At 42.9% G+C, this 144,179-nt stretch overlaps 2 protein-coding genes across 6 annotated transcripts; one reads left to right on the top strand and one right to left on the bottom strand.

Moving 5' to 3' along the window:
• Positions 1-38,143: 38,143 nt before the first annotated feature.
• On the top strand, positions 38,144-74,273 carry LOC140135039 (uncharacterized). Its single transcript, XM_072156006.1, has 9 exons — positions 38,144-38,328; positions 42,631-42,724; positions 54,075-54,228; positions 60,742-60,887; positions 62,470-62,646; positions 67,353-67,472; positions 69,141-69,227; positions 69,989-70,136; positions 71,443-74,273. The coding sequence occupies exons 1-9, from the start codon at positions 38,315-38,317 to the stop codon at positions 71,472-71,474; spliced, it is 972 nt and encodes a 323-aa protein (XP_072012107.1). The 5' UTR covers positions 38,144-38,314; the 3' UTR covers positions 71,475-74,273.
• Positions 74,274-78,562: 4,289 nt separating this feature from the next.
• NADK (NAD kinase) lies at positions 78,563-133,513 on the bottom strand. Of its 5 annotated transcripts, none has more exons than XM_072156002.1 (12): positions 133,290-133,513; positions 116,643-116,862; positions 102,953-103,036; positions 91,554-91,683; positions 91,150-91,258; positions 88,380-88,465; positions 85,425-85,527; positions 84,403-84,554; positions 84,129-84,228; positions 82,529-82,686; positions 81,616-81,698; positions 78,563-80,891 (listed from the first exon to the last, which is right to left on the bottom strand). In XM_072156002.1, the coding sequence occupies exons 2-12, from the start codon at positions 116,819-116,821 to the stop codon at positions 80,741-80,743; spliced, it is 1,335 nt and encodes a 444-aa protein (XP_072012103.1). In that variant the 5' UTR covers positions 116,822-116,862; positions 133,290-133,513; the 3' UTR covers positions 78,563-80,740. The 5 variants fall into 5 exon arrangements, with proteins under 5 accessions (XP_072012103.1, XP_072012104.1, XP_072012101.1 ...); XM_072156003.1 differs by lacking the exon at positions 133,290-133,513 and adding an exon at positions 127,456-127,560; XM_072156000.1 differs by lacking the exon at positions 133,290-133,513 and adding an exon at positions 121,849-121,903.
• Positions 133,514-144,179: the final 10,666 nt, after the last annotated feature.

The following is a 144,179-nucleotide window of genomic DNA, read 5'->3' as shown; positions in this document are numbered from 1 at the left end:
GCTGGAGCGATTGCACAAAGAAACAAAAGGTTATTGTATATGAAATGACCGGGAGTTACTACATGTTGCACAGCCGTCCTGTGGTAATGATTGTTGAATCCAGGAGGTCCGGCAGGACTCTATAGCGCAAGTCTGGCCACCGCTGCCAGATTGTGACGTGGTCGTATCCGAGGAAGCGATCTGGTTTCTAAGGGACAGCATGGCCACATTTATGAGAAATTATCTTCACACAGGAACATTTTTTTTATTAACATCCAATTGAAGAAATGCTTACATGTGAAAAATGAATTTAATTAAGTGTAAATGCACAGATGGGAATACCCCTTTAAGTTGAATTTGTATGCAAGTCAGAACTGTATATTTTATAATTGTACCTACAAAAAATTATATTGTCCCAGGGACAATTGGGTTAGACAGGTACGTCTATAACTAGAGATCATCTGTAAGTCGGGTGACCTTAAGTAGGGTACCGCCTGTATTTTGGAGTTCCCCCAAGGTATGTTTTTTAGGGCGAAGATCAGTTTGGAATGGAATAGATTGACTAATGTACAAATATGCTTAAAAATAGAAAATGCCCTTGCAGGTAGCACAATTGTGTTGATTGGATCACTAGCACAAAATAATTAAATTTTTAAAGGGATATTTATTGCTAGGTTGTCGACAATCAGATTGGATATTTGAAAAGGTCTCCACTCACACAGAATGGGTGAATATGATTGATAGAATTATTAGTTAGGAAATTATCTGGTTTAAGGAGAAAATAATATTATTTCAAGGCAGAAAAAGTGGCTTATCTGATGTGTATTTTGCTTTTTTTTTCCTCCAGTCCGGGCCTGTGAAATGAGATAGAAAGTTGGGAAATTTAACAAATTCATTGAAGTGCTGTTAATTTGATTAAAAACAAAAAAAAACTTCTTTATATGACATATGATGGAAATTAGTGAAAAAAATATGTATTTTGTGAGTCTGCTTGTTCAATGTACTTATTGGAAATTACATAATAAAGTTCTTTTTAAAAAAAATTGGTTTGCCAAATCTAATTCTTGTCTTCACTCTCTCAAATAAATTTACAATCAGTTTAACAGCTAGTTGTGGGAACAAGGGTCTCGGTACCCAATCATAGTGTATGTCACCAGCATTTTCTGCTAAGGGGAGCAAAATTTTAAATTACAACTAATTACAGGCAGTCCTCGGGTTACATACAAGATAGGGTCTGTAGGTTTGTTCTTAAGTTGAATTTGTATGTAAGTCGGAACTGTATCTTTTATCATTGTAATCCCAGACAGAACTTTTTTGGTCTCTGTGACAATTGGATTTTAAAAATATTGGGTTGTTATAAGAATCAGGATTAACAATAAAGCTTCATTACAGACACATTTGATAACTGTTATATCTGTTTATTGTAGCCTAGGACTAAAGTACAATAAATAACCAATATCCAGAGGTCCGTTTGTAACTAGGGGTCGTATGTAAGTCGAGTGTTCTTAAGTAGGGGAGCGCCTGTACACATTATCTTAAATTTTGAGTACCAATTTGTATATGAATTATTCCTGGAATACCCCTTTAATAACTTTTGGCAAGTCCATACTTTGAATGGGGATAACTATAACAGTAAGCCCCCCGTATACATGGGTACCAGAGCCCCAAACCCGACGGTCCATTTCACGTCACACAGCGCTTTCTCGAGGTCACTGCCTTGAGAAAGCGCCTTGTGGGGTGAAACGGTCCGTCGGCTTTGTAGCTCTGTGTACCCGTCTGTATGTTTTTTCACCAATAAAGAAGATTCTGTTCACTGTCAGGTGAGATTACTATAAATAACCCTTTTATTCCTTATGGTAGTGGGTTTTTGGAGTGCCCAGGGCAAGCTAAAACTTTATGGCCCAACATATCTAGTTCTTTTGTACCACCCAGACCCTGCCCATATACAAACCAGTCCGTTTATAGAGCAGGGATATGAGTTACAAACTCAGCTCTGATAAGCTCCTTGCTGCTCAGTAGTCGATCCAATGTTTGTCCACTGGAAAAGGTCTGAAGATCATGAAAATGATCATCCTTTGTATTAAAATGATGTGATATAATAAAAAAAAAATTTTTATATCCCAGAATAAGATGCTCTCTGCTCCTCCGGCTTTAATTCCCTATTAAAGACTCTTCGATTGACAAGGACATTTAAAAGGCTCATATTACCGTATACTGAAAAGAGATTTTGTATTTGCTGCCAGTGACTATTTCTGTCACAATTTTTGTTATTTCAGACATATTTACAAACTTGGTCATTTGTTTTTAATGTCATTTATGCCTGTTTTTTCCTTTGCCTTGAAAAATTTGTTTGCTTGATTTGCAGAAAAATAAAAACAAATCACTCAGTTTTAGAGACTGGACAGGTTACACTTAATAGGAGCACTTAATTGATGTTTAAAGTTTTTATGTAGTCCAAAACTTCTTAATATTTTGACAAAATTTTAAGTTTAAATGAATCATTAAAGGAAACTTACCACCATAGATCTACCTATTAAGGTACATCTGGTGGCAGGTTCATCTAATCCTTTAGTCCCCCATATCTTTTATAATTTTTAACTGCCCTAATATGCAAATTTAGTAGTCGGAAGTAGAAGTAGTCGGAGCTGAGGCTACATGGCGAGGCTACTCCACGCCCCAGTAGCATCTTGTGATCCGCCTACCAAGCCATCTTCAGCACGCAGCTTCTCCAAGCTGTGTGCACTCGTCCTCAAAGCCAGGTTCTGCGCATGCGCAGTAGGTACAGCTTCGGAGCCAAAACTTCGGAGAACCCGGCTTCACGGACGAGTCCATGCAGCTACAAGTTGCGCGCTTAAGATGGATTGGTAGGAGGAAGGCAAGAGGCTACTGGGGCGTGGAGTAGCCATGTCTTGTAGCCTCAACTCTGGCTACTCCACGCCTCAGTAGCCTCTTAAGTAAATTTGCATATTAGGGCAATTAAAAATTATAAAAGATAAGGGGACTAAAGGAATATCCCTAAAAAGGGCTGTATTTCTATAGAATATATGAACCTGCCACCAGATCTACCTTAATAGGTAGATCCATGGTGGTACATTTCCTTTAAAGTCTGGAAATTATATAAAAACAAAATCAAACTTTTCAATGCCCTTTGTACCTGCTTCAGCCGATGGCTATTATTGGCCGAAGTGGTCATCCAACCACAAAAGGGATGTTTTCACTTTTGTCAGGTAGTGTAAAGTTGGTGGTGAAATAAGTCATTTTGTTTTCAATTTAATTTAAACTGTTTCCAGCTTCTATTTATTTTTTTTTAAAGTAAATTCCAAAATAGATGTCCCCCTTTGTTTCCCTTTATTCATCTTTGTTCAGTTATTCCATGTGATACGGGCAACATGGTGGCTCAGTGGGTAGCACAACAGCCTTGCAATGCTGGGGGTCCTGGGTTCAAGTCCCACCCAGGTCAACATCTGAAAGAGTTTGTATGTTCTCCCCTTGTTTGTGTGGATTTCCTCCGGGTAATCCAGTTTCCTCCCACACTCCAAAACATACTGGTAGGTTGATTAGATTGTGAGACCCATTGGGGACACAAGCTCTGTGCATCGCTGGGTAATCTGTGTGCGCTATATAAATAAAGAAGTTATTATTATTATCATTGGAAGCCCCATTGCTGGAATCTTCATAATCATTTCATCAGAATGGACCTTCCTTTTTTCAATAGGTACCAAGTGTTTCAAAAGCTAACTGTGCTAAAATCAGGTTGTCACCAGGTTAGCTTTTTAGAACTGAATTCTAAACTTCACTAATCTCAGGCAAAATATGACTCTTATCTACTCATTTTGGAGGTGATTTTTTTATGGATAAATAGGTGAGATTTCACATAAAAGAGGGAATTCTAGAAATGACATTTTATCCCCTACCTGAGGGTAAAATCTGGTGGCAGTGTCCCTTTAAATTAATTCACTCATATGCATATGAATGCATTCTTTATTAGTAGAATTGGTGAAATCATATTTTTTATTAAGGCAGAAAAGCAATATGTGGGAAAGTCAGTTTTATGTACATGGTATGCACGCAGACACACACAATGAGCCCTTTCACAACCTTGTGCATTGAAACCTGTTTACTTTCCATATAAAAAGGCCAAAGGACTTTCTCTCAAAAACATTTAGCAGCTAAGTGACAATAACACACATTGTGCGGATTTTATGCTCTGACTTGTATTTTCTACAATTAGTTTGGCTTACAATGGAGCCATAAATTTTCTAACAAGAAAGGCTCATATTTTAGATTCTTCTATGTTCATGCGAACATTGCCACAGCCCAACCAATGAACCATTGCGACTTCACTGTGCTCCCATCTTGTCATTAACGCAATTTCCAGCAATGAACTTCATCAAAGATAAAAATCACACAGTCATGCGTAAACGCAAGTTGACACGGGCTCATCAAAGGAAGTAGATCACTGCCATAAATCTTTGAGTTGGCCTTAAATGGACAAGATGGCTGTTGTGTAAAGTGAAGGGCGACGAGTGTTGATGGCAGGGAAGGGGAGGGGGGGGCAAGCTGACGCCTGCTGCATCCTGTGGTATTCAGTCACTATGTCAGTAGAGAGGAATTATCTCGACCCCTCTGCTCTGGTCTGTTAATGTTCACTCATACACACATATGATACTAATCTATGATGCCTCAAAGAACTGCATTCCCATCTCCTCATAAACTTTCAGGACTGTGAACAGCAACTCTCATCACCCCAAATCCTCTTCCATTCAGAGATAAGAACACAAAATCAGTAAAACGTAACGTAAACTACGTTATGTCTGTCAAACCTAGACATGTTGTCTATATTCTAAGGATGCTTTCTTCTTACACCTTTTTCGGAACCTCCCCACCATGAAGATGCTTCCCCTCACCTTCTTTGATAGTAGATACAAATATGCTGTGGGGCTCAACTCCTCTGCACAGGTCACACTATTACACCATTATATGTAAATAGATTTGTTTTGCCCCTGCAGAGGGTCATTTAGTGCTTGGTTCCCCTGCAAATAACAACTGATCTTGAAGGGTTTGGGTGAACCTTTAAAGGGAATCTGTCATCTGGTAGGTCATTTTTACTTACAGAAAGTTTACAATAGCCCATGGCATGTTCATTTCTAAAAATTGTTTGTCACCAATATGAATAAATCCAGTTTCTGGGGTGAGACAGAGTGGGGTAAATGGCACGAGTTATCTTCTCCTCATTCAGGGACCAGGGGAGAGGCTGAGGGAGGGGGAGGGAGGTCCACGAGTGAGGAGGAAGAGATTGAGGAGAAGGCGACTTGTGCCATTCTAACTGCCCCTTCCACGGGACTCACCACACGCTACTGGAAGAGTGGCAGGTAATATACTAATGTAATAAACTAATCAGTTATAGGGGTAAGAAAGAAAAAATTCTTATAATGACTCTGAATGGCAAAATAACATATTGGGGCACATTTACTTACCTGTCCGACAAAGTTCAGAGAAAGTGCATTGTCTGGTGATAATGCACTGTGCCATGATTCACTAAGATCGTGCGCCCGATTTCCTGCATCTGTCGCTGCCCAGCTCAGGTCCGGTGGAGTTCACCTTCTTCTTCGTGGTGCAAGTAAGTGCTAGGACTTGTGACACAATTTGAAAGTTAAATCCCGCACTCAGTCCGAATCAGTCGGATTGTCCCCCAATTTGTGTTGCATGGAAGCCAGCACCAAAAACGATCGCATGCGACACAATCCCTGCACAGGGGTGTTAAATACCCGTCCAAGCCGCGTAATCCCACGAAAAAGTAGAACAGTCTGACTAAAGTGCAATTCGTGACCCTTAGTAAATAAGCCCCATTCTGTATTTTGATACGATTAACAAAAATACAACATTTCACAGATATAATTCTAACCTGTCTTTATCAGTCATGACGATGTGTGTTTTAGTTGCCACTGGATACAACCATAAACTCAGTCCTGATTACGGTCGCACAGGTCTTCCCTCTCGGCTTCGCAAACATGACCACATAGCTCCTCTGATGGAGCATGCGCTCTGTGTTCCTTCCCCCACACTCTGGCACACAGCTGATGTTCCAGTGGATCAGTGCCCTGGCCTTCATCTGTGCCCATGCGTCACCCCCCCCCCCCCCTTCACTCTGCCTGCTGTGTCACAGCTCCCTCTTCTCTGTTCTCCTCATGGCTTCTTACTGTATACAGGTGCCAGCAAGCCTGCCCACGGCTATGTCTGCCTGGGGCATCTCCTCCTGCCTCGTGCTAAATTACTTTAAGAGAGAACACAAGGCATCATGGGATCTGTGGGCAAGCTAACTGGCCTCAGCTTGAGGGCATAGACTGACAGACATTAATCTCCACCCACTTCACCTCTGGTGAGAAAGATTTTTGTCAAACACTTTCAGAACAGAAAATACCATAACTTTGGAAAGAAAAGGACGAGCTGCACAAAGTAGACATTGCTCTGTTTGTTTTCAAAGGGGGAATCACATATAATAATTAGGTAAAATCACTATAGTTTTACAGTTATGCTTTAAATTAAACTCTCAGACCTGTGTTTAGGCAGCATCTGTAACAGACTGTAGTATTGCAGTATATAGTGGAAGTGATCAGGCACCCTAGGGTTCAAGTACCCTAGGGGGTCTAAAAATGCAATTAAAAAAAATTGTCAAAAATGTTTAAAAAATTACAAAAAAACTAAAAGTTCAAATCACCTCCCTTTCCCTAGAACTGATATAAAAATTAATGAAAAAATAAAATAATAAACATCTCTGCATCCCAAAGTGCCTGATCTATCAAACTATAAAAATGGTAATTCCTGGTGGTGAACCCCATAATGGAAAATCATGCTAAAAATGGGTCTCCTGGTGGTATTAAAATACAGACATATCCATTGTTTGCACTATAAATCCAGCAGGAGACAGGAAAATCTAATAAAAGTTTGCACTCCTAAAAGTTTGGGATGAATTTATTTATTTCTCACAGCTGTATTAAGAGGCACTGTATGACCTGGTCTAGAATTGTGCTATAACCTTCATCTGGAACTTGTGCAGGTTAAAGGTAATGCACCTGTGTGGGGCGTTCCTGCCACATGCTGACCTGCTTCACGGTGGAGAACAGTCAACTTCATGCCCCTCTCTGCCCACTTGGCATGGAGATGGCCTAAGGCAGAGAAAATATCTAAGCTCCTGTTTCAAGGCTTGTACACCTAGTTCAAACCTTGGCGAATGCCCCATGGACCTATTCCAACTTATTTGGACAACTCACCCATGCTCTTTTATCAGTTACTACCAAGTATAAAACTAAGTTTGCTCATAAGGTTGCCACCATAGGATGATATAAGGCTGATACAGTAATCTTAAAGAAAATATACCACCAGGATTAAGGTTTGTAAACCAAGCGCACAGATATATTGGTGTTCGCCTCCTCTTGCAGGATTTATTCTTAATCTTAAGCCATTGTTTTTACAAAAAAAAAATAAACATGAGGGTCTCCTGACTCCATTGACATCTATTAAGCCTGGAGCCCCTCAGGCTCATTTGCATAATCTTTGAAACCATTTTTAGTAAAAACAAGGGCATGAGAAGCTAAAAGAAGAAAATATTGGTTTAATCCTGGTAGTAGATGTCCTTTAAAACTGCCTCAGAAAGAGGCCTAAAATCTCCTTTCCCTCTCCTGTTACCACTGATTTTGTCAATGTTATTTTGGTGTGTTCTTAAAAATAATATGTGAATACTATGACTTAATAATTGAGTAATTTTTTTTACTCTTGAAAGTAACTGATTGGAGACTATCATCAATACAAGATTGACTACAGAGTAGATGTTTATAAAAACTATGTTGCCACAGCATTTACAATAGAATTACTCTTTTCTGATACCAAATGAACAGATTTCTTGAAACAACCTTGTTTTATTCCTTCATTCACACAAATGGCTGTTTATACGGGCCTATTCATTTCAATGGGCAACACGGCCTTCCATTTACATGTAATATTGACCCTAATAAGTTCTCTATAGATATTCTGGGAACATCTGAAAATGAGCATTGCCAGTTATGTTCCTTTAAATCTAGATACTTACATAACCTTGACTTCTAGATTCAAAAGCCAGTTAAATAGAAAACAGGTTTTAATTTATTTTTTTGCTGCAGACAACACAATGTTGTAATTTGAATCCCCACTGAGCAACTATGGGATGACATGAAAGGAGACTAATAATTTCATAATGTCACAAAACAAAACTGTATACAAATCTGTATTCTATAGAAATTGTTTCAAAATGTTTTTGGAAACCAAGTGAAACTTGGAAAATTTGTTTTTGTTTTGACAAAGTTTAGTTTCCCTGAGGTAGCAAGACAATGGGGCTTATTTACTAAGGGTCCGCGGCCACACTTTCGTTGGACTTTCCTACGTTTTCGCGAATGGATTGTGGCGCAGCTGCGCCCACTTTCATGCGTCTGAAATGGGGGGGGGGGTGCCATCGGACAATCGGACTGATTCAGACTGAGCGCAGGATTTAAGATTCAAATTGTGTTGCACCAGGAAGAAGGTGAACTCAGTTGGACTTGAGTGGGGAAGCGACACATGCAGGATATCGGGTGCACGATCTTAGTGAATCGCGGCACAGTGCATTATCGTCAGACAATGCACTTTCTGTGAACTCCAGTGGACGGGTTAGTAAATGCACCTCAATGTGTGGTTGAGGGTAGGGTACATTGAGAGGGGAGGTATAAAAAAGAGAAAGATTAACCTTAAAAAAATAAGATCATGAGGGTACCTTCTAACTAATCCTGTCCATATTGATTATTTCCTGATGGATCTTTGTGACATGTTAGTCAATAACAGATGGTTCATGGGATCAGATCAAAACTAAAGATGGAAATCCTTAGTAACTTTCTGACCATCAAATCTACAGAATGCAACTTAAGTCTCCAGTCACAGCACTTGCTGAGGAGACAAAAGCTCTAAGACATAACTCCGACTCATTGATAGTCTATTGTGTCATACACATGTTGGATTTTTTTTACAGTCTGTTGATCTAAAACGATTCATTCCAAAGAAAAAATAACATCTGAATAATCTCATCAGTTTTTCACGCATGTGTTTCAAGGAAGTAGAAAAAGTTGTAAAATTCAGATGTGAAAGCCTGTCCCAATTTGTATGACACTCGGACTATAGAAACAGATGGTCGGAGAGCACTATGGTAGCACTAGGACTAAAAGCTGACTAAACTCTGATCAGAATTATGCAATTTTTATAGACCACAATAGTTAGTACAATTTGATACTCTGTTCATGGGTAATTGGCCTCAAGGAGATGAGATGTCCATGGCCAATAAGAAAAATCTTTATGGCCAATAGTACGTTAGATAGAATGTGATCAGATAGAAGAAGGTGTTCACTATTGAGGGCTCAGATATTCCCAATATGTTCTTCTTTTGAGGACAGGACTAGAAAACACTAAATGGGAGAAATATATTATTATGAGACTTTTGGAAATCAGTTTTTCTGGAGGCAATGAGAATTATTGTAGAAATTTTTGGCACAAGTTTTTCAGTGTGACTTTATATTGTGGTATGTGGCCATTAATAATTTGGTGCACCACAAAATACAAGAAGAGCAAAATCAATTAAAAAATGAATCCAGGAACGGGTGTGGAAGATTGTAGAGCTGCTTTTGACTGCTCTAAAAGAGTGACAAACAATGGGGCAGATTTACTTACCCGGTCCATTCGCCATCCAGCGGCGCGTTCTCTGCGCTGGATTCGGGTCCGGCTGGGATTCATCAAGGTAGTTCCTCCGCCGTCCACCAGGTGGCGCTGCTGCGCTGAAAAGCATCTGAACGTCCCAAGCGACACATTTCTTTTTTTAAATGCGGCGGTTTTTCCGAATCCGTCGGGTTTTCGCTCGGCCACGCCCCCCGATTTCCGTCGCGTGCATGCCGGCGCCGATGCGCCACAATCCGATCGTGTGCGCCAAAATCCCTGGGCAATACAGGGGAAATCGGCGCAAATCGGAAATATTCGGGTAACACGTCGGGAAAGCGCAAATCGGGCCCTTAGTAAATGACCCCCAATGTGTCAAATAAAAATCTATAATAATAATAAATGCAATGAAACTGTCAGATGAGGAGCGAAAAATTTGTGAGGACCAGGAAACCAAGCTCATTGTGGCTCAACAGTAAGTCAGGCGAAATTGTCAAAAAACAAAAACCCACGAGATCGCACAACAGCAATTTATGAAGCTGGTGTATCTGGTATAAGTCCATACTCTGGACTAAATACTCTTCTACTACACTCCTTGAGAGGAGTCAGGTCCCATGCACACAACTGTTATTGTGGTCGCAATCTGGCCGCACCAGAACATGGCCACAATTTTATGGCTCCCGATCATGTGACCTGGCCGTGACATGTCCCATCTTCTGCCGGATTGTGGCTGCTTGGCTCCTATAGATAGGGGAGAGGTGAGGAGCACTCACCCCCCTCTCTTCTGCACCCGGCTGCATGCTACTCCCAGGTTCTGGCTCGGGTAATCACACGGCCATGTGCATGTAGTCTAAGAATGAGACAATTTTTGCACCCTTTTATGTACTGTCTTCCTCAATAAATCTGGTATAACAGAATAATCCCTTTAACTTTCTCTGACACCTTCCAAATTTGAAGAGAGGAGTATAAAAATGAAACATTTTGCTAAACTTTTGAGCATAAGTCAAAAATTTTACAAAAGCAGGACCTTATGAAGAAAGAAATTTGCTAAATCCTCCCAATTGTATGACACTCTACAATCCAATTAGTATAACTGCCCACAACAATATCAAGCTTGAACCTGACGTTACAGCTTGGCATACTTTAATAGAATTGCTGGAATACACTATGCTACAGTAGCAGGAGTTAATCATGAAGAGCATGGAAGGCTCCGGGGGAGTTGGAAATACCTCTTATGTATTGGAAAACATGATGTGAGCCTCTCTGGACTTGGCGATGATGACATGGCTGTGGGAGAGGTGAAGTCCTCAGCATGACATGATTATCTTAATGACCATTGCTGACGTTTCCTAGCAAAAACACACTTACAAACAGTAGCCTATTCCCCTCTCTCGCCCCCAGGCTTACCTTGTGTGTGGCTGGCTCTAAGAGGCGCTGTCAGCAAAATCCTCCATGTTACAAAGATCTCACTTATTTAGTTCAAATTGATTTTTGTTGCCCAGTGATCTAAACATAGAAGTAAGACGTGAAGCAGAGATATGATGTCCAGCTTAGTATTATTTTCCACCATGAAACAGAATTCCCTGAGGTTTCCCTAATAAACCTGAAAACCTCTATTGACCATCACAGGGTCAGTTCTCTGCCAAGCAGAAGACTGTTACCGTCTAGGAGGTGTTTGCATGTCACATACAATTTATGCCCCAGGTATAACATTTAAAAAAGAAAACTACTTTTATAATTATTTTTATGAAATTAGATTTTTTTTATCTGAGATTTGTTACCTGTGATTACCAGTCCATTGAGTCACCAACTATTGTCATGAATTTATTACATCTGGTTCTTAGCATTGCAGGCCCTACATTAACTGCACATGTCTGGGAGGGCCATAAAATGGAAATTATGAATTAGAAAGAAAATATTTATCAAAAGGGATTGCGATAATGCACATGGATGTAAAACCAAAACAGTACTCAAAGAATAGGTATAATACATAGTGATATCACAGTGCATATGCATACAGTCCATACCAAATATGGCAAGTTTAGCACTCACGACCCTGAAGCCAAATGTCAATCAAATATTCTGCCTTTGGGTTCGGTGTTCGGGAAAACACACCAAGCTGATGATTAGGCAATCACCCAGAGCGGCTCCTCAGGGGTCTCACTGTGGGAGAAGTAGGACTGGCAAATGTTCTCATGATAGAATACAAATCTATATTAAGAGTACTACATATAAAGACAACAAATAAAGTGTACCATCTGAATTCATGAAACTACTAATTTCATACCATATTGCACATGTCCCTAAGAACAAATTAAAGAAAAAAGTGCATGTGCCTATTACTGAAACCAGTCTATTGCTATGCGATCCAATATTAGTATATCTTAGATCATATTGCATGTATCCCATAGGCCAGAGGATGAAGCAGCAGATCAAATGTCCTATATTTATACCACCACACTGCTAAGTATCATATAAAGTGCCAGTAGATGTAAAGTAGATAGTATGTACATGCAACACCCCTGCCAATGCATAGGCAGGTTAGTAGTTGCAAATAGCACCCTCTCCAGGTCAGGAGCTGTTAGGGGAGTCATGAACCCTCTAGGATGTTTCTAGAACTTGGTATATTGTGTAATTGCAGCTGTAGCTTAACATTGGTATATGTGATTATCCAATGGTATTCTTGTAAAGCAACCTGGAAGCTGATTGCTACCACCTGACCAGGAAGTATATAAACCCCTGCTGGGTGAGAGCACATAGTCCTGGAATCCAGTCAGTAGATGGAGAAGCAGGTCCAGTGTGCAGCTCTTTGCTGAGCTGCTTTCCAGACCACTAGCAAGGAAGAAGAAGTACCTCAGGCCGCTGCCTGATACCTGAGGGCAAGTCAGAAGACTTAAGCCCAGAACTGAGCTCCACCACCCAGACTTAGTTCCATCTGCACCAGCCCACCCTGAACCTACTACCAGTCTGAGTGTGACCTTCCTGTGGACCAACTCTCCATGACTCTTCCAGCTTGAGAATCTGCTGTTATCCTTTTGCCCGTTGCCTGCTGTTCAATAAAGAACTGTAAGTTGATTTGCACAACATTGTCTCCGACTGATCCCTGGATACAGCTGTTACCACCACAGGCTTCCCCATGCATCACCCAGGGACTCATCCTACAGACACTCAGGGGTTGCCCCAGGGAGAAACTATTGCATCAGCCTCTCCCTCCATATTTCTAGCAAACACCACCAGCTGGAAACCTGCCAGGCTGTAGGTCAGCCCTCAGGTCCCCATATCAAGCACTGTGACCACAACGTGCCCAAGGCTGCATTAGCCAGCCACTCCGGTATTCTGGCCCCCCGCTGTCTCCAGGCCCCAAGAAAAGACTAGGCCCGGTGGGGGATGTTGCATACACACATTAGATATACAACAAATCTGTTGGTCTTTATGATGTGTATACTTAGCTTACGTAAAAAATGTAGTCCAAGCACACCAATATGCAGAAAACAGGTTTTTATTAGGACATACGGCCAAAATTCCTGCATGAACGTTTTCGGCTGACATAGCAGCCTTTATCAAACACTAAAAATTGTGAACACAAAATATACAATCAATGATAGTGTTGACACAATAGTACTATGATTACAAAGACACAAAGAGATTCAATATGTGTACACAGTATACAATATACAACCTATATAGAATCAATATGCATACATAGTATGCTGTCTGTAGTGCCAGTCGAAATGCTTATTGTCTATAGATATAAAATAGTATGTTATGGTAAACAATTGGTCAACATTGAAGGACCTAGTCAAGTAACACCATTGAGACGTATAATGGATGTATGTAAGTCATCCTCAGGTGGGGCTGGAAGCACAGTAGAGATCCTGGTTGTAATTAGGAGAAAAAAGGATGTAAATAGTCTTACCATAGGCCAGCAGGAAAATAGGTAGATTTGCAGTTCAGGGACACCTGGGGATAGTACAGCAGTACTATAGGTAATTGGCGCTGGAGGGATGTCAGGCCTCGCTCCGGCTGTACGCTGCTGCCGGCCTGAAGTTGCACAATAGTTTACTTCTGGTACCAGCGAGGAAAGGTAACTAGGGACGCGATCTTGTGCTTGCGCAGAAGGGCAGACGGCTGTGTTGGGATGTAAAGGAGTGAGGATGTAACGGAGAGAATAATGGGGTGGTATGTACATAACATAATGAGAGCGGGTACAGTGAAAGGCAGTTTGATGGGTGGGCAAGTATGGAGAAGAATGAGGGAAATGAATGACAAAGGAGGGGGAAAATGGAATACAGCGGAGCAGGCCCGGCGCCAGCACCCGGCCAACCCGGGCAAGTGCCGGGGCCCCGGGGTACTGGAGGGGCCCACTCGGGCCCCCGGATCAATTGTACCAGTGTCGCTATAAGACACTGGTACAATTGATCACCATCCGGATCGATCGCTTTTCTGCCTCTATGCTGCGCTGGTCGGGAGCGCAGCATAGAGGCAGAATCTAAAACTCTCCTGTCCTAGTTCCCACGATGCAGCGCTCCGCAGGGTATGCGACGGCTCTGCAATCGGCGCACATGATGACGTCATAGGATCACGTGTGCCGGCTTCAAAGACGACACGTACAGGAGGCCCAAGCCGTAGACAGCTGCAGGTGCTGCTCCGGGGGAACCAGGAAAGGTGAATTCTTTTATCTTTTCCGGAGGGGAGTCAGTGTATCCGCGGGGGGATCAGTGTGTATACAGGGGGAGAGGGGGGGTTAGTGTGTCAGCAGGGGGGGGGGGTAATTGTGTCCACAGGGGGAGGGGGGGTTTCAATGTGTCTGGAGGGGGTCATTGTGTCAGCAGGGGGGTTCAGTGTGTCCGCAGGGCAGGGGGGGGGGGGTTCAGTGTGTCCGCAGGGGAGGGGGGGGTTCAGTGCAGGGGGGGGATCAGTGTGTCCCAGGGGGGGGGGGATCAGTGTGTCCCCGGGGTCAGTGTGGAGGTTGTGCCCGGAGGGGAAGGGGGGGTGGTCAGTGTGTCCGAAGGTGGGGTGGTGGTCAGTGTGTCCACAGGTGGAAGGGGGGTAGTCAGTGTGTCCGCAGGGGGAGGGGGCGCAGTGTGGCCACTGGAGGGCGGCCCACGGAGGGGCCCACTAAGGCTCTGTCGCCCAAGGGCCCACTAAAACCTGGAGCCGGCCCTGCAGCGGAGAGTAAGAGGAGGGAGCCTGAAGGGTGTGTGGAGAAGAAGAAAATAAAGGAAATAAATTGTGAAAATAAAATAATATGAAAAATATGAAAATTATAAAAAATAATAAAGATAAAAATATATAAAAAATGGTATAAAATGACATCTATGGGAAAAAAAATTGGGGAAGGGGACTGTTATAATCTTACCAACCCCCCGAGGACTAGGTCACTTGTGATCAACAAATCTGGAAACAGAAAAGTTGGATTGGTACTTGTGTACCAACAAATATACCAGACAACAATTAGAGGACATGTTATAGAGTACAGATATTTACAGTTATAGGAAACTCGCAGTATCATATTCGCGATTGAGTCCATGTGGTTCTATGCTTTGTTCCAAAAGGATTCTCTTTTCTTGAGCAGTTATACACGGTCACCGGCTCTTCTGGGTCGATTGCTTGGTACCACAGTCGATAGATTATGGTTGTATTTCTGGAAATGGTATGGTACTGGTAACAGTAAATTGTTAGTGCAGATAGTGGATTTGTGTTGACCTATTCAGGAGCCCACTGGTTGAGTGGTTTATCCTACATAAATAAGTCCACACAAGCATTTGATTAGGCATTTGAACCGTTGACGGGGCACACAGGTTTTCGTTCCAATGTCTGCTCTGATAAGCGAGTCTCTTAGGTTTTTCAGATGATGGGTGCATGCCAAAGGGGGATTTTGGAATGCTGTCACTGTGGAATGAGCTTTGGAAAGAATATTATGTTGTTCATAATTTTATTGCTTACAGGGTGGAATGTATGTACAAAAGGTATGCAGGACTGTTTTTCTCGTTGGGTATGATGTGTCGTTGGTGGTTGTAAGTTCTTTTTTGTAAGTTCTGACATCTCACTAATTCTGGTAGTTTGAGTGTTGGGATCACTCACAAGTCGTTTGACTCCGGAGAATTGTGAGCAGGGAATCAAGTTTTTGGTGGAGGGTGGGTGGCAGCTGGTGTAGTGGAGTAAACTGTTGCGGTCTGTGGTTTGTCTTTCAACTGAATCCATGTATCAAATGGCGTAGGGTGGGGCAACGTTTGAGCCCAATGTTGTGCATTGTTTGTGGATGTAAAATTGGTCCTGGAAGAGAAAATAATTCTCCTCCAGATCAATGTAGAAGGAGATGTGTGATGGTGATTGGCCAGTGGTGCTTAATAGATCAGTTACTGCTGCTATACCTTTGATATGCTGGATGGATGTGTATAGAGAAGTCACATCCCAGGTGACTAGGATGCTATTGGGGGGTAGTGTGCCGATCTGGTTGATAATAGATAGAAAGGAGGATGTGTCAAGCAAAAAGGACTGAGTGTTCTTGATAAGTGGTGTGAGCACTTTTTAAAGTAGAATAGACAGAGGGGATAGGATGGAATCTGTGGATGCTACTATCGGTCTCCCTGGTGGTTTCTGTAGTTGTTTGTGAATTTTTGGTAATATGTAGAATACCAGGGTGATGATGTGAGGATTGGTTAGGAATTTAGCAGTTGTGTTGGTGATTATGCCTTCTTGGGTGTATTGTGAAATGAGGGAGAAGATGGTTTGCTGATTCTGAAAATCGGGTCATGTGGGAGTTTGCCGTAGACCTGGTCGTCATTGAGTTGGCGTAAAGCCTCCTCCACGTATTCATGTCTGTCCATAATGACCAATGCCCCTCCCTTGTCAGCGGGTTTAACCCCTAGGCGCACCACGACGTTATACTACGTCCCCGGGGCTAGATGCTTAGCGCACCGGGACGTAGTATAACGCCTAGCTTCTGGGACCGGCTCACGAACGGAGCCGGTACCAGAAGCAGCGGCTGTCAGCTGTCTATCACAGCTGACACCGCGCTGTAACACCCGCGATCGGAGCCGGCTCCGATCGCGGGTGTTAACCCCTTACACGCCGCGGTCAAGCATGACCGCGGCGTGTAAGGGTGTTCCTGCTGTGGATCGGATCCCCCGTGCCGCTTACCGGGGGATCCGATCCTCTTCCGGGCAGCTCCGAGGACTGGCATGTGCCCCGGAGCTGCCCGGTCTCCATGGCAGCCAGACCCCTTCCGGGTCTGACTGCAAACTGTCTGAGCATGCGCAAGCTTGCTCAGACAGTTTACACTGCTCTACAATAAAATAGTATTGTAGAGCAGTGTATTGAACTTAAACCAGTGATCAGAGCATCACTGGTTTAAGTTCAAGTATGTATAAGTAAAAAAAAATGCAAAAACAGTTAACACTACACATTATAATAAATAAAAAATAAATACATAAAATATAAGCCCCTAAAATGTCACTTTCCCATAAAAAACTTAATAAAGTATAAAAAACATAAAAACACAAAAAAAACCTGCATATTTGGTATTGCCGCGTCCGTAACAATCTGCATAATAAAACAGAATTGTTACTGGACCCGCACGGTAAACGCCGGAGGAAAAAAACGCAAATTTTATGCACTCTAAAATAAGCCCACTAAAAAGAACAACTGTTCTCGCAAAAAATAAGCCCCTAACCAGATTTGTCAGCCAAAAAATAAAAAAGTCATGCATATGAAAAGATGGTGATGCTAAAATGAATAAGATTTTCTCCAAATTAGTTTTTATTCAGTACAATTGAATAAAATACACAAAACCACCACATATTTGGTATCCCTGCGTCCGTAACAATCTGTATAATAAAACAGAATTGTTATTAGATCCGCAAAGTGAACCCCGTAAAAAACAACCTAAAAAAACTCTCTCTGAAAAAGATGATTTTTTATTAATGCCCTTTAAAAATGCTCTAAAAAAAGTGATTTTAAAAAGTTACGCAATCTAAAATAAGACCACTAAAAAGAGCTATCATTCTTGCAAAAAATAAGCCCTTAAACAGATTTGTGAGGTGAAAAATAAAAAAGTTATACATATGAAAGACGGTGATGCTAAAATTAACAACAATTTTGCCAAATTACTTTTTATTCAGTAAAAATGGTAAAAAATAAAAAATATATATAAATGAAGTATTTTCATAATTGTGGCGACCCATAGAATAAAAATAATATACTATTTTTATGGTATGGTTAACGGCCAAATAAAAAACACATAAAAATTTTCCTAAAAATTGATGATTTTCATTTCCTCCACCAACAAAGGGTTAATTAAATCTCACCAATTAGCTGTAGATGCCCCAAAATTACATACCAGAAAAGTGCATCTCATGTGGCAAAAGAAATAAGCCCCTATAGGTCCTCATTAAAAAAAAGAAAAAAATTATAGCCTGTACAATGTGACATAGCAAATCTGATTTGGATGGCGCCTCCTTCCCTTCTATGCCCGGCCGTGCGCCCATACAGAAGTTACCACCACATATAGAGTATCCGTGTACTCGGGAGAAATTGGGTATCAAACTTTGTGGAGCCTTTTTTAATTTAATCCATTTTAAAGTTTAATTTTCCACCCAAAATGAGTGTATTGTGAAAAAATATTACAATTTGCAGACTGCACCTCCATTTTGTTTTAACCCCTATAAAACACGTAAAGGGTTAACAAACTTCTTAAAAGTAGTTTTTCATACGTTGAGGGGTGTAGTTTCCACAATGGGGTAATTTACGAGTCTTGCTATTATTTAGGCCTCTCAGTGTCAATTAGAAGTTGATCAGGTCCATCTAAGTACGGGTTTTGGCGATTTTACAAAAAATGTGAAAAATGGCACCCAAATTCTGAGCCTCATAACATTCTAGTAAAATATGTGGAATCTTAAAAAACCATGCCAACATAAAGCAGACATTTGGGAAATGTAAGTTATGAATTTATTTGGGTGCTATGACTGTCTGCATCAAAAGTAGAGAATTTAGAACGTTGAAAATAAAGAATTTTTCAAAATTTTTGCCAAATTTTGTTTTTTTTCATAACTAAACGCAAAAGATTTCATCCAAATTTTTAAACTAATTTGAAGTACAATGTGTCACGAGAAAACAATCTCAAAATCCCCTGGATATCTCATAGCGTTCCAAAGCTATAACCACTTATAGTGACACAGGTCAGATTTGAAAAATGGGACCGCGTCCTTAAGGCCAAAATAGGCTGTGTCCCCTAGGGGTTAATAATGAGATCCTTGTTATCTGTAAGGGATTTTAAGGTTTGTCTGTCAACGTTGTCCATTTTGGAGTGTGTCTTATACATGCCTCGCTCGAGGTTGTGTCTGAAGGCATCTACATCTCGTTTGATGACTTGTATGTAAGTTTCTACTACTGGTGAATTTTTGGGTGGCATGTAAGTGCTTTTAGTCTGAAGTCCAAGAGTGCGTATGTCTATGTGCTGAGGGGTGATGTTGTCATTGGGTAAGGTGTCAGGTCGGGAATCTTGGAAGTGGGCTTGTAGTCTAATGGATCGTAAGAAACGGTGAAGATCTAAGTCAAATTTAAAAAATGTCAAAATTATATGTAGGGCAGAATCATATGCCTTTCTGTAAGAGGTTATATTGGGCTGGACTGAGTGACTGGGAGGAGATGTTGATTACTAGACAGTTGTCAGTGGGGTTCTTGGGGTTCATATTGTAGCTTTCTTGTCCTTGTGACACGATGTATGCACGTGGTACCATAGTAGGGCGGGCATACATCGGCGCTGGGGAGAGGAGGAGGTGATGAGTGGAGCTCACCGACGCCCCTCTCCATATGAATACACACAGCCATAAAGTGTACGGGGGACGTATATACACTGTATATACATCAGCCATATATATGTCCTCCATATGTTCATGTGAATGTAGCCTTATAATCCTGTATTTACATTCACATGGTGGGTATGCTGCTATGTTGGTGGTAATTTTGGAAATATTCAACTCTGCTTTCAATAATATTAGGTATAAACACGCTACTGTTAGGCCGAGCATTGCTTCAAAGAAGACAGTCAGATTTATTGGTTCAAACAAGCATAGATCAACTACAGAATAATTTATTGAGTAAACCTGTTTGATCCTATAGCAAGCAAAAGGTCACGTGCTGCATATAACTTTTCTCAAGTGTCAAAACATTGCTGAATTGTATCGTAGGATTTGCAGAATTATACGCAATCCTGAGTTATGAGTCCTACAAGTTTCTAAATGTTAAATTCTCATCTATATATAGTAATGCTTATCATTTCGAACTAGGCAAAATTTAAGGGGTATATTTTGACGCTCACTGAGAGCAGCAAAAAGCTGGTCTACGGAATTTTATTTCACCTTCATGGATGTGGAGACAGTTCTAAACCTTTTCTGTCGTGAGCCAACTCATTAACCCCTTGTGCCACAATCTAGCATCCCAGTGTAAATTATAGCACAATTCATGCACCAAAAACACTGAGCTTAGAAACATATAGTTTCATCAGCATGTTATAACAGAGATACAAAGAGATTAGAAGAGTCACAGAAATGCATAAAAGAAAACTTCCTTTTGTCAAATCCCACACTGATGACCACCCTATAGAACCAGATGATGAATGCCACTCCAGGCACATTTAAAGGGATGTTCTCATCTGGACATTCACATTTAATTTAACCGCTTACTGACGTGTGGTATATTATTCTTCTGTATTATTTTGCATCTTATTCTCGACCTCACCACTTTGCTTATCCCAGCTCTAACTCATCTCTTTAACCTTTCGCTACCCACTGGTATTGTTCCATCCTACTTTCAAACTGTTACACCCATCCTAAGAAGACTTCTCTGTTTCCATCTTCTCTGCTAAACTATCATGCTATCTCGCTATTTCCAGGAACACAGGAACGGACTGGCACACGGATCAGGAACACACGACCACGGGAACACAGGAGGAGGAACTGGAACGCAGGATACACGGAGGGCTTTGTCTTTAGAGGAATGGCTTGAACATCGGGTGGGGAATGATGGGAGCAGGTGGATTAAATGTAGACCCGGAAGTGGCCAGCGCCAATCACCTGTGAGCTGCCCCTTTAAATCTTGAAGTACCAAGTACCGCCATGCACGCGCCCTAGGAACCGGGGCCGAGCACTGGGCCTAGTCCGGACAGGAGGGGAAACCTGGAGAGGTAAGTCCACGGGAGAGGTAAGTCCACAGTGCCACGGAGAGGGTCACGGGTGCACCCGCGATATGGATCGCTGGTGTGCCCGTGACATGGCCCAGATATCATATCTCTTCTAGACAGAATTTCAGAGTATCTATCAGCCATATCCTCCTTCTTCAGTTCCCATTTTCTAAAACTTAACTTAGGAAAACATAACATATGAATATTTCCAGATCTAACCATCACAATGCATTCACTACACACTATAAAGTCTGCTGCCTTGGAGTCATCTTTGACTCTGCCTTTCCTTCAAGCCTCAAATCTCGGCCTTTACTACAACCGGCCCCTTCCATCTCAAGAATATCTCTTGCTTACCAATCCTTCCTTAATCCGGAGTCTGCAATTTTGATACTACAAAATTGATACTCTGTGCCCTCATGATCTCCTGCTTGGACTACTGCAATATTCTTCTCTGTGGTCTTCCAGCAAACTCTCTAACACCTCTCCAATCCATCCTAAACTCTGCTGTCCGCCTATTTTCTCTTTGCGCTGTATTTCTGCCTGTCTTTTCACTGGTTACCAATTGAACAGCAAATTCAGTTTAAAATATTAAGCATGACATACAAAGCCATCCATAATCTGTCCTCTTATATATATCTCTGAAGTAATCAGCTAATACCATCCCACACTTAATCTTCATTCCTCCCAGGACCTTCAGCTTCACTCTCTTATCATATGCTCTTCTCACAAACATCTCCAAGACTTCTCCTGTGTATCCCCCATACTTTGGAATTCTCTTCCAAAATGTGTCATAATGTCCCCCACCTTCCAATCCTTCAAATGTAACCTGAATACCATCTGTTTAGGATCACCTACAATATGCAATAACTGCACTGTTCTGCTCACCCCGTGTCTTCATCAACCCTCCCATACAGATTGTGAGCCCTCACTGGTAGGTTCCTCCTTCCACTTGTTCTAGCTCTCTGTAGTTTTTATATTTGTACTTGCATTTGCTCTTGTCTTAATGTAATGTATATGAATCCCTTACTGATTGCACAGCACAATGGAATTAATGGTGCTCTATAAATAAATAATGACAATATTCCGCTGTAAAAATGCCTGCAACAAATAATACTTCACTACTTTAAATTGGATTGGAGATCACAGAATGCATGGTTTCTGGAACAGGAGGAGTTACCCTATGAGATTCCAAAATTTCACAGAAAATTTCAAAGATCCACATGATTGGATGCCACAGGCAATATTACGAGATTTTCTTGCACTATTTAGACAAACTTATTTAATATTATTTTGATTCAGTCTTTGTGCCTGCAATGAACAGCCGTCAGAAATAAAAAATAATTCAGTTGCTATTTACTTCACTACCAGATTTTATCTTGATCATTATTCATTTCCAGCCATTTCATCTTAGCCATTGTCTCCCATTATGACTATCTCCCCTTGCGCCTTAATTTTCTGCCTCATTCCCTGTCCTGAGATTGCCAGTTTTCCTACAGCTTTCATTTTGCTCTTGTTTACACAGTTTTAAGTTAATCCCGGCTCCCTTCTCATGTCTCAGGCACGAGGCAGAGATTAATGAGGGAGGCACGAGAAATATCAAACAACATGTACCCTCAGACTTCAGGTCGCTCCCTGAGCATTAAGAAGGGGGAGGAAAAGGAACCTTTGTATTCATAAAATCTGGGTCTATCACTGTCTGAATAATGTATTTATATCTCACGCCTGGCAGAGCAGAATTAACCCAGTAAGCTATAGTCGGCCTAGAAAAACCACAAAGAAAACAATCAATTGGCCAAAGTCAATTTTATGTTCTTTGTGTGGTGGATAGTTATTTTCCATTTATTATCCTTATTCTTGTTTAGTTTTATTCTAGGAAAAGTTAAGTAAGTTCGTTAGAATGAAAGTGACTAATGGAAATCAAAGCAAAGGTACAAAACTATTTGGCCGGAGGTATAAGTACAATAGATGTAGTATAGGTAACTTTTATGTGTCCCAGGAGTAAGTGGCCCCATCGCAGGTTTACCATTTTAACATACCCCTCCAAACAACTACTACAATACCCACTGGTGAAAGTACCTCTATAGCAGCTGTAGCGGCTGTCATGGGGCATACGAAGTGCCGCGTCAGGCTGCTCAGCTGCTGATAACTCTGAGTCTTCTGGACACAGGTCGAGAAGTAAGAGTTCTCTGTATGGAGACTGTCAATTGACATTCCATTAGGGGATTCTGGAACAATTTGCAAATAGGTTTTCCAGGATGGGATAAAGAAAACCACACCTCTTGTAGCTATCTCTTAAGGCAGCCCCCTTGACATCAAGCATGGCCTAATGACATGATGCAAGATTAAGACCAAACCAGTACATCTATTCCAGAAATCCTTACAAGGTAGCTAAAAGAGATGTGGTTTCCTTACCCCATCCTGGAAAACCTATTTTCATATCATCTGGACTCAGTTGTGTGTGGCAGAGACTTGATGTGTTGTGATGCTGCCATCAAGCCTGCAGGGCCATAGTTCGGGACCTACAAAATGATGGTATTTAAAGAGGCGCCAAAGTAGAGGGGACATTACAAGTAGGGAGGGCAACAGAATTGGAGAATTATGCAGGGGGAGACCAAAAAGAGGAGGCATTGTAAGTGTTGGCTTTACAATGGGAGGCATTACAATATGCGTGGTCACTAAAAGTGGTATAGCTTTTGTAGGAAAATTAGGGGTGGGGGTTAGGGTTCTAAATGAATTTTGATGGAACGGTAACTGTACATTGTGATACCTAATATATTTGTACACCGAAATGTACAGTTACTGGGAATGTGCGCCAAGTCATTATGTTTTTCAGAAAGGGGGATGTGACTGCCATGGTGCATGCCCATGTTAGAAAAGCATGGCACTGACACTGAAAGGTGAAAATTTCCATGGAATACACCATACTACAGTATTCTCGAGACTTATGAATGATGTCAAGTGCTTTTACGCTTTTCATGCTTTTATGGGTGAACAGTGACTGCTGGAGTTATAAGAGCCTTGTGGCTTATCTTTTTGTTTCTTTTATGGGTGTTATATTTAACCTACAAAATTTGCAGTGTGAACATAGCCTCATATGAAACCTATGACTGCAATTGTTATAGGAGCCCTGTGATTGATTTGTGGGCCATAACACCAAAGCACATTTTTCAAAAAACATAATAGGAAACAAAAACTGCAATGTTATTGGAGATTGCTATGGCCATTCTTCTGTAACGGGTCTATCCTGTTGGGCCAGTGTTGGGTTACTGAATCACATGTGCACAGCTCGCGTGTGAAGTATTGTGCATACAGAATTACATTATACATTGTAACATCATTATTTATTTATTAATTGTCAGTGAGATCAATGATCCTGAGTAAAGGCAGATCCGTTTCCCCACCGGACTAATCAGTTCCAGAATAGCGTCCATTTACTTATTCCTTCAGGGTGCTAACCTTTTCATTTGTCATTGTGCTGTATACATAAGTATGTGATCCCAGGCATAATGTACCCTCTATGGAAGAGTTGCCACACGTGACTTATTATGTAAAATATAAACATATATAGAAAGGTCCGGCAATAATGAGCCTGAGACATCATATTTGAAAGGTTAAGAGAGCTAAGGAATGGATTTCATTATAGACATTAAAGTTGGGGATTCAATTTGATGATTAGGTCTAGAAATGGTTCAGCGCTATAATATGCACTGTAAAGGCAAAATGGCCAAAGCAAGGACTCCATCAATCTCCACTGGGCTATTTAACTTTGTTCTAAAGAAACACATAGGGCATTGTAAAGTGTTTTGTGATCAGAAGTGTAGGACCTAACTGTGTGATATAGGGTATAGCCCCTTATAATGCTCTTTACATAAGAGATATTTTCCTGTTTGATCACTAAAGCCAATATATGTCACATTATTGGTCATGCTCATGAGTCTTAAAGAGTTTTTCTGGATTACAAAATCCTAATCATGTCACCTTTCCTTTAATCCATGGGTTGTGTATGGTATGGAATTTCTGCTCTACTGCCATGAGCATCTCGTAGCTACAATACCCCACCAAATCTGTGATGAGGTGTGGTGCTGTTTTTGGAAGAAAATAGCCCGGCTTTAATTCAGTCCCCTTGTGTACTGTCATTTATATGTAGCCTTGTGTAACGGAGCTTCTATGAATAATTCAATCTAAGAAAACACGATGCCAGGTTCCAAAATTGAGACATGTTTTGGGGGCGAAATGTTTAAATTAAGAACAACCGTGGTGAAAGGGTTAACCCACGGCAGCACTTCACACAAGCTACAATGATACAACAAGAGCAGACATGACGCACTTGCTCCCGTACACTGGGAGAGAAAGGCAGCACTGAGCCCAGGGGAGGGAGACAGGTTGGGAGAGGACAGACTGTATAACTGCTCCAAAACTCATAACATCGTATGTTACCTTATTCCTGTCTCAAGGATCCAGACAGAGACAAGAACCTGTTTTGTTCACAAGGCACTTTATTAAAGTAATTAACGTGCTGGTCTCCCCCCCCCCCCCCCCATTTAATGAATTCTAATTAAAATAACATAATTACATTTTTTGGTTATGATGTCAGCGACTGCCTTGATAGTTTTAACTCATATATCACGCTCAGACGGTGTCTAGCTGAACACCACTATACTGAATCTATGAATAACAGTAAATAAATCGGTGCCCACATCATGTAGAGGAGAACACAGAAGGTGGCACATAGAAACACTGCACCCTACCTTTATTTGCTGGTATATTGCATAGTACTTAAAATTGGATCGATATTCCACAAATAGAAATTAGAATCCAGCAGTAAATCTTCCAAAGGTTTTCTGATTTATCTGAAATTTAAAATTTTGGGTTGGGTGTGTAGAAGACCGGTGGCGAAACATGTTAACTCACAGCACAACGGTAACCCTAAATGCTTGCGCTTTATGGGCATTGATTTGATCAAACCCCCATCCAGAGGAGGGAACTGGGATCAAAAAATCCTCCAAATTGTAGATGGGTATTTAGACTGAATACAACATCTCCGAACGGTCTAAATGAACAGCTAAATTTTAGCTGCTTTATATAAAAATATCCCTGAAAGCTCCGTTCTGTATATACATTTTTTATGACAACCCGAATCATCATCCTTTTTGTATTGACCTAATACCAAATACTGTACATATGTATATAGTTTTCTCCTTACCAATGTTTGTACATATATATAGTTGATTTCTGTCATTACAAGTAAACACTGTTGTCGTTCTCCGGCTGTAGAGAGAGCAGTCATGTTCCGCTAGCGGGTCATGTGACCATTGAGTCAAGCGACAATAACGTGATGACAAAGCCTCTCACTCCCCCGAAAGTGATGCGTCCTCCGGACATGCGCACTAACAGGTCACCGGTACTTCTGGTTAGACCGAACAGAAGATGTGCTGCCCAATGAGGTATGTACCACGCGCCTCAGCGGGTAGGGGTTATGGCTTTAAATATGCCGCGGGAGCGGCCTTCCGGTGCTCCGCGGCGAACTAAGCGGTGTCAGTCACGGCTCACACTGGGGAGTGTAAGCAGCGCTCCCCGTCTGGTCCCGATAACGGGTTATGCGTCTACCTGACCTTCTGACCAGATATAAAACATCGTTTTATATCTACTCGGCTTCTCTACCTCAGTGAAGCCCCTGATGAGTCCCCTGATCGGGACGAAACGCGTAGGGCGAGGTTAGAACTGTAATAGGGTCAGATTGGGACTGTCCTTGTAAGGGCGGGAGCAAAATATTTTGGGTGCCAGGACATAACAGGGTCTTACTAGGGTCTCCATTCATCAGCGTGACCCCCAGGACCTGTTCAGAAGTGGACCTACACCCTCAGAGCCACAGGTATCCTGGCACACTGCCGGCGATGGTAAGATTGTTCCGTTTATATTATGCGTTGGTCTTCCCGCTGGCTTGTATTTCTTTGGACTACAGTCCTGTGAATTTATGTACCACAAAAAGTGCTTCTTCATAATGATAGATTACACTTGATAGATCTGTATTGTGGTCTATACTCAGGTATACTGTAAAGTCCTTTTTTCTGTGATGTCATTAAGGACCTGCATCGTTACAAGGGGTATCTTTGACTAGTGATGCACTGTTGATTGGACCTCTATGTTGGTACCGTGGATTTATTACTGTCAATGACACCACTTGTGAGAGAAGTGAGCTGTCATCACTCCAATTTTCTGTTATGTTTGTAGTTGTATCGTTTTGGAGCACCTGAGTTCTATATTTTAATCATTTCACATTAAAAGCTAAGTTTTATATTGATTCAACTGTGAATATTCGGAAATATTCGGGAAACCCGACGGAAATGTGTCCGACAGACCCGATGTGCCCCAATGATCCACATTTATTAAAACTAGTGCAGTCTGTACTATGTGCAGTTTGCCGGTGTAGTGTGCAGTGCGCGAGATTCAGGATTTCTGGCGCACGTTCTTCATTAATCTGGCGCCCCCCGCACTGCTCAGGAAGTGTGCACCATGCTGCAAAAGTGTGATACACTAACACACCCCTTTTGATGCACATTGGGGCACATTATTTAGGACAGTGCGCCAGTTTTCTGTGGGACTTAAATACCTGCTTGCACAGTTATTTAAGAAGTGTAAACGCCACTAAGTTTGTAGGTACTAGGAGATTAAATGTAACCTACTGCACCCTTGGAACTTGTTAAATTGTCAAATTACAGGTTGCTTTTCGCTTAAAAAAAATTGACTAGGAACCTACCTTGTAAATCAATTTGGTTCAGACTTTTTTATGTCACTTTTTTTTCTGTGTTAATTGTCTGTTTGTGTATGGTGCGTTTTTTTTTCCCTTTGTCTTTGTTAATATTGTCTTTCTGTGATAATTAAAAATAAAAATAAGTGTACACGCCACTGTCATGAGAACCTTTTGTGGCGCAGTTGGACTAGGCATCATGCGACACAAATTAGGGGGCATTCCAGTGCTACGTCGGACCGTACGGCAGATTTAACATGCAAGGTCCCACGCTCTATGTTAACCCCTTAAGGACGCAGCCATTTTGTAGCTTAAGGCTCAGCCCGATTTTTTGGATTCGGACTTGCGTCGCTTTATATGGTTATAACTTTTGAACACTGTTACTTATCAAAACGATTCTGAGATTGTTTTTTCCCCACATGTTGTACTTCATTTTAGTGGTAAATTTTGGCAGATAAGTTTTGCGTTTATTTACAAAAAAAAGAAAATATGATAAATTTTTTGAAAAATTTGCCATTTTCGAAATTCTAAATCATTGCGTTTTCAGGCAGATAGATTTACCACCTAAATAAGTTGCAGAATAACATTTCCCATTTGTCTACTTTACATTTTCATAATTTCTGAAATGTCTGGATAATTTATTTTGATGTTACGCGGCTTACAAATAGAATATCGCTTTTCCGGATTTTCAGAATTGACTATTTTGGGGATAAATACAGTTTTGAATGAAATTTTACATATTTAGCATCAAAACACCCTATATAACCAACCCATTTTCAAATCTGCACCCCTCAAGCTATCAGAAACAGCTTTTACGAAGATTGTTAACCCCTTGAGATCTTCATAGTAATTGAATCAAAATGGGGGTGAAATTTAGAATGGTCATATTGTTCCCTTATACGTTCATTTAGCACTAAAATTTACACATTTCCAAAATATAAAAAGAGAAATCCCACCATACAATTTGTTCTGCAATTTCTCCTGAGTACAAAGACCCCCCACATGTGGCTGTGACTTGTTTTATGGGCGCACAGCGAGGTGCAGAAGGGAAGGAGGGCGCTGCAGCTGCCAGGATTTTAGTTTTCTCGTTGCCCCCTTTTGAAGGCTATAAAATTTTCGCTTTTTCATTATTTGGGTCATGTGACGGCATTTTTTTTGCGGGATGAGATGCTTTTTGGTGTTCACCGTATAGACTAATAATCCTGTTATCTTTATTCTATGGGTTGATACGATTACGGGGATACCAGACATGAATATATTTTCTTACGTTTTACTAAATTTGTCAAACAAAACCCGAATGTGGGGAAAAATCTATCATTTATGTATTGCCGTCTTCCAAGTGGCATAACATTGTTACTTTTTTGGCTACGGAGCTGGTTGATGGCTTGTTTTTTGCGGGACATGTTGTACTTTGCACCAGTATCATGTCTGAGTACATATGGTTTTTTGATCGCATTTTATAGCATTTTTTGTGGGATTGAAAAGGTAAAAATCATAATTTTTGGAGGGTTTATACCAGTTTTATTTTACGGCGTTTATCGTGGGGGTTCAATAATGATTTACTTTTATTCTACGGGTTGTTACGGACGCGGTGATACTATATATGTGGGGTTTGTGTTATGATTTAGACTTTTTTTGAGTTATATGTCTCTTTATATGTTTTGGGAGTTTGGGGCATTTTTAGTGATTTATTACTTTATTTTTTTATTGAATAACTTTTTTTTTTTTACTTTTTCACTTTTATACCATGGGACATGAAGAAGCAATCTTCTGATTGCTTCTTCATGATAATATTCTGCAATACTGATGTATTGCAGAGTATTATCAGTGTCAGCCTATGCACTTGCAGATCGGACCCCAGAGTTACTATAGCAACGATCGGCGCCCCCCGAAAACGGTTCAGGGGGGGCCGATCGTGGAGGAAAGACCCCCCAGATGCAGGTTAGATGCAGCGGTCGCGCTGACCGCGGCATTTAACGGGTTAAGCACCCGCGATCGGAGACAACTCCGATCGCGGGTGTTACACTGGGGTGCCGGCTATTAGTTACAGCCGGCACCCCGTGTTTCCCGATGCCGGTTCGGCTCTGATCCAGAGCCGAGCCGGCATAAGCGCCGTGGCGGATATATCCGCCACTGAGCGCTAAGTCACGCGCCACGGAGCGTGAAGGGGTTAAAGGTGCACAAAAAAAAAAACTGAATGTGCACCAGAAATCCTGAATCTGGCGCCCTCTGCACACTTCACAGGCAAACTTCATTTAGTGCAGTTTGCACTGTTGTTAGTAAATGTGCCCCTTTTTTCTGTCTTGTCGGACACAGAGCAGCCGTGACACAAAACTGATGCAGACACTTTTTAAAACATGTACCATACAAGCAGTTTACATATTCTTCAGCGCAAAGCCAGACAGAAAATGCTTTAATAAATGTTAGCTTGTGTCTACAGTTGATGGGGCATCCTGGTTCCAATTCAAACCGTGTGTCACATTTATAACTGCAATTTGACAGAATTGTGTTGCGGCAAAAAAAAATTGGTGCACACTTCCAAAACAGTGCAAAGTGCGCCAGATTAATGAAAACTGTTCCAGTATTTAATAATCTGTTGCACTCTTCACATTAGTGCAGTTTGTCTCACTAATGTGCAGTTTGCGCCAGATAATCCAATAGTGGTGCATTTTTATTAAAGTGTTTGCACCAGTTTTCTGTCTGACTTGAACGTGCAAACTGCTTGCACATGTATTTATAAAGTCTCTGCGCCAGCACTGTATACAAAAAGATAGACAAAATGTGCACCTACAGGGGCGTGTAACCGCTTAGTCAGAGTTTGCGTCACATTTATTACTGATGTGTGCCACAATCCTGTCTGTGCCACAATTCTGCAGCATGAACAAAGTGCACCAAAAAAGAATTGTACATGGTGCACCAGATTAGTGAAGACCATGCGCCACTCCACAGGCAAACTGCACATAGTACAGACTGCACTAGTTTTGATAAATGTGGGCCCGTGTCACAAGCTCTTAGTTAATCTGCTCTGTTTTCAGGATGTGACACAGTTGCACCTTTTTTTTCTTGGCGCACTTTGCTTCATTGATGTTGCGACAGAATTGTGTCGAATCACAGTTTTGGACAAAGTGCAAAGTCACAAAAGTGGCGCTAACTTTTAATAAATAAATATGCAAGTTAAAAACACCCTTTTTTTTGTAAGCTTGCGCAGACACAATAATATATCTGGGCCATTGATTGCAGTTATTTTTGTGTTTTCCCAGTTACCATACATGTCTCAGTAAATCAAAGGCAGCACAGGAGACACAAGTACTAAGGCTGCAGGGCACAGAACAATATTCTCACAGTTGCCACCTCCTTGTTAATATCTTGCGGGCATTGAGAGAAGACTTATTGTCGCCTCGGATTGGCACAACTTTCTGTACTGCAGTGCCAACAGGATGATATTTGATGGAAGTAATAAAGGATATAGAAGTTGTTTATGTCTTCTCATTATAAAATCAATGAAGAAAGGCTGAAGATGCCAGCTGGGCATTTATTGCTTAGAATTGTTTTTCCTTACCAAATAAAGGTTTGTCTGACAAATGATTCTTAAGGTAATAAAAAAATATATGCATAGGGGTTTGTGGATGTTAAATTAAACCCCATCGGTGTAAGGGTCTCTATGTAGGTGGTGCCTTTGATTTTAAGAGAAATAACCACAAACTCAATAAGGTCAGTTCTCCATGACCTACTCCAAAGACATACTTGGGTACTGTCTTCCATAAACAATGGAGGCGCACTTTACTTTACATAAAGATATTACTTAAATTACAATAAATCACTGAAAAAAATGCCAAAGTGAAACCCCCCTAAGAATAGGTCATTATAGCTCTGGACGGGGTTATTATGGTTTTAATATACCACTTATGCTTTATAATATAAAGCTAGCAAGAAGTGAAGAAGAAATTAGAATAAAAACTGATGAATAAAACAAAAAAATTTCAGCGGATTAAATGTAAAAGCTAAGAATTTGAAATGTGGTGAGACCAAAGACCCAAAATAGCTTTGTACAGACATTTGAGAAACATTTCATTAAATTGTATATTATATTTATATTATATTTATTCTACAATTTAGTGCAGAATTATTTTTGTATTATCTAGATAATGTTGTGACTGCTTCGTTTGGACACTGGAACTGGCCACACTCTAAGGGCTCATTCACACAGCCGTTCTGGGTGCATTGATCTGGTCGCATGATTTTCAGGCAGATCACTCCCCCTATAAACTTCTATGGCTCTCGGTCACGGCGCAGTGAACACGCGGTGCATTAGCTCACCTTGGCCAAGTTGAGCCCCCGGATTTCTGCTATGGAGAGAGTGGCGGGTGAAGACTGGGTCCGGTCCGGGTGAGCACATGGCAGTGGGAATGAAGCCTAAGGCCTCTTCCACACGAAGCCTAAGGCCTCTTCCACACGAAGCCTAAGGCCTCTTCCACACGAAGCCTAAGGCCTCTTCCACACGAAGCCTAAGGCCTCTTCCACACTAGCGTTGCGTTTCACGTCAGGGTGCAATGCGTGAAAAACTGACGTTTTTGGCTGCGTTTTTGTTCCATTTTTCCTTGGAGTAATTAGCGTTTTTGCGTTTTTCACGCGTGTGTTGTTAGCGTTTTTTTTGCGTTTTCGGCGCATTTTTCACGCGCGAGTCAATGGGAGAATCGAGCATTTTTCAAAGGGACCATGGTTTGGGATTAAAATGGGTTATTTAATTAAAAAATAATGTCTTCTGATAAGTTGCAAACATCTGCGATCTATTCTTCACTGTTCCCCGTGTATATTATCTCCCGACAAGTTAGCAGATGTGAAGAACAGTGAAGAATAGAATAAAAACAGTGAACACAGTGAAAACAGTGACCACAGGATCATTTAAGAGAAAAACACAGTGCAGAACACAGTGCAGAATAGATTACAGAACAATATATATGTGTGTGAAGAACAAATTGCAGATGTTTAAATACATCTGCAATGTGTTCTTCACACATATATATTGTTCTTCACATGATATTTTGGCCGCACCGTTCCGCGCGTATCTCCCGACAAGTAAGCAGATGTGCCGAACATCTGTAATCATCTGCACTGTGTTCTGCACTGTGTTTTTCTCTTAAATGATCCTGTGGTCACTGTTTTCACTGTGTTCACTGGTTTTATTCTATTCTTCACTGTTCTTCACTGTGTTTTTTTAATTAAATGATCGTTCACGAGCAGGGGAAATACTGTTATTCTGGTCACCTAGCAACCCTTACGTTTAAAACGCATTGCACTCGCATTGCACTTGCAATGATTGCGAGTGCAATGCATTCTTGATGCATCTCCATAGACTTGAATGGGGCGTGAAAATTGTGCGTGACTCGCAAAAATAGAGCATGCTGCGATTTTGACGCGTTGAATACAATGGGACAGAGTGCAATGCAAGTTCTGCGCGTCAAATGCACGCGCAGAACTCGCGCGTGAAAAACGCCAGTGTAGAAGGGGCTTAAATGCAACCATCCTGTATACATCATACACAAGTGAATTTGGCTGTGAAGGAATTTCATTGCTTAGCCTCTGGTGGTACCTAGTGGATACAACTGGTATGGTATTAGGGGTTTGTTTTAAATGCCGACAGTCCCCAGGTTACTGGAGGTTTGTTCTTAAGTTGAATTTGTATGTAAGTCGAAACTGTATATTTTATAATTGTAGTTCCACGCAAAAAAATTTTTTGCCCCAGTGACAATTGGCGTTTCCAAATTTTTTGCTGTAATTTGGTCCAAGGATTATCAACAAAGCTTCATTACAGACACCGTACAGCTGATCAGTGCAGTCTGGGGCTATAGTAACATCCAGAGAGCTTCACCAGAGGTCACAGTGGGCAGAGGGGTCCGTCTGTAACTAGGTGTCCGCTGTAAGTTGGGTGTCCTTAAAGGAAACCTACCACTTGAAGTGGCAGGTTTTTGATGGAAATACCGGGCATCAGCTCAGGGTGAGCTGGTGCCGGAGCTTATTTTTGTTAGTGTTTTAAACCGCGGTATCGCGGTTTAAAACACTTTTTAAACTTTATAGCCGGCGCAGGGAGGTACGCGCTCGGCGCGGCTCTCCTTCACTTCCTATGTAGCCGCGCGCACGGTAAGCGCTGAGCGCGTTTCCATCAGAAACCTGCCACTACAAGTGGTAGGTTTCCTTTAAGTAGAGGACCACCTGTCATTTCTGGAGATGTTTCTATTCAGCAGAAACACTTAGGGCCATTGATGTTTGGATTGTGGTTCTGTATTGGGTTGTAGAAAACTGATGTATGACATTCACCTCTCATGTTAAACTACAGTATCTTTATTTCATTGTATTATTCATTTATTGGCCTGGTGGTAGCTGACAGAGACAGAAATAAGAGTACATCTGCTCCCAGGGTACATACTGCCCTGTACTATCTTGCACCTACTTAATTACATCTTTCACAGAATTGGCAACAGGAAGAGAATTCCATGTTTTACCCAAGCAGGATACACAGGAACGCAGGATAAACAGGAGGGCTTTCTCTTCAGGGAAATGGCTTCAAGATCCGGCGGGGAATGATGGGAGCCGCCAGATTAAATGCATTCCCGGAAGTGGCCAGCCCCAATCACCTGTGCGCTGGCCCTTTAAATCTCAGAGCTCGGTCTCCCGCGCGCGGGGCCTAGTCCAGTCGAGAACAGCAGGAACGTGGAGAGGTAAGTTTGGGGCAGGGGCAGCGGCAGCGGGGCCAGGACAGGGGGCTTGGTTGCACCCACAATCCGTGACATGGATAGTGGGGGTGCCCGTGACAATTTCCCCCTGAGTAACTGCTGTCGAACTCAAACAGAAACTGCTACAGCAGTGACTCATAGCAAAGGGGATGGGCTAGACTCCCTAACACAAATAAGGGGAGTATGAGTTCTAACCTACAGCCCGACTTTTCATATATATAACACAAACCTACTCACTGTCCATTCCCACCTCAACTCCATCAGATTTGCATTCCCTTGATTTTGCCTTCAGATATTCTTTTATTTTATTATTGTCCAAAGTTCCTAGAATTGAACTGAATCTTGTTATACAGCTTAATTCATTATTACTGGTGGAAAAATAGACAAATGACTAGATAACTGTATGCCAGGGATGCCAGCATCTTCCAAATTCTGAAATACACCAGGTCCCACTAATATATCACTGTGCAGGAGCGGGATTGTCATTTATTAGCCTCTGGCGGTACCTAGTGGCCACAAATGGTAATGCTCCAAGCATAATGTACCAGTAATGTAGTATACAGTATTGCTATTGGAACCAACCAGGTGCAAAAACAACCAGGCCCTTTTTTGCTTTTCCATTTTTCACATGCCCTGCCCTCCTACCTGACCCATTCGTCTTCAGAGTAATCTGACGGAAAAGGCTTACCTGATCAGCTCTCAGGGGGCAGTCGGATCCTATCGGGGCTCCCTTATTATCACTGAATGCTTTTTTATTTTAAGGTCCTGCTAAAGGCTCTCGGAACGTACTGCCATATTCTTTATAAATCCTAATTGCACATACCCCATGAAGATGTCACTGGAAAAAAATCGTTCATACTCTCATTATGGGGCATGGTATATGATTATATTTACCAATACACCCCCCTGTTAATTAGACTCTGTATACTTAAGTTCATTTTTTATTTTATGACTGGCCACTATAAATTACCTGTAGGTCTCCTCTGCCCTTGATCTCCTCTACAGGTAAGTACTCAGGCAGCACAAAGATGAAGTCACCATATCGCACTGCCTGAGTAACGCTGTGTACAGCTACTCACATGTAATCAATGGCATCCTTGTCTTAATAACACACATACCATTGATTTTTTGGGAGAGGCATAATAGTACTCGATGGCCGTACCGAGAACTATATGCAACAGGGTCAGTGGGGCCTGTGGAGAAGTTTCCAACCCGCAATATTGGCCCTACCGGGTCCCCTCACCCTGGAAAAGAGGAGAGTCTATCCTTGAACCCCTTAGGGACGTGGCCCTTTTTCGTTTTTATTTTTCCATGTACAGAGCTCTGTTTGGGCTTGTTTCCGGCGTAACAAATTGCACTCCATAGTCATGGTATTTATCATTCCATGCCGTGTACTGGGAAGCAGGAAAAAATTCAGAATGCAGTGAAAATGACACATTTGTGCCCTTTTCTTGTGGGCTTGGATTTTACAGCTTTCACCCCAAATCACATGTCTATTTTATTCTTTGGTTTGGTACGATCAGGAGGATACCAAATTTGTATAGGTTTTATAATGCATTCATACATTTAAAAAATTAAAACCTTCTGTACAAAAAAAGTTCTTCATTTTGCCATGTTCTGGCACTAATAACTTTTTCATACTTCAGTGCACAGAGCTGTGGGTGGTGTCATTTTTTGCAACTTTTGATGACGTTTTTTAATGCTATCATTTTGAGGACTGTATGGGCTTTTGATCACTTTTTATCGAATTTTTTATATTTTTCAAAATGGCAAAAAAGTGGCATTTTCGTCTTTGGGCACCAATTTCCGTTATGGGGTTAAACGCCGGGAAAATTCGCTAATATATTTTTACTGTTTATTTATATTTATATCAGTTCTAGGGAAAGGGGGGTGATTTAAACTTACTGTTTTTAATATTTTTTCATTTTTTTTATTTTTTTTTACCATTATTTTAGATCCTCCAGGGTAATTTAACCCTGCAGGGGCTGATTGCTAATACTATATACTGCAATACTACTGTATTGCAGTATATAGCTATTTTACTATGATTTTTAATAGCTTGCCCTCTGCTGGCTATTAGAAATCATTACACATGGCAAGCCTACGAGTCTCAATGAGCCTCTAGGCTGCCATAGCAACCGATCGCCGCATATAACGGTAAGTTAGGTGCCGCGGGCGGGTTTGACACGGCATTTAACAGGTTAACTACCACGATCGGTGACAGCACCGACCACGGCAGTGACAGGCGGGTGTTGGCTGTTTTATACAGCCATTGCCCGGTGTGTATAAAGAGAGCTCAGCTCGTGAGCTCTCTCCATACACCCTTTGCACCACGAGGACGATATAGTTCGTCCTCGGTCGGCAAGGTGTTAAGACCGGCGGCACATGTGGCGTCTTGAACCCGTTTCTGGGCCGTTTTTAAGCAGTCCGTTAAAAAACGCATGCATTTTTTGAAAATGCATCCGTTTTTGACAGTTTTTTCAAATTAACTTAATGAGAATAATTGGAAAACAGACCAAAATGGTCAAAAAACGAATGCGGTTTTTAACAGACTACTTAAAAACATCCCAAAACAGCCTAAAAACGGGTTCAAACCGCCACGTGTGCCAATGGCCTAACAGGAACCTGTTCCCAGAACAGCATTTTTAGGTTCTCCCATGTCCCCACAGTCAAAAACATATCAAAAAGTTTTTATCAGTTTTTTCTCTTTTTTCTTTTAAACAATGGGGGGGGGGGGGAGTCATCATTGTCTTTTTTCTCTATGTTTGGCGTTGTTTTGGCGCAGTTGTGGTACAAATGAACATAGGGCAGTCAAATTCAGTATTGCTAGTTTTCACAAAACTGAACTGAATTCATGATTTGTGAATTGGAGAAAATTTTTGTATCGGGCCGCGGAAATTTATGTTGTTCATTTGTTATTTGTGATTTGTTGATAGTGTTAACAGCTGTTTAATTAGGCAAATCTTTCGTCAGCTGTTGTTTTAAACGTTAAACGGGACGTGTGACTGCCCCCTTAGGGCGCTTTCACACGTTCTGCTGCGTTGCATTCACTGGAACTGAACTGACATGCTGAGTTCAGTTCCGGTTTGCAGCGTTCGGGCCGGGAGATCCAGCCAGCACTCACTGCGAGTGTGATGCGAGTACAGCACAGCACCCTCGCAAGTGTGGAAGAGGCCTTACGGTACACTCTTTGGCCTATGACGGGTGCCACACGTGCCGCTTTGTCTGCGTTTGCCGTTAATTTGATGCAAAACACCGGCATCTTGTCCCCGATTGCAGGCGTTACCATAGAAACGCATAATGTGTACGCCCCCTGATTCTTTATGCTGTAATTTTGGTTTTATTTGTATTATGTGTAAAAATTTCTCTGGCCAATAACGAAACAAAATTTCCAGAAATGCCCAGCAGGGAAAGGGTTAAAGGGGGTAGGCAAAGGAGGAGACAGCAATGTGTCAGGGAGTACAGTCTCATCCCAGTCTTCTCTATTATTGCAGGCTGCTGTTGTCTATATTTGTAGGTGCAGATGTCACATTTGGGAGGGGGTTGATGTCTCCTTGAAGGCGTTTGGATTGTTGCTTGCAGTGTTTGAGTAGTTTTTGTGCTGCATATTTGGTTTGTAGCGTTACGTTCTTTTTATAGAATTAAAAATGAAAAAGGTCCCTGTTCTCGAGGATTCTAGTGTGTTTCCTCTTAAGTGTGATGTATATTACTGTAAATATGTGAAATTCTGCAATGTAATCCCTGAGGGGAAATCAGACAGCCAAACACTGATTGTGCAAGACTGGTGTGGAGAAATGAAACTACATGTCCCATGATGCATCGGGGGAGTAAGCGAGCTGCCTGCACTAGGCCGGCGCTGTGCACTGTACACACACTGATACTCCTCGTCTGGGACACAGGGCGCAGGTGTCGGGTGTGAAGGAGCAGCGTCTTCCGGAGACACGCCGGGCACACGTCGCCTCCAGCATGGAAGATCACAGGTACCAGCAGCCTGTTATGTAGTGGCATCATCACATCATGCCATACATAGCCTGCCCCTGCCAGGATTATAGGCAGCTAATGCATCTGTAAACTAAGTACTGAGTCTGAGCAGGTGGACTACAAGTCCCAGCATGCATACATTGCCAGTAGCTTGGTAAAATAAGAGCTGTAGATCGCATAGTGGGGAATATGTGGTTAAACTTGTGCCCAGTACTGACCACACTGTGCCCCCACATGCATCATATATACCCCTCACACCTCACCTGGCCACACTGTGCCCCCACATATATCATATATACCCCTCACACCATAACTGACCACACTGTGCCCCCACATGCATCATATATACCCCTCACACCTCACCTGACCACACTGTGCCCCCACATATATCATATATACCCCTCACACCATAACTAACCACACTGTGCCCCCTCATATATTATATATACCCCTCACACCACAACTGACCACACTGTGCTCCCCACATATGTATTATATATACCCCTCACACCACAACTGACCACACTGTGCACCCACATATATCATATATACCCCTCACACCACAACTGACCACACTGTGCCCCACATATGTCATATATACCCCTCACACCCCAACTGACCACACTGTGCCCCACATATGTCATATATACCCCTCACACCCCAACTGACCACACTGTGCCCCCACATGCATCATATATACCCCTCACACCTCACCTGACCACACTGTGCCCCCACATATATCATATATACCCCTCACACCATAACTGACCACACTGTGCCCCCACATGCATCATATATACCCCTCACACCTCACCTGATCACACTGTGCCGCCACATATATCATATATACCCCTCACACCATAACTGACCACACTGTGCCCCCACATATATCATGTATACCCTCACACCCCAACTGACCAAACTGCCCCCCCACATATATCATATATACTCCTCACACCACAACTGCCCACACTGTGCCCCCACATACATCATATATACCCCTCACACCACAACTGAACACACTGTGCCCCCACATATATCATGTATACCCTCACACCCCAACTGATCACACTGTACCCTTCACATATATCATATATACTCCTCACACCACAACTGCCCACACTGTGCCCCCACATACATCATATATACCCCTCACACCATAACTGACCACACTGTGCCCCCACATATATCATGTATACCCTCACACCCCAACTGACCAAACTGCCCCCCCCCACATATATCATATATACTCCTCACACCACAACTGCCCACACTGTGCCCCCACATACATCATATATACCCCTCACACCACAACTGAACACACTGTGCCCCCACATATATCATGTATACCCTCACACCCCAACTGATCACACTGTACCCTTCACATATATCATATATATCCCTCACACCCCAACTGACCACACTGTGCCTGCACATATATCATATATACCCCTCACACCACAACTGACCACACTGTGCCCCCCACATATATATTATATACCCCTCACACCCCAACTGAACACACTGTGCCCCCACATACATCATATATACCCCTCACACCCCAACTGACCACACTGTGCCTGCACATATATCATATATTCTCTTCACACCCCAACTGCCCACACTGTGCCCCCACATATATCATATATACCCCTCACACCCCAACTGCCCACACTGTGCCCCCACATATATCATATATACCCCTCACACCCCAACTGACCACACTGTACCCCACATACATCATATATACCCCTCGCACCCCAACTGACCACACTGCACCCTTCACATATATCATATATACCCCTCGCACCACAACTGAGCACACTGTACTCCCCACATATATCATATATACCCCTCGCACCACAACTGAGCACACTGTGCTCCCACATATATTATATATACCCCTCGCACCACAACTGACCACACTGTGCTCCCACATATATTATATATACCCCTCGCACCACAACTGACCACACTGTGCTCCCACATATATTATATATACCCCTCGCACCACAACTGACCACACTGTGCTCCCACATATATTATAAATACCCCTCGCACCACAACTGACCACACTGTGCCCCCACATATATCATATATACCCCTCACACCCCAACTGACCACACTGTGCCCCCACATATATCATATATACCCCTGACAACACAACTGACCACACTGTGCTCCCCACATATATCATATATACCCCTCACACCCCAACTGACCACACTATGCCCCCACATATATCATATATACCCCTCGCACCACAACTGACCACACTGTGCTCCCACATATATTATATATACCCCTCGCACCACAACTGACCACACTGTGCTCCCCACATATATCATATATATCCCTTGCACCACAACTGACCACCCTATGCCTCTATATGCATCGTATATACCCGTCATACCACAACTGACCATATACATACAGTTGTGCTCAAAAGTTTACATGGCCCTGCAGAATATTGGTTTTCTTGGCCTTATTCCGAGAATATGCATGGTAACACAAAAACTTTTTTTTCTTATTTTTCCATCATAATGACAACCAAAAACATTCAACATGTCTACAAAACATGTCTGTAGTTGAATATTAGCAGACAGTCCCTATGTACAAGGAGGCAGAGCCGTGATTTGAAGAGATGCAAAGCTGTCAGAATAAGGGGGCGTGGCTCACTGGTATCTCTGACTCTTCTCCTTTCTCAGGCTGCCAGAGATGAGTCAGAAAAGCTAATTTGCATATCAGAGAAAATGGCAGCTAATTTTAGGTGATATAAGGAGCTGGCATTGTTAGTCAGGGGGGACAAAATCTGGTGACAGGTCCTCTCTAACGCCCGTAATGGCTACAGGGGGTGTTAGGATATGGGTATAGGGACTGCTAGGAAGGGTTGTACCGGGTCTGCATTCTACATGGAGCTCACAAATAATTTCAGCGCGAAAAATAAAGACATAAAAATGGAAATTTCAACATTTTACATTTCATCAACGGCTGCACTTTAACATTGCAGCCATGGAAAGGAACCATTTATAGATAAAGTCAATACTTTTGAACCATATTTTTTTTAAGTATTTATGAAGTATTTATTTTGAGTGCCTTAATTTGAACGGCAGGTTCCCTTTAAGCCTCCACATTAGCAGGAGTATTTGAGGATTGTGTGGTCCCTCACTGCTGTACTACCAGTACTGCCCTGATGGGTTGACAATGCAAGTTTACCCACAGCAGTTTAGCTAAAATTAGGACCCTAAGATTAGTCTTCTGTCGCATCAGCCGTAACCCAAGCATACATTTCAGCAGCATCACATTACCTATAGATGGGGCACTAGGAACTGGTTTGTTTCTAGGGTATTAAACATAGGGGCACATTTACTTACCCAGTCCATTCGCGATCCAGCGGCGCGTTCTCTGTGGAGGATTTGGGTCTTCCGGCGATTCACTAAGGTAGTTCCCCCGATGTCCACCAGGTGTCGCTGTTGCGCTGAAGTCCGCTGGAGTTCATGAATATGGCGTTTTTCCTGGCGGCCACGCCCCCCCCGATTTCCGTCGCGTGCATGGCGGCGCCGATGCGGCACAATCCAATCACGTACGCCAAAATCCCGGGGCAATTCAGGGAAAATCAGCACAAAACGGTAATATTCGGGTAACCCGACAGAAAAACTCGATTCGGGCCCTTAGTAAATGACCCCCAATATGTTTCTAAGTTAATAATCTCCTGGCAAGGAAGGTCAGCATGTTTGGCACTAGGTGTAAATCTCAATGCAAAGAGCAGGAGTTAGGGGAAATTTTTAGTGTCTCAACTAGGCACTTGAAAAAATACAGGGGAAAAATAATTCTGTTTAATTTCATCTAGTTAAAAACATCACAATTGTACCATGAGGAAAAAGAAGGGTACCATTGTGATGTTTTTTAACAAGATGAAATTAAACAGAAGTTTTTAAAATTTTTACATGTATTTTTTTCAAGTACCTGGTTGCTGGACTTATTCATCCTATGTCTACTCCAGCTCAGCTTTTCCGTGCACCGGCACCAACTCTATCTTGGCTACTGCAGGCAGGTGAGCTGAAAACCTCTTTTTTACCCTTTTTTCACATAATATTGTGAGAGAGGACTGTAGCACCAAGTACAGCTGTCCTCTGCAAAACTTATGTCTAATGGTCTCTCACAATCTGTTCCACATTGTAAGTAGATAAGGAAGTGTTTGTGGTAAATGGAGCTACTGGAGCTAATATCATATTATATTTTTATATAAATTCTATGGTATTGGGATGTAAATTGCATATGCTACTCTTCTGTTTTCATAGGCCAATTGTCCCACAAAATAGCGATACCAGTGACCAGCCCCTACCCAACCTGCAACCTCGACACCAGGAGCTCATCCCAACACCATTTGGTCCAGTAAGTATGCTAAAAAGTTTTGGCCTAGACCTTATTTCTATTTGTAATGTATGATTTGCAGCAGAATTCTAGATGATATCCACAGTTACCATCTTACATATTGTATGTTGTGAGCATACAAAGCTGGAGATAAGCACTAGGTAGCAGCCCTAGAGAGATCATGAGTATGAAAATGGTCCAAATCCCTATAAAGCTCCATTACATTAGCCATTGCCATATTACATGTATCACTGTCTTCCAGGTTCTTTTATGGCTGTAGAAAATGAAAGATGCACTCTTCCACAAGAAGACATTTGGTCACTTTACCTCATGTTTTATATAATGTGTGGGGGGCAGGATATTATTAGGTAATTTACCAATGTACATCTATTTATATTTCTGCTTTGCTTTCTTGATATGTAAAGTGAAGCCTCCTGTCTTTGACCTCATCAGTCAGACATTCGTGACCATAAAATGGCCACACATGGAGGGTCATTTGATCTCTACATGTCCATGAACATTCGCCCTGTTAGGATCTTGATCTTATATTAATGAATACTATCATAAGGTCCTGGCAGGGCGATTGCTCATGGACAGCGATCACATGACCCTCCATCTGTGGCCATTTTATGGATAAGGAATCTCTGCTGATGAGGTCAAAGACAGGGGACTTCACTTCACATATCAAGAAATTGGTGCAAAACTTTTAATAGTAGCCACCCCCTATACATATTCTGTCTCTAGGATTGTCAGAAGACACGTTCTAATAAATTGCTGACGGTGGAGTAGTCATCACAATTTGCTTGGTGGGGGGGAAATCTGATAATGGAGAAGGAAAAAGCTGCAGAGATGAAATTTCACAAAACTGCTGCCATTTATGTTAAAGTGTGACCCAATAAGGAAGTTCTGGAGAATTTAATTTCCTCATTTCTTTCCTGTTAATACTTTGTATATTACAGTACAAATTATACTAAGAGCTGATGTGTATGTAGGTCCATCTAACATCGATCAATATGTTTTCCATATGTTTATATGTTCTCCTTCTGGTTTGTTGTCTTATTAGTTTTCTTGATGATATCGGTTTTATGTAAAACACCTCATGTGTTCCTAAACAACCGGATATTTTTTTAAAGGGAAGTTGTCACTGATAAATTACCTATTTTTTCTAACCTTTTTGCGAATGCTAATCATTTTTTAGGAATATAATAGGCGTTTTTTTTTAAATAATAAAACTAATAATAATTGAATGTATTATCCCTGTAAGGAAATACAGGTGTTACATACTGCTCCAAGTTTTTTTAAAAACTATAATTCACTATATTTAATAACAGATAAATCCTGCAATTCTCACTCTTTGACCATTTGGCTTATTAATAGATCACCAATTTGTCATTCTGTATGCACAGGTCGCACTAACATTTTTCCAGAAGGGTAATAATACTCCTCTCACCATTTTTGAGGAGTATTTTTACCCGAGGAAGAGTATGGAATTTTCAGTTAATACAAATATATAACTCCAAGTTGTATAAATTGTTAATAGCCAGCCCCAAACCCCCGACCTCCCCACGCTGAGCAGGCTGGGGCTGCCACTTCTAAATTTATTTCATTTATTTTTGGGGGGTTGAGGGCATAACACTTTTTTTTACACGGTTTATTTTTTACTAGATAATCCTTCCCAAAAACATAAGCCTTCTGACCAATGCACTTGCGTTCACTAACTAGCAAGATGTGTTTGGCCGCGATAAAGTTGTTACTTACTGAGCACAAGTGTTTTGGTTCAGGGAGGATTTTTTTCAATACAATGTGAAAACATTGGGGTCTTTGGGGTATTTATTTATTTTATCCCTTACTTGAAATGCCTGGATCATTGTACAAGCACTGTCATCTCCTGTGTCCTCTCCTCCTCATAGATTGTAAGCTCTTGTGACCATTGTACAAGCATTGTCACCTCCTGTGTCCCCTCCTCCTAATAGATTGTAAGCTCTTGTGACCATTGTACAAGCACTGTCATCTCCTGTGTCCTCTCCTCCTCATAGATTGTAAGCTCTTATGGCCATTGTACATGCACTGTCACCTCCTGTGTCCTCTCCTCCTCATAGATTGTAAGCTCTTGTGACCATTGTACAAGCATTGTCACCTCCTGTGTCCCCTCCTCCTAATAGATTGTAAGCTCTTGTGACCATTGTACAAGCACTGTCATCTCCTGTGTCCTCTCCTCCTCATAGATTGTAAGCTCTTATGGCCATTGTACAAGGACTGTCACCTCCTGTGTCCTCCACCTCATAGATTGTAAGCTCTTGAGAGCATTGTACAAGCACTGTCACCTCCTGTGTCACCTCCTCCTCATAGATTGTAAGCTCTTGTGACCATTGTACAAGCACTGTCATCTCCTGTGTCCCCTCCTCATAGATTGTAAGCTCTTGTGACCATTGTACAAGCACTGTCACCTCCTGTGTCACCTCCTCCTCATAGAGTGTAAGCTCTTGTGACCATTGAACAAGCACTGTCATCTCCTGTGTCCCCTCCTCCTAATAGATTGTAAGCTCTTGTGACCATTGTACAAGCACTGTCACCTCCTGTGTCCCCTCCTCCTTCTCATAGATTGTAAGCTCTTGTGACCATTGTACAAGCAATGTCACCTCCTGTGCCCCCCTCCTCATAGATTGTAAGCTCTTATGGCCATTGTACAAGCACTGTCATCTCCTGTGTCCCCTCCATCCTCATAGATTGTAAGCTCTTATGGCCATTGTACAAGGACTGTCACCTCCTGTGTCCTCCACCTCATAGATTGTAAGCTCTTGAGAGCATTGTACAAGCACTGTCACCTCCTGTGTCACCTCCTCCTCATAGATTGTAAGCTCTTGTGACCATTGTACAAGCACTGTCATCTCCTGTGTCCCCTCCTCATAGATTGTAAGCTCTTGTGACCATTGTACAAGCACTGTCACCTCCTGTGTCACCTCCTCCTCATAGATTGTAAGCTCTTGTGACCATTGAACAAGCACTGTCATCTCCTGTGTCCCCTCCTCCTAATAGATTGTAAGCTCTTGTGACCATTGTACAAGCACTGTCACCTCCTGTGTCCCCTCCTCCTTCTCATAGATTGTAAGCTCTTGTGACCATTGTACAAGCAATGTCACCTCCTGTGCCCCCCTCCTCATAGATTGTAAGCTCTTGTGACCATTGTACAAGCACTGTCATCTCCTGTGTCCCCTCCATCCTCATAGATTGTAAGCTCTTGTGACCATTGTACAAGCACTGTCATCTCCTGTGCCCACCCTCCTCATAGATTGTAAGCTCTTGTGACCATTGTACAAGCACTGTCATCTCCTGTGTCCCCTCCTCATAGATTGTAAGCTCTTGTGACCATTGTACAAGCACTGTCACCTCCTGTGTCCCCTCCTCCTTCTCATAGATTGTAAGCTCTTGTGACCATTGGACAGGCACTTTCACCTCCTGCCGCTCCCCCCTCAGATTGTAAGCTCTTGTGACCAATGTAAGATCACTGTCCCCTCCTGTGTCCCATGCAGTCCACCCATGCATAGAATTTTCAATCATAACTATTTTGTACTTGTATTTGAATACATCTTATATCAGGCTCAGGTAACCACTATTAATCAATTGAACTCCCTGGGAATAGGTCAGTCACACAAACCTGTGAGAACACCACAGCAGACACAGGACCCCCACCACAGCAGGCACAGGACCCCCACAGCAGGCACAGGACCACCACCACAGATGACAACAAACACCTTTGGAATCAAACGCTCCTCCACTCTCCTCCTTTCTCAGACTATGCCAAGTCTGCTAGTGCGCATGTGCAGCTGTATATATTAGAGCTAGAGAGACGGGTCAGGAGGGGAGGAGGAGCTGAGACCCCTGTAAAGGTCACATGTCCTGTCCTCCTGCTTGTGCTTGCCCCGCCCCTTTTTAGTGTAATGTGATTTCCCTGCTGCTCCCTATATGTGAAATGAGCTTGGAGAAGACAGTGACCGGCAGCAGTGAGTGTTCAGGGGGCGTGGCTTCATCTTCCCTTCTGCCGGCAGAAGCAGAGACCTCTCTGCAGTGTAGTGGTCAGTGTGCACGTGACTGCTCTGTGCGCTCCGCTGTCCGCTCTGCTCCTTACAAACTAGCAGGCGGCAGCTGCACATCACTACTGGGGAGAGCCAGCGCTTTTACAAGAAAATCACCAAGCGTATTTATACGCTTGGTGGTTTTTTTGGAGAGTAAATCAGCCTCTGCATGCGTCATAGACGCTTGTAGAGGCGTTATCGCGATCTCTGTCTGTATGGATCTTCTGAGCAGTACTTACCTTATTTATATCATAGATAGAATACTGTATAACACTTCTATAGAAAACCAATTGGACATCAATGATGTCACCGCTTATCTACACTCTCTATCATCATAAATCATGTCTAGAAAACTCTCCACCAACTCCTCCAAACCATTACTGCCTAATGCTATGAGCCTGCTGGAAAGCAGATCACTAAATGGTGTTATTAGATCTCATGCAGGATGGCTGCCCCTATAATCAAGGACAGAAATCTCAGAAATTCAAGAACACAAAATCTCTACAAGCAGAGAATAAAAACAAATCCGATAAAAGTGATACAATTTGTTATGTGATTTTAATTATTTAAAAATAAAAATTGGTGACACTTTATACCTTACGGCCAGCGACATTTCACAGTAACTAAACACTTGCAGTTCATGCTATATTCTGTACACAATTATGTTAATAGTGGTATAAATGGGGCAGTCCCACCAGATCCAGATGGAAGTCCATCCAGATCAATGGCCCTGGTCACAGGGTTCCTAATGAATCCTACACCTCAACCTTTTCTGCGTCCTCCATTGAACTCCCTTCATTACAAGGGCGGCCACAAGCTAATCTCTAACCCTGATACTGTATGGAATTTGATGGCTCTATATAAATAAAGACTCAGGGGAATTAAAATCTAATGTTTGGCTACACACTCTAGTGTCCTCTCACCTAGTCAATCGTTATGGCGCCTTTACTGTCAGCTGAAGTGCTCACCACTACCCGGTGGGTTTGCCTTTATCCGAGTTTAGGCGCCACTAGATGGAGGATCCACCCAAATGCTTCATCAAGGGACGGAGGTGAGGTTATGATGAGTGCTGCTGGCCACTATTGATGTCATCTCTTAGGAGACTTAGCGCAACTACACATGGCTATTGGTAATAGAGCTGGGATGATAAAACCATGTTCCCTCTAAAATATACACATATTTATAATGACCTATGAAGTATAATAGGGGATTCTCATCCATCAGACTAAATAACAGTGTTACATCAGTTACATAAGTGTTTTCTTCACTATAACTTTCTATTCAAGTTCAAGTCTTTAACCCCTTCACGCTCCGTGACGGATATATCCGCCACGGAGCTGTGAAGGTTGTATGAAGAAGGCTCACGGGCTGAGCCTTCTTCATACAGTGATGGGCTTTGCTGCATATCGCAGCAAAGACCCATCGCTATCACCCGCGGTCGGTGCTTGCACCGATCGCGGGTGTTAACCTCTTCTTTGCCGCCGGCAAAGTCGCCGGCGGCACTTTAAATTTGGTGGCGCGTGGGCGCCGCCATCTTACCTCCGATCGCCGCTCCCCCGAACGTTATCGGGGGGCGGCGATCGGTTGCCATGGTAGCCTCGGGTCTTCGTTTGACCCGAGGATACATGGCTTCTGCACATGCATTACAATGAGCCTGTGGCTCATTGTAATGTATAGTGTGCAGAAATGCCATATACTGCGATACAGTAGTATTGCAGTATATGGCAGGAGCGATCAGACCATCTAGGGTTAATGTACCCTAGAGGGTCTAAGAAACAGTGGAAAAAAAGAGAAAAAAAAAAGTTTAAAAAATGTAAAAAAAATAATAAAATATTAAAAGTTCAAATCACCCCCCTTTCCCTAGAACTGATATAAAATATAATAAATAGTAAAAATCACAGACACATTAGGTATTGCCGCGTCCCAAAATGCCCGATCTATCAAAATATAAAAACGGTTACGGGCGGCGGTGACCTCCGGAACGGCAAATGGCGCCCAAATGTCCAAAATGCGCCTTTTACACCTTTTTAGATGACATAAAAAATGTAATAAAAAATGATCCAAATGTCGCACAGTCCTCAAAATGGTAGCAATGAGAACGTCGGCTCATTTCGCAAAAAATGACCCCTCACACATCTCCATGCGCCAAAGTATGAAAAAGTTATTAGCGTCAGAAGATGGCAAAAAATTTTTTTTCTTTTTTGTACACATTCGTTTAATTTTTGAAAATTTATTAAAACGCAATAAAACCTATATAAATTTGGTATCACCGCGATCGTACCGAACCAAAGAATAAAGTAGGCATGTTATTTGGAGCGCAGAGTGAAAGTCGTAAAAACTGAGCCCACAAGAACATGACGCACATGCAGTTTTTTTCAATTTTTCCACATTTGGAATTTTTTTGCGGCTTCCCACTACATGGCATGGAATAATAAATAACATCATGGGAAAGTAAAATTTGTTACGCACAAAATAAGCCCTCACACAGCTCTGTACACGGAAAAATGAAAAAGTTATGGATTTTTGAAGATGGAGAGCGAGAAATCAGCGAAAATACCCTGCGTCCTTAAGGGGTTAAAGGAAAACTACCATCAAAATCAGTCATGTTAAATCAGAGACACTCATAGATCCAGGCAGCGTGACTGTGGTTATATTCTTAAATTTGTTATCCATGACCTCCCTTCCTCCTTCTAAAATCCATTTTTAAAATTATGCTAAGAAGCAAAAAAGCCTCAAGGGGGCATCACCAGAACCACTTCATGCTGCAGCTTCACAGCCTGTTATACTGCCCTACTCCCCCTTCAGCACCCTCTTTCTGCCTGATGTGATCTCACACAGAGGGTGGCAGGAAGACTGTGAAGTTGGAGTCGGTGACAATTTTGGTGATAAAATGGACTGACTCCGACTCAACAAAGATAAATTATAAAAATGTGGACATTTTAAATGGCTGTTCTAGTCCTGATCTAAAGATTTAGGCCTGGGGTGAGCAACATTATTGACATACTGCTCAACTTTAAGTGGCCACATCAGAATCGAGCACCTTAGATGCACCACAGTACAGAACAAAAATGATAAATGCTGCAGTACAGTAATAAATATCTACCCTAACAACCAAATACTGCATTCAGTGATGATAAAAGTACAGACCCCCAGAGCAGACTTAAGAATACCGGAGACCGCTAAAGCAGACTTAAGAATACCGGAGACCCCCAGAGCAGACTTAAGAATACCGGAGACCCCCAGAGCAGACTTAAGAATACCGGAGACCCCCAGAGCAGACTTAAGAATACCGGAGACCCCCAGAGCAGACTTAAGAATACCGGAGACCCCCAGAGCAGACTTAAGAATACCGGAGACCCCCAGAGCAGACTTAAGAATACCGGAGACCCCCAGAGCAGACTTAAGAATACCGGAGACCCCCAGAGCAGACTTAAGAATACCGGAGACCCCCAGAGCAGACTTAAGAATACCGGAGACCCCCAGAGCAGACTTAAGAATACCGGAGACCCCCAGAGCAGACTTAAGAATACCGGAGACCCCCAGAGCAGACTTAAGAGTACCGGAGACCCCCAGAGCAGACTTAAGAGTACCGGAGACCCCCAGAGCAGACTTAAGAATACCGGAGACCCCCAGAGCAGACTTAAGAGTACCGGAGACCCCCGTGCAGGCAATAATACTGGAGATCATATAGCGATCAATACTGAAGACCCCAGAGCAGACAAAAAAATAAATCCCCCTCCTTTCCTGGCTCCTCTTCTGCTCCCACACTGCGGATGTTTCGCTCCTCTATGTGCCCCCCTGCTCTGTGCCCATGCTAGTTATATGCAGCGGCATCAGGACCCGGTGCAGAACTGTGCCAAAGTTTTAAGACCAGCCAGGAGCCAACTATTATCACAAATGCCAGACAACTCCCAAGTGATGCTCCTCTCCTCCTGCGTACTCACTGAGCCCAAGCCTGAGCAAAAATATGTACAAAATAAACTCAATGTACAATACCAGTATATTCTGAGCGCCGGCCTCTGCTAATTTGCTCCTGGGTTGTTGGGAGGAGATTATTTTCTTCTCAGAGGAGACTAACATGGAGCTGGCAAACATTGAGATGTGGCTACGCTATATCGGTGATGTGCTAATCATCTGGAAGGGCACAAGGCAGTATTTGTCAAAACAGCATTTTTGGATGTGCTAATCCAATTTTTGGATATCATAATTTTAGAGGAGTTTTACATCTTTGCAGCAGTGGAGGCACATGTATAATATATAATATATCCCTGCCTGAGCCATTCGGGAGTGCTTGGGACCACCATTTTAAGGGCAGGAGTCTAATGTGGGACATATAGATAGTGTCTGTAACTAAGGCCATTGAACTGGATGGACTCGCACACTTAGAGACCAATCCTTATATTCCCCTATTATGATTATTGTCTATACAGTATTGTTGTGGTTGGCTTTGTTGTATGTATGTTAGATGTTGTACACATTGGGGGACATTTATAGAAGGTGTACTTACCTCTGCTGGCTTGGTTTCCGACCAGCTGTCAGTAATGAGATACATGTTTAATATTTCTGTCCCGCGGACAATTTTCTGCTCTAAACACCAGTTTCTATTCTGCTAGACCATTTTTCTTTTGGTCTACTCTACTTTTGGCCACTTTTCAGCGCCCAAAAAATGGAAAGGACAGATATGAATTGTGTTGGAGTTTCCACACCGAAAACCAGACCTCTTTTCAGAGCAGAGTTGGAAGAGGCAGAAGATCACATTTTTTTGGGGCGCCGACCCAGACTTAAGAATACTGGAGACCGCTAGAGCAGACTTAAAAAAAAGGTGGAAATATCCCCAGTTGTATGCAACTTGTTTTATGGCACTATTATTTATCAGGGGCAGTAATGTGGCAGTATTATTTATCAGGGGCAGTAATGTGGCTGTATTATTTATCAGGGGCAGGCTTGTGGCAGTATTATTTATCAGGGGCAGGCTTGTGGCAGTATTATTTATCAGGGGCAGACTTGTGGCACTATTATTTATCAGGGGCAGGCTTGTGGCAGTATTATTTATCAGGGGCAGGCTTGTGGCAGTGTTATTTATCAGGGGCAGGCTTGTGGCAGTGTTATTTATCAGGGGCAGGCTTGTGGCAGTGTTATTTATCAGGGGCAGTAATGTGGCAGTATTATTTATCAGGGGCAGTAATGTGGCTGTATTATTTATCAGGGGCAGGCTTGTGGCACTATTATTTATCAGGGGCAGGCTTGTGGCACTATTATTTATCAGGGGCAGGCTTGTGGCACTATTATTTATCAGGGGCAGGCTTGTGGCAGTGTTATTTATCAGGGGCAGGCTTGTGGCAGTGTTATTTATCAGGGGCAGGCTTGTGGCAGTGTTATTTATCAGGGGCAGGCTTGTGGCAGTGTTATTTATCAGGGGCAGTAATGTGGCAGTATTATTTATCAGGGGCAGTAATGTGGCTGTATTATTTATCAGGGGCAGGCTTGTGGCAGTATTATTTATCAGGGGCAGGCTTGTGGCAGTGTTATTTATCAGGGGCAGGCTTGTGGCACTATTATTTATCAGGGGCAGGCTTGTGGCACTATTATTTATCAGGGGCAGGCTTGTGGCACTATTATTTATCAGGGGCAGGCTTGTGGCAGTGTTATTTATCAGGGGCAGGCTTGTGGCAGTGTTATTTATCAGGGGCAGGCTTGTGGCAGTGTTATTTATCAGGGGCAGGCTTGTGGCAGTGTTATTTATCAGGGGCAGGCTTGTGGCTGTGTTATTTATCAGGGGCAGGCTTGTGGCTGTGTTATTTATCAGGGGCAGTAATGTGCAGTATTATTTATCAGGGGCAGGCTTGTGGCAGTGTTATGTATCAGGGGCAGTCATGTGCAGTATTATTTATCAGGGGCAGGCTTGTGGCAGTGTTATGTATCAGGGGCAGTCATGTGCAGTATTATTTATCAGGGGCAGGCTTGTGGCTGTGTTATTTATCAGGGGCAGTCATGTGCAGTATTATTTATCAGGGGCAGGCTTGTGGCTGTGTTATTTATCAGGGGCAGGCTTGTGGCTGTGTTATTTATCAGGGGCAGGCTTGTGGCTGTGTTATTTATCAGGGGCAGGCTTGTGGCTGTGTTATTTATCAGGGGCAGGCTTGTGGCTGTTATTTATCAGGGGCAGGCTTGTGGCTGTGTTATTTATCAGGGGCAGGCTTGTGGCTGTGTTATTTATCAGGGGCAGGCTTGTGGCTGTGTTATTTATCAGGGGCAGGCTTGTGGCTGTGTTATTTATCAGGGGCAGGCTTGTGGCAGTGTTGTTTATCAGGGGCAGGCTTGTGGCTGTGTTGTTTATCAGGGGCAGTAATGTGGCTGTATTATTTATCAGGGGCAGGCTTGTGGCTGTGTTATTTATCAGGGGCAGGCTTGTGGCTGTGTTGTTTATCAGGGGCAGTAATGTGGCTGTATTATTTATCAGGGGCAGGCTTGTGGCTGTATTATTTATCAGGGGCAGGCTTGTGGCTGTATTATTTATCAGGGGCAGGCTTGTGGCAGTGTTATTTATCAGGGGCAGGCTTGTGGCAGTGTTATTTATCAGGGGCAGGCTTGTGGCAGTGTTATTTATCAGGGGCAGGCTTGTGGCTGTATTATTTATCAGGGGCAGTCATGTGCAGTATTATTTATCAGGGGCAGGCTTGTGGCTGTGTTATTTCCCCTGGCCCTAGAAGTATATACAGAAAGTCTACAATGTGTGTTTGTTTGTTTTTTTTACACCAAATAAAAAATGTTGCAAAAGATGGACATGACTTGGACATGACCTTCAGAAAACCTAAATTTCCCCAGGTATCAACAAAGTAAAATAAAATAATAGTTATACCACTCGTTTTCCACTAGGGGGCTCTATTAATTCACACACTTTTTAGGGGAAAATGTTCCAAAGCTAAGAAGAAAACCTTGTATAAGTAGGACCATACATAAAGACATATTCTAGCTCCTATTACATCGATTCATGTATTGCGGCAGAGAGTGACCACACATGGGGACACTTCCCCACGATGGTCGTATTTGTCATTAACCTGTTCTCAGGATGGATGCAGGGCTCAGCAGTCAGACTTCCGCTGTTCACTCCTTTATGACTCATCTAAGAGACGTTCTAGAAAAGTCATTTAGGGACAACGTTTTACAATGCTATCCAATTTAGTTATTTTCCATTCTATATTGCTCGTACAGAATACATTATCACTTCTTGTACACATATGAACTCTGAGTGTACGTATAGCATCAATAAGCTGTCACTATTTTTTGGATTTATCCAGATCAAGCCTTGGGCAGAGCTTCCCTGGCCAATAAAAACCTACTTCTTTCTCGCCATCATCTCCCTCCTGTGTGTTTTGGGCCTAACCATCTCCAACCTGGTGCAGCAGAGCAATGAAGACTCAACCGTGTCTCTGATACAGCTCATAGGAGTAGGTAAGTGCAAAGTACAACAAGATTGGCGCTCACGTAATGGCATGGTAGATACAAATTACATTTTTCACTCTTTGTTTCACTGCAGCCAATTGTTAAGATCAATAAAGTTATTATCGTAAATATGCACTCTGCATTTTTGCTAATGTTTTAAACAAAAACTGAAATATCACATGGTCATAAGTATTCAGGCCCTTTGCTGTAACGCTCATATTTAACTCACATTATGTCCACTTCCTTCTGATCCTCCTTCAAATGATTTTACTCTATTTCATTGAAGTTCAGCTGTTTTTAATTAAATTGATTGGACTTGATTAGGAAACGCACACACCTGTCTATGTAGAACATCACAACTCCCAGGGCATGTCAGAACAAATGAGAATCATCAGGTTTAGGGAACAGCCCAAAGAGCTCAGACACAGAATTGTGGCAAGGCAGAGATCTGGCCAAGGTTACAAAAAAATTCTGCAACATTCTAGGTTCCTAAGAGCACAGTGGCCTCCATAATCCTTAAATGGAAGAAGTTTATGATGAGAACAACACCTCCTTGACCTGGTTATCCAGCCAAACTTAGCAATTGTGGGAGAAGACCCTAGGTAAAAAAGAACCCTAAGATCACTGTGGCTGAGCTCCGGACTTGCATAAGGGAGATAGGTGACTTTGTTGAACTTTCTCCCATCGCTGCAGCCCTCTTCCAGTCGAGGCTTTATGACGGAGTGTGCTGTTGGAAGACTCTCCTCAGTGCAAGACATATGAAAGCTTCATACAGTTTGCAAAGAAACACTTGAAGGTCTTCCAGACTATGAGAAATAAGATTCTCTGTTCTGATGAGACAAAGGTTGAACTTTATTGTTGTTAATTCTCAGCTGTATGTGTGGAGAAAACCAGTCACCTGCCAAATACAGTCCCAACAGTGACACATGGTGGTAGCAGCATCAGGCTATGGGGGCAGGGACAGGACAACTGGTTGTAATTGAAGGAAAGATGAATGCGGTCAAGTACAGAGATATCTTTGATGAAAACCTCTTCCAGAGTGCTCTGGACCTCAGACTGGGCTAAAGGTTCCCTTCCAAATAAGACAATGACCTTAAGAACACAGCTAAAATAATAAAGCAGTGGTTTCAGGACAACTCTGTGACCATTCCTGACTGGCCCAGCCGGAGCCATGACCTAAACCAAATTGAGCATCCATGAGGAGACTCCACCAACGTTCACCATCCAACCTGAGGGAACTGGAGAGGATCTTCAAGGAAGAGGCAGAGGATCCCCAAATCCATGTGTGAAAACCTTGTTGTATCATTCCCAAGAAGACTCATGGCTGAACTAGCTCAAAATCAATAAATTTTTAAGCTATCATGTTGCAAAAGTTCTATATAACCAGGAACTGACCAGACAAGATCATGACCACACTTGCCCCTGGAGCAGCCTAGGAGGAACCTCAAAGGGACCATCTATATTGAGTAAATAAATATTATTGTAGCTATTGCATTTTTCAATACTGTATACTAATATATTAGATCTCTGCATGCTTTCATTCAATAGGAAGTGTCACTTCCAGTGGATAAAAATCCGCCCATGGTCATTTGATGTCACACACAGGTACAAGGATTGTTAGAAACAGATCCATGTCTTGCCATGTCTAATGATACCGTTGTAAGATGAGATGTATGACCTCACATGACCTGGACAGATTTTTCACCCCCATATGATGATCACATGTTACCACCAATTAGTGTCTGAATGAAACCATCATGTTTTTACTCCATAACACCTACATTAGACACTAATATCACCCCATACAGTGAGCAAAGTAGTAGTAAATAGCATGCCAAATAGGTTAGTACACTACAGCTAAATCACCAATTCATGGGTAAGATTTTTTTTCTGAATTTAGTCATTTGATTTACATTTCTTCTCTAACTGACCCAGACCCCCCTTGATGACTTCAGCTTGACAAATCTATGCAGTTATCTTTACTACACAGTTTGCTCCCCCAAGATCATTTATCAAAAACCCTTTCCACTTTCCATGTGTGTACCATACATAACAGAGTAATAATGCTTCCTGTAGAAGGTATCCCCAGTGTAGGTATCTATCTACCCGGCAGATATTTTGTGAGAGGCCTGTTATGATAGAGCAGGCCAGGGACACAGATCATGAAGAGGAGATGTGTAGAACTACTCATGGTTCCTTTTATTGGCAGTCTCCAAGACAGCAGCAAACAGCAGGCACGTACTAACTCCTACCCTTGTAGCTAGTAGGCTGTGGTATTGGCTTGCCGTAAGCGATAAAAAGCACTGTTGGCTTGCAGGCAGATCAGAGTGGACCAGTGGTAAGCTTTGCTGGGAAGATCTCCTATGAGCCAGATGGGCTCTGCTGCATCTGCAGCAAGCTTGTAGCAATCTCTGTGGTAGCAACACACAGATGTCGTAATCTCAAGGACCAAGTCCTAAAATATGTCAAAAGTGAGACAACTAATCTCAAGAAATAGTATTAGAAGTCCAGACAGTGGGAATTCAATATATTACTCTCTCTGTTCTGGCACTTTTCAGGGTGCCAGCCAATCATCAAGCTGAAAACCTATAGGAAGATACAATTTACATAAATACAAAACAACCCTTTTAGATCACAAATTGAAAATATATATCAATAACGTTGCATTGAAATGACCTCAGCCACTTGGTGGTATTGTGGCCCCATGCAGCCTAACCAGGGAAAAAATAAGAGCCTCCCCAAGCGTAAATAGGACACCAGATAACTGCCTTTACATCAAGAGTCTAATTGGGTGTTCATACTCGCTAGTCACCTAGGATAAGACAATAAACAGTTAATTTAGTAATGGCTCAACTCCAGGTTACACCACCAGACAAAAATCAGGTGCTGGGGAGATGTCCTGATTTGAAGATACCTGATTGCAACATCTTAAGGTAAGGCTTTAATGTGTCCTATCATGTTTCCTCATGTTAAGCATAAGGCTTAGAGCATCAATTAGACGAGAGAGACCATAATAAGATTTCAAAATAAAGAGTAATTAGTAAAAAGTTCCCCTGCAGTTCTATGAAAAACCACAAATATTGTGCAATTGCTACGAGTTGGGACACCAAACCCAAACTTCTAGAACTCCAAAGGAACTTTTTCTCTTTAGTGATATTGTACAGAAGATGTAAAATTTGGTTCAAGATTATCCGCAGGGCCTTTGCTTAGTAAAAGATTGGAATTCAACCTACATTTTCCTTTTCCTTTCAAGAATCCAGGAATGTTTAAAAGTTTTCTTATAGCTTATAGAGCGTAGTACCTCCTAATTCGGTTATTTGCCTTTGATACTGAAAACTGTAGGAGAAAACACATGAAAGTCCACTTCACCACCAGTTTTTGGGCTCTCCATCCACTTTGGGCGCATTGGCCCAAATAGTGGGCAGGGAGCTGGGGGGGGCAAAGAGTGGGCCACTGCTTGAACGCCCTGCCTGCCACACTTACTACTATAGTCTCTGCTGGAAAAACAACGGAAACATTGACAGAGACCCCAGTCTACTTTGGCAAAGACTCTACGGATCCAAATTAGCAAAGTTTGTGCCTGTATTTACGAAGAGGCCAGAGCGCAGGACCGCCAGCGGGGAGAATTTATGTCTGACATTAAAAACATCATGAATTCACCCCATTGCCTCACAGTTTTTGGCAGGGTGGAGGACTTGGCAATGCAAATATTGAGAATCATCGAACTAAAAGCCAGTGTCTTCACTGGTTACCCATTGCACTACAAATTCAGTTTAAAATATTAACCATGACTTACAGTACATAGTTTTTTGACAGCTTTGTATTGTCCATCAAGTTCAACCAAGGAAGAGATGTAAGAGTATAACATAACCATCAATGTTACTTTAATGTAAAGACATGTAAACCTTTCTTGAAGTTCTGTACTGTCCCTGCTGTGACCAGCTCCTTAGCTCAGCTATTCCACATAATCACAGTTCTTACAGTAAAGAAGCCCTGTCGGCTCTGGTGATTATACCTTGTTTTCTCCAGGCAGAGACAGTGCCCCCTTGCCTTGTGACGTAATTTTACCTGGAACCAACTTTTCACCATATTTTTTGTATGGACTTATATATTTATATAAATTAATCATGTCCCCTCTTATTCTTCTAAATGAAATGTATAATATTTTTAGTCTTTCCTCATAACAGAGACCCTCCATACTCCTTATCACTTTTGTAGCTCTTCCTTGTACCCTCTCCAGCTTTTTATGGACCGGTGCTCAGATCTGATCTACATATCCCAAGTGAGGAGGAACTAATTCCTTGTACAACAGTAGTATTACACCCCTATCTCGAGAGTCCAGAACTCATTTGATATATGAGGAGATCCTGGTGGCTTTAGAGGCAGCTGATTGACATTGTGCTGTAATGTAATTTACCATCAATTAGCACTCTCAGGTCCTTCTGAACAAAGGACTCCCCTATATTTACTCCCCCAAAGACATATGTTGCAGTTGCATAACCATACATTTATTCACACTGCACCTCATTTGCCAAGTGAATGACCAAACACTCAGTTTGTCCAAGTCCCCCTGGAGCCTATGAACATCCTCCATAGACTGTATTACACTACACAGCTTGGTGTCATCTGCAAAACTATACACCATGCTATTAATTCCTACCTCTATATTATTCATGAACAATTTAAATAATAGTGGCCCCAGCACAGAACCCTGGGGTCCACCACTTATAACTGGTGACCATTCTGAGTAGGAATCATTGACCACAACTCTCTGGATACGATCCTTCAGCCAGTTTTCAATCCAATTGATTAGGTGTCTGAGGGACTGCCTTGTTAGGTGTCTGAGGGACTGCCTTGTTAGGTGTCTTAAGGACTGCCTTGTTAGGAGAACTCTTATTTCCCAACCTTTTGCAAAGTCCAAGAACACAATATGCACAGCAGCTCCTCTGTCCAGGCATCTGCTCACCTCTTCATAGAAGCAGATCAGGTTTGTCTGACAACTTCTACCCCTAGAAGCCCATGCTGCCTGTCACTTATTATACCATGTGATGTCACATACTCCTGTATGCAGTCTTTTAGTATCCTTTCCGATATTTTCCCCACTCGATGAAAATCTAGAGCCCTAATTGAATGTTGGCACCACATTTTATTTGTGCCAGTTACTTGGCAACGTACCAGTCATCTCCCACACAATGTAACCTGAAGACCCACTTGTTTTGGATTGCCTACAACACACTGTAACCCCTCTCCTATGCTCCCTCACATATAGATTGTGAGCACTTACAGGCAGGGTCCTTCTGCTTGTTCGAGATGCCCGTTTGTGGTATTGTATTTTTGTACTTGCATTTGTTCTCGTCTTAATGTGATTTATGTAAGCCCCATATTGAATATTCAGCACCATGGATTTTTTTAAGCCTCAAGTGCTGTCACATGTCCTTATGTATTCTTGAGAGATGACACCTTATAAAGTTATTTAGTCTTGTGTTACACATCAATATTGACTGTAACATGTTCACATGTCAAAATATCTACATTGAGGTAGCCACCACCTACCAAGATCGGAGTACAGAAGGGGCTACAACCCAACTACCCTCATGGTGTCATACAACTACAGAGTCTTGTATACTTTGTGTATAAAAGGGATGAAGGACATTTTCCATCAAGCATGGATAGGCCAGGGGCACTTACTCATAGATCCAGGCACCATGACTGTGGTAATCATCTGATATTTGTTATCCATAGTGGGCGGCACGGTGGCAGAGTAGCACTTCTGCCTTGCAGCGCTGGGGTCCTGGGTTAACCAGGTCAACATCTGCAAAGAGTTTGTATGTTCTCTCTGTGTTTGCTTGGGTTGCCTCCGTTTCCTCCCACACTCCAAAACATACTGTTAGGTTGTTTAGATTTTGAGCCCCATGGGGACAGGGACCAATTTGTCATGCTTTGCGCAGCACTGGGTAATCTGTGTGCGCCATATAAATAATTATTATTATTATGGCCTCCTTCCTACTTAAATCACCTTTTAAATTTATGCTTATGAACCAGTAGGGCTCCTGGAGGGTGTTGCCAGAGCCCATCAGAGTTGCAGCTTCGCAGGCTGTTACACTGGCTCTCCCTCTGCTCCTTCAGCACTCCCCACTCCCTTTGCTTGAAGTAAAAGCTGTAGTGCCTCAGAGTTTCCAATGCATTGCTCTCTACCCTTTGGCGTAAGTTCATCTGATCTTCTTTTATAAAATGTTATAATTTCTTTTACAAACCTGGACTTCACATTACTAATCCTTTTATCAGTGTTTTTTGCATCTTACGCTTTCAATTTTGTGTCTGTAAAACAAAATTGCTACATTTATGTTTCCATTAAATTCAGCAGCACAATACAGAAAATGTCACTATTCACGTCAGTCCCCGTCCCCAGTGGAGCCCACAATAGCCCCCACAATGCATTGCCTACACATAACATTTAGTTACATTGGAGGATTCTATAATAGCAATTTTCCTGCTATAAAGATTTCTTTCTCTTTTTTTTAGTGTTCTGCATCTACTATGTGACTCGTGGCATCCTGCAAGAGAACCGTCAGGAGCTCATTGTCTTTGTGCTCTCCATTTTACTGGAAATGATTCGCTCAATAGTCAACTTCAGCGTACTCTCCAAAGACGTGAAACCTGATATACAAGTGAGTCTCTTATACATCCAACACCAGAAAACATTGTCTATATTGTTCTTTTATTTTTCATAACACCAAAATTATTATCCTGCTAAAATCCATATGATTTGGAGTCTCTATTATTCTTTTTGTTTCCTGGTCTGGTCTATTATTTTATAGGTTTGTCTATTATTATTGGTTTTAGGGGTCCATGTTCTTATTTATTGTCTGGTCTGGGGTCTGTATTTTTATTTATTGCGCGTGGTCCAGGTATTTATTCTTATTTGCTGTCCGGTCAGAGGTCTGTATTTTTATTTGCTGTCTGGCTTGGGGTCTGTATTTGTACTTGCTGTGTTTTCTGGAATCTCTCTATTTTATTTCTTGCCTGGTGCCTATAATTTTTGTTTGGTCTGGGGTCTGTGTTCTTATTTATTGTATGGTGTGGGCTCAACATTTATAAACCGCCAGGCATTGTGATTATTTTCCCCTCTACACCACTTCCATGCGAAGTATATATGGATGTGGTGGGGCTTGAAGGGGCGCGCCTGGCTGCGGACTTGCTATGGCCTGCGACCAGTAATAGAATTGGCATAGAATTGTATGCCTGAGCAGCCGGCAGGAGATCTTCATATATCTGGAGGCGGGAGCTTTCAATATATGCTGGTGCACACTAAATGTCCCCCTATTTATTTTCTGGTCTATGGTTTGTATTCTAATTTTGTTGTGTGGATGGAGGCTGCATTTTTTGTTTAGTCTGGGGTGAGAATGCTTCTTGTCTGGTCTTGTGTCTTTATCCTTATTTGTAGTCTGGTCTAGAGTCTGTATTCTCATTTGTTGCCTGGTGACTATATTATTTGTTTGGTCTGGGGATTATATATTGCTGATCTGAAGTCTGTATTGTCTCATGTCTCTGGGGATAACATCTCTTATTGCTGGGTAGTATTTTGTGCAGCACTGTCTGGTGACACCCCTGGATCCCCCGTGGTTAATTTTCATAAAAATAAAAATGTTTTAAAGTAAAATAATACAGGATAGCTTAAAATAAACAAATCTTTATAATCACACTGCTAGGATCTACCCAGTGCATTAAAGGTTAATATACCATAAAATAAGTGTTAGATTTGTTAAATACCTTAAAAAGGAAATTAACCATGTACCAAACCTAAAAATAACTACCAATACTCACCCCCATTCCTCTTCACCTTGATCCCTGCACTGTCCAACTGAAAACAAACTTATAATTAGGAGCAGACGAGAAGTCCGGAGCTCTGGGACGCTAATTATGCACGCCCCCCCCACCACCTCCCTCTCCCATGCTCCCAGCTTGGGAGAGAGAGGAAGGTGCTGGGGTTGTGCATAATTAGCAGCCCGGAGCTCAGGACATTTTGTCTCCGCACTCTGTGCTGCTAATTATAAGTTTGTTTTCTAGGTGATCCCCGTGTGTCAAGCTTAGCGCCGGCATGAAGTTAAGAGGTGTGGAGATGAGTATTTGTAGTTTTTTTTGTTTGTTTGTTTTATGTTTGGCATGTGGTTGATTTTTTTTTTTTAACATCTTTTACTTTTTATACCAGTTTGTGTTGTAACAATATGTTTCTTATTTTTCTCTATTCAGCCTCGATTTATAGTAATCCTACTTGTCGGTCTCTTCCACGTGGTCTGTGCCCTGAGTCTCGTTCTGGGGCAGAATATGATGGCGTTCAGAGTGGGGGGCGCTCTAGAGAGTCTCCAGCTGCAGTACAACATGTTGAGCCTTTGCTTCTCATTGCTTACCTTTGATCTGCAGGCACAGGTACTGGACGTATCATCGTTACTATTATCCTATAGTCAGATGTATCTGCATCACTGCATATTTAATTATAAAATGACACAAGTAAAGACGAAAAGCTGTTGGCAACCTTCACCGTATTTCTACAATTCATGCCCCTTTGGATAAAGATAGTAACGTGGCCTCTTCAGTCTGACGAGGTTGTCTGAATCGTACTGTAAAGTTGTGATCACATTACCTACTTTAGTAGGACAACCCCTTTAAGAAGTTGGTTGTTGGTAATGTCATTGAGGTGTTAACCTCAGAAAAACATTTTTCGGAGCAAAACGATTGGTCGGTTCGTTAATTTGGAATGAATCTACCATTTTTCCAGAACTGAAGCGAATCAATTTTTTTTCTACTTTGCTTCAGATAAATCTTTTTAATAAGGCAGCTCAATACTGCTGTTATTCACCCCAGAGTTTCTGAAGATTTTTTTTAGAAAAAAAAATGAGTATCGCCATCTATAGAGTAATTGCCTTGGCTGTCAGACTTGACTCAATAAATATCAGCAAAAGGTTTTGTTTTTTTTTCTTTTCAAAAAGTGAAACGCATATATTATATAGAGTCATTACAAATAGAGTGAACTTTTTCAAGAGCCTGGAGGAGTGCTTCTTACCCCTCCCCTCTACATAGAGCTGTATTCCTGCAAAATATAGAACAGGTCCCATATTTTTCACAACCATCCAGTTTGGTCAGATACAGTGTGTGCTCACCTTACTGTGATTGGGTGCCATAGACCTCTATAGGGGCCATTATATGGCTGCACATTGTGTGGCAGTATCACAAACCCCCATACGGTTTTGTGCATGAGGCCTAACACGTAATAAAAGTATGTGCTGACTTCAGTAAGTAATGAGTATGACCGGATGCGAAACAGGCCATGTTAAACCCCACCAGCGAGTATAGTCTCAAAATACAAAATATTATGTCCACCTCCTATAGCAGTGATGGCTAACCTATGGCACTGGTGCCAGAGGTGGCACTCAGAGCCCTTTCTGTGGGCACTCAGGCCATCACCACAGAGGACTCCAGGTATCTTCCTGCAGTCCCAGACAGCCCAGGACTTGCTGTGCACAGAGCTATTTTAAAGTGACAGCGCTACCTGGAACTATTTTCTGCTTTATTGGTGTCCTCAGAGTGCTGGTATCAATGAAAACTGTGACAGAGAAGGGAGTATAAATCACTAATTAAATTTCTGTGTTGGCACTTTGTGATAAATAAGTGGGTCTTTGTTGTAGTTTCGGCACTCGGCCTCTAAAAGGTTTGCCATCACTGTCCTATAGCATTTTGACAGGTGATCATGGCTGGCAGCTAAATGTTTAGCTAACTTTGCATTCTTACTTGTATGTGCTGGGTTGCAGACAAGCCCTGGGTGTGTAATATGTTTGTGCACATTCCCCAGGCCATGATGTGTCAGCTGCCCCTTGATACGTGCTCTAAGAAAACAAAACATGTTCTCTTTCCCCAGGGAACGAAACAGAGCAGCTTTACATTTTCTAAGAAAAAGTAATATTTCTGATCATTTGCAGTTTTTGGCAAATCTTTGTGTAACTAATATAACCTGCGTTGCCTTTATCAGAGCTTTCAAAAGGTCACCGCTAGGGGGAAGAAAGAATCATCCTCATACCTTTGTTCGGGTTCCTGGGGGGGCTCAAAGCCAAAAATCCCCCTCCATCCGCTACAATGTTATTAATGCAATAATTTAGGTAGAGGACCCCTTCACACATTTCTCATTGCAAGTGCAGGAGCTTAAGTTGTAACTCATAGGTCATGCTTTTTTAATATTGTGCAGGGAATGTGATTTTTATTATTATAATTATTATTATTTTTATATTATTAGTTTTGCTTTCTAATCTTAAAAAGCAGCATTTAGGTCTCCTTATCAATGCTCTTGCTTAGCAATGATAGGAACTTGTGGACCCTTGACTGGCAACTTCTGTGGGCCCACCCCACCACCTTCCCCACACTTTAGTTTCCGATGTTATGTTTTCAAAGTGGTGTAGTGCAGTAGTTTAACTCCTTGGTGACTGCCGTAATGACTTTTTCACCGGTCTTTAAGGGTACGTCTTCTGACACAATGAATGTAGTATGTAGAGGCCCTACTAACAGCATAGGGTCAAGGGAAATAATCTCAGGACTCTAGCTCCTTGGGAACAGGGTCAGATGACATTACACCCCTCATTTTAAGCCTAGCCACCCCAAATCTGGTATGTGGAGGAAGATGGTTGGTTGGATCATTATAACCATTTTCTGGAAAGAACTATGAGTTCCTAAAAATGTGTCTCACTGAGGATGATAGTGCATTTTATATTAGTATATGAACATCCCTCTCTCGAGGATGTAACTAGCTGGAAGGTGAGAGGAAAACCCACCGACTATAAAAAATGGGTCTATGCAAATTCCCATTGTCAGTCATCTTGAGACTCCAATACCATCTGTAAGGATGTCCAGATATTTTTAGCTGGGTCTTACAGCGGCAAGTAACTTCAACTATTTCAGTAGTAATAACTATTGTTTATGTATGTATTGTGTGTATATTCTCTGTAACCATTTTTTATGTTTTTATGTTTGCACTGCCCCTTTTGGTGTATTAAACCCATAAACTTTAATCAGTCTCTGCTTGTAACCTTAAAGAGCTTACGTGTCCATAGAGATAGCATTACCAGTATCAGTTGTCAATTAATCTTGTGTATTCTTTAAACTGGGGTTCCAAGTTGTGGAGCAGTCTCTGTAGACAGACTCCTACTTGCCTTCTGATTTATCATTTTAACCCGAGAAGTAATACGTTAATAGGCCATGACAATGAGGAAAGTGAGTGCCAGGGCTAAGGTAATAAAATTTAGAGTAAAGCTGCCATTTTACATAGGTGAGCGGGGCTTTATGTGCTAAGTTGTGAGGCTCTGTAGCATAAGTGCACCTCGTGACTAAACTCTGGGGTTGTCAGTGTTTTCATACATACTATTCTATAAAGTTGGGCAGCAAAGAGATAGCTTTCACTTTCCCACAGCTGTTTATAAAATGAAAGCTGAGCTCTGATTGGTTTCCATGAGCAACTAGAACAGTTTTACCTCAGAAACTTGATGATAAATCTCCCCCTGAGTGCCCACACTACAACGGAAACCCAATTAGTTATCACAAAGGGCCAACACAGCAGTAACTTATTGCGAACTGCTTTGCCACATCTCTCAATCGTACTGGCGTCCTGGGGATGTTAATAGAGTTGAACGGTGAAATTCGGATTATCTTTGTAGCTCACCTTCAGAGTCCCATTGAACTGAAAAAATTGCAGGCCCTGAACCAGGAACTTCAGTAATAATCCATACCTACTCATTCCTCCCAGCCGGTCCATGATGTTTGGCTGTAAAATCGCAATGAGAGCGGCACACACTGGGCAGCCTGGGACTGCAAGAGGGTGCCTGGTGTCCTGTCAGGCGATATCTGTCCTGGGGCACCAGCCTGGGTGCCCACAAGGAGGGCTGAGTGCCACGTCCGGCCTAGAGGAATAGGAGAACAGAATCCATCCAGATCTCCCAGACTATATATCCCACTATTATAATACAGTACTATAATAATTTAATAATAATCTGTTAGATTAAGAATCACATAAAGCTGTGTGATAACTAAGGTGGATACCATTACTTATTGGGTTGTCACCCATTTTTTTTTTTTAAAGGAACTACCTTGGTTTGCAGAATTTTTTAGTCACTAGACAGACAAGAAATTTATTTGTGGGGTATGCTACTTAAGTGCCGATACTTACTATATATATAATCTATATTTCCGATTCATTTCAGTGCTCTTCCTTAGTAATTGTACAAATCCCATTCTAGTATGGTTACATTAGCCGTTTCTCTGCATCCATGTGGTCACGGATTCATTAAATTACATCAGCAGTAAGGAAAATCAAAGTTATCGGCCTCCATCAAACAGCAGAAATGTGTTGGCATTTATGGCCTGGCTGTTGTATCTGATACCTCTGGGGTCCCTTAAAATGGCGGAGGTTCTGTAAGTCCCTATTTTTAAGACCGAGGAAATTGGTCATTACTGAGATCAAGCATGAGGCTTTGTGTACGGGAGGATCAAATTAGTTGAGCTAAAATGGAAATAAATGGCCGAAAATTGACTTGTCTGTTTCCTGCGATGTTTAATGGGATAATGTGCTTTGCCATCTTATCAATAATTCAGTCATATTTGTGAAGTTTTCATGTTTAGACAGTGAAATGCTCTTTTTTTCTGCAGCTTTTGACACCTTTCCATGAATACTTTCAATACAGTACAATACAGTGTTGTATCACAGGATTATTTCTGTCAGAAATGTTTAATTCCACCATTTTGTACATTAGTTGTTTTGTGGTTTTCAGATTGATTTTCCATTAGGATATCATTATTGAGTGGTAATGTGCTTGTGGTTTACTTGGCATTAGGACACCACAGTCTTTCTAGAAATCAGTACAAGAAGAGGTCATACCAGGAGAGAAAATAGAGTTTACATGGCCTCCATGAGAGCACTTTCTAGTGATTAAAACTGGACGTTAGATCATTTCACAAAATGGCCGCTTTCATGGATCTCAGGTTTCAAAATGGTGTCTTTGGTGTAGCCAGTCAGCTTGGATGCTGGTTGCAAAGTAAATGCTTATTTCTATAATATTTGCTTACGTATAAGTGTTTCTTGTTTGCTTTATTTGCAGCTCTGCCTCACAGTCCTGGTCCTGTTTTCGGGCTTGTATAAAATCTCTGCGCCTCACACCATCATACTTGTTATCGGTTTGGTCTGGGCCTTCCTTAAAGTCACCATTGGTATCCTGGCAGTGAGTATTCCTAGTAATCTTGTTACCAATGAGAATGATAACCTACGTCAAACAATTTCATTTGCGTAAAATTATGTTTTCCGCAATAAATATTCTTTCTGTTTCCCCATAGATATTCCTTCTTAATGTATAGTTGTGTAGGTGACATGTGCCTGACAGCGCATTTACCCTTTTAAGGGGTTGTCCACTTTCAGCAAATTATTGATATGGGTGTATAAGGAAAAGTTTCTGTATCAATTCCTTGTGGTTTTCTCTGATCTCTGCTTGCTTTCCTGCTATAGAAGCTTCTATGGTTGCTTCCATTGGATAGAAAGCTGTCCATGGTCAAGTGATGGACACGCAGGTGTACAAGTCGTTATTATAACACGGCTCCTATTACTCTCTGTGATAATAATGGCTTGTGCATCTGTGTGACATCACATGACCATGGACAGATTTCTATCCACTAAAAGTAAACATAGAAGCTTTCTATAGAACGACAGCAAGCAGAGATCTAGAAAACCGTGAGGAATTGATACAGAAAATATATTGGAAACCTGGGTAACTTTTCCTTAAACAAACCATATCAATTATTTGCTGAAAGTGGACAACCCCTTTAAGTGCTTTGTGAAGGCTGTGTGACCTACCACCACACTAGATCTGTAATCATGACTGCTTAAAGAGAACCCGTCATGCAAAATAACCCCCCTAAACTAAATATATTTTCATAAACTGCCATTAGAGAGCATTGCCTCTATCCCTTCATTGTCCCTCTACATGCCTGTAAACCTGAGCAATGAGGTCCTAAAGCAGTATGCAAATGACCTGTGAAGTGTCCAATGAAGCATTAGCATATTCAAGCTGTCCAGCTTATTCATGAGTGGGAGGCACAGCCACACACCCCAGTGCTTGACTGACAGCTGCTCCATGTGCTGGTGGCCACACCCCCTGCAGCCTGTGTGTGTATAGGAGAGATACAGCAGCTCCAGGCAGCCATGTTACAGCAGAACATGTCAGATTCATGTGTAGCTGATGTCTGTGTCTCTCACCTGTATATTAGGAGGATGCAGCATGTCAGCAGATGCAGCACACACACTAGCCATGCTTTACTATACATTACACACAGACATGAGCAGGGGGAGGAGAGGGGAGGGGGAACAGGGGTGACATCACTGCCTCTGACCATGTGACCAGCCTCATTTACATAATAAAGAAAAGATGATTTTATAATGATTAATGTATGAATTGACTAGATAAAGGCTGGGATGGGATCCTTGTGAGCTGCTCCAACAGGTAGTAGTGACAGGACTAGTGACACAGACCTGATGACAGGTGTCCTTTAACAGCTTAGACAAACATGAGCATATCCAGTGCTCTGTTCACACTTGTGACATGGCTTCTTGCTGGAATGCCATTGATGGAGATTCAGAGTCAACATTTTGTAGCAAGTACAGGAATCCTGATGGAACAACAAAGTCTTATAGGTGGATTCCATTTTATAAATCTCAGTCTGTCACTACAAAATTGGTCCCTATGGTCTTTCCCTAAGAAGGGGTTGGTCCCTACTACCTATGTTTTATATAGAAAAGGGTGCTTACCCCTTTTGTCCCCTGTATTATGTAATATGTGTCTACTCTTAGGGATACAGCGGTTGTTCATTTAGAACCATCCATATTTATTTCTCTCCAGATTATAAAGGAATTAAAGCCCCTCGTGTGGATATTTCTGCTACAAAATCTTCCTGAAGTGGCCTATCTGGTGTATCTTCTGTACAAGGTATCTTGACTTATTCATAAATAAATGTATTACTTTACCTTTTATGACATCTAGTAAAAGGGAAATAGAAAATAAAAATACCAACGTAATTACAAAAATTGTAACATTGGCTCCAATTATTCTACCATTACAATCCCCACAATGGAATGAGAAACCAACTTAAGATATTATATACAGATATAATCAAATGTTATATTTATAACATTCAAATTTTATATTTATAGGGAATTTAAGGGTAAAAAAATAAAAATGCCAAAAAATCTAATCCTTTCCTTGCACAACAAAAAGATAATAATACACTATATAGACACTTAAAAAATATCAACATAATATTACAGGCCATTACAATTGAACATCTGCTATGAGGTGAGTGGAGTCCCTTGCCTCAAGCGGCGCCCCCTTGCTGCACATCTTAAGGGCCTGTACTGAAGGTTAGACAGCCAGGATGTCCAAAGATGGGGTCGTCTGAAGTGCAGCCTCTAAACTTGACTAATCATCTTAAACAAATATGACTCTTCTCAGATTATTTTCACATGGATTTGGAGTTGATTTCTTATAGATAAACAGGCAGGATTTCACATAAAAGAGAGAATCATAGAAAGCATATTTCATACATTACCTGAAGGGTCGGATAGTTTAGTGGGGTAACAGAAACAACACAGTAGAGATATTTGTATTCTTGAATTCCTGCATTGAAGTGTTTATTGGAGAATTTGGGGAGCTGCAGGCTGCTCCTTACATCTGTGCTGCTCTTCTACCAGGTGGTGGTGGACTGGGGCAGCGGAGGCTCCTACACACTTGAAGCTGCGGCTGTGACGGGCTCCTTCATCTCTGTGGTTATTAAGTCCGTGCTGTTTTGGTCTCTGTATCGTGTATATCGGAGCTTTGGCCAAGGACTCAGAGAAAGAAGTAAGTGTGGTCTTCTAAGTATGGGCATGAGCAGACGTGAGGCTGGGGGATACCATGGAGAAGTGCCTGCTGACTCCTCACCTATACCTGACTAGATCCAGCTCACAGCTGCTCAGGTCAGGCATAAAGTGTCTTGAATAGATCTCATGGTGATTTCCAAATAATAATAATAATTCAGTTATTTATACAGCGCACACAGATTACGCAGCGCTGCAGAGCTTGCCAAATTGATCCCTGTCCCCATGGGGCTCACAGTCTAAACAACCTAACAGTGTGTTTTTGGACTGTGGGAGAAAACCGGAGGAAACCCACACAAAGACAGAGAACATACAAACTCTTTACAGATGTTGACGTGGGTGGGATTTGGTACTGGTTAATTGGAAAAGGCCAGCAGTATTTAATGAAGTCTGATGTGCCAACAGCACGTTATAGAGCAGGAGAAATTAAGCAGAATGTTATAGAGCAGGAGGAGTTGAGTAAATTAAACACAGTGGCCTACGTACAAGCAACAAGTTATAGAGCAGGAGAAACTGAGGATATTGTACATAGTGTTCTACATGCTGGCAGCATGTTGTGTAGCAGGAGGAGCCGAGCAGATTGCACATAGTGTCCTACCTGCATACAGCGTGTTATAGAGCAGGAAGAGCTGAGCAGTGTCTGAATACAGCATGTTATAGAGCAGGTGTAGCTAAGTAGATTGTACATAGTTTCCTATCTTTAGGCAGCATAGGTTATAGAGCAGGAGAAACTAATGCAGTGTTCTATCTACAAGCAGAATGTTATTGAGCAGGAGGAGTTGAGCAGATTAAACACAGTGTTGTAGAACAGGGGGAATTGAGGCGATTGTACTTTGTTCGTAGTCAACAAGTTATAGAGCAGGAGAAATTTTTGATATTGTACATAGTGTCTTACCTGCAGGCAGCAAGTTGTAGAGCAGGAAGAGCTGAACAGATTGTAAATAGTGTCCTTTCTCCAGGCAACATTTTAGAGTAGATTGTGCATAATGTTTTGTAGGCAAAGATTCAGTAACATTTTTAAGGTGTGATCACATATCAGTTGCCAGCAGTTTTTTTTTTAAACTTCTAATTGAAAAAACTGATGGTAAAGTTGATGTAAGAGAAGGCTTCAAATATATACGTATATTAAACCATTTCTTCCCATTTTTATGCATCTACGCAGCTCTTCCTGCTCTATAGCATACTACCCACAAATAGGACCACATGTTCAGTGTGATGGGTTCCCTTTTTAGAAGTGCTAAGATGACTGGTATAATCCTTGTAATCTCTTTATTTTCAATTCTTTGCAGTGTTTTCTTCCTATGGAAGGATTGATTCCTAGAAGTACACACCTAGAGTATTGGAAGACTTTCGTTACGGCCTGCCTGTAACCCTGCCATTATGGAGATGGGAGTTTTGGTGGAGCGTCGCTGTGCACTTTGGAGCCGTCCATAAAAGGGAAATTTTGAGCTTGTAATCGCCAAACTCTTGAGTATCCTTCTATCCACTACTGCAGTATACGTCCCATACAGGACTGCACTGGGCTGTGCCATGAATATTATGTTCTGTAGCTCCAGCGTCCATGATCTACCTATACAGAACCGCCATTCATTGCATATACATAAGTCAATCTTCCTCCATATACCTGCTGAACGACCAGAGAAGTGCATTGTGGGAGATGTCCCTGCACCTCTGTGGTGTGGGCTCATCCCTCAGGATGCATATTGTAGGTCCTACATTGTCTTATTATGGTAAGTTTATTATGCAATATTTTGGCAAACTTTGCAGTAGTTTTCCTCTTTAAAATCCACTCCAAAACGCACATACAAGGATCCCCAACTGAGCACTGACGCGATGCTGAGGGTATGCGAGTAGGCTGAATAGCCCCTTCAGTATTGTCACTGCAATACCGTGCTGTATATACTCCTATTATTTTCTATACAGCTATTACTGGGGCGACTTTTCCCACCATGTTAGGAGACCTATAGGTCATACATTGCTTCTCTGAGAAAAGGTTTGTAAAATTTCTCTACTGCTCCAACCAAAAAAACAAAGCCATTGCTGTTCATTGCACCTATCCCACAATGTAATATGAAGAGGGTGCTGGCCAAACCAGACATTGTATTGGGGTGTTTTGGGCCAGGACATAGTGATATATGATACAAGGAGTCCCCTGTAATCATGGCCGTATTGCTGGGAAGCAGGGACTCCTTGTGTCATATATCACTATGATGTACAGATCCTTTCCACTGCACTGTGTCCTGAGCGATCTAGGACAAACCTGCTTTCCTCCCTAGCAATCAGACTGAGACAAATGTGGATGTCAAGCATAGACTCTGCTGATATTAATACCAAGTTGTTTTATCATACAGTTTTAATTAAAAAAAATTTAACAATAGGGTTTAGGGGATGTCAAGCGGTTGTTTACCCAGCAGTGGGCACTTTAGTGATGAGCTAACTGCGTCTTGGGTATTTATGATGTATTAACAGGGTATGGTTATCGATACCTGATAAATGTGGGCCCCCAGGCAAAATGGAGAAGTGACTGTGCATGCGTCATATACACCCCTTTCCTATAGACTTGAATGGAGAGGTCATATAGTATATAGGAGCACCCCTTTCCTATAGACTTTAATGGAGAGGTCATATAGTATATAGGAGATACCCTTTCCTATAGACCTGAATGTAGAGGTCATATAGTGTATAGGAGATACCCTTTCCTATAGACTTTAATGGAGAGGTCATATAGTGTATAGGAGATACCCTTTCCTATAGACTTTAATGGAGAGGTCATATAGTGTATAGGAGATACCCTTTCCTATAGACCTGAATGGAGAGGTCATATAGTGTATAGGAGCACCCCTTTCCTATAGAATTGAACAGAGAGAGGTCATATATTATATAGGAGCACCCCTTTCCCATAGACTTGAATGGAGAGGTCATATAGTATACAGGAGAACCCCTGGAAAGCAGCGCACAGCTATGGACACCTCTCCATTCAAGGCAGCCATGAGACAAGAGTCGTATATGTGTGAGATACATATGCGTCCCCACTTCTATCAGTTATTTGGGACATATTCTGTTTATATATCCTAAATACCTCCGATAGGAACACTCCTTAAAGGACCAGAACATGTACTGTTACCTGTAGCGATCAGATGTAGCCTGATGTCACCCATACATGTCCATGTGAATGAAGCGATGGATGTTATATCTGTGTAGCTGCTGTGCATAGACTCCATTTGATAAAAGAGTAATGTACACATTTTCATGGAGGCAAAGGTTACACTATGGTATACGGGATAGATTGTATTTTTCCATATAGTGAATAGCACATAGTCACTAGATTTTGTATCTGCTCTTTATATTTATTAGCATAGAGCTGCTGTATACAGCGCACACAGAGGAGGTGTCAATCATCCATAGTGACTGTGTGGAGGGGTCTTGTACGCCCTGACATATACCTTTCATGAATTGTATACGTCAGGGCGTTCCTGTTGTGTCTTGTTTTTTTTGGAGCTCTGTTCCTTTGCTATTCCTCCTGGAGGTGCCTTCTGGGTGTTGCCATATACCTGAGGCTTGTCCTTACAAAATCTCTCCCTGTCCAGTCGGTGTGGACAGCGCCGGATTGTGTGGGGGTGCTATTATTGGCAACCACTATACTCTTTCAGGAGGAATAACAGAGTAATGCGTATGAGTAACAATGCTTCAGTCCTGTTATTTAGTGTTGGATGATGACATTTAGGAAAATGACAACCAGCCCTCATAGGTATAAATCCCTGATTAGCCACCTCTGTAGGGTTGTATCAGACCTATAGTAACAAGAGACAAGGATGGGATTAAGATACTAATACAGATATTCTGCTATTATACGGCAGCCAATCAGATGCCTGCTTTAGCTATCGGACTGTTCCTATAAATAGTGTGGATGCGATTGGCAGCCGAGGGCATCTCCATTCTTCTTTGCACATGTTGTATTAGTAATCTCTGTGTTTTATATTCACACGATTGTCCTTTGTTTTATTGCCAAAGCTTTAACACAATCTAATGCCTGAACTGTGATCGATGGATGGACTGGGAGATATATGCAGACATTTTTATACAATATGTATGTTTTTAATAAATTTGCTGTTGTATTGCAGATATTATAGCGTGTGTCTGTATCATCCCAGTTGTGGACCACAAAGTGGATTTTTTTTTTTTAAGTTCACGGAGTGCATCATGTCTTTTATGTTTTCAACATCTCTGCTTGCAGTCACTAAATTGCAACCTATTTCTTCCTTCCTGGAGTGATGTTTGCATTGATGATCTACACAGGTAGGAGCATTTCCCCCACTTGTACTGTGTGAGATAGTATCGAGCAGAAGTGGAGGGGGAGACAGTATAACAGCTGAGGGGCTCTGGTGAAGCCCCACCCGCGCGGAGCACTTGGGGCTTATCATCATAATTATAAAAGTTGATTTTAGAAGGCAGGCGGCCTTGGATAACAAATATAAGAAGATTACCAGAGCCATGGTGTCTGGATCTACAAGTAAGTGGTCCTGGTTTATCACGCTTGATGTTGATGGTAGATTTCCGTTAAGTAGCTGCTGTAGTTGGGAAACACAAGCGGCTGAAGATTTGTATGTAATAGTTGGACATTGTGAAAATCCTTCTCCAGTACACAACTTTCCCATGATCTACATTTCCGATAATGTGAGGTACGGTGCTGCGTAACAATTACTTCTTCTTAAAGCAAGTTCCTTATTTCATTGTTCTTCATTAATTTCCAGGAACATGGTGTAATTCCCCCATGTTAATAAGGTCAGAGCCGTAGGTATGGAGCTAAAAAAATTACCTGCATCTTAGTGCACATCCCAAACACATCTAGGTATAAGACTCGGGTCCTTCCTTGGACACATCTACATTGCTGCAGGCCCTGAACATACAGCTTGTACCATCCAGGGTGGGGAATGGGTGATACAGTCACATGGGGATTGGTAGGCAAGTACACTGCAGTGTAATCTGCCTTCCGTCTTTCCATCAGACCTGCTACAGTAAAACTTAAAGGTTTTGTCCACTTTCAGAAAATTATTGAAATTGTTTGTGTGATTAAAAGTCATACAACTTTCCCATATATCTTTGTGTATCAATTCCTCATGGTTTTCTAGATCTCTGCTTGTTGTCACTCTACTGGTGCGTTCACACATTCAATTTCTCAGATGCAGTTTTTGATGCCCAAAACAGGAGTGGAGTAAAAGTAAGAGGAGGAGCAGCAGCACCTTGCAGTTATTTGTCTAAACCCATTATCATCCACACCTGCTTTTGGCTCCAAAAACTGCATCTAAAAAACGTGAATGTGTGGACGCACCCCAAGAATCAACATAGCCCTCATATAAGTGATATCTGTTGTTTCAGCAAACGGTCCCATGTATGCCATAGGGCTCATACACACAGCAGTAGTTTCCACATGTGAGCAGATTGCCTGAGCCACTAATTTTAGATCAGGTCTTAGGCCTCATACACACGACGGTCGGGGGATGTCCTTCATAGACGGCTCTGGCGCCCGGGCTCCGTACAGTGAGCACAACAACAAGTGCTCACCATTCTGAGCCATGGAGCATGCTCTGTCTTTGGCCATATGAATGGCCGTGCCGCTACTATTTTCTATGGAGAGCGGTGGGGGCGAGCAGCGCTGCTCCTGCTCCTCTCCCTTTGCACCGACATATGCACGCCTGCATGCGGCCTTATTTCCTCCTGTGTTTGCGACAGTTTTTCTACTTTCACCAGCGCGTGAGCAGAGCTCATATGTCAGTGACACACAGACTGCAAACAACTGCTCATTGCTTGGAGCCCGTGCACATCCGCGTGGAGGTCACTTTTAAGCCAGTTTAACATGACAATATCCTGGTCAGTGATTTTTATCAGAATTTGAAACCAGGAACAGAGCCTATAAAAAGAAGTGCAATAGATTTGGACACCACCTGTATTTTGAGGCACTGTGACTGTGGTAATCTTCTTATATTTGTTATGCATGGACTCCTTCTTTCCTTCTAAAAATCAATGTTCAAATTATGCTAATTAGACGTCAATGGCCATGCTCGATGCAATCTCAAGGAAGCAGAGAAAGTTTCAGCGCACAGTGGGAGGGGGGGAGAGCTCCTGGCACAGTGTGAGCTACAGCATAGAGGGGCTATAGCTATAACCCCTCCATAGCATAATTAGCACAATTTTAAAAATTGATTTTAGAAAAAAGGCAGCCATGGATAACAAATATAAGAAGATTACCAGTCACGGTGCCTGGATCTATGAGTAAGTGTCCATGGTTTATCATGATGGATTTCAATGTTATATTTCCTTTAATACAGGTGGCTTTGTCCACTTGTGTAACTTGCTACCATCTCTTTACATGGGACTAAGCTGCAGTAACAGGCATATGGATGACATAAAAGGAACCACTTATACTGAATTTCTTCCATACTATATATGGACCCACTTTTTTTACCAGGAAGGAAAACTGGGCTCCTCCCCCCTGACAACAAGGAGGTCTACAGAGCAAGACGCTAACCAATCAATGGAGTCTAGGTAGCTTATGTTATAGTATATCTGTGTATAATCAGGACCCACTTTTCTCAATGTGTGAATTTCAATGCTTTTAAAGCCAAAGATATTCTGAAAATGTTCTTTTACTATTGACATAGGTACAAATAGATACAAAAGAACAAAGGGTAAGAAAGTCTTTACAGTTTATGTATATTGTACAATACACTTTTTGTTGCAAACAGAACAGATTCAACTAGCGGAACAAAAAAAAAACTGTAGAATGTTTCAAATGCTACAAAAGAAATAGTAACAGCGGGGTGACTGTACTTTTGGGATAGTTTAGGGATCCTGGGCACTAGAAGTCATAGGAAACTGGGTTTTATGTGGCAGGTCTCAGCTAGGCAAAATCTTATATAGAAGATAACAAAAAAAAATTTCATTTTCTGGTGAAAATGAAGATTTTTTTTTTCCCCTCTCGTCTTTCCACGTACAAACTAGTACATCCCGGGTCAATGTCTCCTGTGCAGAAAACTTCTTGGACTCTTTCAAGCAAAATGCGCCAACATCGTCACCCATGTATTTTTTACATACAGGTTGCAGAAAATAATTAGACATTATGTATCTGAAGATCAGAACCAGAAAGTCGGATCTCTACACAGAATACAATATGGTACATTTTTATAGTTTATAAAAGAGCCCCAGAAAAAGATGCTACAACCTCATTCAACACACTGCATAGTACAATATGAGGACGTGGGGAGTAACACATTATATGACTTGTACAATGTATATTTTTAGCAGTTTTTCCCTTTTCCGAGTTGCATGGAGAAGACTTAGCTGCTGTGACTCCTCACCTTTCCATATGTCAATAAATTTCTGTCAGTCTTGTTACTGAATTCAATGGATAACCATATTATCAGGAAGGAGTGAGGGAAAGAAAAGAGCTCAGTAAGTGGAGAAAGAAGTACATTTCTCAAATATTCGAATACCAAGTTTCTTTCCCTATTCATTTATGCAAAGTTTGTTAAAAAGTTAGTGACCATTTAAAGTGTGGGTGTAACTACTAAGTCATCCCAATAAAGTGCCAAAATAAAAGTGCTATAGGTTTTAAGACCAGAACCTGCCCCCACGTGGCAACAATGGGTTCAGGCAATACCGTTAAGTGCTATAACTTATTAAGCAGTAAAAGCGACAGCAGCAGCAGGACGCTGAGATTTTGCCACTATGACTGGCGTGGGTTTCTTTGAAATCAAATAATAGTGCTACTTTTTATTGTTTCCTCAAAGTGGAGCTTGAGGGTTCCCATGTGGTGGGGGCAGAATAAATACTTTTAGTTTTATCCATCTTTTCTTACGTTATCAAGAGATGAAAAACAGCATTGGTGGGGGCCTGCGAAAGGTCACTTTTTTATGCAGTTACCTTGATAATGTAAAGAAGATATAAAGCACAGATGAAACTTCTACTTGAAGGGAACCTGTCAGCAGAAATTGACCTAATTACTACTTTGAAGTGAGATGTAAACTGGTTGTATAAAGTCAAGGAAGGGGAGATTTTAACACTGAAGTCCAGCTCTCTCTCCTTCAAAAAGCCCCTCTCACTCTAATTGAAGGTCCTGCATCCAGAGACCTCACTAACCAAAGCTCCTGAAGTCCTATGCATGATGTCAATCACAGAGGAGGAGGCGTTCAGAGCTCCACACCTTGAATTCAGTGTTAAACTCTCCTCCTCCTTGACTTTATGCACCCAAATTACATCTCACTTCGAAGTTGATTTTCTGTATGATGCCACCACACTGGGCCATGAAAGAGACAAAAACTAGAAGGTGTTACACTGTTTTACAATATTCTGGTAGTGGCTTATTAGGCAAATTGATGATGACAGGTTCCCTTTTTATTAAAAAAAAAAAAAAAAAAAAAAAAATCTGAATCCGGGTTCTAACCCTGAAGTTTTTGATCTTCAAAGTGAAAGATTTAGAAGAATTGAATACTAAAATGAGGGGCTATCATTGCTCTTATAGGCAAGGGTTAAGCTGTAGTAGTGCCTCATGTGCACATAGATACCCAGGGAGTCTGTGTTTAGAGGTTGCAGCTTTTCAATGAAGGAGGAAAAAAGGCTTGCTGGGGTAAACCGAGATTGGTAAGAACTTTAATTATTATGTCATCCTCCTGTGAGGCTGGATGGCTGTAGGTAATCATTACCAAAAGTCACTGATTGACCACCATGGTGACGTTAGCATTGGTAGCCCAAACAATAGTGTACACAAAGAGACTATGCCAAGAGCACAGCAGGGTTAGTCCCCCTGGGAAGGCTTCTTTCAGGGTGTGTTCAAATCAGTTTTTCAGATGCAGTTTTTGAAGCCAAAAGCAGGTGTGGGAGATACTGGGTGAGATCATATCATTGAGACAAAGCTGTTCCTACTACTTTTTCACTCCACTCCTGTTTGGACATCAAAAACTGCACCTGAAAAACTGAACATGTGAACGCAGCCTGAATTCACTAAGCTAATAAATAAGTGAATATAGATTTCTACAAGGTTTCAATACAAACAATTTGTCATTTTCAGCGGCGGTTCTCACCTCCGTATCTATTCATTCTCATTGTATGTATTGTGTAGGTTAGGTGTGATATGTGGAGTTTAGTGCTTACAGAAAGACAGATAAAACCAAAGGGAGTATATAAAGTGTCCGCTGCTGTATTGGATGATGTAAAGTTATACACTAGAAAGTGGTGCAGGGGAGGATGAGAGTGTTAATACCTCCTATGAAGGTACCAGCCTCTCTAGGAGTGGGAGACAAGACCAGTGTGATGGTTTAGGCAAATTCTCATCCAAAAAGACATTCTTCTTTTACACGGCATACAATGAGGTTTACAGATGTGAAGAAAATATAAGGGACCCCCTTTGCCTCGCACGGTCATGAAGCTTGGCAGGAGATCCTGCCATGGCCAGCATCGGCAGGAGTATACTTTTATCATGTAAAGTAGGGTTTGCTAGCATTTCTTAGATGTGATAAAGAGAGAAAAGGTGAGTTTATATTATTTTGATTCAGGCAGGGCTCCTAGGAGAGATCATAAGAGTCCTGATTAGTCTGACCACACACTGTGATTGACTGCTTTCTATGTATCAGTGTGTGAACACATAAGGCATTAAACATCACTGTGTGTGCAGTAGTCAGGACTCTCACAGTCTCTCCTAGGAGTCCTGATTGCCCCGCCCACACAGTGATTGACAGTCTATGTAAACACTGATACAGGGGGGTGCTGTGGTTTTTTTTAGGTTCAGAGCTTTATTTATAAAAAGTGCTGGACAACGCATTAAAAAGTGCAACTCACTTCTTCATCGGGTCAATTATATAGCGAAACACATGGTCCAGCATTTTATAAATACAGCTCTGAACATGAAACAATGGTAACGGCACAGCATCTAGGACCATGTTCACACCCCTTACATCAAATAAAATTTTCCATTTGTTAAAGTTCATTAAATGCTTAAAGTTATTAGAAACTTTACAGGTTAATAATATAATGTGTCATTTCTAGTAGTCTCCAGTGCAGAACAGACTGCGGAGCTAAGGGGGGTACATGGGGTTAAAGAATGGAATATCTATTTTTAACATATACACAATATGTAAATCGCAGATTCCACAAAATAGGCTCCAAAGATATAAGAACAAATATATTTTATAGTATTTTTCTGGTATGGGACAATTAATTATAAAATGTAAACAACTCTACATAACCACACGAGCCCAGGAGCGGCCTCCATTATATCGCGACAAGGGGCGACATAGCGCAGGCCGTGCCGGTACAAGGGGTTATTTCATTTATTGTTTAAAGTTTCATTAATAAGAAACACAAAATATAAACTTCTTTCTTAAAACCTTAAGAGAGAACGCTAGTTTCCATAAATAAAAGGAAGCTGGTTGTCGGCGTTGACCAGTGCTCTGCAGCTGGCGGCTTGAAAAAGCACTTTTGTTTGATTTGGTCTATAATAGTCCATGACCGGGGCACGTAATAGAAGGAAACCCATCAGTTTAATGGGAAAAGAGGTACGGCCCGAGGTCCTGAGTCTCTGATATCCGCCCGGGGCTAGTACTCCTCCTCCTCGTCACCTGTGAAATGGTTCTGTTTCTTGCGGACGTTCCAATGTAAACACTCGGCCAGGCTGTCGAACCAGTCATTCACCGGATCTCGGAAACAGATGGAAGGGACCGGGTAACAAGAGGTAGTGATGCTAATACTGGAACGACATGGAACAGGAAGATTTTAAAAATTAACTAACGTTGATTTAAAGGGGTTGTCTACTTTCAGCAAATAATGGATATGGTTTGTGTAATGAAAAGTTATACAATTTTCCAACATACTTTCTGTATCAATTCCTCACTGTTTCTACATCATGTTCGCCGACATTCCACAGGAAGCTTCATTGTCTACTTCCTGTGGATAAACACCAGTCCCTGGTCACGTGATGTCACACAGGTGCTGTGCGGCAATATAACGAGCTGTGTGTCATCACATGACCAGGGACAGGTTTCTATCTACTGGAAGTTAACAATGATGCTTCCTGTAGAATAACAGCAAGCAGAGATCTAGAAGTATATTGGAAAGTTGTCTAATTTTTAATTGCAAAAACAATATCAATCATTTGCAGAAAATGGACAACCCCTTTAAGTACCAATATATTGCTTGTTCCCAACCAAAAGATCAAAACCAGTATGCTCACAACACAAAGGAGCAAATGCAATTACAATAAATAAAACATGTGACATCAGAGAAGTCCTGATCAGTGGGGTCAAGGTAAAGAGACCCTACTGCAGAAGCTACAGAAAACTTGAGGCCATCTTTATTTTAGGCATAGGAAGTACAATTATTTTTAAAATCCGACATAAAAGCAGCCATGTAAAGTATAACATACGTACACATAATATGCAGCGACTAACAAGTAGTTTATGTACAGATCTCACCTGTCTCCATGGCAGACCTCCTGCCTCTTCCTCCCATCAAATGAGACCCAAGCTGTGTTCCGTGCATCAGGTGAAAGCATAATCTGGAGACAAGAGAGATAGAAACCCTTTAAGAGATACATAATAGGCAAAATATAAAAGGTGTTTCTAATCTGCACATATATAGCTATGCCCCTCCAACAGTTATCCTATACACAAGCAGCAGACTGTAGTGAACTGCTATAGGCTTTATAGGGGTCCTACCAACTTTGATTGTGATCCTCCGGATAAGAAATAACAAGTGGATTGGTGAAGGTTCCACTGCTGGCACTCCAATTCATCACGGAAATGGATCCAGAAAAAAGGCCTCTCAATAATAGGTTGAGTGCTAGGAGAAACGTGTTCCGCTGTTCCATTCAATAGTAACGGAACGTCAGTGATAGCAGAGCGCTTTATCTTTAGCACTTTCATTCAGTGAGGTAATGACATACCCAAGCGCTGTGCTCTGCCATTTCTAACTATTCTATTGAATGGAGCAGCAGAAAATCTGTGCTCATCCTACCACTTCACCCATTAATAAAAATGGGTCAGAGGGCAGATAATGTTGGTATAGTCTACCAATATCCAAAAATATAATATATTAAAAGAAAGCCTTCATTAGGCACATCTAATTGTACTGTATGTAAACTTATTCATTATAATGGAACAAAATGTTTTAATACCAAGTAAGTGAAGTAAAATAACTAGTGAATATATACAGTCACTGCTGCGAATGGCAATGATCCAAGATGAATTCTTACTAGATGAAGCCTCCACCCTCAGCCTGAACCAGTGTAGACATTACTTGCTGTTATTCTCATAGAGCAACAGCAGGTAGGAATGTACCCAAAACACTGTATACTGAGGTTACTACATGTACATAGGAGTACCTTACCTTTAATTCCACCCCAGCAGGAACCACTATTGGTCGGAAGGATAGAGAATGGGGACAGATGGGGGTGATCATAATGGCTGGTACATTTGGATGAATCATGGAGGCTCCGGCTGCAGCTGCATATGCTGTACTGCCAGTAGGGGTGGACACAATGACTCCTGTGGGGGAAGAGAAATCAAATACTGTAAATGAATCAAACACCAGTTAAAATTTAAGAATAATAATATTATTATAATAACATAATAATAATTCCATTATTTATATAGTACACACAGATTACTGGTATGTTTTGGAGTGTGGGAGGAACCCGGAGGAAACAGACGCAAACACTGAGAGAACATACAAACATGCATTATTATCCAGTCACTAACTTTTCAGAAACCCATGGTACATGAGACTATAATAAACACTATAATACATCTAGTCTCCACTCCCAGCTCCGAGACATCTGAGGATAAGAGATTAAACCTGCAAAGGAATGAGGGAATTTTGCATCTTTGTTAAAAGGTTAGGTATCCTCTATTTTATCAGAATTCAGTGACCACATTCACAAAGTAACTGGGGTGACTGACCTTCCACAGTCCACCACACCAGGGTCTCTGACCCCAAAATCTGTATCCCATATAGACTATGCAGACCCTTTCCCCTCATCTGAGCTGAAACCACGGCTGGATGGAGAAGGGAGGGGGATTTCGCGCCCCTCACCCCCAGGGCCGGATTAAGGGTGGTGGGGGCCCCTGGGCGCAAATTGGTGGGGGCCATTCCAATAGTGTTTTTGGAAGTATATAGTCTGCCTGATCCCTGTAGTATATAGCCTGCCAGCCCCCTGTAGTACATAGCCTGCCAGACCCTGTAGTATACAGCCACCAGCCCCCTGTAGTATATAGCCTGCCAGACCCTGTAGTATACAGCCACCAGCCCCCTGTAGAATACAGCTACCAGCCCCCTGTAAAATTTAGCCACTAGTCCCCTGTAGAAAATAGCCACAAAATAATAAACTTCATACTTACCTCACCTTCCCTTCCAGTGATCCCACGACGCTGCAGACTCTTCCTCACTCTTTTCGGCCACTGAAGACACAGCTGCCATCGCTAGGGGAGATCGACGAACCACTGTTTTGGCGGCAGCATGTAGTGATCGGACGCCGACAGTGTGGCATCATCACTCACCGCCGGCGTCCCATCACAACCTGCTGCCGCCAAAACAGTGCATCGGCGATCTCCCCCAGTGATGGCAGCTGTGTCTCACTGACACAGCTGACATCCTAGTCCCCTATGTGCGATGCTGAGCTGAGTCGCTGACTGTTGGAAACTGGTGGGGGCCCCTTAAAAAGTGAAAGTGGTGGGGGCCCTGGGGCTCGAGCCCCAGGAGCCCCTCCTTTAATCCGGCCCTGCTCACCCCTCCACTGACAAATTACTGTTCAGTCAGAAATATGGTTAAACAGATGACCACATTTTCCACTGAAAACAATGGGGCTTTGTGCTAGCCGTAAAAATACATTGCGCTACAGCTAGAAGACGGGCAGAAAATACAGCTGTGTGTATAGTATGGCCAGCGATGGCATATAACCTTTATATGGAGATAAAGGATTGGGCATTACCGTCTCCTTGAACTGTTGTGATGAGATGCCCATCTAGGAAGACATCTACATTAGACAGATAAGATGAAGGGCCTCTGTCCACCACCACCTCATTCAGCACCTACAATTCACATAATAAAAAGACAAGTTTGGAAAATGTTTACACTAAAAACAACAAATAAAGGCAAAAGACAACACAAAGGACACAGCGCACACCTCCTGCCACTATAGATGGCCCCATCCTCCCTCCCATAGGTACAGGTTTACCATTCCCCCTCATTGTCCAAACCCTCACCTGATACTTGGTTTGCTTGCCGTACTCCTTCTCCTGCTGGTTGACAATAAGCCCGTTCTCTTCCACACCGTTCTGTACTAGGTTCTTCTTCTCCCTGTGCTCTTTGTGCACCTTCACTTTTAGCCTGCTGCGGAGGACAAGTGCCGCGTTACCTGGCCAAAGACAACGGGGATTAGATTTACACGACACATTAGGAACCTTAAAGGGAACCTGTCATCAGAAATTGCTCTAAGAAACCACTAGCAGTATGTTGTCAAGCAGCTGATAAGTTTCTAGATGATCTTTCTTTCATGGCCCAGTGTGGTGGCATCATCCAGAAAATCAACTTTGAAGTGAGATGTAAATTGGTTTTATGAAGCCAAGGAGGCGGAGAGTGTAACATTGAAGTCAAGCTTTTCCTGAATTAGAACACCCCCTTCTCTGTACTTGATGGTCCTGCGTCCAGGGACATCATTGTTCACATCTCCTGAAGTTTGATGCATCATGTCAATCACATGGTAAGAGGTTTCAGAGTCAGGGAGGGCTTGACTTCAGTTTTAATCTCTCCGCCTCCATGACTTTATACATTCAACTTCAAAGTTGATTTTCTGGATGGTGTCACCAAGCTTAGTCATGAAGAAAACATCATCTAGAAGCTGTTCAACTGCTTAACAACATACTGGTAGTGATTTATTAGGACAATTTCTGATGACAGGTTTCCTTTAAGTTGTGTGCCAGAAGGAAACTGCCACATATGCCCCGGAAATGCCCCTCATTTATTTAAAGAGAGGGCCCCGCAATGGATTTTACACTCTTGTTCTGTGCACAGATACTGTGTGGTTTCATCCAAATTACATTCTACGAACGGCCCAGCGCAGGTTGCGGAGGTTTATTTTACCCTCCTGTGTTCAGACAAAAGTACGGGCCACTTGTAAGCAAACCATTCATGGAGTGATCACTAAGCCGCTCACACAATAGGGTGAGATACGAGCGTCACGCAGTGAAGAGGAGCTTGGCTGCCCGCGGCATGACCTCACACTTACCTTCTATAACCTGAGTGACTTGATTCTGGAAGTTGTCAAAGCTAAAGGGAGTGAGAAACCCCAGTGATCCCAAGTGGAAAGCCATGACAGGAGGGACACTGTCCTACAAAGAGGAAAGAGAATGACCCCCTTAGAGACGTGCAAGAGGCAAACATGAAAGTAGCACATGACTGATGGGGGGCTACATGCACACAAACATGATCTGTTCTCCGTATGTTATCAGTCTGTAATCTATAATTAATCCGTATGCAAAAAATGGTCCTTATGTAATCGGTTTTTGCAGAGCCACAACCTCTTGAAGGGTTCCCAAATATGGATGGCATGCAGGGGGCACCGCAATGTAACATCTGTTATTTTTGCGTTCCCATAGACTTTTACGAGAAGCCAGAATGGTAATAACATCCAGCACCCCCACAGATGAGTTATTCTCGGAAGCTCATAAAAGGAAAAGGAAGCAGACAGCTCCACTGTGAATGTAGTGGCTGAACTGAATCACTGAAGCCTCTAATTAACGGGAGCTGGACTGCAGTAACCTGTTCTCACCGCTATACAGAGAACGGGAGCTGGACTGCAGTAACCTGTTCTCACCGCTATACAGAGAACGGGAGCTGGACTGCAGTAACCTGTTCTCACCACTATACAGAGAATGGGAGCTGGACTTCAGTAACCTGTTCTCACCACTGTACAGAGAACAGGAGCTGGACTGCAGTAACCTGTTCTCAACACTGTACAGAGAACGGGAGCTGGACTGCAGTAACCTGTCCTCACTGCTATACAGAGAACGGGAGCTGGACTGCAGTAACCTGTTCTCACCGCTATACAGAGAACAGGAGCTGGACTGCAGTAACCTGTTCTCACCACTGTACAGTGAACGGGAGCTGGACTGCAGTAACCTGTTCTCACCACTACACAGAGAACGGGAGCTGGACTGCAGTAACCTGTTCTCACCGCTATACAGAGAACGGGAGCTGGACTGCAGTAACCTGTTCTCACCACTGTACAGAGAACGGGAGCTGGACTGCAGTAACCTGTTCTCACCGCTATACAGAGAACGGGAGCTGGACTGCAGTAACCTGTTCTCACCACTATACAGAGAATGGGAGCTGGACTGCAGTAACCTGTTCTCACCACTACACAGAGAACGGGAGCTGGACTGCAGTAACCTGTTCTCACCACTACACAGAGAACGGGAGCTGGACTGCAGTAACCTGTTCTCACCACTGTACAGAGAACAGGAGCTGGGCTGCAGTAACCTGTTCTCACCACTGTACAGAGAATGGGAGCTGGACTGCAGTAACCTGTTCTCACCACTGTACAGAGAATGGGAGCTGGACTGCAGTAACCTGTTCTCACCACTACCGAGAGAATGGAGCCATCTGTTTGCCATTTTTTCACCCTTTAATTTTCATTTATTTCATAATAAAGAGGTTGTCCACTTTCAGCAAATAATTCATATCACTTTCTCATAGTTTTCTAGATCTCTGCTTGCTGTCTTGGCAAGACCATGGATGGATTTTATACACAGGTAGTAAACTATAATACATAGGGCTGACTACTCTCTGTGATATAATGAGCTGTGCACCATCACACGATCAGGGATATAACAAGCTGTACACCTGTATGACATCACATGATCAGGCATATAATAAGCTGTGCACCTGTGTGCGATCACATGATCAGGGATATAACAAGCTGTACACCTGTGTGCGATCACATGATCAGGGATATAACAAGCTGTGCACCTGTGTGACATCACATGATCAGGGATATAACAAGCTGTGCACCTGTGTGACATCACATGATCAGGGATATAACAAGCTGTGCACCTGTGTGACATCACCTGATCAGGGATATAACAAGCTGTGCACCTGTGTGACATCACATGATCAAGGATATAACAAGCTGTGCACCTGTGTGACATCACGTGATCAGGCATATAACAAGCTGTGCACCTGTGTGCGATCACATGATCAGGGCTATAACAAGCTGTGCACCTGTGTGACATCACGTGATCAGGTATATAACAAGCTGTGCACCTGTGTGACATCACATGATCAGGGATATAACAAGCTGTGCACCTGTGTGACATCACATGATCAGGGATATAACAAGCTGTGCACCTGTGTGACATCACATGATCAGGGATATAACAAGCTGTGCACCTGTGTGACATCACATGATCAGGGATATAAGCTGTGCACCTGTGTGACATCACATGAGGGTTTGGTTTTTATCCACAGGAAGTAAACCATGAAGCTTCCTGTCGAATGCAAGCAAACAGAGATCTAGAAAACCATGAGGAATTGATACAGAAATTATATTGGAAAATTGTATAACTTTTCATTACACAAATAATATCAATTATTTGTTGAAAGTGGACAAACCCTTTAATATTGTACATGGGTACCAGAGCTGGGATGTGATGAGCCCAGCTGCGAGAGATCCTGAATCTTGTAGGTCATGTGTTCAGAGGTTGGTTCATAAAAGAACCTAAACCTGTTCTTCACAGATTATTTGTACTCTCCCTATAAGCCTGGGGCTAGACCAAGACACTTAAGGGGAAGGGAGAGCAATTAACTCTTCATATGCCTGCCCTAATTTAACATGTGAACGTTTCCACAGGATTTCTATGTGTGATTTTGATGTCACTTCCTGTACTTGATTTGAGGCAGGAAGTGTTTATCTTCTGCTTTACTGCACTGATGAAAACCTGTCTTCACCACAACTAGAAGGATTTTCCTGCAATATCAAGCTCCTGCAAGACCCAGACTTTGGTGGCGGATGAGATCTCGAGCGATAAATCATTGTGAAATCCCAGTAGCGATTACTCAACTATTTACCTGTAGCATCAAATGGTTTCAGCGAAGTCTGGCCCTGGCCTAAGGCGACACAGAGCCAGATCACAACCGGTGAGAGTTTGCATTAAACAAATAAAGACTACAGACCAAAACTGACCTGGAAAAGGGAGGATGCATACAGCAAGGTCCCGTCTCCTCCAAGGCAAATAATGAAGTCAATCTGGTTGGAGATGTCATCAAAATCTGGAAATGGATTGAATGTTCGAATTAGAACCAAGGGAGGTTAAATGGCAAATACTGATGTGCCTAGCAGCTATTCCCTTCTAACTTCTATACACATGCACACCTGACCGTAGATGGGTCAACACACCTGACCGTAGATGGGTCAACACACCTGAAGGTAGATGGGTTCGGCAACCAATCTTCTAAAGTGCATGATCTACCTTTCCTCTAATTCTTTACTATTTCTGGCAATCTGTCAGCAGAAGTCGGGTGTGGATGGAACGAAACACAACGTGACACGAAGAGGGGTGTGCTGTGAACCTCAGGGACCGACGCTGTCACAGCAGAGGCTCCTAAGGACAGGGGCGAGTCAAAGAATCCGCGGAAAATAGGAACCAGTTCAACGACATCTACACTCTCCTCATCTGAAATCTCAGCACACTGCCTTCATACCGCATACAGCCCAAAGTGCAATGCCAACACACGCCACACAACTTGATATGGCGCTATGTGGGTGTATTTTTTTTATTTTTTTTTAAGATTTTAACACAAAGATTATATCCTTGTCTGAGCTAGAAACATGCACTGAGAAGAGAAAGTAGTTGCCATTTTTAAGATCGTTGAGAGGTTTAATAACTTTCCAGTAATGTGGTAGACAGGAGGAACATGGACATATTTTGCATACTAGACAGTCATATACATATGTGAAGTGTAGGAGCGGACTCCAGAAGCCACTACAGCTTTATCTCAGACACATCACCCATGGAGCGCGCTTATTAACATTCCTTGTAAATTCCACTGTAAAAACTAACATTTGGAACAAAGATTCCAATGACACTACAATTCATTCCAAGAGCAAAATTCTGACAAACCATGTTCACTACACACCGTGTTGCAGATTAGCATGGAGGGCAAGATATATTCCAGGCGTTCCTTTCACATCATATCAAATATTATTGAGGGCGCTTTCACACGAAGCGTTCAGCATTGATCACATGCTGAGGTTACATTGCGTTTCCATTGCATCTGCTAAAAGTGTAATCTCAGCATGTGATCAAGGCTGAAGCCTTTGGAATGCGTCAAAAATGCATCAAAAAAAGCGACGCAACGCATCGTGTGAAAGCGCCCTCACCATATGTAATCTTATCTACTGATTTTCTCACATGATAAAATGTGACGAAAAAAAATTATTCTTTTAAGTGTATGATGCAGATGCCCACGTTTTGAGGATCTCATAAAATTTAAAGAAACACTAAAAAATTGCCAAAATCTTCCTTAAAGAACATCTACCACCGGGATGCAAATGAGCCTGAGGGGCTCCAGGGTCCATTAAAGGGTTTTTCCACTAAGAAAAGGGATAAGGCCTAACTTAGGATAATTCATGGGATAAGGCCCAACTTGCTGATCAGCTGGGGTCTCAGTGCTGAGACCCCTGCAGATCGCGAAAACTAGGGGTCCCACGTACCTCCGTCAGACCCCTTGTCGCTCCCCAGACTAATGGAGCAGACATCCGCACATGACCATTCTGCTCCATTAATCTCTAGGCGGTGCTCAGCAATTTCCGTCAGCTCTATAGAGATTAATGGAGCATAACGGTCATGTGCGAAAGTCTGCTCCATTAGTCTGACGGTGCAACGAGGAGGTACGCGGGACCCCTAGTTTTCGTGATATGTGGGGGTCCCAGCACTGAGACGTCCACTGATCAGCAAGATAGGGCCTATCTTTTCTACATGGAAAACCCGCTTTAGCACCTTCAGAGCCTGGAGGCCCACAGGCTCATTTGAATACAGACCATCTTCCTGGTGGTAGATGCCCTTTAAAGGAGTTGTACCAACTACAGAGAAGTGAAAAGAGGCTCCTTCTGTAGCCAGTTATCTTGCAGCCAGACACAGGACTGTGAGACGGAGGAGGGGGCAGCCTGACCTCCTGGACACATATAGGAGGTTTCATTACATCTTTAAACGAAAAGGTGAGAATTGCTGTAGCACTGACCACTGGGACCCCCATGGACCATAAATCCACCACAATCTTCCTCCCTAACAGTGCAGATTAGTGACCAGCTCTACATTCACGCCTGGGGGTAATGCAAGTCAGGTGGACTTTCATGACCAGGCCCTCCAGAGAGTAGACACATGACATGGAAATGTGCCACCTAAAAGGAATTTACCATCACAATCTCCCACCTTTTCCTCTTTCAGAATATATAATATCCTACATGTGTCCCTGAGATCAGTCCTTTCTTTATCTGGATGCAAGACAACTGGCTGCAGAGGGAATCCATCTATACTGCTCAGGCTGACACTTTGGCAACAAATCTTAAACCCACCCCCTTTGGTAAATTCAGAAAATGGAAGCTATCAGTAAGCATTACTTAACCCCTTTGTTCCCTGAAGGATTCTACAGGGCGATTTGTTTCAAGAACTCGCTGAAAATCTGGCAGACAGGCAACAAAATAGGGAGCTTATCTGCCATCTACTCCTATAGTTTACTTCCAGGTTCAGGGTTTCACTGTAAAGTGAGGTTGGAATAAAAAAAAAAAAAACACTGCTCCAGACCCAAAATGTCATTCAGTGTTGGATGAATTAATAAGAGGCGCATGATTACATAACCGGCTTTTCAGGCAGATCTGGAGATTTGGCAGAATGTAGTCACCTTTGACGCCAGATATTTATAGAGCAGGAGGTAAACAGACCTGCGGTGCATACCTTCTCTAAAAGTGCAAAACTTCTTCTTAACTGGTCCAAAATTCTCGTCGTTCACAATGGCCGGGTCCTCTAGGACTTTCTTCTCCACATAGACAATCATGTTCTTCTGCTAAATAAAAAGATACAAGAGATGGAACTGAGCACCACCAGATTTACTACGTTCAGAATGTGGACATACATGCACAGAGATATAAGAGACCATAAAAGAAATCTATTAGATATATCTACTAAACTAATAGATAAAGTCTAAAATACAAAAATACAGAGGGGAATGACTTTAAGCAAATGCATAGTACTACAAGCTCTTGCAGCCTCGGGACTACCTAGCCTACAACAGCTCAAGAACAGGGTAGAAAGGGTTAAAAAAAATGGTGACCATGTCTGTGGTCCATTGGAGCGCTTACCTCTGTAAGGAATACACAGAGGTCTTTGAAGGGCTGGAGCAGACTGGCGTCTCTGACCTTCTTGATCACCAGGACACTTTTGGGTGGCTTGTTCCAAGTGAGTAGTTGGCTCGCAGGGTCCTGGATATGCCTAAAAATTCACAATGCACACAGAAAACACAAAATTAGAAACGTCTCCTGCACCTGCTTTCTTTCTACATTGGTCCATACAAAATGTCTATAGGAACCGGCAGGTGCTGCCGATACATCATAGATACTGTAATCCATGCTGAACTGCAACCTTGAGTCGTGGCCGCACAGAGATGTAACAAGTCTTAAGAAGATGTCGGAGCATTTTGCAGACAGGTAGATGGCAAACATGTTGGAAGTGTAAGAAGAATGAATTAGTCTGGGCTCAATGTGATTGTTGGCGGTGTTCAGATAGGAAAAAGCAGCCGCTGAAGCAACCAGCAAAGTAATGTGCGTCTCAGGGCTCATATTGGATCCATAAAGTGGGCCGTTCACTAGACGACTCTGGGAACCAATCAGGAACATCGAAACGTGAACGTAAGATGTCAATGTAAAGACTATGGGAAACAAGGACCATGGGATCTGGTTGTTAGATACAGCACTAAATGATCTGGATCTGGTTCAGCGAGTAATCTACCACAAATGTACGGTGTCTCATAAGGAGAACTCCAACATAAAACATTTCTATTTAACAATACCTCGAGGTGATCTCCGAGCCTCTGGTAATCATAAACAGGACTGTCGAATACTAATTTAGTATCAAGCCAATGAGAAGATCCCAAGCCCCAAGGATATGGACTGGCTTAAAACAATTCTTAAACAATTAACCAATTATATTAGATTATCATTACCTGTTGCAGGGAAGGCCACAGTATAACAATCCCTTCCATACTTAATTGTGGTGCAGAATTGGGGTATGTCATTGCAACCTGTCCCAGAGGGTAGGAAGACCCTTACACTCAGGATGATGAGCTCCGAAACAATTATATAAAATGTCCATTCCCCGTCATTGTCCCATGTGAAAACACCAACCATTTAAACAAAATGAAAGAAAATTGGAACATAAACACTGGACTTCTTCCCAATGACAACATTCTTGGTGTGATCCCAGCAATATAAGCTTATGTGTAACCCAAGTATCAATGGAAGGATTACTGTCCCAATATCTATTGTATGTGATAAACACGTACAGTGTTCCCAAAAACAAAGCATCACTGTGTGCGAAGCTGCTGAGCCGTTCTTGTGGTACAGTGTCCTGCCTTGTGTCACCGAGTGTCTTACTATTCTCCTGCCTTCCGATCAAGGCACATCGGACTATTCATCCACAAGTAACTATCACTACCTCTAGAGCAGGGAATTATATACTCATATTTGTGTCTGTTTTTGGTAGTTTAATGTCTTCCATAATTGTACGTTTTCTCTCTTATGGATGAAGATCAATAACTTTTCAATAAACTTTGCTCGAAATAGAACAAGTTATGATATATCTATTCAGAGAAAAAGGCTCCTTTCCTTATTGTTTTTCCTCTTATACGGACATCCAGTTGGAAATATCTTTTTGCAATTTTAAGTAAATAAAGCCCACTGAGGGATCACGTTACAGCTCCCCATAAATGCTTATGGGGATACTGCACAGTCACCCGGTATCTAGAGCATGCGCAGTGAAGAGAGGTGTGCTGCCTGTAGCATTAGCCGGCACACTTTGCCTGCGTCAGGGACTCTTGTGGACCTTTCATGTGGATCCACAGTTACTTTACACCCAGATTTCTCTGCATAGTGATAACAAGCAGAGGTGAGCTTTGGATCCAAAACCCCAGCTGTAAAGAGTAACGTGGTCCCACACTGCCTGACAGATTCACTTGGATTTCTCCGCCCCTCTCCTTAAAGAGTACAAAGACTAGAGCCAGACGCTTCTGGAGCTAGATAGTGAATTTCTATCTGGCCCCTGGTGCTTTATTCAGCTCAATAATGCTTACTGCTTCTCTTTTACATTTACATAATTAAAACAGGACCCTTTGTCGGGGTCAAAAATTCGGCCAGCAGATCCTATAAAAACAAAGAGGTGAAAGTGAAGGAGAAAAAGGGGGCCTCACGTCCTGATCAGATAAGTCAGGTGAGTGGCATACTCAATTTAACAAGCTCCTTGCAGAGTACAAAAATAGCCAAAATAGCCAATGTCACCAGTCCGCCAAGACGCTTACAGTGAAATCATATGTATTGGAAGAGCGGAAGGAAGGGCTCAATAATGGTCTTTATGATCCTACTGATGAGTGAGGAAAAGATATGGAGCAGATTCTCACCCTTTATTGGGTGCAGTGTATGGAAGACATCACAGTTTCATCCCAGCCCTCAGCTCATACATCTGAGGATTAGGGATAAAACCTCCAGAATAAATACCCTACTGCTCACGTACATACTGTGCTATTGACTCCTCCAAAGTTTGACCACAATGTGATGTACGCTTCTGTATGGCAGATCTTAAAGCTTTATATGTATCAGGGCACCAGTACAAATCCTAAAAGAGTTATTCACCATGAGCTGTAATCCCAGAGCACCCATTAAACATGGGTGACAATCCAAATGCTTTCTCAGACAAAGCCTGCCTGGATCTGACACATGTATTATTCCTGTAGACAATCCCGATATTATTATTATTAGCAATAAAGGAGTAAATAAGGAGAAAGGTGACTTGTATGGAGAAGATTAAACAGCTGCTGGACCTTGCACTTCATGTCATACACAGAAGCAGCTCATTGTCCCTGGCAGACGGAGGGGACATGCCGCATTATTGCTGTGACAACAAAAACAGCTGATCCTATACATCCCTTGTACAGTAATGGTCTGCAGCCTGCTGTGCAACACACTCCGAATAGCTGGGAATCCAACGGTTGAATACACTGATCCTGTAATACATATATGCATGCATGCATGTATATGTGCATGTGCCGTTTGTGTATATGTGGGTATGTGCATATGTGTGTGTATCAGTATTGTGATGTACATGTGTGATAACTAAGCTAATTACCAACATAACCGACTATAATTAACTAATACTACATATTGTATGCAAGGCTTATTGCTACATAAAAGAGAATATTAAACAATACAATATAAATAAACTGTGTGGGATATAGTGAAGCGTGATAAAACGGGGACACATATGTGGCATAATGTGATAAACCAGCATTTGGTGTCAGGACAAACATGCGAGAAGCGCTACCTCTTACATAAACGATGATACACAACATTGTAAACATCATTCCCGCAACGCTTGTCTGTGAAGCTTACAATCTCACTTTACTTTATTTGATTATTACAAAATATTTTAATGGTTTCAAGCTAAAAAAAAAATACTATACAACCAAAGAATGTTTCCCAAAAACATATGTACACAAGGGGACTGATCATTTTTTTGACAACACCCCCCCCCCCCCAAAAAAAAGTGCTCTCAGGATAGTTTATATATTAAGATTATGACAAAATCTCTTACTAGTATGTTCCCATAGAGCAAAGTTAAGACAAACCATGGAGCAAGACAATCTGTGGAGTAGAAGGATCCATGAAATACAGCTTCCTAATGGGATAAACTGCCCAGAGCCGGCTCTCCTGTGTATACACTGACTACTATATCCTGTACGGATCCAGGATCCATATATAAAGACAAGAATAATATAAAAAAATCCACAAACACACATAAGTATACAAACATTGCTGCCCATCCCTTTCTGTGGTGAAATTAGACGTTATCCAACAATTGCAGAATAAGCAGAGCCGGGGGCAGAGGGGACACATGCTTGGAGAGCTGCCTAGGATCTGCGGATTCCAAGTTTTCTATTCAACTAAGTTTGCTCACACTATGTACTTATTCATGCTGATAAAGCAACCCCCTCTCCTCCAGCCCAGGGCTATGACAAGGGGTGGGCTAGTGGGAGATACTGACCATTGCCAGGTGTTCTTGGGAAAGTTTCTAGGCTTCACTTTGTCAAATATCTTCATGGCTTCTTGCATAAACCTCACTGACGGAGAAGAAAAAGTGAATAATTTGCTGCTCCAGGAGATGTTGCTATTGGCAGGATGACATTGTAAGAAGCAGAACTCAAGAAGTATAACAAATAAAATCGGAGAGGAGACGTCTTGCCGCGGTGTTAGAAGGGCAGGAAGAGACCTTGACAATTACACATCCAGTCATTTCTAAACCCAAACATGATGTGGTCTCCTATCCCGGGGACTTAAGTGAAACCAGCTGCAGGACGCTTGCAGCTCGGAGAAAGTTTGCTGCGTCTTCGTACAGTTATCTGCCATTCCACAAGTGAGGATCCTTCTGCAAAAGCTGAAGACGGAGAAACTTCCTTGGAAAAGTCAATGAGGAGTTTTGAAGTAGAGACTTCACTCAGCACAGGGGAAAGACGCTTGTCCTCCCGAGAGCTTGGAGAGTCTATATGAGAAGGTGGTCACACAATGCAGGGGGGCGTGAAGATTTCATGAGGGCTCTTCCAGGTATTCACAACACAGCACTAGATTACATAAGGCTGGTCCTGCCCCGTGCTCGGAGGAGGAGGAGGATTCACGCAGGTGGAGGGGAGGGAGTGAGTGATGTACTCACTGTACAAACACATCTTCATATTACCAGGGCTGACCGGACGCACCAGGAAGTCAAGCCCTTCCCTGCAATGTAGCAAACTACACCAGGAGCTCTGTAGATGATGTGACTACAGGCGCAGGCTTACAGGGCATGCTGAGACTTGTAGTTTCACTAGCTGAGGTAAACATGTATTGATTATTGCTGCACAATTGGGTCATACTCAGGAGCTTGTCCAAAGAGCTTACAAGAAGCCTTCAAACCCCCTTCCACACAGGGTTCAATCAGTTACCTCGGGGTGGGTTCACACGTTCAGTTTTTTTTTTCAGATGCAGTTTTTGAAGCCAAAAGCAGGTGTGGATCATAATTGGTGAGAACATATCATTGAGAGAAGTTGTCCCCCCCCTCGGTTTTCAATCCACTCCTGGTTTGGACATCAGAAATTGCACACGCACCGCTTTGTCTGTGTTTGAAAACGCAAACGCAGACAAAGCAGCACGCACCGGGGCGCGCTGTGGCCCGATCGCATGGGCGTTTCTATGGAAACGCCTGCGATCGGGAACGAGCCAATGCTGTTTTGCATTAAATTAACGCACAACACTTGCGTGCATCTCAGAGTGCAATGAATTTTTAACGCATCCCGATAGACTTGTACTGGGAGTTTCTCATGGGTCACTAGCAAAAGCAGAGCATACTGTGAGATTCACACGTGTGACTGCAAAAAAATTACGTATAATACAATCGGTAAGAATTCGGTGCAGGTCCCACATGTCAGAAACAAACACAAAACACTTGCGTGAAAAATGTTCACGTGAAAGGGGCTAAACATAATCTGAGGCTCCATGCACACGCCCACAAATGGTGGCCGTTAGCTTGCCACAAAAACAGCTGCAAGCTCATAACCACCATAGAGATGCATTGTGCGTGTCTTAACCGGTCGGCCGCAATGCTAAAAACAGGGCAGGTCCTGTTCCTGCCCGATTTGCGACAAAGCCACTCAGCTCACGATGTAGAGGGAAGGGATGAGCAGCGCTCACAGCAACGTGTGCATGGAGCCTAAGGGTTTTTAGTCATGCGTTTTCAGTTCTTTAAAACACTTGTGTGTTTTAAAAACACGTGCGACTGAAAATGCATCAGAATATGTTACCAACGGGGGAAGTCATCACACTGCACTCTGAGCATACAGTTCACTCTGTGATGTAATGTTAGGCCGTGCTCACACGTTGCGTTTGGAGACACAATCCAAGGGCTTCCCCCACAATAAACATGTTGTGGTAACATTGCGTTTCCATTGCGTTTGCTAAACGTGACATGTGAACAGAGCCTTATGGAGTTGGGTTCAGGAGTCTGGTCCTATAGAGTTATTAGTGGAGGAACACCTACTGGACGCTTAAACCCTGAATAAGCTGAGGTTTACATGAATATAAAACAAGATACACTAAATTTCTTCCCATAAATACATATCTATCTGGTGCCTAAACATTGAACTTTCAATGCAAAATGTACAAGTCAGGGCTTCACATATAAATTTTCTGGGGCCCCGATACAAATGCATTATTCTACTATACCCGTGCATTGTCCCGTTGAAATTCCCAGTATGGAATGAGAACCAAATATTTTACGGATATCATTGTATGGAGCAATCCTGGATACTTGGTAAGGTGAAAATCCATGTCCCTCTAGTTTTACCAGTTATACGGCAATATTGATTCACACGATGACAACTTGTATAAGGAAGTTACCAAATCTCCTACATACCTGTAAGGAAGGTTGTGCAAAAATGTACCTGTCCACAACATGTCAATGTCTGCTGAGGACCTTCACCACTTCCAATACGCAGTGACGTGTATAAAGGCTTCCAGATATCAAATATAAATGAATTGTGAATGCAGCTTAGAACTAGAATACAGACTAACGCAAAGTCTAAAACAACACTTACAGATGGATAGATGGCAGATCTGAAGCGCCACCTTAAAAGTGAACTGCGCCTTTAAAAACATATGAATATATCCATGCAGTAATGTGCTTGGTATTCAGTAATTGCTTGGGGATTTTTATAGTATTTGAGTTGTATTTAAATTAAAGGTCCAAAATGACACCGTTATCCAGATTACAGGGTTTTTATAGGATTACACAATTATTACTGACACATCATTGGTTACCAGCAATGACGGAAAATCCACGGCATTTACCTGCCGCTGTGTAACCTATATACAATACTCCATCCAGAGTCCGGCATTGCTGAAGATGGATCTAAAATGTACAAAATAAGGTTCTTTCTCCACATCTTATATTTCAGATGTTTCCCTAAAACTTATAGATTGTAAGCTCTTGCGAGCAGGGACATCACTCCTATTGACAATATGATTAATCTGTAATGTCTTATTTTGCCTGTACATGTCCCCCATGATCTGGAAAGCGCTGAGGAATATTATGATGCTACATAAAGATTATTTTTTTATTTATTTTTTTTTTTCAACTGTATTTTTATTGAAACTGTTTTCCCCATTTTTTCATCAAATGCAACAGCATAATACATACAAGAATGGTCTAAGATTATTATTATTATTATGATTTATTTTATTACATCTATAATGATAATAGAAGTGAGGGATTCACCATTCAAATACTATTTCCTTTGTTAATTATTATATTGTATATATACGGTTTTACTGATCTATAAAATAATAGGTTCAGTCTCCACTAGTTTTAAATGGGGGAAAAAAAAATAAGTACATATTGAAATTTTTGAAATATAAATGAATTTTGCAATTCTTTGCAAGAGATCCCCAGTGTGCACGGACATGACAACGTGCCATTAATTTTATTTTTGCCTTGTAACGTGGGAGAAAACTGGTATGAACTGGTGTAGAATTGTAAAGTCCTAGATGTCCAGCAGGGGGCAGCGGGGAGCACAAAGTAAAAAATAACAAAGTAACCACAGCAACAAGACACAAGAGCCCAAAGGTAAATAAATAAATAAAAACTTGCAAGGGAAGAGGCATAAGGGTTAACAACGTACCCAGTATACATATTTTTTTTTAACTATACATTTTACAAATTTCCAAATCAGATCCTCTTGCAAATAATTTGTTTTCTGCGCTACTTTGTTAAAAACCCCTATATTAAAGGAAATCTACCCTCAAAATCCATCATCATCATAAACCAGGGACACTTACTCATAGATCCAGGCACTGTGACTGTGGCAATATTCTTATATTTGTTAACCCATGGCCTCCTTACTTCTAAAATATACCTTTAGAACCTAAAAGGGATCTAGGCGGTGTTACCAGTGCCCCCCGTGCAGCAGCTTCACAGGCTGTTACACTGTCTCACACTCCTTCTCTGCTCCCTCAACAACCCCCCCCCCCTTCCTGCTGTAATCACAGTGGGAGAAGGAAGGGCTCCTGTGCAGTGTAACATCCTGTGAAGCTACACTCTGGTAATGCTCCCTAGAGCACTTCTGGCTTATTAGCATAATTTTAAAAGTTGATTTTAGAAGAAATGAGGTCATGGATAACAAATATAGGAAGATTACAACAGTCATGGTGCTTGGATCTATGAATAAGTGCCCCCTTCATGGATTTTGATGGTAGATTTCCTTTAAGATAACTGTGATGTATTTATAAATTAGAAATGATGTAAATACATCTTAAAAGGGAATGTCTACTTTTAGACACCATCTTATAGTTTACATATTGACACACCCCCTTACGGTTGTGTCGCTTTGTAAAGACATTACTTATCTGGTGAGGATCTGGAGTTACAGCCGCCCGGTATTATATTACTTCAATGCATGGAAAATTCTGCTGGTTACCAATGGAAACTGACAACAGGACACCATACACGTCCCTAATAGCTTACAGCGCATGATGCAAAGATGACTTTGCATGATGCTGAGAGTAATGTGTCGGAGCGTTAATGCGACAGCCAAGTGTATGGATACGAATGACCCATCAGACATTGCAAGCTCAAAACCTGTAGCACTGTGACTGCAGCTCTGGAGTAGGACATAGGCCCGGCAAGATACAAGAAACCAAAGAACTCGAAAATGACATGGTAACTAAGTATTCAGCCCACGTGGACATATCCTCAATGTCGGTGAAGGGTAGGTGGCAGAGCATTTGGGAACATCGTAAGGAGCTGGATGGTGCACTACAGAGGGATATGCAATGTTACTGGAGAGGACAGCGGAGGAGGATGCTGGAAAGGCAGATCCCTGGACATTTAGGATCCTGCAATTGTTGATCCGGGTGAATTCGGCAGTTTCAAAATCCAATTTTATTATTGACTATTTTAATATATGAATGGTTTTTGGGGCACGTATTATTACTAAGTATTAGAACATAACCCATGATCCATTATTATTGACGGAGGGAGTTATATCTAGAGTCAGGAGTCCTTGCAGTAAAATAAAATGTGTGGCTGAGCCTATACACAGCCCTGACAAAAAAATATTAAAAGAAAGCTTTATGTTTTTAGATTATAAAGGGCCAGAGGTCGCATTAACGCCTGTACAAAGTCCAATTCTCTGTCCCTGGGGCAGCCGCTGGTCTTGATAAGAACCAACGGGTATCAAGACACGTCCTACATGTCATTGGCAGTAAACATTGCTGGACACCTGAACCACGTTGCCATCCACACAAGATTACCTACTACTGTCAGGGATTATGGAGGAGGCCAGAGCTCCTCAGCTGCCATGTATTACTGATGAGTAAGAAGGGAACAGATCACTGTAAACCAGCAAGGAAGGGATTACTCACCGAACAAAGATGATAGCATTGTTTAAAGAGGATACTTATGGCTGCCTTTCCCCGAGATTCACTATAAACAGGCTTTTATTTCTGTATCAAAGGTTGCAGTGAGATCAGTGATGACCCTTGATACACAAGGCAGGAACATGGCTAGAAACCAGCGGTGACTATATAGAAGACTGCATGTAATGAAAGAATCTACTGCGCCATTCCTGTCTATGGGTTGCAGCCTATGAACATTAGGTAGACTTCATGGGGAGTTTTTATCACTTGGGACCTGCTGTGAAAGGACTAGTGAAGCAAAAAGTCACCAGAGACAATTTTATCCAGATGCTTTTTTTGCTTTGGAAGTGGCCCCCTAGAGTAGTTCTCCAAGTGGTCATCACACCGCTACAGGGTGGAATCAGCAGCTGCCACATCCCTATGGGGGAATCAGTGGGTGCTGCACCACTACAGAAATCGAATCAGCGGGCGCCATACCACCATGGAGTCAAATCAGTGGCCTTCACACCACTACAGAGTGGAATTGCACCCACCGTTTCCAACCTGTAGTGGCGCGGTAGCCACGATACCACCATGTCGAGACCACTATTTGTACTTCGTAGGGGTGTGCAGGCGACTGATTTACCCCCTCTGATTGGACGGCACGCCACTGCGGGAAAAACCCGCGACAGGCGCGCCGCTATAGGGGGCACAGCACTAGAGGGTTATGGGAGGAATCAGTCACTCCATAATAGAATAGTATATTTGAGAGTTGTGTGCATTGTCTAAAAAATTGCCACACCTGTCTGTGGGTTTGGAGCTCCTTTGACTTTAGCAGAGCTGAGCTCTAACACCAGACACTGCCCAGGGTTGTGTGGGCTGCTGTTTTGGGGAGAAGAGACTTATTTTTTAATTTTGATATAAGAGAGAGAAATAAATTATATATCACACAGTTGGCACAGACTGCAAAAATAATGAGGATTTATTAATTCTATTTACTTAAAAATCATAAGACTGATATCACATCACTCCCCTGTTTACCCAGCAAAGAAAAACTTGAGTCAATATTGTTGTGGCATTCGCATGAAGCGTGAATCACAGGGCTTGTATACAAGATGTGCCAAGTGCTCCTCCTGCTCCCTGTATTTACTGTACGGAGACACTCACAATGGCTCCACCCTACGTGTCCTACTCTGACACCAGACCTTCTCCTTACTAATATCTACCGAGAAGAGTGAGCCGAACTACATCATTATAATAGTAATCCTCACATTCTGATGTACTTGAAGTGAATTACATTGTAATGTTTGGTAGTCAAATTTATGTTCTATGAATGGCAGTGTGACTACATTTACAGTGTTTATTTGTTGTCCGTTACCATGGAGATACATAGATCTAGCTAGGGGCTGTAGACAGGATACTTTAAGTTTTAGTTTTTTTAAAGAAGACTATTTGTAATGTTACAAATGGGCTCCGTCGGTAACTGCTGATGAACAGGATAGTCAAAATTATTTCCATGGGCTTGTGTGGGAGTCCTGAAAATAGAGGATGCTGGCGTTGTAGAGATAAAAGGTAGAACTTGCATCACGTGCACCAAGAACATATGGCAAATAATGTGCTTAAACCCATAACGACTAGGAGGCAAAATACCTATAATATAGAACACCTTTAGGGCCATTATATCAGACAATAAGGATCAATGTCTGCAACTAATTTTAACTGCTTCATTAGCATACAGATTCGACTGGTAATTTCACAGAGTAATGCACAAATTAAAACGGTTTTCAAAATCACTGTTTATTATGAACTATGGGGAGGAGTTAGACTCCATTTATAGAGGATAACGTGAGGTTCCAAGTAGCCAATTATAAGAAAAGGGGTTCTGCGTTCCCCATATGAATTAAATGTATGGCGCATGGGGGGTCACTACTCTACTCTGCTAAATGGAATTTATGTGGAAGTTACTCCAGTAGCTAAAACCCTGTTAACTGGATCAAAACCTGTAAGACTAAGAAAATGTGCACTTGAAATATGTAAAGATGAAGCATGAACCAATCTTATAGCCGACTACTTACATGATCGCTTTGGGATTCTGCAGCATACAGGCCTTTGGTCCAAACGTAGTTACTGGGCATGGTCCATGCATGGATCGTGTTCTCCTGCAAAGGGAAATCATCAAAAGTTGGTTAGTAACTATTATTCTCAAGCTTTGTTTTATAATGTGATGCAACTCCATAGAGCAGATGTCAAAATCTGCATTAGGAAACCTAAAACTCAGAACGAGCCTAAAGCAGAACATGTATTGGTCATAATAATGATAACATAATTAACAATCCAATCTATGGGGATATCAATCATTGTGTGAAGGGGCAGCGCCGAGTAGCAAAATGAAAAGTACACAACAAATTTAAGAGCCACATCACAGACAAGAACGCTGCTGATTTCTGATTTAAAGGGCATGTTCATTTTCTCAAGAAAAACAGAGAGCAGGAAAAAGTGAATTAGTCTCACCGGTAATTCTGTTTCCATAAGTCCACCATGACGGCACCTGGAGGTTGCACCTTGACCTTTGGTAGGGACAGGAAGTTGCGAAAGATATAAGGCCCCTCCTCTGCCGCTGTTCCCCAGTGTCTTCCAAATAACCACCGGGGTTCCAGTAGAGAGCTAGAAGATATTAGCCAGACATCATTAATAACACAGGGCAGGGTAAATATAGCCGTCATGGTGGACTTATGGAAACAGAATTACCGGTGAGACTAATTCACTTTTTCCATTACGTCCCCCATGACGGCACCTGGAGACTTACCAGATAAATAGATTAGGGAGGGACCACAGCCTGGAGAACTTTCCGTCCAAAACTCAAATCATGGCTAGAAGGTAGATCCAGGCGGTAATGTTTTGGGAATGTCGATGTACTTGACCACGTAGCTGCCTTGCAGATCTGGGAGATGGATGCTCCCCGTTTCTCTGCCCAGGAAGTAGCCATAGCTCTGGTAGAGTGGGCTGTTATGTTTTTTGAGAGACTCACATCTTGTAGCTGGTAGGATTTAGAGATGGTTTGTTTTATCCACCTAGCAATGGTGGAACTTGATGATCTCTCTCCTTTATTTTTTCCCCCAAACTGAATAAAGAGGTTTCTGCACTTTCTGAAAGATTTGGTTCTGTCTAGATAGATTATGACAGCTCTTCTGACATCAAGGGTATGCCAGAGTGCTTCCTTCTCATTCTTTGGGTTGTTACAGAAAGATGGTAAAACGATTTCCTGACTTCTATGGAAGTCTGAGACTACTTTTGGGAGGAAAGACGTATCTAATTTTAGTACTATCTTGTCTTCCGAGATGATCAGGAAGGGTTCCTTGGAGGATAGGGCCTGCAGTTCTCCAATTCTCCTGGCGGATGTTATGGCCACAAGGAAGGAGGTTTTGAGAGATAGGTCTTTCAGGCTGCATTCCGAGAGTGGTTCGAACGGAGGCTTCATAAGGGAGTCTAGGACTAGTGATAAGTTCCATTTTGGTATCTCTGATCGGATTGTAGGTCGCAGTCTTAAGACTGCTTTCATGAACATCTTCACCCACTTGTGCTCTGCTAATGGGAAGTCAAAACAGGCGCTTAAGGCCGAAATTTGGACCTTAAGGGTGTTAGGTCTTAATCCTTTAGAAAACCCATCCTGTAAAAAATCCAGAATTTTAATGATATCCGGTTTGCCCGGAATCGGGGAAAGGTCCCCGCACCAGGATATATACTTTTTCCAGATCTTGTAGTATATTTTGTTGGTGATTGGTTTCCTGCTTGCTATTAGGGTCTGTATGACCTGGTGAGAAATTCCCTTAGCTAGGAGCAATTCCCTTTCAGGAGCCAGGCCGCTAGGTTCAGAAACTTCGGGTCTGGGTAAAGAAGAGGGCCCTGGTGTAGCAGGTCCCTTCTGTAGGGAAGGAAGATGGGTCCTGAGATTGCTAGTTTCAAGAGAAGTGGGAACCAAGGTTTCTTCGGCCAGAATGGTGCTACTAGGATCACTGTTGTCCGACTCGATAGAATTTTTTGTAAGGTTCTGGAGATTAGGGGAAATGGAGGAAAAGCATATGCTAGATTTGTCCCCCATGATTGGCTTAGGGCATCCAGTCCCATAGGGTTGTCCTTGGGTGAGATGGAAAAAAATACCTCTGTTTGAGTATTCTTTTTTGAGGCAAACAGATCTACCAATGGAGAGCCCCATTTCTGGGTTAGAGAAAGAAAAACTTCCCTGTTCAGGGACCATTCGTGTGGGTCTATCTTTTCTCTGCTCAAGAAGTCCGCTGACTGATTCTCTGACCCTTTTAGGAATACCGCTGTTAAGGAATCTAGGTGATTTTCTGCCCAGGAGAAGATCTTCTTGGTGACCTCCATCAGGTCCGAGGATCTTGTGCCCCCTTGACGACGTAGATAGGCCACAGTGGTCACATTGTCTGAGAGGATCCTGATATTCTTTACCTGGGTTTTGGGAAGTCTTTTTAGTGTTTCCCATACTGCCGATAATTCCCTTAGGTTTGAGGATTGTCTTCTCATCCAAGGGGACCATGACCCCTGAAGGTAACGGTCTGGAAGAACAGCTCCCCATCCTGAGGAACTGGCGTCTGTTTGGATGATCAGGACTGGAGTTGGATTCCATGGTATTCCCTTTTCTAGATGCTGTTGGTATTTCCACCAGTTTAGAGAATTTTTGACTTCCAGGGGAATGACCTTCTTGAAGTCTAAATGATCCAGGTTCTTGTCCCAAATTTTTAGTGTCCACGCCTGTAGTGTTCTTACATGGAACTGGCTCCATGATACACAGTTTATGCAAGCTGTTAAGTGACCTAGCAGTCTCATGGCTGAACGGACGCTGCATGATTTTTTCCTCTGGAATTTGTCTATGAAGGAGGTAAGGGATTCTCTCTTGTCTTGTGGAAGAAAAGAAGTTTGGCGTCTGGAATCTAACATTACTCCTAAAAATCTTGTCTCCCTCTGGGGGTCTAGATGGGACTTTTGGAAATTTATAATCCAGCCCAGATTCTGCAGGGTTCGTATCGTCCGATCTCTGTGATTGAGAAGAGTCGGGGTCGAGTCTGCCACTATGAGGAGGTCGTCCAGATATGGAATAAAGTGAATTAGTCTCACCGGTAATTCTGTTTCCATAAGTCCACCATGACGGCACCTGGAGGTTGCACCTTGACCTTTGGTAGGGACAGGAAGTTGCGAAAGATATAAGGCCCCTCCTCTGCCGCTGTTCCCCAGTGTCTTCCAAATAACCACCGGGGTTCCAGTAGAGAGCTAGAAGATATTAGCCAGACATCATTAATAACACAGGGCAGGGTAAATATAGCCGTCATGGTGGACTTATGGAAACAGAATTACCGGTGAGACTAATTCACTTTTTCCATTACGTCCCCCATGACGGCACCTGGAGACTTACCAGATAAATAGATTAGGGAGGGACCACAGCCTGGAGAACTTTCCGTCCAAAACTCAAATCATGGCTAGAAGGTAGATCCAGGCGGTAATGTTTTGGGAATGTCGATGTACTTGACCACGTAGCTGCCTTGCAGATCTGGGAGATGGATGCTCCCCGTTTCTCTGCCCAGGAAGTAGCCATAGCTCTGGTAGAGTGGGCTGTTATGTTTTTTGAGAGACTCACATCTTGTAGCTGGTAGGATTTAGAGATGGTTTGTTTTATCCACCTAGCAATGGTGGAACTTGATGATCTCTCTCCTTTATTTTTTCCCCCAAACTGAATAAAGAGGTTTCTGCACTTTCTGAAAGATTTGGTTCTGTCTAGATAGATTATGACAGCTCTTCTGACATCAAGGGTATGCCAGAGTGCTTCCTTCTCATTCTTTGGGTTGTTACAGAAAGATGGTAAAACGATTTCCTGACTTCTATGGAAGTCTGAGACTACTTTTGGGAGGAAAGACGTATCTAATTTTAGTACTATCTTGTCTTCCGAGATGATCAGGAAGGGTTCCTTGGAGGATAGGGCCTGCAGTTCTCCAATTCTCCTGGCGGATGTTATGGCCACAAGGAAGGAGGTTTTGAGAGATAGGTCTTTCAGGCTGCATTCCGAGAGTGGTTCGAACGGAGGCTTCATAAGGGAGTCTAGGACTAGTGATAAGTTCCATTTTGGTATCTCTGATCGGATTGTAGGTCGCAGTCTTAAGACTGCTTTCATGAACATCTTCACCCACTTGTGCTCTGCTAATGGGAAGTCAAAACAGGCGCTTAAGGCCGAAATTTGGACCTTAAGGGTGTTAGGTCTTAATCCTTTAGAAAACCCATCCTGTAAAAAATCCAGAATTTTAATGATATCCGGTTTGCCCGGAATCGGGGAAAGGTCCCCGCACCAGGATATATACTTTTTCCAGATCTTGTAGTATATTTTGTTGGTGATTGGTTTCCTGCTTGCTATTAGGGTCTGTATGACCTGGTGAGAAATTCCCTTAGCTAGGAGCAATTCCCTTTCAGGAGCCAGGCCGCTAGGTTCAGAAACTTCGGGTCTGGGTAAAGAAGAGGGCCCTGGTGTAGCAGGTCCCTTCTGTAGGGAAGGAAGATGGGTCCTGAGATTGCTAGTTTCAAGAGAAGTGGGAACCAAGATTTCTTCGGCCAGAATGGTGCTACTAGGATCACTGTTGTCCGACTCGATAGAATTTTTTGTAAGGTTCTGGAGATTAGGGGAAATGGAGGAAAAGCATATGCTAGATTTGTCCCCCATGATTGGCTTAGGGCATCCAGTCCCATAGGGTTGTCCTTGGGTGAGATGGAAAAAAATACCTCTGTTTGAGTATTCTTTTTTGAGGCAAACAGATCTACCAATGGAGAGCCCCATTTCTGGGTTAGAGAAAGAAAAACTTCCCTGTTCAGGGACCATTCGTGTGGGTCTATCTTTTCTCTGCTCAAGAAGTCCGCTGACTGATTCTCTGACCCTTTTAGGAATACCGCTGTTAAGGAATCTAGGTGATTTTCTGCCCAGGAGAAGATCTTCTTGGTGACCTCCATCAGGTCCGAGGATCTTGTGCCCCCTTGACGACGTAGATAGGCCACAGTGGTCACATTGTCTGAGAGGATCCTGATATTCTTTACCTGGGTTTTGGGAAGTCTTTTTAGTGTTTCCCATACTGCCGATAATTCCCTTAGGTTTGAGGATTGTCTTCTCATCCAAGGGGACCATGACCCCTGAAGGTAACGGTCTGGAAGAACAGCTCCCCATCCTGAGGAACTGGCGTCTGTTTGGATGATCAGGACTGGAGTTGGATTCCATGGTATTCCCTTTTCTAGATGCTGTTGGTATTTCCACCAGTTTAGAGAATTTTTGACTTCCAGGGGAATGACCTTCTTGAAGTCTAAATGATCCAGGTTCTTGTCCCAAATTTTTAGTGTCCACGCCTGTAGTGTTCTTACATGGAACTGGCTCCATGATACACAGTTTATGCAAGCTGTTAAGTGACCTAGCAGTCTCATGGCTGAACGGACGCTGCATGATTTTTTCCTCTGGAATTTGTCTATGAAGGAGGTAAGGGATTCTCTCTTGTCTTGTGGAAGAAAAGAAGTTTGGCGTCTGGAATCTAACATTACTCCTAAAAATCTTGTCTCCCTCTGGGGGTCTAGATGGGACTTTTGGAAATTTATAATCCAGCCCAGATTCTGCAGGGTTCGTATCGTCCGATCTCTGTGATTGAGAAGAGTCGGGGTCGAGTCTGCCACTATGAGGAGGTCGTCCAGATATGGAATAATTGAGATTCCTTCTTTCCTCAAAAATGCCGTCACTTCTGCCATGACCTTTGTGAAGGTCCTGGGGGCTGATGAAATTCCGAAGGGCAGGGCTCTGAATTGGAAGTGGCAGACCTTCCCTTGAGGTGATTCCACTGCGAATCTTAGGAATTTCTGATGATTCTTGTGTATGGGGACATGATAGTAGGCGTCCTTTAGGTCGATAGTGCACATTTGTGCGCCTGGAGGAATTAGTGGGGTGGCTGTCCTTACTGATTCCATCTTGAAATATTTGTATTTTATGTTCTTGTTTAGCCGCCTGAGGTTTATAATAAGTCGAAGGGTCCCATTTGGCTTTTTCACAAGAAATAAGGGGGAGTAGAAGCCCTTCTTTTCTTCTTCTTTGGGAACTGTAACAATTACCTTCATTGTTAACAATTCTTGAAGATTCTTCCATAGCTGTATTGTCATTCTCCGAGATGTTAGGTTGGAGATAAGAAATTTTTGTTGTGGAGGGGAGCTGAATTCTATCTGGTAACCTGATTTGATGATACTCAGGATCCACTTGTTTGATGTGATCGTTTCCCATCTGTGGAAAAAGAAAAGAAGACGCCCCCCTACCTGGTAGTCACTGTTTTTTTGATTGATGTGGAAGGTTGGAGAATAGATATCCTCGGCCTCTTCCACCTTTGTTGAAGGACCAGCGGCCCTGTTTTCCTCTGCCTCTGGAGTCTTTAGAATCCTTGGGATTCCGAAAGGAATAGTTTTTCTGGGGTTTCTTAATTTCCGGGAACCCTTTCTTTTTATCAGAGGCTTTTTCCAGAAGAGTATCCAGTTCAGCGCCGAACATGAAGTCTCCTGTGAATGGGATGTTGCAGAGCTTTGTCTTGGATTTTACATCCCCTCCCCACTGTCTAAGCCAAATAGCCCTACGGACTGAATTAGATAGAGCCCCTTCTTTTGCTGACAGTCTGATGTTTTCAGCTGAAGCATCAGCAAGAAAGCCTGTCGCTGAACGCAGCAGCGGTATTGTTTGTAGAAGGAGATCCTTGTCTGCATCTGTTTTAAGGTGGTCTTCCAATTCACCTAACCAAAAGAACAGAGTTCTTGCTACCGAGGTAGCAGCTATGTTAGACTTGAGGCCGAGCATGGAAGATTCCCAAACTCTACGGAGTAGGGCATCAGCCTTTCTGTCCATGGGGTCTCTTAATTGGGAAGAGTCCTCAAATGGCAGGTCCGTTTTTTTCACCACCTTAGACACTTGGATGTCTACCTTGGGGGGGCTGTCCCAGGTTTCTGTCTCTTTGGGGTCAAAGAGTAACCTGTTCCTGAACTCTTTAGTGATGTTTGCCCGCCCCTCAGGATTCTTCCATTCCTCCTGGACAATATCTTTTAGGGTCTGATTTATGGGGAAAACCCTTTTCCTTTTGGATTTTAACCCCCCAAACAATTCGTCTTGGATGGATTTTGGCTCTACCACCTCTTCTACGTTAAGCGTATTACGTACAGCTTTAAGGAGGTTATCCAGTTCCTCATTAGAAAAAAGGTATTTTGAGGTTCCTTTATCCTCGGACACCGAGGAGACATCATCAAGCGAGTCCTTCCAAGAATAGGTAGGAGCCGCAGAGTATTTATCATAGTCCGAATCAGTGTCCTGGGATCTAAGTTTTTTAGGAGCTGGCTCTTGATATAAATCCGGATCCTGGACCAGTTCAGGTTCGGGATTTGGCTCAGGGCCCAGTCCCGGTATCGGTCGGTTTAAATTGGTAAACATCATAAGAGAGGATTGGAATTCCTCCCGCATGGCCGCTTTAAGCTCATTTAACATTGATTCCTTTTCCTGTTGTAGGGCCCTGGCTAGGCATTCAGAGCATAGTGATTTTGGATACAAATCTGATAATCTTATGTTACAGGAAAGACATCTTTTTGATTTAGTAACACATTTTCCTTTTTTGGGGTCCTTGTCTTTCTTCTCCTTGTCCTTAGGTCTAGAAGAGTCGTCCTAGGACAAGGAGACAGACTATATTAGAATCTAAACAATAATGCACACCAAATTTTTTTCCCTTTTAAGTAAAGTTTTTTGGTTGTACTCACGGTACCCGGGACAATGGGGGAAGAACCAAGGTCGTCCGCCATAGTAAAGGATATTTTCCACAGCTTCAGTAGTGAACTCGTTGGTGGTATAGAGGCTGACACAAAGCAGGAAGCACTTTTAAACTTCCCGCCACCTTCTAAGCCAATCAGATGGCTTCTTTAAGAGTCACGTGACCCAACCCGGAAGTCGGGCGCACTGCGCATGCGCGAATCGGCCGGCGATACACGGCCGTCGCGCAGTACGCACCGGCGTACAGGAGGCAGTAGCTGTGGGAGGTAGCGCCCGGAAGCCGGGGGGCACCTCATCCAGGGTCCGGAGACCCATGCTCCCCTCGGCTTCAGCTCCAGGCCGCAGGAGGAGGGGAGCCAGGACACGTCCCGCAAGACGTCCAGCCAGGAAGGGAGGTACAGCCCCCGCTCGCGGCCCGTCCTGGGGGGGTTTCTAATTTCATCCCTCCCCCCCCCCCCAAGGGGAGAGACGAGGTCTCGCAACCCTGACCCTTGGTAGGGACAGGAATACACTGGGGAACAGCGGCAGAGGAGGGGCCTTATATCTTTCGCAACTTCCTGTCCCTACCAAAGGTCAAGGTGCAACCTCCAGGTGCCGTCATGGGGGACGTAATGGAAAATTGAGATTCCTTCTTTCCTCAAAAATGCCGTCACTTCTGCCATGACCTTTGTGAAGGTCCTGGGGGCTGATGAAATTCCGAAGGGCAGGGCTCTGAATTGGAAGTGGCAGACCTTCCCTTGAGGTGATTCCACTGCGAATCTTAGGAATTTCTGATGATTCTTGTGTATGGGGACATGATAGTAGGCGTCCTTTAGGTCGATAGTGCACATTTGTGCGCCTGGAGGAATTAGTGGGGTGGCTGTCCTTACTGATTCCATCTTGAAATATTTGTATTTTATGTTCTTGTTTAGCCGCCTGAGGTTTATAATAAGTCGAAGGGTCCCATTTGGCTTTTTCACAAGAAATAAGGGGGAGTAGAAGCCCTTCTTTTCTTCTTCTTTGGGAACTGTAACAATTACCTTCATTGTTAACAATTCTTGAAGATTCTTCCATAGCTGTATTGTCATTCTCCGAGATGTTAGGTTGGAGATAAGAAATTTTTGTTGTGGAGGGGAGCTGAATTCTATCTGGTAACCTGATTTGATGATACTCAGGATCCACTTGTTTGATGTGATCGTTTCCCATCTGTGGAAAAAGAAAAGAAGACGCCCCCCTACCTGGTAGTCACTGTTTTTTTGATTGATGTGGAAGGTTGGAGAATAGATATCCTCGGCCTCTTCCACCTTTGTTGAAGGACCAGCGGCCCTGTTTTCCTCTGCCTCTGGAGTCTTTAGAATCCTTGGGATTCCGAAAGGAATAGTTTTTCTGGGGTTTCTTAATTTCCGGGAACCCTTTCTTTTTATCAGAGGCTTTTTCCAGAAGAGTATCCAGTTCAGCGCCGAACATGAAGTCTCCTGTGAATGGGATGTTGCAGAGCTTTGTCTTGGATTTTACATCCCCTCCCCACTGTCTAAGCCAAATAGCCCTACGGACTGAATTAGATAGAGCCCCTTCTTTTGCTGACAGTCTGATGTTTTCAGCTGAAGCATCAGCAAGAAAGCCTGTCGCTGAACGCAGCAGCGGTATTGTTTGTAGAAGGAGATCCTTGTCTGCATCTGTTTTAAGGTGGTCTTCCAATTCACCTAACCAAAAGAACAGAGTTCTTGCTACCGAGGTAGCAGCTATGTTAGACTTGAGGCCGAGCATGGAAGATTCCCAAACTCTACGGAGTAGGGCATCAGCCTTTCTGTCCATGGGGTCTCTTAATTGGGAAGAGTCCTCAAATGGCAGGTCCGTTTTTTTCACCACCTTAGACACTTGGATGTCTACCTTGGGGGGGCTGTCCCAGGTTTCTGTCTCTTTGGGGTCAAAGAGTAACCTGTTCCTGAACTCTTTAGTGATGTTTGCCCGCCCCTCAGGATTCTTCCATTCCTCCTGGACAATATCTTTTAGGGTCTGATTTATGGGGAAAACCCTTTTCCTTTTGGATTTTAACCCCCCAAACAATTCGTCTTGGATGGATTTTGGCTCTACCACCTCTTCTACGTTAAGCGTATTACGTACAGCTTTAAGGAGGTTATCCAGTTCCTCATTAGAAAAAAGGTATTTTGAGGTTCCTTTATCCTCGGACACCGAGGAGACATCATCAAGCGAGTCCTTCCAAGAATAGGTAGGAGCCGCAGAGTATTTATCATAGTCCGAATCAGTGTCCTGGGATCTAAGTTTTTTAGGAGCTGGCTCTTGATATAAATCCGGATCCTGGACCAGTTCAGGTTCGGGATTTGGCTCAGGGCCCAGTCCCGGTATCGGTCGGTTTAAATTGGTAAACATCATAAGAGAGGATTGGAATTCCTCCCGCATGGCCGCTTTAAGCTCATTTAACATTGATTCCTTTTCCTGTTGTAGGGCCCTGGCTAGGCATTCAGAGCATAGTGATTTTGGATACAAATCTGATAATCTTATGTTACAGGAAAGACATCTTTTTGATTTAGTAACACATTTTCCTTTTTTGGGGTCCTTGTCTTTCTTCTCCTTGTCCTTAGGTCTAGAAGAGTCGTCCTAGGACAAGGAGACAGACTATATTAGAATCTAAACAATAATGCACACCAAATTTTTTTCCCTTTTAAGTAAAGTTTTTTGGTTGTACTCACGGTACCCGGGACAATGGGGGAAGAACCAAGGTCGTCCGCCATAGTAAAGGATATTTTCCACAGCTTCAGTAGTGAACTCGTTGGTGGTATAGAGGCTGACACAAAGCAGGAAGCACTTTTAAACTTCCCGCCACCTTCTAAGCCAATCAGATGGCTTCTTTAAGAGTCACGTGACCCAACCCGGAAGTCGGGCGCACTGCGCATGCGCGAATCGGCCGGCGATACACGGCCGTCGCGCAGTACGCACCGGCGTACAGGAGGCAGTAGCTGTGGGAGGTAGCGCCCGGAAGCCGGGGGGCACCTCATCCAGGGTCCGGAGACCCATGCTCCCCTCGGCTTCAGCTCCAGGCCGCAGGAGGAGGGGAGCCAGGACACGTCCCGCAAGACGTCCAGCCAGGAAGGGAGGTACAGCCCCCGCTCGCGGCCCGTCCTGGGGGGGTTTCTAATTTCATCCCTCCCCCCCCCCCCAAGGGGAGAGACGAGGTCTCGCAACCCTGACCCTTGGTAGGGACAGGAATACACTGGGGAACAGCGGCAGAGGAGGGGCCTTATATCTTTCGCAACTTCCTGTCCCTACCAAAGGTCAAGGTGCAACCTCCAGGTGCCGTCATGGGGGACGTAATGGAAATACTCGGTTTTCAGAGGTTTAATTTTCGAGGAATGAAGATGTTGCAAGGCCTTGCTCTGTTTTTATACCCTATAGGTTACAATGTTGGAGGAGTTGGACATGGCTATTATAAGAAACCACACAAACATGGACTGTGGCAGATGACTTCACCATGGTAATGATGACATTGCACAGCAGAGACAACCATAGAAAGCTGCACGGCCTGGTAAACATTACAGTAAGGAGTGACACCAGGACTGCCAAGTCATGCTTACTCTCACATACCACACAAGAAGCCACTGTATGTCAGCAACACAAAGACGACACTATACATATATCTATACACACCAAGAGCACTAACATTACATAAAGAGAAGCAAAAATGGGAGACAAAAGGTAGAAATTAAAGGGTTAGGCGGGCGGCTTGCGCTGACGGACAATTTCCTGACATGTCCTGATAAATCTCCCCTTTTTAATGAACAGATTCATTAATCCCCAGGTGACAAGTTTCCTTAAGTACAAACATGTGCAGGAGACCATAACCCCCTCAGGACTACCATACAGCTATAAATGTCCTAATTGCACATAGCAATTGCAGAAAGCAGTAGAATATTGTTCATGACAGGGGTTAACTAAAAAGGTCTATCTTGTAGCAGCTTAAAACACAGTTCCGGTGTCACTTTAAAGGTGGGATCTTCCTTGTTAAAGTTGCAGTCAGAACGATTTCTATATACAAATCCACCTCCGACTGTGTTCTGTAGCACGGAGTAACACAATTAGAGCTCATTCACACAGACATTAAGTAGCCAGTGGTCTGGTCACAGGAATTGTGGCCAGATCAAGGCCCCCATAGACCTCTATGGCACCCAGTCACGATGTGATGAGTACACGGTGAGCACCGCATCATGACTGTCGTCATGGAGGAGATCTTTCCCCTCATCCTCCCAGTTCGGGGGAGCACACAGCCATTTGAATGATCCCTTATGTTACAATAACCCCTAATGACTGGAACACTAAATGACGTTGCTGCGGTCACATGATTATTACGGGCCGTGCGCTGCAGCATTGAAGGGATATAAAGAGGCTGCATCTTGCGGTTCAACAGAGGGGAGAAGGTTTTTTTTATTCAAAGGATTAAAATTGCCTGTACAAGTTTCTCTGTCGCTTGTACAGGTGTTAACGTGAGCTGGGGGGTGTAAACATTTCTCACATTAGCCTGTACTGTTCATGAACAATATAGGTCAGACAAGTAACAGTATAGTCCTCTCCTCATGATCTCTGCCTTGTGTCATCGTCTTTTTCCTCACGTGCCAGCCATTGGAAGACATGGATAAAGCTATTGTATGATGGGTGCCCTGCGTGGGCTACGTGGCACAGCACTCCATTCATTATTCATGTGCTGCTGCCTCATCAGTCTATTAGGTTACTAGGCCATTCATTATTAGTGAGCGGGACGGTGGGTGGATGAGAAACACGCCAGGAAAGAGGATACAGACAGAGTATATGGAGATCAGGCACAAGGTAGCTTCAAGAACTGAGGATTTGGAAAGCTGAAGAACAACCTATAAGGGTGACAATACTTTTGGTTGTGAGCAAAGCTTTCCCAAATTCCCTTACAGTGAAAGTTGTCCTTTATACCTGTTTAATGCTCCCCAGTTTCCAGAATCGGATACAATAAGCCCAAGAGGATACATGTATTTTTTTTTGTCCCCCAAACCTGCTGATCAGCTAATATGCATGGGTGTCCTCTCGACTCTCCCCCAATGCAACGTTAGGCAACTATATGCATTGTGTATTATGTGCAGATTTGCTGTTGTAAATTTGAGCTTGTAAACACGTTTTATTATACAATAGTGTAGCTTATGGGATTTATGGTAATCCCATACAAACAAATACAATGTGGAAAATTTGGCAGTGAAGGGGGACACTTATGGCTGCTGATCATGGTGCGGAAATGCAAAGGTCCATTGTATGCATCAGAAACGTAATGGCTGTAGACTTAACACTGGGGTAAATCCTGCAGCCATTATGCAACATGTGCAGATACCATAATGGAATCAAGCAATAATTGGTCCTGTGTTTCTTCCGAGAACCTGCGGCCGCTAAACATATACCTGTACGTGCCCATATGTGTGGGGCAAAGAAGCATATAGCAAGCAAGATTCAGCATACATATGTCTCAAGTGTACGGCCAGCCGGGCTCTTGGTTGGCTTTAATTTTAAGCTACACCTAAAACATGTTTCTATGTATTTGTTTATCCATGCAGACAAAACTTCCTCCTCGGAAATGAATTCTTCCCATTAGGCAGTGGAGGAAGTAACAATTTGTGTCCAGTGAAAAAACATTTTATATCAGAACGCTAACATTGTGCCAGAAATTACATGGAAAGGACATTCCTAGGGGACGACACAGAGGATTGTTTCCACCATTATGTGCATAATACACATTCTTAAAGGGACACGCACTGATCCTCACGATGAGGGAGCTGCCAAACTTGTTATGGGACACTCCCTGCACCTGCTGTGTGAGTGGTGAGGAGTAAAACGTGCACCCCATCCTCCACTACTCTTTACATTTTAGTACCAATAAGGGTACTATTAGTTGGATCTCAGTCATATACATACAATTTTCCTTATTTCCCTCTTACCTAAATTCCTTGGTGCTTCCAGGTCCTGGGGATGCAGACAGACTGCGTGATTTTGTCCGTCCTCGGATGGGTTTCCCGCGGGTGATGTCGTCCTCACAATCACAGGCTGAAAAAAAAAGCGCTTCTTCTGCGCTCACGCTCTTATCTTTGCCGCAAGCCTTGTTCTGGGGTCTTTCCATAGTGCAAACAGGAATGCCTCGCTCACAGAGAATGAAAACACCTAAAAGGGCAGAAAAATAAATACATTCATTCAGATGATATAGCATGACGCACTAATATTAGAAAGCAGAGCGTGCATTGTTATGGACTGAGGTGCCAAGTGAGTAACACCTTAGATATGAAATCACCATATACATCCCCACCCAGCTGACAGCGGGACACACCAAGGTGTAGAGGGAAGCGGGTGCCCCGGGACTACCTGTCTGGACAGACGGCTTATAATCCACGCAGCGCTACACTGCACTTATAAAGACTGAGGAAACTCCACCCGGCTTCCTCTTGGCCAGTGTAGGTTACTACCAGGAACACAGAAGTCGGGGGTTACAAAACAGGATAAAGGCAGGTTGTTAAATAGAGGGAAATGGTGTTGCAGAATTACCTTGTCTGACAGCAGCAGACCTGCAACATGAGATTACAGAATACAGAACACCACATATGTTGTGTCTAGATCTCAGCTGCAGTACCTCTGCACAGCCACTAGAAAGTGGACGGAGTCATAGTATAGGAGGGGATATCCATAGCATAAGTTCTCATTATATATTCCCTACAAAACCTGTTTATATAACATAACTTTGCCTCCATTAGAGGGTCCGGCTAAGATGACCGATTATTGTATCATTAGTAATTTCATGGGAAGGACTAGGTGGGACTTTGAGGGAGGATTTATGTAAGGCCAGAGACCTTAGACCATTGTCAGTCCATGAATCGCGTACCATGCGCAGGGTTGATTTCAAGGATGAACCACAATACAGAGGATGGACAAGGACCTGGAATCGGTAAGCCAAACTTACAAATCCAGCTCCACCAAAATGTTCATCGACTCTCGACTCCATAGTCCTGTTTTCCTGGTCATTCTAGAAGTGGTGATATAAATGCAGGCATTCCTTCTTCATGCCTTATTCTTCTTCACTACTGATCATGTACATAAAGTGCAGCCATAATTCATCACAACTAGAAACCTAGAAGACATCCAGCGGCCAACTGGCCACATGCAGTATTGTGTAGCCTCGAGTTGTGTCCAGCACCTTTCTGACAGTCAGAGTCTAATGAGCCCTTCCATAACTGATGTCACATAACTGATGGAAGTTTTCGATGCTGCAAGAGGCTGGGTAGCTGTGAATGCATCCTCACTGCTCCGGGGTTCTCTGCTGATGCTGGTTGTATGTGCCAGTGTCAGGACCCAGAGCAGAGCGGAAGCAGGAGTGGCAAGTACTGCACTCTGGCACAGGGAAATAAAGGACAGGATTTATTTATTTTTTGTCTAGTCTGGGGTCTCCAGTATTATTACCATTATCTGTTCTGGGGTCTCCAGTATTATCATTATCTGCTCTGGGGTCTCCAGTATTATTACCATTATCTGCTCTGGGGTCTCCAGTATAATTATCATTATTTGCTCTGGGTCTCCAGTATTATTACCATTATTTGCTCTGGGGTCTCCAGTATTATTACCATTATCTGCTCTGGGGTCTCCAGTATTATTACCATTATCTGCCCTGGGGTCTCCAGTATTATTACCATTATCTGCCCTGGGGTCTCCAGTATTATTACCATTATCTGCCCTGGGGTCTCCAGTATTATTACCATTATCTGCTCTGGGGTCTCCAGTAGTATTACCATTATCTGCTCTGGGGTCTCCAGTAGTATTACCATTATCTGCTCTGGGATCATCTATGGTGCGGTCTGACAATGTGATGCTTGGACCAATAGATGTAGTCACTCCTGGCCCAAATCCTTAGATCAGGAATAGAATAGACATTTGAAGGAAATTTCCAAATTCGTATAATTTTTTTAATATATTTATGGAGTCAGTCCATTTTATCACAACCCCGTCTTCACCTCAACAGTCACTGGCTCCACCTCCACAGTCCTGAATGGGACTCCGTACATCATAGTTGCATATGATACAAGGAGTCCCCTTCTCTCTGGTGCAGCTCTGCACACCCTGTAATTATGATTACAGCAGAACTCCTTGCATTATATATCTGTGAAGTTCGGAGTCTTGTCCTGCTCCGTGGTTGGTCCTTGAAATATGGGCAGTGCACAATCCATGATTCCCAGACCAACCACAGAACTAACACACAGGTTCTGCTGCTGATATTGTTCCATGTTTTGCTATGGATTTCACCCTATGACTTTTTCCTAGAGTCGCTTAGCTAGGCCATGTATACACCTGTGAGGAGAGGTACAGATACGAGCTCAATAGGGTTCCCAACAATACCGTAGGTGGTAAGGAGAGTCCTTTAACAAAAAGTTAGAAAAAATCCCAATGTGGATGGGGCCGTCAGGTTGGATCTACCATACGAGAAAGAAATTACAACTAATTGTATATAGTTCTACAGACAAAATACTGAAAAACAAACTGGAGCAAAGGAGTGTGGACATTCCTCAGCACATTCATGGTCACTATGTTTCATAATGAAAGGAAGCGATTATATCATGTACAGTATTACAATAAGACATTTGTTATCCCCGACGCTGCTCGCGGACTGCCCCCTCACCTCAAACGCTATTTGTTTCCAGCCTCGAGCCAGAACAGTCCAAACCCTCACAAGTTAAGAAACTTCCCTTCAATAAGCCTGTAAATAAGGCTGCATTTATATCGCGTCTTCATGTTAATCCACTCCAGATCTCAGCTGCAAAATCACACAAGATTTAGATGCAGGATTTATGTAGAAAGAAAACTTCGCAAGGATCGTTCAGTCTCATAGACTGCAAGCTCTTCATAGCAGGGCCATAAGATTACATCCCACAGAATTATCTAAAGCTTCCTATTTTTTTGTCGCCAACCTAAAAAGGACATCAACTTCTGCTAAATGAATCTTACCAAACATTCATAATACACAATGTGGACGCCTACGCTTCCTATGACTTAGTGAGAAGTGAAGTATGTGGAAGTATGCTATGCATTTCCATATAAAATACATACAAAAAACATATTGGGACATCAGGAAGTATTGTAACTACACACAGAAACCATCAACATATGACAAAGGGAAGCTGTGGATTCACACAATACAATGGGGTAGATTTACTTACCCGGTCCATTCGCGATCCAGCGGCGCGTTCTCTGCGGTGGATTCGGGTCCGGCCAGGATTCACCAAGGCAGTTCCTCCGACGTCCACCAGGTGGCACTGCTGCGCTGAAGTCCGCTGAAATGCACTCAAGTACACTGGCCTATTCCTGGCGAAGGTAAGTGCAAGCTCAGCGACACTTTTTGTTTTTTAAATGCAGCGGTTTTTCCGAATCCATCGGGTTTTCGTTCAGCCACGCCCCCCCGATTTCCGACGCATGCATGCCAGCGCCAATGCCCCAAAATCCGATCGTGTGCGGCAAAATCCCGGGGCAATACAGGGAAAATCGGCGCAAATCAGAAATATTCGTGGAACACGCCGGGAAACCGCGAATCGGGCCCTTAGTAAATGACCCCCAATGTCCGAAATGTTAGTTATAGCAAACTCGTTTCAAGAAATAAATTAGGCATGCAATACATTTTCCATAGGTATATGGCCCAATTCTCGCTTTTGTAATATCCAAGTTCCATGCAATCAACATCCAGTTTTAAGAGAAGATAAGCCGCCTCAAGGCTGTCTGTCCACGTAAATCCCATTCCAGCCACGTGGTACCCAATCCAAATTAAATGGCACCAACCTGGTGCTACACTGCTACTACATACTGTAACAAAGATGGACTGTGCATGTTCAGCCAACTTTGCTCCTATTTGGAAGTCACCAAGCAGACATTTTTGGCACACACCGTAAATTATCCATGTGCATCCTATAGACTTGTATGTAATATAGAGTTCACCAAACTACTATAAGGTTTTCTCCTCTCCATACAGACTCTCTAATCTCTGTTTGGGATGGCAAAGTTGACTGGGGACTCGAAACTGTATTACACCAGGGCTTGGGAAAGTGCTCTATGCAGGGAGCACTCACTAGAACAGTGGTCTATGGTGTATAATCTTACCCATGTACTACCGTCATCCTGTCGTCTCCAAGAACTAAACTTCAAAATACTATCGCAATGTCATCGCACTCCGGTAAAGCTGCAACATTTTGATCCTCAGATTTCAGATCAATGTTGACGCTGTGAAGACGCTGTAGGTACAATAATGCACATACGGTGGAACTGCCCTACCATTGCAGCCCTCACCAAATCCTCCATAGTCTGTACTCCAGAACAGGCCCTTCTTTCTGCTGTCCCAGGTCTAATCTCCAAAATCAAAAAGATTTTACTGAGATTTATTATTGTAGCCACACAACAAATTATTCCCCAGTGTTGGCGTCCTTCAGACCCCCCACAACCATATATTTAGGATGGAAAAGCTGCAGGCAATAGACGACAATAGGATCACATTGCTTTTTACTGCTTGGAGTCCTTGGGTGAATTTATATGGGTGCTTTTGTCTTTTAAAGCATTGTCCCAGTTTATGCCTATAAGGTCCTTCCTTAGCTGCTGAAAATTTGCTATCCTGAAGTTTAGAGTGTTTGCTACCCCTTTACCAACAATCTTCGTAAAGCATAATATAAAATCAATGATATTATGACCACTATTACCCAGGTTCCTCCCAACATTTAATTTTCCAGCAGTGCCCCCCCCCCCTCTTGTTGGCTCCAGGACTAATTGAGACAGGTAATTGTCTTTTGTTGTTGACAAAAACCTGCTACCTTTGAAGGACCTGCAGGTTTCTGCCCCCCAATCAATATCTGGGTAATTTAAGTCCCCCATGGTCCCCCGCATCCATTTCACTTATCAGCATTTCCTCTGCTGCCTCCATTATATTTGGAGCCTTATAACAAACCCCTAGTAATATTTTATTATTCTTTTACCTCTGTACCAAAAATGGTACTTTTCAATAAATGTTTCTTGACCCAAAATCTCTGTTGTTGGGAATTGACTGCTGTGGGTCTCCTCTACACCACACGTAGAGAGAAGAGGAGAATCTGCTCGAGAAAACTCACTCTTGTTCAGAAGGATTATTCAAACCTGTATTGAAAAACAAAGACCTCAATAAAATCCTACTCATTCTTTATCCCTCCATGGACTTCCACAGTGAGCTGTAATACGATCCCTCTGTAACCTACAATCTCATTTTGCTTGGTCATGATGGATTCCGCACCTTTGATTTATGTAAAGCGGATTAAAAAGAAATTAGTGACCATCAAAAGAAACTTCAAAAAAGCCACTTTTAATTCCAAGTATGCTCAGCAGGTTATAGAAATGCATCTCAAATATCTACCCTTTAACTATGGATTTTGCTATGAAATGGATGTAGCCTCATGTGTGGACTCAAAAGTTAATATTTAAAGTTGATTTTCCAAGTGATGAATCTTTGTCCCATGGCCACGACATAGTTTAATATTTGACTTGCCGGCTACTGAAACATGTACTGGGAATATAAGATGGAGAGAGAGATCTTCATCCAGGAGGGATATATAGAGAGTTCCCATGACCGGCTACATCTCTCCCCCAGCAGGTTATTGTGTTACACCTAGGAGGAAATACTCAGATGGACAAAAGAGGAAGATATTATATGGCAAAACAAAAGATGAATCATTTCTGATATCGTAGAAACCAGGAACTAATTGCCACATACATGAAAAGGAAAATCCTATGTCTATGTATCAATGCGGAAGGAGGTGATAATAGCTAAATGGGCATTTCCAATAACAGAATGGCATACGGTTAGAACATGGCATCGCTTCAATATCAAGGGGGGGCCAGCTGGGATTTAGAGAAGGGGATAGGGCCCTAGTGAGGATAATAATAACACTGGGCTTCCTGTGTGGCGGCTCAACCACAAGGGGGTCCTTTGTAGACTCCCTGGCTCCCTTCTATTAAACTTAATGAGAACTACAGTAGTTCCTCTACGGAATAAGAGGCAGCTATCACTCATTCTTAATATACACATATAGGTACCCACAAATTCGTGGGCTTTTCAATGGTTGACTTTCCATGAAGCATAGTGAAAGCGCCCCATGACACCTTCCGTTTGTAAATGCTTTCAGTCAGTTGTAAAACTATCACAATTTGGTATTTGTCAGAATATACATAAAGGGAGTCTACCAGTATTGTAAATACAAAAAAAGTGCACAGACTTAGGCATTGGCCCTGGAGATTGTTGTTACCATATCTTTGTGTGAGTTGTTAGTAGCAGCAGGACTGTCAAAAAGCACTAATAATCCAGAATTGTAGGTGGACTTGTAGCACTGGGGTGTGCTACTGTGCGAGATCTCACAACACAACCCCTCCTGTTTGCTCCAAGTAAGAGCAATAGCAAGGCTGTGGTTAGCTACTACAACAGATGGGAGGGGCTGTGGAACAGTTTAAAGGTAGAGATCTAAGAACACAGCAGGGCGAGATGATTCCTAGTGCTCAAAGTCCAGCTACAATCCTGGAATTTAGGTGCATTTTTTTCCCACAGTCCTTCTGCTTCCAAGAACACACATAAAGTCGGTTATACAGATTCCCAGGGCCAATACCCAACACTGTCTGTACCTTTTGTATGCTCAATACTACCGACAGACACTTGGAAAATATTTCCTGCTGATAACACATACACCTGAAGAACTGACTGTTCTCTTACTGTTAAATATATCCCACTTCTTGACAGGAGCCGTTGTTACCCGTTCAGTATCCTCATTCCCCAGTTTGCTTCGGTGTATAATAAATGACACTTTTGCCGATGTGGATAGTTCTTGCCGAAGGGGTTATGCCGTTCCTATGTCCTCCCTATGACTGACACATCATGATGCCGCCTTGAGACAGAGCTCAGAAAACAAACCGTGCATAAACAGGTAAAAATCTGCGAGTATACCCAAGATTTTCCTACTCTAAATATTATAAAGGCCACTGAAAGCAACTTTATCTCAGAAACCCCTAAGGCTAGCTTTTAGAGTAACAATCCATCCCAGACTAAACTTACCATTTTTATCAAAAGTTGTCAGTTTTATACAAAATGACAAGATAAAAAAAAGCTTGGTCTCGACTGGATGAGTGAAGGGGGAGCGAATAAATTATTAAAGGAAATCTACCACCAGGATGATAGATTGTAAACCAAGAGCACTTACATGCTGGTGTGTGCCCCCTCTGGAGACTTTTAAAGGACACCTGTCATCAGGTCTGTGTCACTTGTCCTCTCACCTCTACCTGTTGGAGCAGCTCACAAGGATCCCATCCCAGCCTTTATCTAGTTATTTCATACATTCATTATTGTAAAATCATCTTTTCTTTATTATGTAAATGGGGCTGGTCACATGGTCAGAGGCAGTGATGTCATCCCTGTTACCCCTCCCCTCTCCTCCCCCTGCTCATGTCTGTGTGTAATGTATAGTAAAGCATGGCTAGTGTGTGTATGTCATCTGCTGACATACTGCATCCTCCTAATATACAGGTGAGAGACACAGACATCAGCTACACATGAATCTGACATGTTCTGCTGTAACATGGCTGCAGCCTGGAGCTGTTGTATCTCTCCTATACACACACACATGCACACACAGGCTGCAGGGGGCGTGGTCACCAGCACCAGGAAGCACATCATTATACAGCCTCACATCATTATACAGGCTGTCAGTCATACACTGGGGGTGTGGCTGTGCCTCCCACTCATGAATAGAGTGGACAGCTTGAATATGCTAATGCTTCATTGGACATTTCACAGGTCATTTGCATACAGCTTTAGGACCTCATTGCTTAGGTTTACAGGCATGTAGAGGGACAATGAAGGGATAGAGGCAATGCTCTCTAATGGCAGTTTATGAAAATATATTTAGTTTAGGGGAATTATTTTGCATGACGGGTTCTCTTTAAAGCCTCTAAATGAGCTAGGGGGGCTCCAGGCTACATACATGTGATGTGCTTCATCTGTTTATATACTCCGCAGCTAGGCACATAGTAAGTCACAAGGGATTTGCTTATCAACGTCTTTTCTGGCCTAAGGTGTCATCTCTAGTGTAGTGTATATAACGCACCCACCTCTGCACCCTACACGTTCCCCATGCAGACTATCTCATGTTTTCTCCCTACTTTGTAATTGCATTGGTGTAAGAAGCACTGGAGTCCCCATCATACGACCGTCTTACATAATAAGATAATACTAGAGGCAGGGTGGGAAGGGTTCTTATGGTTCTGATAAGGCTTATCAGGGGATGGTTCTGTGTCATCGGTCAGCAGGTCAATGCCCTACAGAGCTGGGAAACCCTGAATTAAGTAGATGACCATGAAACTTTTTACTTCGGAATACCTTGGCCTTTGACCACATGTTACTGTATTTCTACTGTGCAATAAAAATGCAAACCAATATATAAACCATTGAGTAATGTTACTCTATGGTTATCCCTTAGGCATAACTGCATACTGGGGGGCATGCGCCGGCAGGCTGCATACTGGGGGGCATGCGCCGGCAGGCTGCATACTGGGGGGCATGCGCCGGCAGGCTGCATACTGGGGGGCATGCGCCGGCAGGCTGCATACTGGGGGGCATGCGCCGGCAGGCTGCATACTGGGGGGCATGCGCCGGCAGGCTGCATACTGGGGGGCATGCGCCGGCAGGCTGCATACTGGGGGGCATGCGCCGGCAGGCTGCATACTGGGGGGCATGCGCCGGCAGGCTGCATACTGGGGGGCATGCGCCGGCAGGCTGCATACTGGGGGGCATGCGCCGGCAGGCTGCATACTGGGGGGCATGCGCCGGCAGGCTGCATACTGGGGGGCATGCGCCGGCAGGCTGCATACTGGGGGGCATGCGCCGGCAGGCTGCATACTGGGGGGCATGCGCCGGCAGGCTGCATACTGGGGGGCATGCGCCGGCAGGCTGCATACTGGGGGGCATGCGCCGGCAGGCTGCATACTGGGGGGCATGCGCCGGCAGGCTGCATACTGGGGGGCATGCGCCGGCAGGCTGCATACTGGGGGGCATGCGCCGGCAGGCTGCATACTGGGGGGCATGCGCCGGCAGGCTGCATACTGGGGGGCATGCGCCGGCAGGCTGCATACGGCGGCAGGCTGCATACTGGGGGGCATGCGCCGGCAGGCTGCATACTGGGGGGCATGCGCCGGCAGGCTGCATACTGGGGGGCATGCGCCGGCAGGCTGCATACTGGGGGGCAGGCTAGGACTCTCGGCTTATACTCGAGTCAATAGGTTTTTTTAGTTTGTGTTAAAATTAGGTACCTCAGCTTATACTCAGGTTGGCTTATACTCGAGTATATAAAAGTCCAATAACTCCTGGAATAACTCCTTGGGATTCTTGACCAACATAAAACAGGTTATAAGTGTTTATTGGAAGTTAATGTTTTGTGCCAAGACAGCCACCATTACAGCAGAAACACTCGAGAGATTCAATGACCTCAATGGGAAAGGGGAAAAAAATAATAAAAGCTTCTGTAAATTTTACAAAGTCTCAAAGAGATGCAAATTGACATCACTCCGACGACAACCCAAAAAAGACAGATTGGGGATCATTTACTAAGGGCTCCGCGGCCGCACTTTCATTTTTTTCACGTTTTGCTCCGAATTACGCCGGGATTTTGGCGCACGCAATCGGATTTCGCCACAATAGAAATCGGGGGCGTGTCCGTCGGACAACCCGACAGATTTGGAAAACCCACAGAATTAAAAAAACGAAAACTGTCGCAACATCAATCCCTCACATGTATCGGGAAGAAGAAGGTGAACTCCGGCGGACCTCGGCGCAGCAGCGACACCTGGTGGATATCGTGCGCATGACCTTAGTGAATCCCGGCAGAATCCAAGTAAATAAGCCCCATTGAGATGTGGCAGTGCCAACGTTGTCAGCTGATAATCCTGCATGTACTAGAAACAATGAGCAGGTGTAGCCAAATAAGAGAGGGGGAAGTGCTGAGGGAGAGAGGCGGAGGGCAAGCCAGTGTAACAGATCACAGAAGGGCTCAGGGGTCGCACAGGAGGGGCTCCAATGATAACCTGACCCTGTCCATACCTCCTCAGGTAGACCAGGATGCTTCACATTAAAATAATGTTAAACATGGCAAGTCCTGAGACTGCAGGAGGATCCCTGTCTGGCTAACTCTGCCATGGTGCAACAACCTGAGTGCCCACTGTGAGGGCTCTGAGTGCCACCTCTGGCACCCGTGCCATAGGTTTGCCACCACTAGGCTAGGGTATCCCCTCAGGCTCATTAGCATAATTGGCTTTAGAAGGAAGGAGGCCATGGATAACAAATATCAGAAGATTATCACAGTCACGGTGTCTGGCAATTTATAAAAAATAAAACCTTTAAATTTGATTAGACAACATAAGCAGAACATTTTTATTAGAATTATTATTCTAATATTTTTATCAGATTTGCATCCTTTTTTAAATATACTGCACAGAAAGAGTTAACACCAGTAGGGCATAAGAAACCCAAAATTGTGCAACCAAAAACTACATTCTAAACCACTTCTACCCCTCAAAAACAATATCCCATACAGCTATAGTGTCAGAAAAATACAAGTTATACAAGTTATAGCTTGTGGACGGAATTGATGGGAAAAAACTAACAAAAAAATGTCCTGCGAATTAACGGGTGCGGAGATAAGGGGACAATGGACGTAAATATTCTGTTATTACCTTCCCACTCAGATATAGGCCGCCCATGTTGGGAGAATCCATGCCATGAGTCTCACTCCTGACAGCAAAGAGAAACTTCCAGGTGCGCTGTGAAGTGACACTTTGGTCACAGTGGTGCGTGCTGTTAAAGGTTAACCAGATCTGATAGGACTTAAAGGGACCCGGTCACATGGTGTCCCATCTGCAGGCAGCATGTTATAGAGCAGGAGGAGCTGAGCCAATAGGACACTATGTACAATCTGCTTAGAACCTCCTGCTCTATAACATGCCCCTGCAGAAAGGACACTATATACAATCTGGTATAGTGCTGGATAACATGAGGCTACCAGACTGGACACTATGTACATATACGAATGGATGAGCTCCAGAGCAGCGGGGAGCAGAAGAATTAGTACTAGACTGATGGGGGAGTGAGCAGCAGTAAGTAACCCATTAGAAAGCCCCTTTAAATAAACTTATTTTACTATAACCCCCTGCACTCATACTCCCTGCAGTCATACTATCCAAACCTGCCATGTTTCTGACCATTGTGATGTCCAGCAGTGTGACATGGAGATACTACCATGTAGCCCTGGCCTTGCCCCGTGTCCTCTTATCCGTGTGTCTCATAATTCCAGCTACACCTGTGAGGCTTCTGTAATGTATAGAATATACAGCACACACCCCAATCCATTATGACTGTACACACAACTTTTAAAATTATGCTAATGACCCTGAAGGTCTCAAGGGGGTGGTACCAGAGCCCCTCCATGTTGCAGCTTCACACGCTGTTAGATGTACGAGTTCAGTCCCTTCCCACTGGGTGCTGAAACTTCCCCTGCTGCAGTGAGATTACATCAGGGGGTAAGTGTTGATGTAGCAGAGGAAGGGGGACACAGTGTAACAGGCTACGAAGCCAGAGTTTGCCAACAATAAGTCTGAAGCCACCAATGCATGCTATATGAACCCAACAGGGAAACAGTGCCACACATGTCCGCAGACTGTGTCTGGTATTGTACCTCAACAAATAAGTCTGACCTGTGGACAAGCGCGACACCGTTTTTTAAAGGATTGAAAAGGATGTCTTCTACCAGGACAACAGAATCTTCCTCAGCAGGGAGGATTTACTGCTTCTAAATAAAAAAAACATAGCAGGTCGCACAGGTTGTAGTTCTAAAAGTACAGTCAATATGTCAAATAAGAGATTTGTGGATTATGTAGCACCATGAGGCGAGTACTCCAGGTAATGACTTGTACTCCTCTCACCAGCATCACAATAGAAAGGCATGAAAGCCATAAACATACCACACGTCTGGAGGCTCCCGGGACACTTACTGACGGCTGCTCATCCCTCCGCTGCCTGACACTTCCTTGTCCCGCCCAGTAGTGACTACATGGGAACAGGGAATGCTGGCCGGCTGGTTCTCCCAGCTCCGGATAAAGTCCATTATAAGGGGGTTTCCACTGGAATTCATTTATAAACGGCGACATGAAAATATGAGAAACATTAAGCTCACAGATTTCCTCCCCTGATACACTGGCACCACTGCAACCACTTACAGACCTACCCCACCCAGCGATAGGATACAATATCTGGGTCACATACCTGATAGCAGGGGTCTGACTATGGGTATACCCATAACTGCAATTACAGAAACCCCCTACCCACACTGTAGGGTGAAGGTGTAGATTGTGAACGGGGGATACGATGCAGATCATTTGGGTAACGGGGGATACGATGCAGATCATTTGGGTGACGGGGGATACGATGCAGATCATTTGGGTAACGGGGGATACGATGCAGATAATTTGGGTAACGGGGGATACGATGCAGATCATTTGGGTAACGGGGGATACGATGCAGATCATTTGGGTAACGGGGGATACGATGCAGATCATTTGGGTAACGGGGGATACGATGCAGATCATTTGGGTAACGGGGGATACGATGCAGATCATTTGGGTAACGGGGGATACGATGCAGATCATTTGGGTAACGGGGGATACAATGCAGATCATTTGGGTAACGCGGGATACGATGCAGATCATTTGGGTAACGGGGGATACGATGCAGATGACACGCTTTGTTGATAGACTTAGCAGGCGTCCTGCAGCACTGGGATCCCCGAGATGTCATGTAGTATCTTAGTAACATGCTGCGTGTTGCAGTAATGATCCCAATTGACTTCCTTTATTGTAGGATCACATCTGGATGTCAGGGACATAATGGCTATACAGAGTCCCAGGGACAGAAAAATTACAATCAGAAGGCTATTTGGTTTCCTTCCAGGCCAGGTGATACATGCATTGCACCATGTTGGGCATCAGCAGGGGGTGGGAGATATTCATATGGATGTGCAGGAAACCTACAGAGCAGCTGGAGCGGTATCAGGGCGGACAACACATTGATCTGACTCCATTCATTGGCCGCCGTCACACTGCCGGACGTTCAAAGGGACATTTAATAATAAAATGATTGATGTCCAACAGGTGAAGAGAACAATGTGACTGTGGATAACTAATTTTAGAGATAAAACGTAGTCCCGTTATTTCTACAAATTCACAGCAGAGTGGTTATTTACACTTCAGAGGAGCAGCGTCTCTGCGGTCAGTAGATGGGCACACGGGCAGGGCTGGGTAACACCACAGATTGTGAAAAAATTAATCGCTGGCGAATTTATATTCACTCAATCATAGGTGTATCTCCAGTCACATGACCCTTAACGTTGTGTCTATTTATATATAGTCAGATCCCTAGGCGCTACTCATTAAAAAATGTCCAGCAGCCTCCCCGCACTACTAAAATGTCCAGCAGCCTCCCCGCACTACTAAAATGTCCAGCAGCCTCCCCGCACTACTAAAATGTCCAGCAGCCTCCCCGCACTACCAAATTGTCCAGCAGCCTAGCCCGACTACTAAAGTGTCCAGCAGCCTCCCCGCACTACTAAAATGTCCAGCAGCCTCCCCGCACTACTAAAATGTCCAGCAACCTCCCCGCACTACTAAAATGTCCAGCAGCCTCCCCGCACTACTAAAATGTCCAGCAGCCTCCACGCAGTACCAAATTGTCCAGCAGCCTCCCCGCACTACCAAATTGTCCAGCAGCCTCCCCGCACTACTAAAATGTCCAGCAGCCTCCCCGCACTACTAAAATGTCCAGCAGCCTCCCCGCACTACTAAAATGTCCAGCAGCCTCCCCGCACTACTAAAATGTCCAGCAGCCTCCCCGCACTACTAAAAATGTCCAGCAGCCTCCCCGCACTACTAAAATGTCCAGCAGCCTCCCCGCACTACTAAAATGTCCAGCAGCCTCCCTGCACTACTAAAATGTCCAGCAGCCTCCCCGCACTACTAAAATGTCCAGCAGCCTCCCCGCACTACTAAAATGTCCAGCAGCCTCCCCGCACTACTAAAATGTCCAGCAGCCTCCACGCAGTACCAAATTGTCCAGCAGCCTCCCCGCACTACCAAATTGTCCAGCAGCCTCCCCGCACTACTAAAATGTCCAGCAGCCTCCCCGCACTACTAAAATGTCCAGCAGCCTCCCCGCACTACTAAAATGTCCAGCAGCCTCCCCGCACTACTAAAATGTCCAGCAGCCTCCCCGCACTACTAAAAATGTCCAGCAGCCTCCCCGCACTACTAAAATGTCCAGCAGCCTCCCCGCACTACTAAAATGTCCAGCAGCCTCCCCGCACTACTAAAATGTCCAGCAGCCTCCCCGCACTACTAAAATGTCCAGCAGCCTCCCCGCACTACTAAAAATGTCCAGCAGCCTCCCCGCACTACTAAAATGTCCAGCAGCCTCCCCGCACTACTAAAATGTCCAGCAGCCTCCCCGCACTACTAAAATGTCCAGCAGCCTCCCCGCACTACTAAAATGTCCAGCAGCCTCCCCGCACTACTAAAGTGTCCAGCAACCTCTCTTCATCAATAAAATGTCCAGCAACCTCCCCTCATCAATAAAATGTCCAGCAACCTCCCCTCATCAATAAAATGTCAAGTAGCTTCTCCTCATTAAAAGAAATGTCCAGTAGCCTCCCCTCACTAATGAAATGTTCACAACAGCCCCACAATTTATTTATGCAATATATAAAGAAAATGTGAAGATTGTGTGAATAGCTTGAGCTCTGTCAAAGTTTCTTTATCACTACATAATAGATAATGAAAATATTGGAAATTTTGGATGGGTCCCGGACTGTTAGAATTCTTATTTTTAGGGGAGTGGAAACAAATAAATATGTTTGCGTACGATATAAACCAAACAAAAAACTAAGATAAACCACCAATTATTGGGAATAATCAATGCATGACCACCATTGGTTGCTGCGGCACTATCCCAGGTGCTGAAAGCATGGGAGGCTAGCACAGCATACCAAAAACATGCATTATCTCCAGTTCACACAAGTTATTTCATACGTTATTTGCATCTGCCGAAACCAGGAGCGGTTGGATACAAGGAACAGGTGGAAATCTTTCTATTATATCTTACCTCTGTATAATCATCACACCAAACTTTATTTGTGCTCAATAACTGATACAAAAACTGATGCAATAACGGATACATGAATTGGCCTTAGTCGCTACCTGTACTGCAAACAGACTGGAGGGATTTTTCTATGTAGATGCCATCAGGTATTTTGTGCTTAGAAATAAAAAAAAATTAGAAATGTGAACATGCGCTGAATTTCTAAAATGACATTTTAACAGTTATTCTTCTAAAGTCTGTCAAATACAAGGCAGCTGGAACAAAGGGAGGTTACCAGATTTTACCCACTAAACCACCAGCCCCCTCAGGTAGGGGATGAAATGTCCATCTTTTATGTGAAATCTCCCGCAAACTCAAGCAAATATGACTCTTCTCAATCGTTTCACACGAGACGAGTCAAGTTTAGTGGTTGCAGAGGCATAGTCGCTTCACACACATTTTCTATTATATAACACCCAGCAATATATATACCTTATATTATATTAAAGAGAAGAATCTTATCTTTCAGATCACATCAGGCTTATGGTTTTCGAGCTACAGAACCGGACATACAGGCAGCTAAATACACAGTTGGAAATGCAAACTGCGGATCCAGCTGCTGCCTATTTTTTCAGTATTTTTTCCAGTTCTGCAGCTGACAGAACCATAATCCAAGAACCACTGATCCCCCCTGCCCTGCTGACATGCACTGTACATGATGCTGGATTGTTAGCCATTCATGCTATATACCATATATGGTGCAGTCCGTATAATGGCGGAACATCATAGTGATCCGTAAAGCTCTACAGTCCTATACCCAGTGCGTAATGTGAATACAGCCCAGTAGATCTGTGGCTGGGGGGAGGATTAGGGTAGGTGGACGCTCCATTGGACAGCAAACATCTGGTCTGACTACTGGGGTCTGAAGATCAGGCTCTGTTCACACCTCACATTCCTAAATGCAGGACAATGATTAATGTTACATTGTCCCCTCTGTCCTTCTCCCTGCTCTCAAGAACAATGGGGCATAACCTTGGAAAAATGTGAAATTTGATAAATTCCCTTAGATAACTCCTCCTGTCAGTCTCCATTAGCTGCCCCCAGGTGGTGACATCTGGGCCCTATAGCAGGCAGACCCTGGCAGCGCACACTCCTGGCACATCTATGGCAGGACAGTGAGCGCTGCATCTCATGGAGGGGAGGAGCCTATTGTGTAGCGACAGTCGCACCTACACGCGATTCTCAGACGTCTGTCGCACACTGCAGTGTCAGTAGACGTGGCAGGAAAGTCGCACGTTATACCTGTGTATAGACACAGAGACCTGGTGCAGCCTGAGCCCGGCACAGGCCGCCAGCAGCTGCTGCTATGTGTGTACATGTGACTTACAGGCTGTGCCCAGCTGGCGGGTGTCTCTCCTCCTACATCATGGCCTCTTCTTCTTCCTCGGGTGCCGTCTTCCCAGCTCTCCTGACTACGTCGCTGCCATGACGGCTTCCCCGGAGCCCGAACCCCCCACCCTCCGCTCCACAACGGGCCCAGAGCGAGGGGGAGATGTGCCGGAGAGGAAGGGGTTAAAGGAGGTCGCGTGATCCGGCAGGAAGGGGAGGGGCCTACTGTCAGCGCGACTGTACGGAGAACGGAGGCTCTGCAATACATGTACTACACACAGTACAGGGATAATACACACAGTGATGTCACAGTACAGGGATAACACACTGTGATGTCACAGTACAGGGATAATACACACAGTGATGTCACAGTACAGGGATAACACACTGTGATGTCACAGTACAGGGATAATACACACAGTGATGTCACAGTACAGGGATAACACACTGTGATGTCACAGTACAGGGATAATACACACAGTGATGTCACAGTACAGGGATAACACACTGTGATGTCACAGTACAGGGATAATACACACAGTGATGTCACACAGAACAGGGATAATACACACAGTAATATCACAGTACAGGGATAATACACACAGTGATGTCACCGTACAGGGATAATACACACAGTGATGTCACACAGTACAGGGATAATACACACAGTAATATCACAGTACAGGGATAATACACACAGTGATGTCACAGTACAGGGAGAATACACACAGTAATGTCACAGTACAGGGATAATACAAACAGTGATGTCACAGTATAGGGGTAATACAGTGATGTCACAGTACAGGGATAATACACACAGTAATGTCACAGTACAGGGATAATACACACAGTGATGTCACAGTATAGGGATAATTCTCTCAGCGATGTCACAGTACAGGGATAATACACACAGTGATGTCACACAGTACAGGGATAATACACACAGTAATATCACAGTACAGGGATAATACACACAGTGATGTCACAGTACAGGGAGAATACACTCGGTAATGTCACAGTATAGGGATAATACACACAGTGATGTCACAGTATAGGGATAATACTCTCAGCAACGTCACAGTACAGGGATAATACACACAGTGATGTCACAGTACAGGGATAATACACACAGTGATGTCACAGTACAGGGATAATACACACAGTGATGTCCCAGTACAGGGATAATACACACAGTGATGTCCCAGTACAGGGATAATACACACAGTGATGTCACAGTATAGGAATAATACACACAGTGATGTCACAGTACAGGGATAATACACATAGTGATGTCACAGTACAGTGATAATACACACAGTGATGTCACAGTACAGGGATAATACGCACAGTGATATCACAGTACAGGGATAATACACACAGTGATGTCCCAGTACAGGGATAATACACACAGTGATGTCCCAGTACAGGGATAATACACACAGCAATGTCACAGTACAGGGATAATACACACAGTGATGTCCCAGTACAGGGCTAATACACACACTGAAAGAGACTGCCAGGGACTGTCACTGTAACAGTTCAGCTCTCAGATACTTCTGATAAATCCCCCCATATGACATCATGAGTCCCTTTACACCATTAGTTCCAGGGGCCCCTACATTTACAGACACCTGGATTCATAGTGCTGTGTGTATTGTGAATGTCTGACCGGCATCATTTACATGTCACAATGCTGTTAACCCCTTATTTATATTAATATACATGATTCTTAAAGGAAACCTACCACCATGGATCTACCTATTAAGGTAGATCTGGTGGTAGGTAACTTATGAATGTAAGAATAGACCTTTTTAGGGCTTATCCTTTAGTCACCTTTATCTTTTTTTATCTTTAATTGTGGTAATATGCTAATTCACCAAAGAGGCTACTTGGGCATGGAGTAGCCGAAGCTGAGGCTACACGGCGCTGCTACTCCATGCCCCAGTAGCTTCATTGATCCTCCTACCCTGACATCTTGTAGCTGCGCACCCTCGTGCGCAAAGCCAGCGTTCTGCGCATGTAACTGTCAGCTGCATATTGCAGCAAATTCTTACCAGTAACACCCGTGATTGGTGCACAGCAATTTCCATGCAGGACAATGTCTCTTGTCACACAGCAAAAGAGGTAAAGCAGAAAACATTGAAACAATGAAATGGCCACAGCCCAGAGTCCTGATCTAAACCCAACAGAAAATCTGGGAAATACTAGGTGACAGCTGAGTTATAGCCAAGAAACCCACAACAGTCACAGAACTGTGGAAGAGACTGGAGTGGACCAAAATCCCACCAGAGCCGTGTAAGAGACTTGTGTCCTGTGGCCGCAGATCTGCTGACGTCATTCACAGCAAAGGCCAGGGCACTTCTGACTGATGGGTGACTGGTGTAACCTCCACATAATGTAGTAATAATCTTTCTCTGTGCTGCAGTCATTGTTGTTTTCTAATTATGATCATCAGGGTTTTTTGTAAAATAAAGGATTTATGTTGATATACATTGTTTCTAGTGCCATGGTGTACCCATTACAAATCAAACATCAAATGGAGATGCCAAAAAAATCAAGTGATCAGACATTTTCTAATTTTGTGTATATACATTGATAGCGTACATACACACAGCCGTATGCCCGCCCGGTTGGCATTCTGCTGTGCGCTTGAGAGGAGATGAGCCCTCCATAGAGGAAAGCGGTTCATGGCCCCCATACACAGGAGAAGATAGAGCATGCGCTATCTTTTCCCCTTGTACGGCACACACGTGTGGCGCCGTACTGCTGCCGACCACCATTGCCGTCTATGGGGACATATACATCCCCACACACAGCCGTCTAAATGTACCCTAAGAAAATGTATCTGAACCGGTCCAATGGAAATGGGAACGTTGCAGTCTGATACTCTGTAACCATTTGCGACAACTTTGATCAGGATCAGATTTCCAGATCTTATTCATCTCTCCCACAGGCACCTATTTTTAAGGAGTCAAAACTGTATCTTAAGTCTTTTTTTATCAGTTTTATTATAACTAATAATGTGTAAAAAAAAAATAATCATTCTTGACCCAATGATCCCTTTAGTACGGTTTACAGCATATTGGCCATTACTGTATCTGTGCTGTTGCTGGTGAATGCAAAGTCTAATCCATGACGTGTCTGTACAGACAACTAGTAAGACGAAAGCCTTGGATTCTGGAAGATAATCCTGTTATGCAAGGAGATGAATATCTATGAAGATTATGGGCACATTGGAATACATGATGTCACTAAATAACAGCAGTGCAGGACATTAAGGCTGCGGCTGAGGATGTTTCCATTGAAGTTTCCAGCACATAGACCAAGGGGGAAACTAGCCACAACTACTACATATGTCGGCATCCTTTAACTACTATGTCAAAAATAGAAGAAGATAAATCTTTATGTAAAGACATGACTTCTAAAATTTAAAGGAATACACCCTTCACAGCTGATTCATTGTATTATACCTACAAAGCCTATAGGTAAGGGCATAACTTTAGGTTCTAGTAGTACAATGAAAACCCTCTGCTCCCTTCAGGCCCTGTACCATGTATTATTCAATGACTCAGATTTTACTGGAGTCCTTTAATAAACAAGTCAGATTCATGAGACTCTCAAGTGTCTTATCGGGTGAAGGAAAATGTTCACTAACTTTTCAACAAACTTTGCTTTTAAAAATGAAACTTAGTAATGTTTCCATGTTATGAGACAATTCCCCTTCTACCTTAAATGGAGACCTAACTCTGTTCTTGTATTTTTGCAGGATAAGCAATGATAGTTTTCCAAACCTGACAATCCCAGGAAATTTAAAATGAACCTGTCACCAGGAATGTCAGTTTTAGCTGGTGCCACAGACTATGCTATGCCGATTTGGTCGCTTTCTGAATAATTTCAGTAGTTTATATAAATTGAATTCACATAGTGTGGCTCCCTATCATCAGTGTGTGGTGAGTCCCTGGGGAGGCCTGTGTCAGTCTTTTCTCCTACCCACTTTCTGCCATCTGCATTGAGCAGGTAGGGGAGGGAAGGAGATGGCAGCAGCTGTACCCAGGACTCACCACATACTGCTGGAAGGGAGACAAGTAATGTGGACTTTTATGATACAAAGAAATGATTCAGAATGCATAGACATAAGCTATTGCAACCAATCACCAGCTAAAAGTGACATTCCTGGTGACAGGTTCCCTTTAAGGTTATTAAGAAACATGGTAGATGAAGATGTTACTTCTACTATTTAAAGTAACTTAAAGGGGTTTTCCCCTGAACAAAGGTTAGGCCCTATCCAACGTCAGACTAATGGAACAGACGTCGCACTTGAACAGTCATGCGCGGCCATCTGCTACATTAGTCTGACGGAGCGACGAGGGCTCCCACTGAGGTACCTGGGACCCCATCAGAATCCTTGTTTTCATGATCTGTGGGGGTCTCAGCACTGAGTACCCAACTGATTAGCGAGTTAGGCCCCATCCCGTGGATTTACACAAACTGCTTAAATAAGGAAAAAAGGCAGAGGAAAAAGGATTACACAGGAACAGATTTCCTTAATGAAATATATTACAAAGTTTACTATTATCTGAATTATTAATTTATACAGTGTTGGCAAAAGTTTAGTTACGCTTCAAATTTCATATTGTATTCAAGAATAAAAAATGAGTAACAGTAGTTCTAGTTGTGCCACCACCAGGCGTAAAAAATGGCATAGCTATCCAGTGAGCCTAGTATTGGTGGACACACAAGTTCACTTCCCCTAAGCCAAATATTTAGTAATTCTTTGTTCATATCAGGGCATCCAATAGAAATAGCTTTCTGTCCAACTTGTCAGGAAAGGAGCAGAGAATAGAGCTAAAGAAAGGATTGGGATACTTTCCATATTGCAACCCAGTTGAATTGCAGTGTGAACATTAAATACATTTCTGGAATAATCTCAAAGGCTTTAATTCTGCAATAATTTCCAGTGGTGCAATCTACCACCAGGATGAGGGTTTGTAAACCAAGTACACTGACATACTGCTGGGTGCCCCTTCTGGCAGGATCTGCTCTTTTTTCTTAGCTTTTAATGCGCTTGTTTGTAAGAAAAAAGGATTTAAAAATTATTCACCTGAGCCTTAGGGGCTCCAGGCTCCATTAACACCTATAGAACCCAGAGCCCCTCAGGCTCATTTGCATAATTTTAAAAGACTTTAAATAAAAAAACTAGGGCATGAGAAGAGCAGATACTGCTGCAGAAGAAGAGCAAATACTGCCAGAGGGACCACATACCAGTATATCAGTGTGCTTGGTTTACAATCCTTCATCCTGGTGGTAGATGTCCTTTAAAGAGAACCTACAACTACACACACCACTTGTGAGTATCTGTGTGGGGGGTACAAATGTTTTCGAAGCAGTGGAGGTGGTTCTAGTCTCCATTGAAAAGGATCAGCATTTAAGGTTTCACCCCTCCTTTCTCATAGATTGTCAGCTCTTGTGAACAGGGCCCTCACTTCTATTGTATGACATGCTGATTATATTATTAGTCTGTAATGTAATGTAATATTCTCATACACTCTGGTTTGTAAAGTGCTGAGGATTCTTCATCTGATGGGAAATATTGTAGAGGCAACGATGTGAATCATGAGGCACATGGTGACATCTAGTGGTAGAACAAGGAATGCTCACGTATTTCTAGGATGTACACAGTGCTTATGTACATTTATACTTCTGTTATATATGTAAGAAGTTATTGTGGTTATCCCAATATTAACAAAGTTATTATTATACCAACAACATGATTAATATAAATAATTATAGATTTTTTCAGATGACCATGTTTCCGGATTCTATACACTTCACTGGAGAGGTGGCACTAACCAAGTTCAATTCTCTTTCTTCTAAGAGAATGTATCACAAATGTAATTTTTACTTGTTAAAATAAGATAATGAAATGCAACATAGTAGTCTGTTTTATTTACTGCTTGTATATTTTTGTTATATTGTCTCTCTGTGATTATAACAAGATCTTGTCTTAGTTTGTGATACTTTCGCAGAAACCTCATGGCCATTAGGTGCAATAGACTGGAGGCGATTCTTTGAGGTCTACAAGGGAGTGTTCTAGAGATGTTGTGTTCTGATAGGAAGTGCAAATAAGCTGTGACATCATCTATTGCCAGTACTGATGTAATGATGGGTCAGTGTTATCTATATAGAGGTCATTGGACAGGGAGGAGGAGATAAGCTGTGACATCATCTATTGTCAGTAGTGATGTAATGATGGGTCAGTGTTATCTATATAGAGGTCATTGTACAGGGAGGGGGAGGAGATAAGCTGTGACATCATCTTTTGTCAGTAGTGATGTAATGAGGGGTCAGTGTTATCTATATAGAGGTCATTGTACAGGGAGGGGGAGGAGATAAGCTGTGACATCATCTATTGTCAGTAGTGATGTAATGATGGGTCAGTGTTATCTATATAGAGGTCATTGTACATGAAGGGGGAGGAGATAAGCTGTGACATCATCTATTGTTAGTAGTGATGTAATGATGGGTCAGTGTTATCTATATAGAGGTCATTGTACAGGAAGAGGGAGGGGATAAGCTGTGACATCATCTATTGTCAGTAGTGATGTAATGATGGGTCAGTGTTATCTATATAGAGGTCATTGTAAAGGTAGGAGGAGGAGATAAGCTGTGACATCATCTATTGTTAGTAGTGATGTAATGATGGGTCAGTGTTATCTATATAGAGGTCATTGTACAGGGAGGGGAGGAGATAAGCTGTGACATCATCTATTGCCAGTACTGATGTAATGATGGGTCAGTGTTATCTATATAGAGGTCATTGTACAGGGAGAAGGAGGGGATAAGCTGTGACATTATCTATTGTCATTAGTGATGTAATGATGGGTCAGTGTTATCTATATAGAGGTCATTGTACATGGAGGGGGAGGAGATAAGCTGTGACATCATCTATTGTCAGAAGTGATGTAATGCTGGGTCAGTGTTATCTATATAGAGGTCATTGTAAAGGTAGGAGGAGGAGATAAGCTGTGACATCATCTATTGTTAGTAGTGATGTAATAATGGGCCAGTGTTATCTATATAGAGGTCATTGTACAGGGAGAGGGAGGGGATAAGCTGTGACATCATCTATTGCCAGTAGTGATGTAATGATGGGTCTGTGTTTTCTATAAAGAGTTCATTGTACAGGGAGAGGGAGGAGATACGCTGTGACATCATCTATTGCCAGTAGTGATGTAATGATGGGTCAGTTTTTTCTATATAGAGGTCATTGTACAGGGAGGGAGAGGAGATAAACTGTGACATCATCTATTGCCAGTAGTGATGTAATGATGGGTCAGTGTTATCTATATAGAGGTCATTGTACAGGGAGGAGGAGGAGATAAGCTGTGACATCATCTGTTGTCAGTAGTGATGTAATGATGGGTCAGTGTTATCTATATAGAGGTCACTGTACAATGAGGGGGAGGAGATAAGCTATGACATCATCTATTGTCAGTAGTGATGTAATGATGGGTCAGTGTTATCTATATAGAGATAATTGTACAGCGGGAGGAGATAAGCTGTGACATCATCTATTGTCAGTAGTGATGTAATGATGGGTCAGTGTTTTCCATATAGAGGTCATTGTACAGGGAGGAGGAGGAGATAAGCTGTGACATCATCTATTGTCAGTAGTGATGTAATGATGGGTCAGTGTTATCTATATAGAGGTCATTGTACAGGGAGGGGGAGGAGATAAGCTGTGACATTATCTATTGTCAGTAGTTATGTAATGATGGGTCAGTGTTTTCTATATAGAGGTCATTGTACAGGGAGGGGGAGGAGATAAGCTGTGACATCATCTATTGTCAGTAGTGATGTAATGATGGGTCAGTGTTATCTATATAGAGGTCATTGTACATGGAGGGGGAGAAGATAAGCTGTGACATCATGTATTTTCCATAGGGATGCAATGATGGGTCAGTGTTATCTATATAGAGGTAATTGTACAGGGAGGGGGAGGAGATAAGCTGTGACACCATCTATTGTCAGTAGTGATGTAATGATGGGTCAGTGTTTTCTATATAGAGGTCATTGTACAGGGAGGGGAGGAGATAAGCTGTGACATCATCTATTGCCAGTAGTGATGTAATGATGGGTCAGTGTTTTCTATATAGAGGTCATTGTAGAGGGAGGGAGAGGAGATAAACTGTGCCATCATCTATTGCCAGTAGTGATGTAATGATGGGTCAGTGTTTTCTATATAAAGGTCATTGTACAGGGAGGAGGAGGAGATAAGCTGTGACATCATCTATTGTCAGTAGTGATGTAATGATGGGTCAGTGTTATCTATATAGAGGTCACTGTACAAGGAGGGGGAGGAGATAAGCTGTGACATCATTTATTGTCAGTAGTGATGTAATGATAGGTCAGTGTTATCTATATGGAGATAATTGTACAGCGGGAGGAGATAAGCTGTGACATCATCTATTGTCAGTAGTGATGTAATGATGGGTCAGTGTTATCTATATAGAGGTCATTGTACAGGGAGGGGGAGGAGATAAGCTGTGACATTATCTATTGTCAGTAGTGATGTAATGATAGGTCAGTGTTATCTATATAGAGATAATTGTACAGGGTGAAGGAGGAGATAAGCTGTGAGATCATCTATTGTCAGTAGTGATGTAATGATGGGTCATTGTTATCTATATAGAGGCCATTGTACAGGGAGGGGGAGGAGATAAGCTGTGACATCATCTATTGTCAGTAGTGATGTAATGATGGGTCAGTGTTATCTATATAGAGGTCATTGTACATGAAGGGGGAGGAGATAAGCTGTGACATCATCTATTGTCAGTAGTGAAGTAATGATGGGTCAGTGTTATCTATATAGAGGTCATTGTACATGGAGGGGGAGGAGATAAGCTGTGACATCATCTATTGTCAGTAGTGATGTAATGATAGGTCAGTGTCATCTATATAGAGGTAATTGTACAGCGGGAGGAGATAAGCTGTGACATCATCTATTGTCAGTAGTGATGTAATGATAGGTCAGTGTTATCTATATAGAGGTCATTGTACATGGAGGGGGAGGAGATAAGCTGTGACATCATCTATTGTCAGTAGGGATGTAATGATAGGTCAGTGTTATCTATATAGAGGTCATTGTACATGAAGGGGGAGGAGATAAGCTGTGACATCATCTATTGTCAGTAGTGATGTAATGAGGGGTCAGTGTTATCTATATAGAGGTAATTGTACAGCGGGATGAGATAAGCTGTGACATCATCTATTGTCAGTAGTGATGTAATGATGGGTCAGTGTTATCTATATAGAGGATATTGTACAGGGAGGGGATGAGATAAGCTGTGACATCATCTATTGTCAGTAGTGATGTAATGATGGGTCAGTGTTATCTATATAGAGATCATTGTCGAGAAGGGGGAGGAGATAAGCTGTGACATCATCTATTGTCAGTAGTGATGTAATGATGGGTCAGTGTTATCTATATAGAGGTCATTGTAAATGAAGGGGGAGGAGATAAGCTGTGACATCATCTATTGTCAGTAGTGATGTAATGATGGGTCAGTGTTATCTATATAGAGGTCATTGTACATGGAGGGGGAGTATATAAGCTGTGACATCATCTATTGTCTTAGTGATGTAATGATGGGTCAGTGTTATCTATATAGATGTAATTGTACAGGGGGAGGAGACAAGCTGTGATATCATCTATGGTCAGTAGTGATGTAATGATGGGTCAGTGTTATCTATATAGAGATCATTGTCGAGGAGGGGGAGAAGATAAGCTGTGACATCATGTATTGTCAGTAGTGATGTAATGGTGGGTCAGTGTTATCTATATAGAGGTCATTGTACATGAAGGGGGAGGAGATAAGCTGTGACATCATCTATTGTCAATAGTGATGTAATGATGGGTCAGTGTTTTCCATATAGAGGTCATTGTACAGGGAGGAGGAGGAGATAAGCTGTGACATCATCTATTGTCAGTAGTGATGTAATGATGGGTCAGTGTTATCTATATAGAGGTCATTGTACAGGGGGGGGGAGGAGATAAGCTGTGACATTATCTATTGTCAGTAGTGATGTAATGATAGGTCAGTGTTATCTATATAGAGATAATTGTACAGGGTGAAGGAGGAGATAAGCTGTGAGATCATCTATTGTCAGTAGTGATGTAATGATGGGTCATTGTTATCTATATAGAGGCCATTGTACAGGGAGGGGGAGGAGATAAGCTGTGACATCATCTATTGTCAGTAGTGATGTAATGATGGGTCAGTGTTATCTATATAGAGGTCATTGTACATGAAGGGGGAGGAGATAAGCTGTGACATCATCTATTGTCAGTAGTGAAGTAATGATGGGTCAGTGTTATCTATATAGAGGTCATTGTACATGGAGGGGGAGGAGATAAGCTGTGACATCATCTATTGTCAGTAGTGATGTAATGATAGGTCAGTGTCATCTATATAGAGGTAATTGTACAGCGGGAGGAGATAAGCTGTGACATCATCTATTGTCAGTAGTGATGTAATGATAGGTCAGTGTTATCTATATAGAGGTCATTGTACATGGAGGGGGAGGAGATAAGCTGTGACATCATCTATTGTCAGTAGTGATGTAATGATAGGTCAGTGTTATCTATATAGAGGTCATTGTACATGGAGGGGGAGGAGATAAGCTGTGACATCATCTATTGTCAGTAGTGATGTAATGAGAGGTCAGTGTTATCTATATAGAGGTAATTGTACAGCGGGATGAGATAAGCTGTGACATCATCTATTGTCAGTAGTGATGTAATGATGGGTCAGTGTTATCTATATAGAGGATATTGTACAGGGAGGGGATGAGATAAGCTGTGACATCATCTATTGTCAGTAGTGAT

The sequence above is a fragment of the Engystomops pustulosus genome, chromosome 6, assembly GCF_040894005.1.
Source record: "Engystomops pustulosus chromosome 6, aEngPut4.maternal, whole genome shotgun sequence".
Classification (NCBI taxonomy): Eukaryota; Metazoa; Chordata; class Amphibia; order Anura; family Leptodactylidae; genus Engystomops; species Engystomops pustulosus.
Note: the sequence above shows the minus strand (reverse complement) of the source record. Positions and strands in the feature narration are given on the sequence as shown.

Coding starts and splice junctions, on each gene's coding strand:
- LOC140135039 (XM_072156006.1), top strand. Junction 60,888..62,469: donor ACGTGAAACCTGATATACAA/GTGAGTCTCTTA, acceptor TTCTCTATTCAG/CCTCGATTTATAGTAATCCT. Junction 70,137..71,442: donor CCAAGGACTCAGAGAAAGAA/GTAAGTGTGGTC, acceptor AATTCTTTGCAG/TGTTTTCTTCCTATGGAAGG.
- NADK (XM_072156000.1), bottom strand. CDS start 121,888: ATGAGTAGGATTTTATTGAGGTCTTTGTTTTTCAATACAG. Junction 91,684..102,952: donor CAGAATCCCAAAGCGATCAT/GTAAGTAGTCGG, acceptor GTGAATTTTTAG/GCATATCCAGGACCCTGCGA. Junction 84,229..84,402: donor GCAAGCAAACCAAGTATCAG/GTGAGGGTTTGG, acceptor TGTGAATTGTAG/GTGCTGAATGAGGTGGTGGT.